Raw genomic sequence first — 144,179 nt, 5'->3', positions numbered from 1 at the left:
ACTGTTGTGCGCATCACACCTTCCTCTTGGGGTTCCCAACGGACGTGTCAACTACGCGCATCACGTATCCACGAGCTTCAAAACACCCGTGGCAAGGAATTGTCGGGTATCCAGATCACAGCGTATTTCCTTAGGATTAGAGTGCAGCCTTTACAAGCTCGCAAAAATCCCCTTTGGATGTATGCTGACGAAGAAGATGCCGACCGGCTCTCCAAAGACCTTCCTGTAAAGGACTTGGAGAAGCTTATCCGAAGAATTTCGTCGCTCAGCAAGAAAGATGCTATTCCATCCTCTTGCCGCATGGAGCCATATAGTGGCACCAACGCCCTCCCCGAGGTGATTTTCGTTTGACTATTATTTTGTCCTCTCGACTTTTTTAATATTTGTCGACTACTATTTTGCTGACATCCCTTGCGTAACTTCTTGTCGACATACCTTGTCCTTGTAGAATCATCCAGTTCTAGCTTCTCTTCCTCCTCTTCCTGAAGGTGGGGAAGTCGAAGAACGGGCTGTTGTCACCGACGACAACCAGGGTACTTCTCGCCCTGAGAGTGAAATCGCGGGTTCTCACAAATCCGCGGTTTCCTCTGAAAGAGAAGTTGATTCTGAGGCTACCGAGTCCGCACACTCCCTTCCCTCAACTGTTTCTCCAAGGAACAAGAGAAAAAGGTACGAAGTTGCCAATTCCGGCACCTCCAAAGCCGGCGCACCTCCCGCCGAAGAAGTTGTTCCCGATGAAGAAAGGACAACTTTCAACCCTTATGAAGATGCCCTTGTCAGCTCGTAAGTTCTTGTTGCTTTTTGTTGTTTGCTCCCGATATTTTGTCCGTGTTGTTTCTTATATTGTCGCCTTATTTGTTGTAGTGGTGACGAGAATGAAAATCCACCTATTGACGTGACTGCTCGAACGAGTACGTCTCGTACTTTAGTTGTCTCCGAAGCTCAACCTGATGGGGATGAAACCTCTCCTCCTCAGTAAGATACAGAGCACCCGACTCCAGTTGCGAGCCCCCGTGCCTCTTCACCAAAGAGAGCTAGGGTCGAGCCAGTCAAGGAGCCTACCCTGTTAATTGGTGGTTCGACGACTCCTTCGATGGATGATGTAAGTTTTCCCTTCTTTTATGTTCCGAACATTTCAATACTTTCGACTCTCCTGTGGTTTTTTCTTGTTGCTGTCGAACTTTCGCTTCCTATATTGATTTATCTTTCTCTGATTTTCTTTCCAGCCTTTGATGAAGGAATTTATCCGTCTCGGTACCCAATTCATCGGGTACCGTGACCATGCTAAGAAGCTTGAAGGTACTATTTTCCTGCCTCTTCCGCTGAATAGACTCCCCTTCATTATTTTTGTCATGACATTTTACTGTCGTTTGGTTTGCCAGACACTCTTGCGGAAGCTAACAAACGTGCTGATGCTCTTGCTCTTAAGTTGGAGCAAAGTAAAAAAGCTCGTAAGAAAGCTGAATCAGATGCTGCCGCTGTCGAAGATACTAGCGGAATTTCCTGAGGGCGCCGACCAGCCAACAAGCAGAGATAGATCGACTGAACATATAGCCCCACCGCCCCTCAGGAAATTCCGCTACACAAAGACCACGAGCCACACGCAGCATCAACACCTTTCCGCAGACCCAAGACAACACCTCCAAGAAGAACATGATGCTCAACCCGGTGGTGTTGGTAGGTCAAAAGACCGTTAGTACATCAAGAAAACAAGACGCTCCTCCTGCCAAGGTTCATGCACTAGCCAACACATCCAAAAGGTTGAACTGATAAAAAGTTCTAGTGCAATCCACTTATAAATATATCAACACCCCCTCTTACGTGTGGTCAGAGAGGCCAAGGCCAACACGTGAATAGAAGAAGAGTACATGCATGAATGAATGTATAGGGGGGGCAATAGCCATTTTAGGATAAATTGCGAAAGTAAGGAATCGATCTCGAGGCAATGGGCTCTGAGATCATGTTGGGAATAAGAAACTATCATTCACACGGGGGGGCAAAGGCCAATACATATAAATGTGTGTCAATGTGTAGACATGAAAACGGATCTATACATCGCTAACACCGCCCCACCCTCAAACTCATGATGGATCAACAACACTGAGTTTGTCGAGAAAGTACCCATGTTGCACTCTAGTTTGTGCTTTCGTGAAGAAATCGCCAACTATAACTCGGATGGCACATATTGAAGAGCGACAAACTGGTCTTCCACAATAGTGCGCACGAAGAGGCATCAACACCTATGTGCTTAGTGAGCTCATGCTTCACTGGCTCACGCGCAATGCTGTGGGCACATGTAGTGTCTGACTAGAGAGGATTCGTACGAGAGCTCCTATCCAAGGTCGTACCCCCGCTCCAAAACCAACTCCTACCCCTGCTCATACCAAAGCTCCTATCCAAGGTCGTACTCCCGCTCCTATCCCGACTCGTAATAGGGATACACGCTCCTAAAAAGGTCGTACCCCCGCTCCTACTAGGGCGACACACTCCACAAAAGTTCCCGCTGTTTTGCCGTCCAAGCCTGAAACAAAGCCTGCCAAAAGGTCTAAGATAAAAGTTTTCACAAAAAGTTCGAAGAAGCTGCTTGAAACAAAAGACCATGCGCAAATGGATGGAGAAGAGCTGGCATCTTTTTTTTTTTGGCTCGGGCCGTGAGCTGCCGTTTGCCCTGATAGTCAAGAATTACAGTCATAGAGATGAAATTTTAGACGATGTGCCCGCGGGCAGTACTACTGAGGACCACTATGGCCTTCTTGTATTAGTTTTGGTGAAGTATGACAACAATAATTTTAATTAACCTGAATCGGAGCAAGCCTCTACATTCCGGATTCATAGTTACGTTCAAACATGAACACTTACTCCATGATAATGAAAACTTTTTCCAAGTCATTTGGAAAGGTTTGTACCTCTTGATAAACCTTCGAGAGATGAATGCCAGCATAGTAAGAAGCTACGCGTTGTGAATATATAATTGATATAGATGCATTAATATGTACGATAGTAGCTATGTAGCTTTGCTATTCTCATACATTTTGTTTACGTACGTTCAGTTTTACTAGACTCAAAAAATATAACATCAACACAGATCTCGTCGACCCTCAAATGGCTTCGCGGCAGTCAATAGATTCCAACAAGAGCGTCCTCGAGAACTACATCACCCATGTGATGGATCTGGCTGAAGATAAGAAGTTAATCCTACGAGTCTTTAATAAATGGTAAACTAGCTACTGATGCATCTTGTTTCACGAAATTGCTCGGGTTTACGCAACTAACTTATTCAAATTTTAGCTTTCACTAGATTCTTATTTGTATCTCAACATTGGATGGCAACGTCATAATGAGGAGAGAAATTTGAGGATGTGAAGAAACTTATTGACAGGTGAGTGTTCTTTCATATCGTCCATATTATTTACATAATTTAAGAATTTTATGGCATTTATATTGTTTAGATCATTTACCGCATTTCACTCGAGGGGTAAAAATGAGGAGAAGATCGGTTAAACGTCGCTACCCATCGCATTTTTCTCCCGGTTAGTTTTACTAGCACTTATACTAGTGAGACTAGTTGAGTGCCCGTGCGTTGCTACGGCTTCTCTAATTTTTTTCTCCCTACACAAGTAAATATGATACGCATAAAATCCATGAGTATAAAATGTATATAATTACATAATATTTCAAAGCATTATTCATAAACTACGTAACTCTCTTGAAACATGATTTCTCCCCGCTGTATAAATAAAGCTAAATGGCTGAACCAATAAAGTGATGAGGGAACGCTGTCCTCACAGAGTAGAATAGGGGTAAACAAAAAAAAACATGAAAAACAACTTGCCATTCAACCAGAGCTTCACAATGCAGTGCATCGCCATCGTCGAGACCGAGAAATACCTTCACATGCTCCTGGTATTTTAAAACGCCCACTATCCCTGAGCTAGGCTTTTAGAACGTGATATCGTAGCTATTGGTTCCAAGGAGCTGCCACCAACAGAATCCCCGTGCTACCCGCTCCTCGCCATCCACATGGACAAAGAGAAAGATCATTACCACCGCCACTTCGCCCACCATAGAGTCACACACATAGTCCACCTTCGGAGGCTGACGCCTCAGCATTTTCCAGAAACCCGAGCCCATGTCATGACAAACAGCACACCACGAGGCCAACGGATAAAACAAGGTAGGCCGGCGCCAAATCCAAGCCCCCTGGCTCGGATCTAGGTAGCAATTGGTCGGCATAGGTGAAATAGGCACACAACTTTGAGCCACCCGATGGTCTAGGCCCAACCCGAATCTGGCCTCTGGCCGTGCCGAAACCAATGGGAAGGGATAATCTGCCCTCCGACGCTACATACAGTTGTCATCCAGAGGCAGCAGGTAGGGCCCGTCAGGTCCATGTTAAGATCAGACCATCCACGATTAGGCCTGCCGTGGCCCTGCAGCCCCATGATCGTCGCTGCCATCCACCTGCAGACTCGTGCAACCCATAGCCCTGCCACCACCGTCGAGATCCTTACGTCATGCCCTATCGCCGGCCGACATCTAAATTGTCGTTTCAGCCTCCTACCATCCCCCTAATTGGACACCCAACGACTGAGACATGTGTGACGCCCCACAATAGAACCACACCACCGCCACCCTGCCCGTAAAATGCACAAGATGCCAGTCAAGTTCATCATCCGCTCCAAAGTTGCACCGCCCCCTATAACGCGCTGCCGGGAAGACGCTCCAGCACCATGTAATCAAGATCCCGCCGGAGCCATCACCACATGGGATTTTCCTAGTGCGATCTTCGGCGGCGGCTGGGGAGGATTTGACATGGAGGTGACACAAACTATGGCGTCTCAATCCGTCACATGGGGGGGGGGGGGGGAGACTTGAGGAGGTCTTCTTCATTAGACATGTCCTCGTAGATTATCATGGGTGTTTCCTCTTCCTCGCCGGACTCATTATTGTCGACCTGGAATACACACGCTGGAATTACACCAAGGTCTGCACTGCTACGTATGGTCGACTTTTCTGCCGAAGTGAAACTTACCTTGCTAAAATGATAATCTACGCATGTAGACATTTTGAGCAACGATGCAAAGGTTGATGTTCTTGCATGAATCAGCTGAAAAGAAATGCACCACGTAACATTACTGTCTAAAAATGAACATTACTTGATAGAGTACGAGCAAGTTTAGTTCACGTAAAGAGAGTATGAGCTACTTTATCAGCTGAAATTTGAATCAAGTACTCACTTAATAAAGCGAGTTGAGCAGCAGCAGAGAAGACTCCTAGCATACTATGTTGCTCAAATGTCGATCCACTAAGAAAAGTATGTAGCCATGGAAGCAAGCACACCGGTACAGAACCCGTGCTGATTTTTAAAAAGTGAATATGAGACCTCCGTCAAAATATGAAAGTACAACGGCATAAAAAAATATCCGAGACTTTAAGTAGCTCATGATAAATTCAGCCAAACATGTAACTGAACAAAAAAAGAATTGCGGATTCATGACAACCCTGATGTGCCATGTAACATGTGCCATCCATTTCCACAATAAATTTATAAATTAGAGACTCAAAGTTATTATCATATTACTTGGATTTCATCACCAATATCAAGGACTTGAGAAGCTTCACCGCGTTAGCTCGCGTCAGAAGCGATATGAACAAAATGTTAAGTCATGCATTGATACCAGTTAAAAGAAGATAACATAACTACATAACCAAGACTGAGAACAAGAAGCTGCTGAAATCTTAGAGTCTGCAATGCGGTATGGTTGTCGGCCCTTAGAGCCTACATAAGCAGGACGTGGGCCGAGTCCACGGTGGGCGGAACCACCATGACAGTCGACTGCTCCTCCTTGGTGCTTGTCGTCTCACCGTCCACGTTGGAGAGCAGGTTCAGAGCCACGAGCTTCTCCACCATGGTCGGTTCGTCATGGTGGTAATCGATCTGGGGAGAAAGGACTCGTGTGGATTGGAATGTGGGGAAAAAGGAATGACCATAACATATTGAAGGTAGGAAACTAATGATTTGATATGATAATACAGACTGTCAATGAAATATATATAGGGAAATAAATGATTTGATTTGATCCTTCCTTGCAAGCGGGTCAAACAGGTTGGTCTAATGTACCACTTTTAGTCTCCTTTCCTTGTTACTTTTAAAGTTTCCGTGATTGTGGCTATCACTTGATTGATTCATACATAGTATATTTCCTTAAATGTTGTTTAGACATATTGGACGGATGGATTTTGAGCGGAGACTTTGAGCTAAAATTGGAGGGCTAGGATGCTCCCAATGACGACCATCAAAGTGCGTTGAGTGTCAAACGACCAACTCCCATTTAATAGTAAAGACTAAATTTATTGTATGGATAACGTACGAAAGTAATTAATATGATCTATGTCTCAGTTCCACTAGCAGCATACTGGATCCATCTTATGTGACTTTTATGTTGCCTATCATATGGATCTTATAATGGGCAATATGGTAAACCATGACAAATTTAATTGGTATGCAAACATCTTATATTTCCATACTTTGTACCTACTAGTTAAGATGCCCGTGCGTTGCCACGGGAAAGCAAGACGTGGAGAAAGGCGATTTGATTTTTTTAGGGTTTGCATACCCCACAGTCATAATATATGCTAGTATATTTATAGTTTCCAAATACTCCACATTATACAACTAAACAATATACTCCACCTTATATAACAACATATTCTCCTCTACCTAACCATCCAAGTGTTCTATTTGTCCCTTTTTACCTTTGCATCCCGTCATGCATGTATCTCCTCTAGCATGCATCTAGAGACTTCACGCTAGTTAGTCTTCTGTGCATAAGACAACCAACAAAACTTTTGTTGTGTAAGGTTTTGTTTATCCTAAATCAATTTGCTGAACGATTTAGTCAAAGTTGTCATGCCTGTACCTCATAGAAGAACCATGGTGGTGCAATACCACATACGAACCATAGAGCCAAGGAAATATGAAAAGATAACTACAAAATAAAACAATGTAGTAATTTGGTTAATGCATACATCAGAGTGGAATTAGAGATGAAGAAGCTACAAATTTGGATTAAATTATTCTAGTTCCAACTTCCATAACATGACTTCATGTTCAAACTCGATATATTTTTTAAAGATAAGCTAGCACTCCTGGTATATTATAGGGTATATGAGACCCTAGGGCATAGGCTAAAATATGACGAAAGATAAAATAAACCTCAAAATAATTACTTATTTGAACTTCTTCATAGTTATGTGAATAACTGCAGAATTAGAGCAAATCAGCGGTAAATGAACAATTAAAGCTAGCTAAGCATACAAAATTCAATAGCTCAAGCTTAAGAAAGAAAAGAGTAAATTACTGTAGGAACAAAAGTATACATAATGTAAAATCTCCATGTAGATCATCAAACATAGTAAACGGTAAATAAGTGTAAAATTGAAGGAAATAACTCCATTAATTTTGAGAATGACAACTTTCTTCCGATGTGCGGATAACCAACTATTTTCCTAACAAACAATATGCTATTTTCCTAACGAACAATATGTTCTAGAACATCATTTGACCACAGTTTCACTTACATATTTCCCTGCATAGCATCACATCACTTACACCCTAATCCTCTGATCTTCAAAATTTCATTGATACCTTCTTTAATCTCGCGACCCTTGATGCTTCTTGTACTCTTGAATCTATTAGAAATAGCTGAACATCGTACCATAACAAACTTAATGCATAAAATACACAAATCTGTTGTGAAATCACTTTTATACTGGATCTAGAAATTAGAGCTCAATGTATTTTTTAATAATAGGAAATACATAATAAGTGCCCAAGGAATTAAACATTTCTCTAGCTCACAAAATCATCACTGGCAAAGAGCACTGCAAAATTCTGAATATAACATAATAAGCGCTGACATTTACTACACAATGCAGATTGGACTTTCAATAAAAAGGCAGAGCTTTAGTTCATATCATTTAACTACCTTCACAGGAACCTTCTTAGATTGTTTATCACTGTAATATCGAGTTGTTTGTCTGGAACCTCTTCATCCTTATTTATTAGCCCATGGATTATCTGCGTGCTTAGTGAATTAGATCAACAAATTATACCACAAAACTCAGTGAAGTATTCTGCAGACCAAAAATCGATCTAAAGAACAAAGATGCCAATAAATGGACAGATGAGTTTAAAAGGCAATCGTGTAGCATCCCCTTAAGGCTGAAAAAGAGCACCACACGGCGAGGGATCGGATATGAGCAGTCCATGTCATAAGATGAATGCAGAATAACATACCATTAGAACAAGTAGCCTTTGTTGAAATTACAACCCTCATCAGGCACTGCGACATACCCGCATTTAATTAATGTACATACCAAAGTTTATTCAATTCATATGTTTAGCAACAAGAACAACTATGATATGAAAATTATTGCATTATATATTTCCTTTATCAAGAAAATAAAACTATTGCATTAGCCAATTAAAAATTATATAATGTCAAAGATCTCAAAAAATCAAAGCATAATGTAAAACAGAAGACAAAATAAAAGAATGTAATGGCATCTCAGAACTCGTTGGAGCTATGCTATTCCTGTTAGCTGATTATTTTTCGAAACTTTGATGCACAGTACAATAAAATATCACACCACTGTTATTATGATCAACAATAAATTTCAATTGTAAGCCTTAAAATCACAAATCCAGAGTTACAACCCACAATGAGGCAAGGCTAGCATTACGTTGTTTTCTTATGTACTAAGCTTTTTCAAATACATCATATATCTAAAAGTTGTAGATACTTCATGCCAATTTTCATGTTATAGGAACAATTTTGTTTACAAAAATTGTGCAGATATCAAGTTAAGATGGTAGAAATCCCTAAATAACTTTGATGTCTCCTTGAGACCGCCCAACTCCGTAATATCTTTGGCCAAACAATTATCAGTGTTTCCGATATTGACCAGCATCGAGCACTGGTGTTTCCGATATGACAAATGGTTGCAATAGGTAGACCAAGTATAAACACAATAGGCAGTGCATAGAAAAAATAAGCTGGAAAGGAGGCTTTTGCGATGTGCAAATAAGTATATTTTCAATGTTGTGATTTAAATACCCACGGCTGACATATCTAATTGGTTAGTACCCAAAAGTTTCAAGAGAAAACAAGTGAATCTTTGCTATTTCATCAAGACACCAGCTTGTGTCTTCGGATCTCCTGGATTATATCAACGGAAACTCAACAAAAGTTGTTTCTTTGTTGTATCTTCCAAACCAAATAAGGGTGACCCAAGAAGAAATGATAGCTAAAAAAGACACATCTGAATGGAACAAAAAGAAAATGCAAAGAAACCTGACCTACTGGAACCAGGTGTAGTTCTGTTTGGATCCAGAATAACCAAATTTCAGACAATACATCAACAACCGATGCCAAATAATCAATGTTTCAAAAAGTTAGGCTGCAACAACCTACAGAGATTCATCTTTCTCGGGAGTGGTGTTTTGGAACATGGGTGCATATGCTCCCTATATTTTGAAATGCATCTTACGCACATTTTAAATTTTAAAAAATTGAAACAAAAAATATGCTTTTTTGGTAGAGGGATCATACGCACCCGGGAGACGAATTGAATTTCCGATCTTTCTCCATCTATTGTTGAACATAACATACAAGGTCAACCATGCAGTAAATATGACATGACTATATGAGAGATCTACTACAGTATGGCACTTCAATAATATTTATTTGAGAATATTTGAATAAGTGCGATGCACATGGAGAATTTGAGTTGTTTTGGCAACTATAGTCATACACTACAACAACATGTGGACCTATGCATCAACTAAATATACTACAGTACTTCTAGTGGACTCCAAATTAGAATGGTAGATAAGAAAAAGTATGTAAGAGGATACAGATCAGCTTATATTTACCTTGCTACATTGCAAAGCAATATAGTGTATTTCCACATCACAGACTAAAGCCCAGGTCAATGAAAATTCCTGGAGGTATATCATCATGGTCATGGTTGGCGTGATTAATTTTCAGTAGAAGCTGTCGAATTGAGCGGAATCAGTGGCGAGGGATCCTGGATGTTTAAAAGAATGCATCCTCCAGAACAATATATGGAAGCACATCAGATTGCTTTCACAAGCAAGGATGTGCAAAATGCCTTTGGCAAGACAAATGACATCCATTCACTACACAACTGTACAGGTAATAAAGCACCTACACAGTTTATCAAAGCATCTCCGAGAAATTGAAAGATAGAAACAGGTCAAAAAAGTAGTAGAAAAGGTATCAAATGGTTAATTGATTTTTCCAGAAATGCTAAGAATTTACATGAGAAATTTTTTATGCAGTCGTGAGCTAGTTTAAGAGTACGACCAGTCATGAGCTAGTTCAGGAGTAGGAACTAATTCTTCTATGAGTCCCATAGCCATAGCTTCAACTATGTTATGTGAGTCCCATAGCCATAGCTTCAACTATGTTATAATGATGTAGTACATGATGGAAACCTCCCTAACCTTAATCCATTCAAGAAACTATCCTCCTTTTTACAGACCAATCTTGCAATTATGCATATTTCTCTAACTCATTGTGCCACTCGACCCACACCCTTAATTCACTGGCCTCAGTGGCTGGCACTCTCCTTACATAGGTGCTAAACATAAGTTTCAGAATGCAAGACGCAGTATAAAAGAACAATTGTTGGGCATTTCATTTTATTGGTAAACCTCGCCAAACTGAATATCACTAATTAAAAGAAGGAATATATTCCTTTAGTTATTCACATCAAAAGTATATTTTCAAGAGAAAGGAGTCCTTGACTAACCTCAACGTAATAAACAGGCTCCATAAGACGGGGATTAGCCATCAGGCAAGGCTGAGTAGACAACCCGGCGGGCTCTAGGATTATTTGATCACCACCACGGTGCAATGGTTCTGGAGTGATTGCATTTATTCATTAAAGATCTTGAACTTCACACTCCTAATTGGTTCATCACATAAGGAACCTTCTCTAGCACCCCACTGAAACCTGTGGTTAGGGCAATAAATAAAATGGCTCTGACAAAGATTCTGAATGAATTTTGGACCAACAGAACAACAGAGTACCCTACTCTTGGACAATATATGACTGCATTCAGCAAGTTCTTATCTACCTCTACCGAAATAGTCATACAGTATAATGTTAGGTTCCTCTATGTCAAAGTAAGATATGTTCAGTCCACAAAATGGTGAGATTATGTAATGCTGATGAAACTATAAACTGTTGATCTGGTGGGAATTTTGTGGCATATGAGTACATGACCTACTCATCATCAATTGCAAACACGTAATCAGTAGGCTGGTGGGAATCATACAACTCTAATAGACAGAGTAGAGAACCCAACCAATAATTAGTAGGCTTCCATCACATGACGGCGGGGAGCCCAACTGCTGAGAACTCTACCACAACCACGCCCGTTGTTTATCTCGTCGCGCTGTCCCCGATGTTCACCACCTACTGCGGCTGCGCTCATGTTGGAACAATCATTACTTTAGAGTTGCAATAAGACAATTATATTGCAATAAACAATAGACGGAAGATATTTCAGAGAGCTATTGTCTTGCAAAATAGGTCGAAAGATACTTGAAATCTATTTGAAACTACTAACATCATCCTTCTGGTGATTAATGCCATGATCGTTCTTATTTCTTTTAGCTCCTTCTGCTGAGCTTTGGTCAGCTTGCCAATCATCACCACCAAGAGGACCCTACCACCACCTCCACGCACCGATGCGCAACGAGCGTAGTCAGCTTCTTGCGCCCGTGCCCTTCGTCCGTGAAATCTGTACAAATTGAGACATGCTAGGATGGGATTATTTCTTCAGAAACTGAACCTAATTGAACAACTTTTCTAAGCCTTGATGAACATTCAGTTATCACCATTTCAACCCAACAGCGAGCAATGAGTCGCATGATAGAAACAACAGCAACATTTTCCGGAAATTTATAGGCTTTCTGGATTGGGTTGTCACCCTAATTGATCGTGTTAATTTCAGTTAAGCAAAACACCTACTTTTCATGTATGACTGGCTTCGTTCTCTTGTTGCTCCAAGTGTATATGGCAGGAGCTATGTTGTTTAAACTGTTTACAAAATGAAAGTCATTTTCATGTGATAATTGGCCATGCGCTAGGTTAGTAATCTCAAACTAACAAACAAAAAAGAATCTACAAGGAAACAGAAAGAATCAAAAGGTGAGGAAACATTTATAGAGGTTAAATAATGCTTTCAAACAGATTAGAGCAGTTTTATTCTAGTTCAAAATCGACATGAATGAAAAAACGAATGGATTCCTTTAGATTGGATTCTCTATTTGCACGTCATGATCAGGTCCGTATCAAAACAAAGGTGCCTAGAAATTAAACCACTATTACAAGCAGGGACCCTAACCTAGGCTCTGAACTGCAACCTCATGTGAGCCAACTTCATTCATATGTATAGCCCTGCCTAGCCACAATATTACGAAGCTCAGCTAAACAATTATGGATAATACAGTAACAAAACAAAATATAAAAATGGGGTGGTCAAAGATCAAATGTGGTGCTATAGTACTATATAGAAACAAACCTCTGACAGGACTAATCTAGTATAGATCTTGCAGTCTAATTAAGAGGAGGAGGAGAGATGCAAGCTACCTCGGGTCTGCCGCTTGCCAAAGATGACTCTTGGCAGCAGATGGGGGGTTCTATGCGGCCGACCGGCCGTTCATCTCGGCTAGATCTAGCTGTTGCCCTCCCTCTTCAAGGATTAGACACAGAGGAGATGTGTGTTGATCTTTGGACCTGATAATGGTGGCTTGGGAGCAGCCTGTCCTTCAGCTCCTCCGTCACTGTGCTTTGATCCGGCCACCGTCGTTGCTACCTTTGTTGTCTTCATCACGCCCCTTCGCCCATCGATCTGGCGGCCCGGGCCATCGATCTGATCCTCAGGCAGGTCGCCGAGCAAGAACAAGCCATCCACTCATGGTAGACGATGTGGCGGCGTCCTAGGGCTCGAGCGGCGGTGTGGGAAAGCTGGCGGTTGGGTTGGGCGGGGCGGCGTGTGCAGATGGGAGACAGGGAGAGGGACGCCGGGCGGTGTGCGGTCGTGGGTGGGAATGAAGGGATGGTTTTGACGAAGCGGTTTTTTCGGGAGGCACGGTTTGCGGGACGACGAAGGTACGACCAAAATCTTGACGTATTGGAGGGCTAGGCGGAATAAGGAACATGTTCCTCCTTTTTAAGTAGTGTAGATTTTGATCTTACGCTTTTATTACCTAGCATCCTGGCTTCGGCGTATCTCAGCTCCTGTCGCATAAGCCACTTGAAAAGCTATGCAGTGCTCGTCTTTGGTACAAAACGTGCTTAAAGAGGAAGGAGAGTTCCACACTACTGCTTGAGATGTTGCAAATATGAAACTGTCTATGCTATATAGTTAGAAAAATGTCTTTATTTTTTGAAAACTTCCAAATAGTCGATAGTGCTTTCTACAACTGTAAATTACCATGCTATTGTGTGGTGGACATTTTGCGAGCTGTGTATGTGTATATATGTTGATATGTGGTTCCCGTTGAGATCGAGTAAAGAGTGATGATTCTATGCAATATTGAGTATGTCTATGTATGTTGTTGCTCCTATGCATATACACTCCCACGCCAGCTGGAATGAGCTGACGTTCGCAAAAAAAAAAGGCAACGGTAATGGCAGCGTGCACAAAGCGAACATACCCCCATAATGTAATGTAGCGAGCAGGTCCACACGTGAGTAGTAATCCGTGTGCTAGTAGCGTGCCAGCCAGCTTACTACCATTGCAGCCAATGGCAGCGTGTTGGACGGGCTCGCAACTAGTGTACCCCGTGCCGGATGGGCACACGATTGGTAGCATATACCACTGGGGAGCCCGCAACTGGTAGATAAATTTCACACTTAACTAGTAGGTTTTTCGCTGCAAATCTGTAACTTAACATGTATAGGATATGGTAATGTTCATGGGTATAAAATAATAAAAATATTGTTGTACTCTGCTTATATAGTTATGGTACCTGCGGGTACATCTACCCGTAGGTATGATGCAGTCGTATGAGGTCGTAAGCTCGAGCCAACCCCTCCACTTTTTTTACACTACTATGTATATATTGGATCAATTGCTTCTCAAACAAAGTTGATCCTAAAAAAAAACTACTCGGTCATCAAAAAAAAGATACCTCCTACTTATCTAGACTTTGGCGTTCAAGTGCAAAATTTTCAAATAAATATAGATTTTTGTTCTGTTAGACTATTTTGCGAGGGAGCTTCAGAAACTCGGTTACCGGGCGGTAAGAGGATTTAGCAACAGATAGCCAAATCCTGAGAACATACCTTGACAATGCATTCTTAATATACAACGTACTTGCGAAAGGGAAGAAGTGCAAGCCCGAATCCAGGCATTAAGGTGCAACGTACATTTGCGAAGGTTTCTTTAGAAAAAGGAGAAGTCGAACCAGTCAAAGTCATCATCACAATCGAACTTCAGGGTCTTGATCCGGGCGAATTTCGCCCGCAGGACCTGCTCGTCTTGCTCTTGCATACCATAGCAATCCGTAACCGTAAGATCTTCCAGGAGAGGACAATTCTCAAGGACAGCGGTTAGTCCTCCCAAGGTGAGGCCAACGTTGTTAAGTTCAAGGGAACGAAGCTCCTTCAGAGATGATTCTCTTATAAAACTAGCGAGACTTGCACTGAAGACATTGCCGCAGCACACAAGCCGAAGAGTGGTTAGTGAGGGTGACCTGCAGAAAAAATGACGATCTTCTCACAAAAGCGGAACAATGAATAAATGTCACCGTTTGAGGTACTACAGTTAGCGCTAGCATGCTATTGATTAACAAAATTTAGAACTGCAAGCAAGCGACGAAGGAAAACACACCTTTCCAGGATGTACTGCATGAGCTCGTCGGTGACAAACGTCCTCCCGGCAAACTCCCGAAGCTGCCCATCGGAACGGTCGACGGCTGCCTTAGCCATGGCACACAAGTCAGCATGTTCCTTCTCGTCGAACCTTAACATGATTCTGTGGTACCCCATGTCCACGACACGCCACACGTCTGGCACCTTGGCGGCTTGGAGCCAGGAGCGGCACACGAGGCCAGCGCCCCTGAGGACGTCGACGGCGTTGAGCCTGACGAAGACGAAGGCAAGCACGTCGAGGGGCAGCAGAGACCAGTCCCTGGTTGGCGGCTCCTCCGGCGCGGATGGCCGCGGCGCAGCAGCGTCCATCTCCTGCGGTTTGGAAACACAAAACTGCCCGACCGTCCCACGTATGTGAATATGTGATCTTTATATAGATCTGAGAAGCTGGTGGCCGGTTGTATGTTGCCATGTTGGTGCGTCGGCTCGTTAACGAGTCGGAATCGAATCGATCCAAAACAGTTACCAATTTATCGATCCGATTACAAAACAGGACTGACGAAAAGTTACCGGACACTACACCACAGTAGATTATGTTCTCCACTCGTGCACTTCGCACGACGGCTGTAATCTGTATCTATATAAGCTGAGGCAATAGATGATTCGCACTACGGTGCATCACAATCTTCTCCTCCCTGCTCACAAGGGGCACTAAAAAGTGCCTTAAAAATAGCATTAGTGCCCTTAAAATCTTTGAAGGCCCAAAAAAAGTGTCAGTGGAGATGATGCCAATGACATCTTCACCGATGATGAAGACATCATTAGTGAAGATGACACTGACATCATCCCTACTGATGATGATGGTGACATGTGCACTTGTGAAGGCGGCAGTTCCGATGATGACATGTGCACTTGTGATGGCGATAGTAACACCAACAGTTCCGATGATGACATGAGAGCATCTCTAGCCGCATCCCCAAAGCGTCCCCAAACGGCACCGGATTTATCGTTTGGGGGACGTGTTTCGTTCGCGCCGCACTTGGAGGATGTCGTTCCTAGCCGCACTACCGGAAAGCATATCTTTGCCGTGTATATTTTCCTTTGCCGGGTGTATTTTCACGGGTACACGGCAAAGCCAATCTTCGCCGGGTGCCAAAAAACAACACACGACAAAGAAAATTGTGCCGGGTGTTAGCACCCGGCGAAGAAATATGACACGGCACATCATGTAAAATACACTCGGCAAAGAGAAACACCAGGCGAAGACAATCTTTGCCGAGTACCTCAGAGCTACACACGGCGAAGAAAGCTGCCACGTGACATATAATGCGCATAGTTGGCGGGCTAGTAACGGCCCTTTTCTTCGCCGGGTGTCTCCCGTTAGATACCCGGCAAAGGGCATCTTTGCCGGGTGTTTTTTGGAGGTACACGGCAAAGTCAAATTTTCTGGGAGGCCCACCCACCTATGCTTTTGTTTGCCGTATTCTAGAAAGCACACGGTAGAGATTGTCTTCGCCGGGTGTAATCTGGAAAGTACACGGCAAAGACATTGTTTGCCTTGTATTAAATGAAGACACTAGGCAAAGAAGTCCCGTTTGGCCGCGTCGAGCGCGGCGGTACTCCTGTTGGGAGACGTCCGAAACCAAAAAGGATGGCCACATAAAATGACACGTTCGGGAGCTAAGAATGATTTTTTGAGAAAGTCAGGGGCGGGGAAAAGCGGGTGCGTAGCTCAAGTCCGGCATGTTTCCAGTGGTATCGGCGGGAGACGGCAGGGGATCCTACGGCTTCCCGGAGAGCTAGCGCGTGGGGTGGGTGTGTGGAACGCCTTGCGTATGCGTTCTTCTATCCTTGTGCACGGGTTTCCCTCAACCCTAGTTCGCGGCCTCTGTACACTTCGCAAAAAACCCGTTTCGGCACTCGGAAAATGGAAAATGGGTTTTTCGTGGCAACGATGTCAAAACCCCGCACATAGCGTTGATTCCCGTCCTAGGGCACACACATATGGGATATGGCCTCGTTCCGGCAAACTATGCATGCCCGTTGGCCATAACCTAGCCCGTTTGACCTAAAAGCCATCGAACTCCATAGGTGATAGCTCACTTCGTGAATGTTTTTTTGGAATAACTACCGTATTCCAAGTTTGATTTTTTTCCTCGCAAATGGGTCACATAAAATGACGATTCACGAAGGTTTCACATTTTTCCGATATTTCTTGAATTAGTTGTGCTCCAAATGGGACGCACCAGACATCCCGTTTCGCCGCGTTGAGCGCGGCGGTGCGCCTGTTGGGAGACGTCTGAAAACGAAAAAAATGGCCACATAAAATGACACGTTCCGGAGCTAAGAATGATACCGCAAGAACGAAAACAAGCCAAGATCTAATCTAGTAGAGATGGTAGCAATGAGGTGAAGATCAACATGCCCTCGAAGATTGCTAAGCGTTAATGAGATGAATCTCATGGTGGATGTAGTCGATCACTTGCCGCTTTCAAAAGCGCGTAGAAGATCTTGACGGTGCCACAATCGGGTAGCACCTCTGCACTCGGTCACACATATGATGTTGATGACGACGTCCTTCTCCCCGTTCCAGCGGGCAGCGGATGTAATAGATCCTCCTCGGAATCCCGCCAGCACGACGGCATGGTGACGGTAGTGGTGGAGATCTACTGCAGCGCTTTGCCGTAAGCACCGCGGGATAAATAGGAGGAGGGAGTAGCTAGGGTTTGGGACAGGGGGCACTTGGGGCGCCGGCCTGGGAGCCCCTTGGTGGTGCGGCTGGATTGGTGTGTTCAGCCCCATCCCTCTCCTCCTCTATATATAGGTGGAAAACCTAGGGTTTCCCCAAAAACCACTTTTGGAGTACAACTCCCAAACTTACCAAAATTGGAAACCTAGATGGAAAGGGATTTCTCCCTTTCCTTCCTCTATGGCCGGTGTTGAGGGTACTCCTCGCCAATGCCCTCCGATAGGGGCTTAGGGTTGATGGAATCCTGCAAGCTGACACGAGACATCGGTTCACAGACAAGCGGGGAGAGCGATTTACCCAGGTTCGGGGCCCTCGATGAGGTAAAACCCTTATGTCCTGCCTGTCTGTTCTTGATTATGAAGAAAATGGGTTACAATGGGGTGCCGAATAGTTCGGCTGAGATCTCGACGAGATTGCTATCGCTAGGGTTACCTAGCTTTAAGCTTTTGCTAGCTACGATCGCTAAGATTGTTCGTGTCCCTCGACAGCCCCTCTCCTGGCCTTTAGATAGGAGGCCAGGTCTCAAGGGTCCTAACCGAGTACGACTAGGTTTACAGTACTTTTAGATCTAATCTTTCCTTGTTGGCTGCTTCCTTGTTTTGCCCGCCAAGGTTTCCTCCGGTGCGCTGTCCAGGTGGCCCACCTAGCCTTCGGGTGTCTTCATGGGCCTCCAATTAGTCAATACATGATAGGGCAACGTTGGTTACTCGAAGGGTAGTGCCCACGTCAGTAGCCCCCGAGTGTCTAGCCGAAGATAGTTCGGGTAGAGACTAATGCATGTCTTCTCCTGATGTTCTTTTCCTTCATTTTATCGGGTGCGCGTCAGCGCTCCCGATGGGAGTAGCCCCCGAGTCTAGGTACGGATGCTTGTAATCCGTGCGTAGACTCAAGTTGTACCACTCGAATATTCTCCTCTGCCGAAGTTTTTCGCAGGTCTTCATAGGTCAATCGATATATTTTCTTTATAGAAAGGATAATGAGTAACGTGCCCAACTGTTGTTGGTTAACTGCCGATGGCAAAACAACGTTACCCTACACAGAATCAAGTCCCCGGGCATGATCTTGGCGTGCAAAAAACTTCTATCGGGTGTGCATCATGCGCTCCCGATGGGAGTGTAGCCCCCGAGTGTCTGGGTGCAAGCGCTTGTAACCGAGTGCAGACTCAAACCTTCTTCCTTCGACTGCTCATTCTGTCGAGTCTTCATTTTATCGGGTGCGCGTCAGCGCTGCCGATGGGAGTAGCCCCCGAGTCTAGGTACGGATGTCTGCAGCCGGGCGTAGACTCAAGTCCTTCATCCGATAACCTTTCATTTCTCCTTCGAATGCCTCAAGGTTTTTTTTATGGCGTCACTGTTGACGTGTAACTGCTGTGGGCTGATTGACAGGACTTGACCTGACGGGCCCACCCTAACTCTGCGCGGGCAGTTTTTAGGGCTTGATCATTACACGCGTGGTGACCGAGGTGCCTCCTCGATTTTTGCACAACGTGGACATAGTGGGCCGCCGGTTCCTCCCCTCCTTCAAGTGCCACGTGCTTACTTAGCTCTTAACTTTTCCTCAAAATCTCCAAAGGGCGAAAAATTCCTAATCTCCTCCACGGTTCCCGCAGCATCTCCTCATTCTTCCCCTTCTTCCTTCCTTTGCCGTTGTCGCGCCGCCACCGCAGCTTTTCCAATCTTCCTCAGATCTCACAATGGTGAAGAAGAAGAATCCTGCCGCCGCCGCTAGCTCCACCAGCGGAGGTGCCGCCGCCAAGTCCTCCTCTTCTCTTCCGAAGGGGAGCGCTCCGAGAGCTCCTCCCCCAGCTCCGGCGCCGCCCGCGCCGTCGAGCTCAATGGTCAAGCCCAAAGACTGGGTAGCATCAACCGTCACCAAGCGTGATGAGAAGAGGTCCCGAAGCCTAGGATTGATATCTTCCGATGTGGGAGACGTGATCCTTCCAGGTGCGATTTCTCGGCCTGATCCCCCTGTTGGCTTTACTGTGATGTTCTTATCTTTCCTTCACCGAGGCCTTTCACTCCCCACTCATGGATTCCTCCTCCATCTCTTGCGAACGTACGAAATCCAACTATGGCAACTTACTCCCAACTCAATCCTCCATCTTGCTGTGTTCATCACCCTTTGCGAGGCGTTTCTGGGTATCGAACCTCATTTCGGGCTGTGGAAAAAGATCTTCTATGTGAAGAGATACAGCAGTAGTAATGGGTACTTTGTCACCGGAGGAGTGGGGTTTGTAGCTCGTTCGGAGGTCAATTACTTCAACTTCCCAATGAGAGAGTCCGTGCAAGGGTGGAGGTTGAAATGGTTTTATATCAAGGACTCCCTGTCACCTGAATCCCGGCTTCCTTGCTATGCCGATGTTTCCGAAGCCAAACCCAAGAACTCTTGGAAGAACATTCTCTCATCCGATGAGAGAGCATCAACCGAAGAATTATTTGCCAAATTTCTTCAAATCAAAGAGGCCGACGGCCAAACTATGATCGGCACAGAGGTGGCAGCGGTATTCTTGAAGCGCCGAGTCCAACCAGTCATGGCCAGAGTTCACGCGATGTGGTTGTACTCAGGTCCAAAGGATGTAACCAGGATTAATGCTGCCGATCTGTCGGAAAAGGAGTTGCTTGATGAAGTCCGTCGCCTTACTTCCTTTAACCAGGAGGATTCGATTCCGCTGATTTCTTCTCATACTCCCCTTGATGCTGATCATCCACCATCAAAGGTATTTTTCTTTCTTCACGTCCTTACTATGCCGTTTTTTCTTAGCCGACACAATTACCATTGTTCTTACTTGTTATTTTCTTCGGCAGATCCCCATAGTTTCTGGAAATATGCATGATTCACCAGATGATACTTCTGAAGGGAGAGGCTCCTCAATCCCCGTAGATTTTCACACTGTCGATCATACAGGCCTAGAGGACGAATACAATGGTCCGATAGATTTTGAAGTTGCCCACACCGACCTTCCCTCCTCAGCCGATGATGCTGGTATCGCAGATGGATCAATGCGTAATGACGACGCTGATCATGATACCTTTGTTGATGCAGCTGCGGAGGAGGCCAGGGCTTCACCTGTGAAGAGATCAACCGGCAGCTTTGCCGATGAAGATGATCTCTTCGACATGTAAGTAGTTTCTTTTCTGTAGTTATACTTCGCCCTTTTATTTTTCTTACTCTTTTTATAACCATTGTTGACCTTTCACCTTTGCAGCGATGAAGGCTTTATCGAGCCTCCGTCTAAAAAAGCCAGATCTGATGCTGCCTCACCGGTCGTAGTGGCTTCCGAAGCTTCGGCTCCGAAGGCTGCCCCTATGGCTCAAGCATCGACTGCTTCTTCCCTTTCCAAAGGGAAAGATGTCTCTCCAACTGCTGCCACCGCGACTCCTCCTTCAGTAAGTTTTTTCCTAACTGCGATGCAAATCTCTTGAAGCGTGCTTTGCTTGACAATTTCTGGTAAAATATCCTTCTTTCTTAAGGACATGCGAGGCGTTATTTCTTCTTTGGATGCCTTCGCCTCCCAATTCACTTCTCTGGAAGCTGACAAGGCTCGGCTGCAAGAGGAAGTCAAATCTTCCACCTTGAAATTGGATGGCGCAGTCAAGATAGCTGCTGAGGCTCGCCAAGAGGTTGACTCTCTAAAGGTGGAACTGGGCAAGCTAAAAGAGAAGCTGAAGGAGGAGGAAGCATCCAGGCTGATGGCTGAAGCTTGGTCAGCCGAAAAAGATGAAGTCCTTCGTTAGTCTTCTTTGGCCTTACTTGGTAATTTTTATACACCTCTGTCGATTGATGTGCTTATGGATTCGATCCTTTTGCCAATGTACTTTTTTTTTCTTTCTTTTCCCTGCAGAAGCGGCGAATATCCCTGTTGATGCCCTAGACAGAGTTCCAAACAACTCTCCAGTGAACGTTGTGGCGATGATTCTTGCCTCTCACCAGCTTACGCGGGAGCTTCTTGTAAAGGGGAAGGGTGCCTTGGCGCGGATGCACTCGATGATTTTCCCCAAGATCAAGCAGGAGAAGACCCTGGGGCAGCTGGTCGATACCTTCGCGGTTGACACCAAGGAGGTTATCTAGGTATTCAAGCGTACATCGCGCACTTATGGTGCTGTCCTTGCCTTCCAGCTTATGATGGTTTACGGCTTTAAGGGTGACATTGAAGGGATGACCAAGGAGCTGCCGAAAGAGCAAGACGGGCAGCTTGTTGATTTAAGCGCCTTTAAAGCGTCTGCCCTTACTTGTGCCCGCCAGCTTCTTGAACTGGTTTCATCAAGGAAATCATCGGCTGGACCCAGTTTATCGACTCAGACCCAAGCCCCTTGATTCTTGTAGCAAACTTATGCTTGAGCTGATGTGAAACATTGTTCTGCCGCAAAACTTACGCTTGTAATAAACTCCGTGCTAGCAATGTTGTTACCACACTTTTGTTATGATATTTCTTCTTGTACTTCTCCCGATGGGAGTTATTTCGGATGCTCAGCTGTATCATGTCCATCATCCTTTTGTAACGGTGTTTCCTGCAGGTCTTCCCAGTGCCCTCATTTGTTGACGACTCTTCGGGTGCCCTTCCTGAAAGTGATCGGATACAGCGTATGAAGGATCGGATTACGCAGATGGAAAAGGACCTGCGCAGCACTTATGCCTTAGCTGCTATTGTCAATAAGAAGAGCGAGATTGCAGCCGACGTGGAACGGTACACTCTTGCTGAGCTACATAAAGCTACTGAGAGTTTGAACTGTAAGTTTCCTGATTCCTTTGCCCTTTTGTCAACAACACCTTGCCTGACTCTTTACTGATTCTTTTGTCAGTCATAGCGTTGAACCGTGCGGAAGAGAACAAACGGATACACGATCGGGTGCATGATTTAACCCAGCTTTCCTCATCCGAAGAGATTTTCTGGCGGGATCACTCGAAGGCTTCGGCTGTTGCAAAATTTCAGGATCGGGTCCAACAAGTCCATCAATTCTTTGATAAGTGCTACAAAGCTATGAGGGTGGTTTGGAAGACAATGTTTCCTTTAAATGCAGTTCCCCTCACGCTTTTAACTTTGATGTCCGAGTTCGGAAACGCCAAGAAGGTTCGGGACTTGGTGCGAGCTCAAGTTTTCGCAGGGGCCAAGTGTACGCTTTCCCTTGTGCTTGCTCGTTATCCCTCAGCATGTTTGCTATCTATCGCCGACGCAACTGGTGATTTCGAGGAACTGTACCCGAAGGTTTTAGTGCCCGCCAACATAATTGTCGACAGGCTTGAGGAGGAATCAAATGCACCTGAAGAAAGGGAAACTCCGCAAGGGTGACGTTAGGGTGTAAAGTTATTTTTGTAAAATGAATTGCATTGGCTAATCCATCCAAATGTTAGGATTGTTAAGCCGAAACTTGTTATTTGGTAGATACATGAATATGTACTTTTACCGTGCCGTTGGAAAAAATTTTGAAGGAGCAAATCTTAATTGCCCGTTGTATACTGGTTGGTCAGCAAATCATTATGAGTGATCAGCTCGTGTTGCAGGTTTTGCTAAACCTGTTGTATGCGCAACTTTGCTTTCAACCGATTGTAAATTTCGACAGTCACTCCCGAATATTTCGGGTGCAATGATTCTGCCAATGAGCCCGTTGTTCTTTGATATTCCCATAAGTGAAATATCGAACATGGGTTGTTTTATGTTTTTCAAACTCTTGCTTTTTGCGGCACTCGTAGAGGCATCTGAAGCAGAGGGAAGGATTAATGTCCTTGTTTTCTTTGCAGCACTCGTAGGAGTTTTTCCCTTGGGGCGCGATCTTCTGCCGCGCGTTACGTTGTACCGTTACTTGTAAGCAAGGTTCACGGTGGCGTGGTCACAGATGCTTTAAATTACTGCAATGCTTAACAAGAATCGAAACTTAAGTGCTCATTGATAGGGTAAATACGAAACTAGAGGGCGAAAAAGGGGGGCCCTGTGTAAAGTAAAGGGAAAAAAATTTAAAGATTAAGGATGTGTTTTATCAAGGAAGGGGTTCTTCTCATCTTCAGCAGCATCTTCCGATTTCTTTGTCATGCTAGTGGTTGCTGCAGCGTTGTTGATTTCGTCAGGGGCTTGGGCAGCGATTGTCAGTGCCTTGCTGCCTCCTATATCTTCTGCATCGGCAACTGCTGAAGCTTGTACTGCCGAAGCTTTTGCTGCCGAGGCTTCAAGGGCAAGGTTGGCTGGCTTCTTCTTGATTTCTCTGTCGAGTTTTTCCTCCTTGATTTCTCGTATCGTCAGTTTGGGCGGAGGGTCGACAGTTTCCCGTTGTGGCCCAAACTTTGCAGCAATCCTTTGGAAATCACGATCACAATTGTCCGAGTGTGAGAAACTTCCATAGACTGTGATGTTCGTCCCGTTGTTCCCAGGCATCTTCAGCTTGAGGTATGCATAGTGCGGCACAGCCATGAACTTGGCATAAGCTGGTCTCCCGAGTATGGCGTGATACTGTGATTCCCAGTTCACGACTTCAAACTCGATCTTCTCCTTCCTGAAATTGTCGGGTTTGCCGAAGACAACGTTCAGGTACGCTTTGCCAAGAGAGTACGCCGGTGAAGTTGGGAGGATCCCATGGAAGCGGGTATCTGATTCTTCTAACATTCTCATGGTGATCCCCATACTTTGAATTGTGTCAAGGAATATCAAGTTGAGTCCACTTCCTCCGTCCATGAAGACTTTGCTCATCTTGAACCCTCCTATCTGCGCTTCAACCACTAGGGCAGCGTGTCCTGGTTTGGTATAGTCATCGGGTGATCCGCTCGGCTGAACGTGATGTTCTGAGACGACCACTCGACATATTCAGGGATGTTTGCCATGACGCTTTCTGCCAGGTTGATTTCTCGGGTGAGCTTCTTCATTTCTCTCCTTGAGACGCCTGTCCTGTGAATCATACTCATCTGCCCACGTGGTGGTGGAAATGCCTCGTTGGGTTGATGAGGTTGAGCTTGCTGGACCTGGTGTTGCGGTGGGGGTGGTGCTGGTGGCGGTGGTAGCTGCTGGCCTGCCTGCTGGATGAGTTTATGCATATCGATGAACTGCCGACAGTCCCTGAGCAGGTGGCTAGACTTTATTTTGCCATCCTTGGAATCGGTATACGAATGCAGATAGCAGGGGGCGTTGATCTGCTCAGCGTAGGGTAGTTCTGGAGTTCTCTGTTGTCGTGGTTTAAAGTTGCCACGGTTCCCAGAGTTGTTCCGATTACCGTCCTGTCGATCATCTCGCCTGTCATCGTACCGATCATCCTGCCGATCAGAGTAGCCTGCAGCCACCAAGTTGTTGTCATCGTAGCTGCGGTTCTTCCTCCTCTTGTTGCGATCCCTTCGACCTCCCGAATCATGCTTCGGCTGGTCATCTTCTTCATCGTCGCTGCGCTGTCGTGGCTTACGAACGTTGTCTTCGCCATCGGCCCAGCTGTTGGCGATTTCCATTAACTTGGTTATGGTTTTCGGCTTCTTTCGTCCAAGTTCTTCTATGTAACTTTCACGTCGGATGCCATCACTGAAGGTGTCGATTGCTCTGTCGACAGATACGTCTTCCGCGGCGTTCAGGAGCTTGGTGAATCTCCCGATGTATGCGCGCATCGACTCCTTCTGTTTTTGCTGGCAATGCCGTAACTCTTCAATCCCGACGGGCCTTTTGTAGGTTGCTTGGAAGTTGACGACGAAGGCTTCTACTAGGTCGTCCCAAGACTTGATGGAACCCTTCGGCAGACCTCTCAGCCAGGCTCGTGCTGAGTCCTTTAGGTAAAGCTGCGAGCCTTTGCATTGCTATCTGGTTTCCTTTTTGCAGAATCACCATCTGCAGATAATCCTCTATCCAGGATCTCGGCTCCTGCTGCCCATCGTACTTGGTGGCGTCGGTAGGGGTGGGTTTGAACTTCTTAGGTGGCATCGCCTCCCGAATTTTGTAGCTTAAACAATCGGCCCCCCTAAATTCGCCGTCGTTCTCCTGGGTCTCATCCGAAGAATCGCTGTCGAATTCCTCTCTGAGGGCACGTCGTCGCCTTGCTTTATCGATCCTACTCTGAGTAATTTCATCCCGAGCGTCTCTTGCGCGATGCTTTGAGCCGCTGGCCTGCAACGTGGTCTTCTCCTTCCGCGGAACGAGATTGTCTCCTAATATCGCGAGGCTTTCTAAGGCGCCACGGTGAGCCTGAGCCATGGATCCTTCGGGACGCTGATTAATGAGGTATGCTGCAAGGTTGGCTGTTGCTCCCGCGACGGTTTTTGGCCGTGGCATGCCCGCGGTGTCCGTAGTCATAAAGGATTTAGTCAGGGTTGACGTTATCTCCCTTGCATCATCTTCCGAAAACCTGGACATTCTTGATCGATGTTTGCCTCCTCCATGGGTACTTCGAGAGGCGCTTCCCTGCGAGCCCCTCCGTCGCTCGCTGGATCGGTCTGCCGCAGATAGGCGTTTCTCGAGGGTGGCTTGCTCCTTAGATAGGCGCTCCCGATTTTTCTCCAATATGGAGCGGTAAGCATTGAGAGTGCCAACCGTGGTTCCTGCCGGAAGCGGTGTGTTGTTAAGCACGGCTGCTTTGGCTGCTGCCCACTCCTCCTCTGAGATGGTGTGGTCGCTATTGTTGTTGCTGGCGCTATTTTCAAAACTAGCTCGCATGCTGGAACGGGGGGGGTGCGATCTTCGTCTCCCCTGTTAGCGACATAAACTTGGAGGGGCGCCACTCTTCGGGTGTCTCCTTGGGTGATGCTGCCGATGCTGTCCTCTCCCGATGAATTAGTAGGCATTGCAGATGAACGGCGTGTCGCTTGACCCCAGTCCGTGCCTGGTGTCGCAGTTCATGCAGTAATACGAGGTTTGCTCCGAGGACGCGGGATCATCAGATCCGACTGACATAGAGGATGCTGAACGGGGAGTCGAAGGCGGAGACGGACTCGACGGGCTTGTCAGGCCAGCCGAAAGGTCGAGTGACGACGACGCGTTCGGACTCGTCGACCTGGAGATGGGAGATTCCAGCAGCCGAAGAATTCCTTCTGAGTTGACGTTGTAGTGGACGCTCCCGAAAGTCATCTCCATGTTGCCTTGTAGACCGGAGAAAGTCGAGCGAGATGAATCGCTATGCGGGGTGAATTCGTAGGAGCCGAAACGAATCGGGCTTCCCAGACGAGGTGATGACAGTGTTGATGAAGCTGCCGATGACATGACGGGTTCAGCCGATGTCCGATCTTGTGCCGACAGGTTTCCCACAGACGGCGCCAATTGTTGAGGGTACTCCTCGCCAATGCCCTCCGATAGGGGCTTAGGGTTGATGGAATCCTGCAAGCTGACACGAGACATCGGTTCACATACAATCGGGGAGAGCGATTTACCCAGGTTCGGGGCCCTCAATGAGGTAAAACCCTTACGTCCTGCCTGTCTGTTCTTGATTATGAAGACAATGGGTTACAATGGGGTGCCGAATAGTTCGGCTGAGATCTCGACGAGATTGCTATCGCTAGGGTTACCTAGCTTTAAGCTTTTGCTAGCTACGATCGCTAAGATTGTTCGTGTCCCTCGACAGCCCCTCTCCTGGCCTTTATATAGGAGGCCATGTCTCAAGGGTCCTAACCGAGTACGACTAGGTTTACAGTACTTTTAGATCTAATCTTTCCTTGTTGGCTGCTTCCTTGTCTTGCCCGCCAAGGTTTCCTCCGGTGCGCTGTCCAGGTGGCCCACTTAGCCTTCGGGTGTCGTCATGGGCCTCCAATTAGTCAATACAGGATAGGGCAACGTTGGTTACTCGAAGGGTAGTGCCCACGTCAGCCGGCCAACAAGGTGGAGACCACTATAGACTCCACCTTCCTACTTAGTGGGTTGGCTAGGGATGGTGGAGTCCCTCCAGGACTCTACCTGCCATAGTGATTTATTCCGGACGGTTCTAGAATCTTCTACAACCTTCCATAAATGCACCAGACCATTTCCAAACTTGGAATGTGACTTCCTATATATGAATCTTATTCTCTAGACCATTCCAGAACTCCTCGTGATGTCCTGGATCTCATCCGAGACTCCGAACAATATTCGAACTCCATTCCATATTCCATATCTACTTAAAACGACATCGAACCGTAAGTGTGTCACTCTACAGTTCGTGAACTATGCAGAAATGATCGAGACTCTTCTCCGATCAATAACTAATAGCGAGTAACAAGGTATCGACTTGTCAATGCCCACGGATTGTAGACTAGGGTTTTGGTGGAAGTAGAGGGCAAGTAGATCTCGAGGGTTCAGCCGGAAAAGTACTCGATTGTTAGAAAACTAGGGTTATGTTGACAATGAATCGATCCTCTCTTTCTCCCTCAACTCCCCATTATATAGGAGGCGGAGACGAGGGTTTCGTGATGTACAAATTACAAACATCGGGATACTATTTGAGTGTGTCCCGTAATAATTAAAAGTTATTAATCCTAATACAACTCTCTTTTCAAACCGACACTTAGTTGGGCTTCCAGGCTTCATATTCTTCGGGTCATGGGCCTTCAGCAAACCCCGGGTAGTATCTTCGGCAGGCCCATTGGGGATGCCTATGTCAGTGAGACCTGGAGATTCATAATAGGTCCCACATATTCAACGGTGACTTCGTGATCGAATGAACCATTTACATACGATACTGATTTGTAACACCCCAAATTTGAAAACAAAGAGAAAATGAATTTCTTATTTTTCAAAAATGAGAACCAACAAAAACTTTTCTTACATAGAGTGCTATGCCTAGTGCTCATACCTAATATTTGTGTTTCCACGTGATTGTGTGTTCATTACTTTGAACCTTTTTCCAAAACCCTAAATCCCTAACAATCTCAAAAACAAAGTGGGTCAAATTTGAGAAATCCAAAATAAAAGAAGAAGACATATGTGGGCATATAGCCTTAATATGTAAATCTTGAACCCTACCTTTCTTACTTTACTAAATGGTAGTGGACCATGGTAAACCCCACTAAACCCTAAACCTCATCCCTTGGGGAGTCCGATCAGCATCACCAAGCTTTGGGAGTCCGATCCAATTCGGCTCCTATGAGTTCACCCCGCACAGCGACTCTTCCGCTCGACCTTCTCGGGTCTACAAGGAAACATGGATATGACGTTCGGGAGCGTCCACTGCAACGTCAACGCGAAAGGAGTCCTTCGTTTGCTGGAATCATTCGCCCTCAGATCAGCAAGGAAATCGCCCCCACCAGCCGCGGGATCGATCATATCATCATCAATCGATCATGTCTTCAATGTCGGTTGGGTCCGATAACCCCGTATTATCGGAGATGACCTCGTACTACTGCCTGAACTGCGACACCAGGCACGGGTTGGGATCAAGTGACACGCCGTTCATCTGCAGTGCCCCGTATTCGTCGGGAGAGGACAGTGTCGACAACGTTATCAAGGAGGTCACCTGGAAAGCGGCGCGTCACCAAGTCTATGCCGCCAATAACGCATGAAACGCAAGAAACGGGGGAGGTGGAGATCACATCCCTCGCTCCAGCAGACGACATAGCTTATAAAACAGTGTCAGTAACAACAATAGCGATTACACCATCGCAGAGGAAGAATTGGCAGCAGCCCGGGAAGCCGTACTTGATAACACACCGCTTCCCGCCGGAACTTCGGTTGGAACCCTCAATGCTTATCGCTCCATCTTGGAGAAAAATCGGGAGAGACTATCGAATGAGCAGGCCACCCTCAAAAAACGTATGTTAGCGGCAGATCAATCTAGTGAACGACGAAGGGGCTCGCGAGGGAGCGTGTCCCGAAGCAGCCAAGGTGTAGGGAAGCACCGATCAAGGCTATCCAGACTTTCGGAAGATGATGCAAGAGAAATAACGTCAAACCTATCCAAGTCCTTCATGACTACGGAAACTGCGGGTATGCTAAGGCCAAAAACTGTTGAAGGAGCAACTCCCAACGAATTACGACACTGCCAGCAGAAGCCGATGGAGTCGATGCGTGCATACATCAGGAGGTTCACTAAACTCCTGAACGCCGCCGAAGATGTTTATGTCGACAGAGCAATCGATGCCTTTAGCGATGGCATCCGACGTGAAACCTATATAGAGGAACTTGGACGCAAGAAGCCAAAGACCATAATCAAGTTAATGGAAATTGCCAATAACTGGGCTGATGGCGAAGACAACGTGCGAAGGCCACGACAACACAGTGACAACAAAGACCACGATCAGCCGAGGCATGATTCAGGTGGTCGAAGGGATCGTCGAAAGAAAAGGAAAGACCACAGTTACGACGATAGCAACTTGGTAGCCGCAGGATATTCCGATCGACGAGATGATCGGTATGATGATAGGCGAGACGATCGGCAGGACGACAATCATAGTAACTCTGGGAACAGTGGTACATACAAATGGCGGGGAGGGTGTGTGGAACACGTTGCGTAGGCGTTCTTCTATTGTTGTTGATGTGGGCATTACCCTTCGGGTAACTGTTATTGCCCTATCTCGAACGGCCCAACTGGAGGCCCATGAAGACACTCGATGGCAAGGTGGACTGCTACGTCGGTGCCGAAGAAGATTCCTTGAAGAACAAGACGAAGAGACGAATCAAACCAGTAAAGTCTAGAACTAGGGTCCTTTGTAACCTAGTCGTACCCGGACAGATCTCTCGAGACCTGGCTCTCTCTATATAAGGGCCAAGAGAGGGGCTGCCGAGGGACATACGCAATCTTAGCAATTTTAGCCATCGCAAGTCCAGAGCTAGGTTCCCGTAGTACCTAGCTTCTCGACGAGATCACAACCGAAACCTTCGACACCCCATTGTAACCCGATATTTTCATAATCAAGATCAGACATGCAGGATGTAAGGGTTTTACCTCATCGAGGGCTCCGAACCTGGGTAAATCGCTTTCCCCGCTTGTTTGATAACCGATGTCTCGTATCAGCCTACATGATTTCATCTACCCTAAGCCCCAAACGGAGGGCTTTACCGAGGAGTACCCTCGACAGTTGTGCAGGGTTTCCCTCGACCTAGTTCGCACCTCTATACCTGCTTCACAAAAAAACCCATTTCGGCACTCAATGGAAAACGGGTTTTCGGTGGCCACGATATGAAATCCAGGCACACATCATTGATTCCCGTCCCAGAGCACACACATGTGCGGTATGGTCTCGTTCTGGCAAACTATGCATTCCCGTTGGCCATCCATCATTTCGTCTGGGCCCCATTTAACAAAAATTCTAATGACCTGAATAAAGAAAATTGAAATAATAATGGTGAAAACATTTATAAATTACAAACCAGAAAAATAATTATATAATATGGGACGATGCTGTGTATTTTGGAAAAAAAAAACTGAGATTTGCCGTGTATGTATGGAAATACACCCGGTGAAGCTATATGTGCCGTGTATTTTGGAAAAGGACACCCGGCGAAGCTATATGTGCCGTGTATTTTGGAGAAGACAACCGGCTAAGCCGATTTTGCCGTGTGTCTAGGGCAGAACAGCCGACGAAGAGCTCGTTTCAGGACTTAACCAAATCTTGACCGAATTGGGCCGCGCTTCATCAAAAATAAAAGAAAAGAACGCCGCGCCTGCTAACCCTATCCCGCGCCCGCACCTCCTCCAATCCCGCCGGCGGCGGCCCCCAGCAGCCGCGCCTCCTCCAAGCTCGTTGCCCGCTCCTCCCAGCAACCGCCCCCAGCAGCCGCCACCGTCCCGCCCCACATCAGCCGCCGCCGTCCTGCCCACATAAGACTCCGCCATCCTACCCCTATCAGCCGCCGTTGTCCCGCCCCATAGGAGTCGCCGCCCCCAACAGCCGCCTCCATGATCTGCTCCGTGTGGGGCGGCCCAAGCTAGGTCACTGTCCTGCCCCATGCGCCGACCTGTCTCCTGGCCGCCGCCGTCCTTCCCCGCACGCTGATGTCCTCCACCACCGTCCTCCGCCGCCTGCAAGCCTCCTCCACCACCGGGCGACGTGGTGCGCCAGGTCTCCGAGGCCTACAAGGGCCGGCGCCTCATGGTCAGCGTCGAGGACGTCGATTTCTTCAAGCGGATCGGGCTCAAGTTCCTGGGGATGGAGCAGCTGACGTGGGCATTACCCTTCGGGTAACCGACATTGCCCTATCCTGTATTGAATAGTTGGAGGCCCATGAAGACACCTGGAGGCAAGATGGGCCACCTGGGCGTCGCACCAGAGGAATCCTTGGCGGGCAAGACAAGGAAGCGGCCGAACAAGGAAAGATTAGATCTAAAGCTGATGTAAACTAAGTCGTACTTGGTTTGACCTCTTGAGACCTGGCCTCCTATATAAAGGCCAGGAGAGGGGCTGCCGAGGGATAGAACCTATCGTAGCAATACTAGCCACCAGAAAGTCCAGAGCTAGGTCATCATAACACTTAGCCTCTCGACGAGATCTCAGCCGAACTATTCGGCACCCCATTGTAACCCATTATCATCATAATCAAGAACAGACAGGCAGGACGTAAGGGTTTTACCTCATTGAGGGCCCCGAACCTGGGTAAATCGCTCTCCCCGCTTGTCTGTTAACTGATGTCTCGAGTCAGCTTGCAGGATTCCGCTAACCCTAAGCCCCAAACGTAGGGCATTGCCGAGGAGTACCCTCGACAATTGGAGCCATCTGTGGGAACCCTGTCGGCACAAGACCGGGCATCGGCGGAACCCGTCATGTCATCGGCAGCTTCATCAACACCATCATCGCCTCATTTGGGAAGCCCGATTCGTTTCGGCTCCTACGAATTTACCCCGCACAGCGACTCGTCTCGCTCGACTTTTTCCGATCTACAAGGCAATATGGAGATGACCTTCGGGAGCGTCCACTACAATGTCAACTCGGAAGGAATCCTTCGGCTGTTGGAATTGCCCATCTCCAGATCGACGTGCCCAAGCGCGTCGTCATCACTCGACCTTTCGGCTGGCCTGACAAGCCCGTCGAGTTCTCCGGCGCCTTCGATTCCCCGTTTGGCATCCTCCATGTCGGTCGGGTCCGACGATCCCACGTCCTCGGAGCTAACCTCGTACTACTGCATGAACTGCGACACCAGGCACGGGCTGGGGTCGAGCGACACGCCGTTCATCTGCAATGCCCACTATTCATCGGGAGAGGACAGCATCGACAACATCACCCAAGGAAACACCCGAAGAGCGGTGCCCCTCCAAGTTTACGTTGCTAACAGGGGAGATGGAGACCGCACCCCCCGTTCCAGCAGGCGAGCTAGTTTTGAGAACAGCACCAGCAACAACAACAGCGACCATACCATCGCAGAGGAGGAGTGGGCAGCAGCCAAGGCAGCCGTGCTTAACAACACGCCACTTCCGGCAGGGACCACGGTTGGCACTCTCAATGCTTACCGCTCCATATTGGAGAAAAATCGGGAGCGACTATCCAAGGAGCAAGCCACCCTCGAGAGACGCCTATCTGCGGCAGACCGATCCAGTGAGCATCGAAGGGGCTCGTAGGGAAGCGCTTCTCGAAGTACTCACGGAGGAGGCAAACATCGATCAAGAATATCCAGGTTATTGGAAGACGATGCTAGAGAGATAACATCAAATCTGACCAAGTCCTTCATGACCACAGACACCGCGGGCATGCCCAGACCAAAGACCGTCGCGGGGGCAACCGCCAATCTCGCTGCATGCCTCATCAATCAGCGCCCTGAAGGATCCATGGCTCAAGCTCACCGAGGTGCCCTAGAAAGTCTCGCGATATTGGGAGACAACCTGGTCCCAAGAAAGGACAAGACCACGTTGCAAGCTAGTGGTTCAAAACACCACGCGAGAGACGCTCGGGATGAAATTACGCAGAGTAGGATCGACAAAGCAAGGCGGCGACGCGCTGCCAGAGAGGAACACGACAGTGATTCTTCGGATGAGAGCTAGGAGAACGACGGCGAGCTTAGGGGAGCCGATTGTTTAAGCTACAAAATCCGGGAGACGATGCCACCCAGGAAGTTCAAACCCACCCCTACCGACGCCGCCAAGTACGATGGGCAGCAGGAGCCGAGGTCCTGGATAGAGGATTATCTACAAACAGTGATTCTGCAAAAAGGCAACCAGATAGCAGCAATGCAGTGCCTGCAGCTTTACCTGAAGGACTCAGCACGAGCCTGGCTAACAGGTCTGCCGAAGAGTTCCATCAAGTCATGGGACGACCTAGTAGAAGCCTTCGTCGCCAACTTTCAGGCAACGTACAAAAGGCCCGTCGGGATCGAAGAGCTACGGCACTGTCAGCAAAAGCAGAAGGAGTCGATGCGCGCATATATCGGGAGGTTCACCAAGCTCCTGAACGCCGCAGAAGACGTATCTGTCGACAGAGCAATCGACGCCTTCAGCGATGGCATCCGACGTGAAAGCTATATAGAAGAACTCGGATGCAAGAAGCCGAAGACTATAACCAAGTTAATGGAAATCGTGTTATCACCAGATTTTGGTCAAATCCGGAGGTGGGCCGTAAAGGAGATGGGCTTGAAGGATTACACGTGGAGGATCTCTGAAACGGCCTTGCACGGAGAATTTGGGCTAGTTTGCCCGTGTATCTTTAATTATAGTAGATTGTATCGTAGATTAAAAGTTAGAATTTGTCTCGTGCACGGTGGGACTATTCCCACGTTAGAAAGTCCCTCGGACTATAAATATGTACCTAGGGTTTATGAAATAAACAACAACTCACGTTCAACCCAAACAAACCAATCTCGGCGCATCGCCAACTCCTTCGTCTCGAGGGTTTCTATCAGGTAAGCGACATGCTGCCTAGATCGCATCTTGCGATCTAGGCAGCACAAGCTCCACGTTGTTCATGCGTTGCTCGTACTGAAGCGTCTTTGATGGCGAGCAATGTAGTTATCATAGATGTGTTAGGGTTAGCATAGTTCTTCGTATAACATGCTTACGTAGTGCAACCCTTGCATATCTAGCCACCCTCACACCTATCTTAGGTGTGGGGGCGGCACCCCGCTTGATCATTATTTAGTAGATCTGATCCGTTACGATTGCTCCTTGTTCTACAAGGATTAGTTTAATATCTGCAATAGTTAGGCCTTACAAAGGGGGGGAGGATCCAGCGGCACGTAGGTTGGCGTTCGCAAGTCCTAAACAGGATGTTCCGAGGATCAACTTCATGTTGGTTTTTAGGCCTTGTTTAGGATCGGCTTATGATCACCGTGCGTGGCCGCGAGGCCCAACCTGGAGTAGGATGATCCGATTATGCGGTGAAAACCCTAAATCGTCGTAGATCTCATTAGCTTTATCTTGATCAAGCAGGACCACCATATATTCGTGCACCCCGTACGAATCATGGGTGGATCGGCTTCTTGAGCCAATTCACAGGATAACCTGAGAGCCGATCGAGGCTCGTATTTAATGTTTACGTGTATGCCATGCAGGAAACTAAGCGAGGCATCCCCATCACCTTCCTGACCAGGTATAGGTCAGGTGGCACGCCCTTGCACTTCGCATCGGACGTGTGACCAAAAGAGCATTGCGGGCCGTCGCTCGGAGGGGTCTCAGCCAGCCGCAGCTCTAGGCTCTTCCCGGCTCTACCTGTGTTGACGGTCGCTGCCCGCCGGTGGGTTTTGGCAGTCAACACATTCTGGCACGCCCGGTGGGACCATCGTCTACATCAACCACATCGCCATCTACATCTGAGATGGCAGACGGCACGCCAGTCATCTACGAGGAGCTGCCTGACGAGCTCAAGAAGAGATATGACGAGATCAAGGCCACCCTCGAAGCCGACCTCATCGGCTCTTTTCAGAGAACCCGTTCCCATGGCATCAGATGGAAGGGATTCTCACCGCAAGGTGCACTCGATGGGATAGACCTCTCTGCCCCGTCGGAGGAACGCACCAGGGGCCTGCGGCAGGAGATCAATTACTTGGTGGCTCACTCGCTACACCGCCACTCTGAAAACCTGGTCAACGTGTTGGAGCGTGTCGCTCTGCGCGTGATCCAGGAGATCATGAGCCACCAGTACTCGCCGTCAGGACCAGCTCTCGGGACGCATCAAGGAGAGTTGCCACTCCAGTCCCGTCCACCGCTGCCATATGCGTTGGCAGCACCAGCTGAAGTGCCGGCTATACCGGCATTCGTCGTCTACAAGATCGGTGGTGACCCTAGTGACTACCAGTTCTTGGCTGAGGCGCCTAAGGAGATCCCTCAAGGATACGCGTGCACGTATATGCCAGATTGTGGCAACTGGGCACTCTCAAACCAGGCCACAACATCAGGGACTCCGGCGAAAACAGGAGGAACGTCAGCAACAGAGCTTGAGAAGCAGACGTGGCTAACTAAGTACGCCACCCCGACGAACTTCCAGAGCTCAGCTCCTGCAGTGGGCTCAGAGCTGGAGAAGCAAACATGGCTGGCTAAGTACGCCACCCCGGCGAATCTTCAGAGTTCAACTCCTACAGCCAGCACAGCGGATCAGATCAGTACCATACTGAGAGACCAGTTCGGCATGGTGCCGAAAAGAAGGGCAATCGGCTATTCCAAGCCGTACCCTGACGAGTACGAGATGATCCCGCTGCCACCTAAATATCGGCTCCCTGACTTCTCCAAATTCAGTGGATCAGATGGCTCCAGCTCCATCGAGCACGTCGGCCGATATTTAGCGCAACTAGGACCGGCTTCAGTGTCGGATCAGCTACGCGTGAGGCTCTTTTCACAGTCCCTCACGGGATCGGCTTTTGGATGGTACACCTCTTTGCCAGCAGACTCCATCCGGTCTTGGAAGCAATTGGAAGAACAGTTCCATATGCAATACCATTCAGAAGCTTCCGAGTCTGGCATTGCCGATCTAGCACAACTACGTCAGAAGCGCGGAGAAACTGTGACAGAATACATCCAACGCTTCAGGAATCTTAGGAACCGATGTTATTCGGTTCGTATAACTGAAAAAGAAGCAGTCGAGTTGGCAGTAGCAGGCCTTGCAACGCAGCTCAAGGACATGGCCTCCCAAGCAGATTATCCCTCGCTGGCGCATATGGTTCAGAAACTGTCAGCATATGAACAGCGCCACCCGGACCTGTACCAAGACAAGTTCAAGCGTGCAGTAGTCCTGGTTGATGCAGAGGAAGACGAAGTTCCTGCGGGAGACCAAGAGGTAGCAGTGGCTGAATGGACTCGGGGAGGAACCCCTGTGTCCTGCAAATGGGTAAAGCCACCAGGCCCGCCCAGGGGATTTGATTTTGGCGTGACCAAGACTGAACAAATCTTCGACCTCCTGCTCAAGGAGAAACAGTTGACGATTCCTGAAGGTCTCAAATTCCCCACGGCGCAAGAGCTGAACAGAAAGCCATACTGCAAATGGCATAACTCGCTCTCCCATGCCACCAACGACTGCAGGGTGTGGCGTCAGCACATCCAAGCGGCGATAGAGAAGGGGCGTCTAATTTTCAACCAGTACGCCATGAAGGTCGACACCCAGCCCTTTCCCGCCGTTAACATGGTAGAGTGCACCTACCCTGAAGGTTGCCAGCCAGGATCCTCATTCAGCATCAACATGGTAGGACCTGGGAACCACTCTGGCAAAGATGGAGATGAGGGCAGCTGCTCTCATAGCAAGGACACAGAGGAGGCCGCTCCACGCGATCGGCTCCATCATGATGGCAAGCGCTACGTCACAGAGGGAGAGGTGAAGAACATAAGATATCAGCGACCTCTCTCTGATCACCTCCTCAACAAATATGTGAGTCAGTATGACCAACGCCGACGGTCCACCTATGATGATGAAGGAGATCGTCTGGCTAGAGAAGCCAGAAGACATCGTCGGCATGATCGCGATGAGGAGGAGCACGAGCGCCGTGCCACGGAAAGATCAAGGGAGCAAGATGACAACGCCAGGCACTGGGACTGCCCCTTCTTCAGACACTGCTGGGATTCAGGAATGAGCCGATTGCCCACAATCGGCAATTGCCCAGAATGCAACAAGAAGAAGAAGGAGGCAGCCAACGTGTCTGTGTTCGAGCGCTTGGGGCCTCTCCCGCCACAGAGCAAACGTGCTGAGTCCCCTCGGTGGGCAGATCTTGAGGATTCTGAAGACGAGGGACCAGAGGAAGAAGACAGGTACCACTGTCCAAGGTGGTGCCCTGACGGACTCAGCCGTTCACAAAAGCGCAGGGTTCAGCGTTTGCGCGGCCTGGAGGAAGCCGAAAGGTTATACTTGCATACGCTAAGGAAGGCACGGCCTGATCTGGCTGCAAAGGTTCAGCGAACCCTGGATGAAGAGGGTCGTCCACGGAGAATGGAGTGGCGTCCCAAGCAAAAGAAAGCCGATGATGAAACATCGGCTGGCACAAACATGGTGCTCGTCCTTCCGACAGAGCTTAGTGCCCCACGAGTCTACGATGCGCTCAAGGTGGACGACAGCAGGCGCATAAAGTCAGAGGTTGGGTTGGTTTTATCCAGCCTGACCGAGTAGCAAGAACACACCAGTGAGCAAAACAAGGCGAGGCTGATCCTTGTGATCGGCCCCATAAATTATGAAGGAGCTTTACAGAACCTTCAGTCAGCACTCTAATGGATATGGAGGCCGATTCCAGCAATCGGCCAAAATTATGTTCACCACATATTCAGCACATATTCTGCTTGTGTTCAGCAACGATCTACTGGGCAGCGGCCACGTCGGCAGATGAAAGTCAGCATGAATCTTTACGAAGCCGACGTGCAAGTGCAGTGCCCTGACTAACCATAAAAGCCGATATCTGCAGTCATTTGGCAGAATCGGCTCGGGGGGCACATAGTCAGATGAACATGTATAGATAAAACATGTGTAAACATGCGTGCAGTGAAACATTGGGGGCCGATTAAGAAAAATCGGCCAAATAAAATTTTTTTAAAGCCGATACGTGGCCATCGACTCGAGAGGTACAATTGTTATGAGCAGAGGGTTAATGGAGCAGGAGGTGAGCCACGAGGAAAGATCCTAATGGAAGAGCTCCTCAATGGAGTGGTTTGATGGCTCAGATCTTTTCTTCAAGGACCTTTGGATTCTTTCTGCAAGTATTCGAGTTCGCAGTATCAGCTGGGGCAGGTTTCGGGGGTCATGACCTCGACCAATACCAAGCGCGACATGGATGTACAGATCAGGTTAAGAATGGGTTGCATCAGATCCACCAAAGGAAAGGAGCCGATCTGACTTGCAAGGCGCGAAAAGTGGACTGGAGAAGCTCGGGGGGGCAGCTCACCCTGAAGGTTCTCTGCTTTGGGGAGCCGATTTGTTGAAATCGGCTAACTCTGCGTAGGCGGCACATTCGGCTGATCCATTACCGTTCTCGCCTCGACCGAGACTCGGGGGGCAGCTGGCCTGGTGAATGCTCTGTTTTTGAAAGCCGATTGGAGTCGCATCGACTGGCCCTGCATTGGGATCTCCTCTGAATCGGGAAAGGAGGCCGTTGTTTTTTACAAGTTTTGGACCGTCCTGTTGCTGCAAGAGAAGGGAAGGGACTAGATTCTCAAAATAGCCGATGATTAGTCATCGGCTAAGGGATTGCGAAAAATTGTGGTCAGATACCAAATCGCAGCCTGAAATTGAGAAGTTCTTGGCTTACGAGCTAATCGACATGAGAGTCCGGCTTCATGGGCGTCCAAAAGAAAAGAAATCCGATACATTGCTATCGGTCTTGGCATGAGAAGAAATGAAATTGGAGTAATTGAAGGATGAATTGAAAGAACAATTTCATTAATTCAAAGGAGCGACTTTACAAGAAAGAGCCGATGGCTCTCAAAAGAGGGATCTGGTGCCTAATACACTGCTACTACTAGTCCTATTCTGCTAGTCGTCGCTGTCCTCGTCATCACCGCCGTTGATGTCGTCGGCGCTGCTCCCAGGAAGCTCCTCGTCGCTGCTGCCCCAGCCCGTGGCCGGAGCTTCTTCCTCCTCGTCATCATCATCATCCTCGCTGTCCGCCCAGGAGCGGAAGCGCTTGGTTGGCGGGTACCCGGCGGAAGAGGAAGATTCATCTTCCTCCTCCTCTTCTCCTTCTTCCTCGTCGTCTTCGTCCTCGCTGTCCGCCCACATACGCGAGCGCTTCTTCGGCGGGAGCTTGACGGAGGGGGAGGCCTTGGCCTTCGCTACTTCTCCTTCTTTCTTCTCATTGGCGGAGGAGAGGGGGTTCACCTCGGAGTGAAGGCTGTCTTGGTTCTTCTTCTTCGGCGAGAATTGGGGGAAGAGGCTTGAGAAGGAAGAGGAAGAGGAAGACATGGCAGAGGGAGAAGAGGGTTTTTTGGGTGCCGATGGCTGGAACAGAGGAAGGGGATGAAGAGAGCTAATCGATCGGCACAGTTAAATAATGGGGAGCCTGGTGGAAATTTAATGTCATTATAGTTTCCAAGGAGATGACGCCAGAGCTATCGAATTTTGCAGAGAAGCTGAGAAGACAGGGCATAATGATAACGGATACTGCAACAGCTCTGCTCTGCCACGACATGACCCGACAAAGGAAAGCATAATGATTTTGGAAATGTTATTTCCAAAACCAGGGGGGCATGTGTTATCACCAGATTTTGGTCAAATCCGGAGGTGGGCCGTAAAGGAGATGGGCTTGAAGGATTACACGTGGAGGATCTCTGAAACGGCCTTGCACGGAGAATTTGGGCTAGTTTGCCCGTGTATCTTTAATTATAGTAGATTGTATCGTAGATTAAAAGTTAGAATTTGTCTCGTGCACGGTGGGACTATTCCCACGTTAGAAAGTCCCTCGGACTATAAATATGTACCTAGGGTTTATGAAATAAACAACAACTCACGTTCAACCCAAACAAACCAATCTCGGCGCATCGCCAACTCCTTCGTCTCGAGGGTTTCTATCAGGTAAGCGACATGCTGCCTAGATCGCATCTTGCGATCTAGGCAGCACAAGCTCCACGTTGTTCATGCGTTGCTCGTACTGAAGCGTCTTTGATGGCGAGCAATGTAGTTATCATAGATGTGTTAGGGTTAGCATAGTTCTTCGTATAACATGCTTACGTAGTGCAACCCTTGCATATCTAGCCACCCTCACACCTATCTTAGGTGTGGGGGCGGCACCCCGCTTGATCATTATTTAGTAGATCTGATCCGTTACGATTGCTCCTTGTTCTACAAGGATTAGTTTAATATCTGCAATAGTTAGGCCTTACAAAGGGGGGGAGGATCCAGCGGCACGTAGGGTGGCGTTCGCAAGTCCTAAACAGGATGTTCCGAGGATCAACTTCATGTTGGTTTTTAGGCCTTGTTTAGGATCGGCTTATGATCACCGTGCGTGGCCGCGAGGCCCAACCTGGAGTAGGATGATCCGATTATGCGGTGAAAACCCTAAATCGTCGTAGATCTCATTAGCTTTATCTTGATCAAGCAGGACCACCATATATTCGTGCACCCCGTACGAATCATGGGTGGATCGGCTCCTTGAGCCGATTCACAGGATAACCTGAGAGCCGATCGAGGCTCGTATTTAATGTTTACGTGTATGCCATGCAGGAAACTAAGCGAGGCATCCCCATCACCTTCCTGACCAGGTATAGGTCAGGTGGCACGCCCTTGCACTTCGCATCGGACGTGTGACCAGAAGAGCATTGCGGGCCGTCGCTCGGAGGGATCTCAGCCAGCCGCAGCTCTAGGCTCTTCCCGGCTCTACCTGTGTTGACGGTCGCTGCCCGCCGGTGGGTTTTGGCAGTCAACAAATCGCCAACAGCTGGGCCGATGGCGAAGACAACGTTCGAAAGCCACGACAGCGCAGCGACGACGAAGATGATGACCAGCCGAAACATGATTCGGGTGGTCGAAGGGATCGTAACAAGAGAAGGAAGAACCGCAGCTATGATGACAACAACTTGGTAGCCGCATGGTACTCTGATCGGCAGGACGATCGGTACGACGACAGGCGAGATGATCGACAGGATGGTAATCGGAACAACTCTGGGAACCGTGGCAATTATAAACCACGACAACAGAGAACCCCCGAATTACCCTACGCTGAGCAGATCAATGCCCCCTGCTACCTGCATTCGTATACCGATTCCAAGGATGGCAAAATAAAGTCCAGCCACCTGCTCAGGGACTCTCGACAGTTCATCGATATGCATAAACTAATCCAGCAGGCAGGCCAGCAGCAGCTACCACCACTACCACCACCACCACCCCCACCGCAACACCAGGTCCAGCAAGCTCAACCTCATCAACCCAACGAGGCGTTTCCACCACCACGTGGGCAGATGAGTATGATCCACAGGACATGTGTTTCAAGGAGAGAAATGAAGAAGCTCACCCGAGAAATCAACCTGGCAGAAAGCATCATGGCAAATATCCCTGAGTATGTCGAGTGGTCATCTCAGAACATCACGTTCAGCCGAGCGGATCACCCGATGACTATACCAAAACCAGGGCACGCTGCCCTAGTGGTCGAAGCGCAGATAGGAGGATTCAAGATGAGCAAAGTCTTCATGGATGGAGGAAGCGGACTTAATCTGATATTCCTTGACACAATCCAGAGTATGGGGATCACCATGAGAATGATAGAAGAGTCAGACACCCGCTTCCATGGGATCCTCCCTACTTCACCAGCGTACTCTCTTGGCAAAGCATACTTGAACGTCGTCTTTGGAAAACCCGACAACTTCAGGAAGGAGAAGATCGAATTCGAAGTCGTGAACTGGGAGTCGCAGTATCACGCTATACTCGGGAGACCAACTTATGCCAAGTTCATGGGTGTACCGCACTACGCATACCTCAAGCTGAAAATGCCTGGGAACAATGGGACAAACATTATAGTCTATGGAAGTTTCTCACGCTCGGACAATTGTGATCGGGACTTTCAGAGGATTGCTGCTAAGTTTGGCCTGAAGCAGGAAATTACTGACCTTCCGCCGAAGACCTCGTCACGTAGTATCAAGGAAGAAGAACGCGTTAAAGGAGCAAAAACGAAGTCAGCCGACCTGGCCCTGGAAGCTCCGGCAATACAAACTTCGGCAGAAAAAGCTTCGGCAATTGACGATGCAGAAGATATAGGAGGCAGCAAGACACTGACAATCGCTGCCCAGATCCCTGGCGAAGTCGACGACGCTTCAAAAAACACCAACCTACGCTGACCAAGCTAGAAGATGAGAAGAACCCCTTCAATACTTAAGCAATCTACTAGCATTTAGTTTCATTTTCCTTTCCACACAGGGCTTCCCCTCTTTTCGCCCCTTAGTCCAGCGTTTTTTAATAATAAGAACTCAAGTTTCGATTCCTTGAAAAGCTTTGCAGTTGAATGGAGCACCTAAACCGCATCTTTGTAAACCTCGGCAAACGACGGTCCGACATAGTACGCGGCAAAGGATCGTGCTCCGAAAAATGCCTCTACGAGTGCTACAGGATGCAAAATAAACAAGGACATTAGCCTTTCGCTCTACTATAGATGCCTCTACGAGTGTCGTAAATAGCAAGAGTCCGGAAGTACACATTAACACAACCCACGTTCGATATTTTTCTTACGGAAATATCAAGGAACAATGGGTTCACCGACAGTCATTACACCCGAATAATTCTGGAATGGCTGTCGAAGCATACATCGGTTGAAGGCAAAGTTGCGCATACAACGGGATTAGCAAAACCCGCAACACGAGCTGATCACTCAAAAGAATTGCCGACCAACGAAATACATACACGACCAAACGAGCAATTAAGATTTGCTCCTCCAAAATTTGCCAACGGCATCAACATGGTAAAAATACATATACATGTATCCACCAAACAATAAATGATCCTAACACTTGGATCAAGTAGTCAAAACATCTATACAAAAAAACCTCAATTCCTGAAATCACCCTTGCGGAGTGTCTTTTTCTTCAGGTGCCTTCGAATCCTTCTCCAGCTTGTCGACAATCATATTGGCAGGTAGCAAAACCTTCGGGTACAGTGTCTCCAAGTCACCGGTTGCATTGGCGATGGACAGTAAACTCGCTGAAGGATAACACGCAAGCACAAGAGCAAGCGTAAACCTGGCCCCTGCAAAGACCTGCGCTCGCACCAAGTCCCGAATCTTCTTGGTATTACCAAACTCCGACATCAGAGTTAATAGCGTGGGAGGAACTCTGTTCAAAGGAAACATTGTCCTCCAAATCACCCTCAGAGCCTTGTAGCATTTGTCGAAGAAATGGTGGACCTGCTGGACCCGATCCTGAAACTGTGCAACAGCCGACGCCTTCGACTGCTCCCGCCAAAAAATTCTTCGGCTGACGACAACTGGGTTAATGCGTGTACGCGATCGTGGACCCGTTTGTTCTCTTCAGCACGATTCAAAGATATGACTGGCATGGCAAGTGACGGAAGATCAGGCAAATATGGTTTTGGCAGAAGAACAATCACTGCAAGGATCAGGGAACTTACAGTTTAAACTTTCGGTGGCTTTATGAAGTTCAGTAAGGGCGTAGCGCTCCACATCAGCCGCAATCTCGCTCTTCTTCTTGATGATAGCAGCCAAGGCGTAGGTGCTGCGCAGATCCTTCTCTAACTGTGTGATCTGACCCTTCATACGTTGGATCCGATCATCTTCAGAAAGAGCACCCGAAGAATCTTCGACAGATGCAGGTACGGGGAACACCTGCAAGAAACAGTATCAAAAAGGCATGACAGACTGATCCCTTGAAACATCGGAAGATACTCCCATCGGGAGAATGCAAGTAACAATATTATAACAAAGAGTGTGCTAGCAACATTGCTAGCACAGAGTTTATTACAACCAAAGGATTATCCAAGCAAGACAATGTTTCACATCCAGTTAAAGAAAAGTTTGCTACAAAGGATCAAAGCGCTTGGGTCTGGGTCGATAAACTAGGGCCTGTCGATGTCTTCCTTGATGAAACCAACTCAAGAAGTTGGCGTGCACATCTAACGGCTGACGCTTTGAAGGTGCTCAAATCGACCAACCGCCCATCCTCCTCCTTCGGCAGCTCTCTAGACATTTCTTCAATATCGGCCTTAAAGCCGGGACCCATCATAAGTTGGAAGGCAAGGACGGCGCCATTGGTACGCGAAATACGTTTGAATACCTCGATAACCTCCTTGGTGTCAATCGCAAAGGCGTCGATCAACTGCCCCAGAGTTTTATCTTGACTGGTCTTGTGGAAGATCATCGAGTGTATTCACGCCATGGCACCCTTTCCCTTCTCAAGAAGCTCTCGTGTGAGCTGATGGGAAGCAAGAGTCATCGACAAGCCGTTGGATGGAGAATTGTTTGGAACCTTGTCCAAAGCATTGACAGGAATGTTGGCAGCTTCTGCAGGAGTAGAAAGAGAAGAGATCATTGATAAAAGGCTGAGCCCATGAAGTGCGATAATCGACAGAGAAGCATAAAAGAGATTACCAAGTAAAGCCAAGGAAGATTGGCGAAGGAGCTCATCCTTTTCAGCCGCCCGAGCTTCGGCAGCTAGCCTGGCCGCCTCTTCCTCCTTCACTAGTAGGAAAAGCCTCATCAGTGGCGCACGAAAATTGGCTTCTGTGGCGCACGGGTGGTGCGCCACAGAAACGTCGCCAGAAAAATAAGGTTTCTGTGGCGCATCTGGCTGTGCGCCACAGAATTAAGGTTTCTGTGGCGCACTGGGTCCTGTGCGCCATAGAAATAGGTAGTTCTGTGGCGCATGAGATGTAGCTGCGCCACAGAAATAGGTGCGCTACAGAATTATGTTTTGGTGCGCCACAGATATAATCTACAGGTATACTTGATTTTGTGCTCCCTGGTGTATTATACAGGTTTTATACTGGTTTTATACACCGTATACAGGTTATATACTGATATAATATAGACAGAAAAAATATGGACATATATAATCATCACATTACTTAGAGCCCGATCGAGTTATACATATAACTCCATACAACTCATAATCCATGCAAATTAAGAAAGTTCTCATCATCTCAAGATACAAACGAAGTGACACCGGCCGCCGCCTACACTAGGATGAAAGAGAGTACCGCCGCGACGATGGTGAGCAAGAGCGAGAGCACAAGGAAGGTCTTCATCTTGCTCTTGTTCGCTTGGTGCGCCCTCCACTTGGCAACCGCCTCGTGTCTAGTCGGGTACCCTTTTTAGCAGTTGCCGCTGAACTTGTGCACCTGTTTCTTGCACTCCTCCCACTCCTCGTACACTCCTGGAACCCGCCCCTCGAACACGACATAGTACGTCATCTCTATGGACACAAGGCATATTAGTATATAATGCAATGGAAAGAGTTAGAGGGTTCACATGCATACATATTCACAAGAATTAAAGCAAGGAAATAATAATAAACCTAAAAGACATATAGCATCGGTATCACATAAGTAATATGGTTCAACGATAACGACTACAATAGTAATTGAAGTCCAACAACGACGACCACCGTTTCGAGCAAATTAAGCAAGTTTAGTTTACAACACGGTACAAATTGTCCATCGATTCAAAGTAATGCTAGGCACACCGGCCTCGGTCAACGAGACGTCTTCTTGAGCGGCTCCGGGAACGGCTTGTACAAGTCCTTCGTCGTCCACGTCCTTCCATCACCCTGCCTATGTAGGCGTTCTTCGATATCCCTCTTAGACAACCCTCTGAGTTGGTGTAAGAGCCCCGATGAGTTGGATACATCTTGTAAGATAATTTCCGAGAGCTTTACTTGGATGCGATGGAAGTCTTCTCTAAGATCATCATCATTGATTTGCCTCGACATTTTAATGGGGTCTCGCTTACTAGGTGGCAAAGACATCATCTCTGCATCCTCGACAAACCCTTTAAGGTGATGGAGGACATAGAAGGCCTCCTTAATGCTGCCAGCTGGCTGCTTGACACAAGGGAAGTCGATCACGTGCTTGAACCCGGGCTTTTTAGTGTCCGGCCTAATATGTTGCCCATTTTTGTGGAAGGTGCCTCCATTTTTGGAGTAGCCAAGGATAGCCTCATCGAGAACACCCCTTATTCTCTTGTAGTCTTTCCTCGTCGTCGTACTCGATGAGTTGAAATACTGGGCTAGTGACCACTTCGGATCTAGGATGATGAGTGTGCAGTATTTGTCCCTGCTCAACACATGCAATTGAAATGGAATGTTGGAAATGATCGGCAATGGAAGAAATATATAAGAAAGCATAAGTTACGACGGCCGTGAGCGGATGTGTACTTACTCGGGAAAGACAGGCAGAAGAATGGTGTTGCTCTCTTTGTACATGAGCATGAAGTTCTGGAGGTATCGCACCGCCTTGGTCCGTGTCCTTGAGCCGTCCTGGAGCTGGCTATCGCGCATGTAGTAGGGATCCGCTACCGCGATGTGGCGGGGTCTCTCTCTGTTGATCTTCATCTGAAGATTGATCGCGTATAGGCGGACCAAGTTATAGTCGAGTGATGCTGTCCAGGACTGGCGCGTGGTTGACGAGGGAGGAAATTCCTGTTGTGTAGCTTTCTGGTCCCCGGCAACGGCGCCAGAAAAGTGCTTGATGTCTACGTTCCCCCTCCTTTCTCAGTAGATGTTGTTGGGCCTCCAAGAGCAGAGGTTTGTAGAACAGCAGCAAGTTTTCCCTTAAGTGGATCACCCAAGGTTTATCGAACTCAGGGAGGAAGAGGTCAAAGATATCCCTCTCATGCAACCCTGCAACCACAAAGCAAGAAGTCTCTTGTGTCCCCAACACACCTAATAGGTGCACTAGTTCGGCGAAGAGATAGTGAAATACAGGTGGTATGAATATATATGAGCAGTAGCAACGGTGCCAGAAAATAGCTTGCTGGCGTGTAGTTGATGGTGGTAGTATTGCAAAGCGTAGTAACGCAAAGAAACAAGAAACAAGCAGCGATAGCAGTATTTAGGAACAAGGCCTAGGGATTACACTTTCACTAGTGGACACTCTCAACTTTGATCACATGACAGAATAGATAAATGCATACTCTACACTTTTGTTGGATGATGAACACATTGCGTAGGATTACACAAACCCTCAATGCCGGAGTTAACAAGCTCCACAATAATGCTCATATTTTAGTAACCTTTAGTGTAAGATAGATCAACAGACTAAACCAAGTACTAGCATAGCATGCACACTGTCACCTTCATGCATATGTAGGAGGAATAGATCACATCAATATTATCATAGCAATAGTTAACTTCGCAATCTACAAGAGATCATGATCATAGCATAAACCAAGTACTAACACGGTGCACACACTGTCACCTTTACACACGTGCAGGAGGAATAGAACTACTTTAATAACTTTGCTAGAGTAGCACATAGATAGTAGTGATACAAAACTCATATGAATCTCAATCATGTAAAGCAGCTCATGAGATCATTGTATTGAGGTACATAGGAGAGAGATTAACCACATAGCTACCGGTACAGCCCCGAGCCTCGATGGAGAACTACTCCCTCCTCATGGGAGCAGCAGCGGTGATGAAGATGGCGGTGGAGATGGCAGCGGTGTCGATGGAGAAGCCTTCCGGGGGCACTTCCCCGCTCCGGCAGCGTGCCGGAACAGAGATCCTGTCCCCCAGATCTTGGCCTCGCGATGGCGGCGGCTCTGGAAGGTTTCTGTGGTTTTCGTCAATCGTGATAGGGTTTTCGCGACGGAGGCTTTATATAGGCGAAGAGGCGGCGCAGGAGGGTCTCTGGGGGGCCCACACTATAGGGGGGCGCGGCCCCCCCTGGCCGTGCCGGGGTGTGGTGTGGGGCCCCCAGGGCTCCCCTCTGGTCCTTCCCGGGTGTTCTGGATGCTTCCGATGAAAATAGGAACTTGGGCGTTGATTTCGTCCGATTCCGAGAATATTTCGTTACTAGGATTTCTGAAACCAAAAACAGCGAAAAACAGAACTGGCACTTCGGCATCTTGTTAATAGGTTAGTTCCAGAAAATGCACGAATATGACATAAAGTGTGCATAAAACATGTAGATAACATCAATAATGTGGCATGGAACATAAGAAATTATCGATACGTCGGAGACGTATCAGCATCCCCAAGCTTAGTTCTGCTCGTCCCGAGCAGGTAAAACGATAACAAAGATAATTTCTGGAGTGACATGCCATCATAACCTTGATCATACTATTTGTAAAGCATATGTAGTGAATGCAGCGATCAAAACAATGTATATGACATGAGTAAACAAGTGAATCATAAAGCAAAGACTTTTCATGAATAGCACTTCAAGACAAGCATCAATTAAGTCTTGCATAAGAGTTAACTCATAAAGCAATAATTCATAGTAAAAGCATTGAAGCAACACAATGGAAGATTAAGTTTCAGCGGTTGCTTTCAACTTGTAACATGTATATCTCATGGATAATTGTCAACATAGAGTAATATAACAAATGCAATATGCAAGTATGTAGGAATCAATGCACAGTTCACACAAGTGTTTGCTTCTTGAGATGGAGAGAAATAGGTGAACTGACTCAACAATAAAAGTAAAAGAATGGTCCTCCATAGAGGAAAAGCATCGATTGCTATATTTGTGCTAGAGCTTTGATTTTGAAAACATGAAACAATTTTGTCAACGGTAGTAATAAAGCATATGTATCATGTAAATTATATCTTATAAGTTGCAAGCCTCATGCATAGTGTACTAATAGTGCCCGCACCTTGTCCTAATTAGCTTGGACTACCTGGATTATCACCGCAGTACATATGCTTTAACCAAGTATCACAAAGGGGTACCTCTATGCCGCCTGTACAAAGGTCTAAGGAGAAAGCTCGCATTTGGATTTCTCGCTTTTGATTATTCTCAACTTAGACATCCATACCGGGACAACATAGACAACAGATAATGGACTCCTCTTTTAATGCTTTAAGCATTCAACAACAATTAATTCTTTTCTCATTAGAGATTTGAGGATGTTTGTCCAAAACTGAAACTTCCACCATGGATCATGGCTTTAGTTAGCGGCCCAATGTTCTTCTCTAACAATATGCATGCTCAAACCATTCAACTCAGTGTAGATCGCCCTTACTTCAGACAAGACGAACATGCATAGCAACTCACATGAAATTCAACAATGAAAAGTTGATGGCGTCCCCAGTTAAACATGGTTATCGCACAACAAGCAACTTAATAAGAGATAAAGTGCATAATTACATATTCAATACCACAATAGTTTTTAAGCTATTTGTCCCATGAGCTATATATTGCAAAGGTGAATGATGGAATTTTAAAGGTAGCACTCAAGCAATTTACTTTGGAATGGCGGAAAATACCATGTAGTAGGTAGGTATGGTGGACACAAATGGCATAGTGGTTGGCTCAAATATTTTAGATGCATGAGAAGTATTCCCTCTCGATACAAGGTTTAGGCTAGCAAGGCTATTTGAAACAAACACAAGGATGAACCGGTGCAGCAAAACTTACATAAAAGACATATTGAAAACATTATAAGACTCTACACCGTCTTCCTTGTTGTTCAAACTCAATACTAGAAATTATCTAGACCTTAGAGAGACCAATTATGCAAACCAAATTTTAGCATGCTCTATGTATTTCTTCATTAATGGGTGCAAAGCATATGATGCAAGAGCTTAAACATGAGCACAACAATTGCCAAGTATCACATTACCCAAGACATTTATAGCAATTACTACATGTATCATTTTCCAATTCCAACCATATAACAATTTAACGAAGAAGAAAACTTTGCCATGAATATTATGAGCTAAGAACACATGTGTTCATACGAACCAGCGGAGCGTGTCTCTCTCCCACACAAGCATGATGTAATCCAATTTATTCAAACAAAACAAAAACAAAAACAAACCGACGCTCCAAGCAAAGCACATAAGATGTGACCGAATAAAAATATAGTTTCAAGAGAAGGAACCTGATAATTTTTCGATGAAGAAGGGGATGCCTTGGGCATCCCCAAGCTTAGACGCTTGAGTCTTCTTGAAATATGCAGGGATGAACCACCGGGGCATCCCCAAGCTTAGACTCTACACTCTTCTTGATCATAGTATATCATCCTCCTCTCTTGACCCTTGAAAACTTCCTCCACACCAAACTCGAAACAACTCATTAGAGGGTTAGTGCACAATAAAAATTAACATATTCAGCAATCATTCTTAACACTTCTGGACATTGCATAATGCTACTGGACATTAATGGATCAAAGAAATTCATCCAACATAGCAAAAGAGGCAATGCGAAATAAAAGGCAGAATCTGTCAAAACAGAACAGTTCGTATTGACGAATTTTAAAATGGCACCAGACTTGCTCAAATGAAAATGCTCAAATTGAATGAAAGTTGCGTACATATCTGAGGATCATGCACGTAAATTGGCATAATTTTCTGAGCTACCTACAGAGAGGTGGACCCAGATTCGTGACAGCAAAGAAATCTGTTTCTGCGCAGTAATCCAAATCTAGTACTTACTTTTCTATCAACGGCTAAACTTGGCACAACAAAACACAAAACTAAGATACGGAGATGTTGCTACAGTAGTAAACAACTTCCAAGACACAAATATAAAACAAAGTACTGTAGCAAAATAACACATGGGTTATCTCCCAAGAAGTTCTTTTCTTTATAGCCATTAAGATGGGCTCAGCAGTTTTAATGATGCACTCGCAAGAAATAGTATTCGAAGCAAAAGAGAGCATCAAGAGGCAAATTCAAATACCATTTAAGTCTAACATGCTTCCTATGCAAAGGAATCTTGTAAATAAACAAGTTCATGAAGAGCAAAGTAACAAGCATAGGAAGATAAAATAAGTGTAGCTTCAAAAATTTCAGCACATAGAGAGGCATTTTAGTAACATGAAAATTTCTACAACCATATTTTCCTCTCTCATAATAACCTTCAGTAGTAACATGAGCAAACTCAACAATATAACTATCACATAAAGCATTCTTATCATGAGTCTCATGCATAAAATTATTACTCTCCACATAAGCATAATCAATTTTATTAGTAGTTGTAGTGGGAGAAAATTCAACAAAGTAGCTATCATTATTATTCTCATCAAGTGTAGGAGGCATAGTATTATCATCATAAAAATTACTCTCCAGAGTAGGCGGCACTAAAAGACCACTATCATTATAATCATCATAAATAGGAGGCAAAGTATCATCAAAGTAAATTTTCTCCTCAATTCTTGGGGGACTAAAAAGATCATGAAAACCAGCTTCCCCAAGCTTAGAACTTTCTATATCATTAGCAACAATAGTGTTCAATGTGTTCATGCTAATATGTTCCATGGGTTTTTTAATTTTCGCATTAAACCATTCATGTCTTGACTCAGGAAATAGTACAAAGAGCTCACAGATGTTTTCCATTATGCCTTACTAGTGTAAAACAAGAAACAAAAAGATGCAATTGCAGGATCTAAAGGAAATAGCTTTGAGTACTTACAGCGCCGGGAAATAGCTTAGTAGCCGAGATCCGGAATGTGAGTACCTTTTACCTTTCCTCCCCGGCAACGGCGCCAGAAAATAGTTGATGCTGTCCAGGACTGGCGCGTGGTTGACGAGGGAGGAAATTCCTGTTGTGTAGCTTTCTGGTCCCCGGCAACGGCGCCAGAAAAGTGCTTGATGTCTACGTTCCCCCTCCTTTCCGGTAGACAGTGTTGGGCCTCCAAGAGCAGAGGTTTGTAGAACAGCAGCAAGTTTTCCCTTAAGTGGATCACCCAAGGTTTATCGAACTCAGGGAGGAAGAGGTCAAAGATATCCCTCTCATGCAACCCTGCAACCACAAAGCAAGAAGTCTCTTGTGTCCCCAACACACCTAATAGGTGCACTAGTTCGGCGAAGAGATAGTGAAATACAGGTGGTATGAATATATATGAGCAGTAGCAACGGTGCCAGAAAATAGCTTGCTGGCGTGTAGTTGATGGTGGTAGTATTGCAGCAGTAGTAACGCAGTAAAACAGTAAACAAGCAGCGATAGCAGTATTTAGGAACAAGACCTAGGGATTACACTTTCACTAGTGGACACTCTCAACTTTGATCACATGACAGAATAGATAAATGCATACTCTACACTTTTGTTGGATGATGAACACATTGCGTAGGATTACACGAACCCTCAATGCCGGAGTTAACAAGCTCCACAATAATGCTCATATTTTAGTAACCTTTAGTGTAAGATAGATCAACAGACTAAACCAAGTACTAGCATAGCATGCACACTGTCACCTTCATGCATATGTAGGAGGAATAGATCACATCAATATTATCATAGCAATAGTTAACTTCGCAATCTACAAGAGATCATGATCATAGCATAAACCAAGTACTAACACGGTGCACACACTGTCACCTTTACACACGTGCAGGAGGAATAGAACTACTTTAATAACTTTGCTAGAGTAGCACATAGATAGTAGTGATACAAAACTCATATGAATCTCAATCATGTAAAGCAGCTCATGAGATCATTGTATTGAGGTACATAGGAGAGAGATTAACCACATAGCTACCGGTACAGCCCCGAGCCTCGATGGAGAACTACTCCCTCCTCATGGGAGCAGCAGCGGTGATGAAGATGGCGGTGGAGATGGCAGCGGTGTCGATGGAGAAGCCTTCCGGGGGCACTTCCCCGCTCCGGCAGCGTGCCGGAACAGAGATCCTGTCCCCCAGATCTTGGCCTCGCGATGGCGGCGGCTCTGGAAGGTTTCTGTGGTTTTCGTCAATCGTGATAGGGTTTTCGCGACGGAGGCTTTATATAGGCGAAGAGGCGGCGCAGGAGGGTCTCTGGGGGGCCCACACTATAGGGGGGCGCGGCCCCCCCCTGGCCGCGCCGGGGTGTGGTGTGGGGCCCCCAGGGCTCCCCTCTGGTCCTTCCCGGGTGTTCTGGATGCTTCCGATGAAAATAGGAACTTGGGCGTTGATTTCGTCCGATTCCGAGAATATTTCGTTACTAGGATTTCTGAAACCAAAAACAGCAGAAAACAGGAACTGGCACTTCGGCATCTTGTTAATAGGTTAGTTCCAGAAAATGCACGAATATGACATAAAGTGTGCATAAAACATGTAGATAACATCAATAATGTGGCATGGAACATAAGAAATTATCGATACGTCGGAGACGTATCATCGAGCCGTTTCGAGTGAAATAGGTTGAAGACGTCCTTGAACGCTATGAAGAAGATATCCACGGGGTCTTCATTGATGAAGGTCTGGTCGGACGGCACCTTGACCGAGAACACCGGGTAATTTGGATCCTTTTCTTTAAGAAGGACGCTCTCTAGATAAATAATAGTGTTCTGCAAAGGGAGCATTGGTCCACTTGCGAGGTGTTCCATGTCCGGAGGCAGTATTAGTTTACCAGCTTCATGACACCGGGGCAAGCCATCCGGTGTAGGTGGTACCATGTCGTCGGCCCGGATCCTCTTAGGAGCAGGCTGGCTCGAAGATGCGCCCTTCTTGGCTCCTCTCTTCCTTGCCTTCTTCAACTGACCTACTGGGGGTGCTGGTGGTGCAGATGGTGGTGCTTCGGGTGCTGGTGGTGCTTCTGAGGTCGCTGGGGTTGATTTGGGTGGCTCCCCGATGATCATCTTACGCAGCGTGTTAGGGCTGAAAACGGTAGCAGGCTTGACTTGAGCTGGATTGTGTCTTGAGAAAGACCCGTGAAGACCAGGCGCTGCATCGTCACTGTAGGGGGACGACCAAGTTGATCGCCGTGTGTGCGGAAGGCTTGTTCATCCATAGGAGGCATGTACATATCTTGGCTGCAGGCGCCAGTGTTGATGTAGGCATCGATGTCATCATCATCATCTGCATCGTTGCCATCAAGTGGCGCCATGTCCTGGACCTTAGGTGGTGGCGGTTGCGATGCCGCCGCTTGGCGTACCGTGCGTCTAGTTGACGGTCGTTGCGGTAGCGCTCCCAACAACTGTTTGTGGCGTGTGGTGGTGGCGGCGATCGTCGGTTCCTTCCGGGTGGCGGCGGCGACCGCCGGTTCCTTCAGGGTAGTGGGGGCGGCGACCGCCGGTTCCTTAAGGGTGTCGTCGGCGCTGGCGATCTTGGGCCGGATGATAGGGGAGGTGGCGCCGGTGCTTTTCTTAGCACTCGGAAGACCCCCCCGACGAATCTGGTTCTTCGGCCATTTCATAACCCATGAGGTGCAATCCCCAAGGGGAAAAACGTCGCCTTCGTCTGTGCCCGGAGGTTGAATGGGGGCATAGCGTAGCGGTACTCCGGCACTACCATTACCAACTTGACCTGCGCCACGTCTTCTGCCAATCTAGCGCCGTGCATAATGCGGGAAGCCATGACATGGCCGCTAGCAACTTCCACCAACTTGCCGCCGGGCTCCACCGCTTGCAGAAATATGCATGGTTCATCCTGAGTCAGGGGCGCCATGTTGGGCATCGTGAGATGGCAGTCACGAAAGGCATATATAGTTAAAGAAGATGACGCGAAGGAGTAACTAATGAGTTTACCTCCTTGATGGCGTCGATCTCGGCTACTGTCGATACAAGGGCGGCGGTTGGGGGCGTCGATGCGACCAGTTGGAGCTGCGGCGGCGGTTGGAGCTGCGGCGTCGGGTGGAGCGGCGGCGTCTGGTGGAGCCCCGACGCCGGCGTCGGGTGGAGCGGCACCGTCGGCGACACGTGGAAGCTTGAGTTGCTGCCGCTGATGCTGGGCACATGTATCGGCCCCACTTGACCTCCCGCATTCCAAGCAGCTAACCCCTCCATCAACCCAGGGGGGATGATCTGTCGGATCTTCTCGTCCAATAACTTATTCATCATCTTCGTGTTCTCCATAGGCTTTTCGGCCACCAGCTTCTCTAGTGTCTCCACCTTCTTCTTCAGCTCCTGAACCTCGGATTTATCCTTAGCCGACGACCTCCTCTCCAGCTTCATACTTGTGCCAAAGCCGGACACACGGCCACCCGACGTCGGTGGCTTGTCCAGCTCCCTCTCCTTGTATTTGTTCATCGCCCTATTGAAAGGCGTGTCCCACGGTTCCGTCGACCCCTGGGACGACGGGCCAGCCTTCGTCAACTCTTCATCCTTCAGACAAAGGAACTTAAGGTTAGCCCATTTGGCTTCATTGCGTGATAAGATGAGCGAAATAATATAGAACTATCCTTACCATGTACTTCTTGAAATCCCTCACGTCTTCGTGATCCGTAATAAATTCCCCCGTCTTCCAGTCTAAGTAGTAGCGGGGCCGGACAAAGTTCCTAGCCTGTTCATCCTGGATTTTGTGCCAGTGGTTTTCTTTCCCCAGACGTACCATCTCGGCATCCTCCTTGTCCCAAGTTGGCTGTTTTCCTCGGTAACCGCCGCTTCCGCAATGGTGGGTCCCTAAGTTCAACTCCCGCATTTTCTTCCCCTAGGCGGTCCATTTTTTAACAGTGTCACTCTCTAAGTAAGACTTGAATGCATTAAAGTCTTCTAAGGAGAGCGACGGTTCTTTGGTACTTATCCTCTCCCAGCTTTCACCGGCATCGATCTTTTTCTTCAGCCGGTTCTTCCAGCTGCTCAAGGCGGTGCTCATCTTCGTGAGAGCTAAAGAGTCCACCTTCTTATTGAACGGCTCCGGGAACGTGTATCATTGGTGAAGCTTCTGGAGGAGGGATTGGGCGAGAGCCTCGTTCTCCTTGCTTCTGAGGTCCTGAGTTAGGGTCGACACGGTTTCACGGATGATGCACCCTAGTTGCATGCCGTACCCTTTGGCAACCCACGAAGGCTCCAAGGGTAGGCCACTTTCGGAGACTACCGTGAAATGATCGGTGACGTTGGCGAGCACTTGCGGCCTCCGATCCCTCCTTGGCCTCCTCGCCGTCCTCTTCTTCTTACGCTCCTAAGGGTTGCCGCCGCTATCACCTTCCGTGCGGTTGGCTGCGTTCTCTTCACCGGTCGTCTCTTCACCGGTCTCGGCGGCGGCGTCCCAGTTATCGTCATCGTCGCCGGTGTCGGCGGCGCCCCCCCGGCCCTCTCCCTCGAAGGCGGCGTCCCGGCCCTCGTCGGTGTCGTCGGTGGCCTCCTGGCCCTCTCCCTCGGAGGCGGCGTCCCGGCCCTCTTCCTCATCGCCGGGCGACTCGGCGGCGGCCTTCCGGGGCTGCTCGTAGCCCTCCCAGAAGTCCTTGTTGGCCTCTCTCGCTTCTTCGTTCTGGCTCCTGGGCTTAGAAGTGCTGCCTGACATGTTTATTTGCACTTCATTAAAAAGAGGCATCAAGTTAGTACAAAAGTCAACAAAAAAATTCGGCATGACTTTTGCTAATTTTTCTACGTAGGAGTGCCTATGTCTCAACCGAAACGGAAGTTAATCAACGCTTCGGGAGAAATGGGCAACTCAATGAAATCCCTGCAAAAATATCCACCATATACACCATATATCCAACATATCCACCATATATCGACCATACAAAGTTGCATCAACACAGAGGAAATAGGGTTTGCAAGAAGCACAACCTGGAGCACTACAACCTGGAGCACAACTTCATATATATTGTATCAAATGGAACCTGGAGCACTACAACCCGGAGCACTACAAAAATCTGGAGCACTATATTGTATCAAATGGAACCTGGAGCACAACTTCACCACAACCTGGAGCACTACAACCTGGAGCACTACAAAAATCCTAAAGCACTACAACCTGGAGCACTACAACCTGGAGAAGTACTACCTGCTTCATATCAGCTTCATATCAGCTTCATATCAGCACAAATAAATGCAATATCAGCACAACCTGGAGCAGTACTACAACCTGGAGCAGTACTACCTGCTACAACCTGGAGCACTACATTTCCATTAATAGATAACATTTTCTATCTGCTTCATATCTGCACAAATAAATGCAATATCTGCTTCTATCAAATGGAGCTTCATATTTTCTATCTAGCATATTCACTTCATATATATTGTATAAACAAGCATAAATGAATTCAAACAAGCATATACAAGATAATGAGCATGACCATGAGAATGATCATTTCATAAATGAATTCAAACAGTAGCATTTCATGAACAGTAGCATTCTTATCTTGAAACCAATAGCTAATCAAATTTTAAATGAATTCAAACAGTAGAATTTCATGAACTAGTACTATAGGATTTTTTCCCCATAACCATCCTAGACAGAGATTAAATGGTCAGAGCAATACAACTAGATAATAGACTTAACATAATATTATTGTAACTTACAAACCCAGGGTAATACCATTTAAAAATACCCATATGCTGTAGGCAAGACTAACAAGCAATACACTACTAAGGTAAATGTTGCTTAAACTCAACTGTCAAAATAAATTAAATAGCATTTGACTGCATCATTTGCATTTACATTTCATGAATGCTATCATGAATGCTTGTTCAAATCCTCTGTTATTATTCTAGCAGTAGCATTGGAGTCATTATTCTATTTCATGAATGCTTGTTCAATGGAGATGTATTGTCTGGCCTACATGATACACTACTAAGACAGATAAGAGCTTGCACACCAATTTGAATATAGAACATCTATAGCTCATATAGCATTGCTTGCAATACAGTATAAGGGGCGTGGGTTTTTTTTTATCAAGAACAGTGCTTCCATGTCAGGAAAGAAAACAAAGGGTACCAAACAATCAACAAACATAAAGTCCCATGTTTATGTTGTTAAACATTATTGTAAGGAAAACTGATTTTTCTCATTACAAACTACAATGGTGTCTATGTAGAAATGGCACGAGATAAAACTATCCACATAAAAAAGGCATCAGGGGCAATACACTAAAACAACAGCTGCAAGCACTACTTGTGAGGACTGAAATGGTACATTCTGAACTATGAATTCGAAGGGCATAATAGGGCTGGACCAACTGTAAAAACTGGACGCTCAATTGGTCAAACAGACTTTAGGCATACTCTTACAGTATATGATATGCAAATATGGATTACAAACTGATTATGAGTATGCAAAAGCTGACAATATATATACTGGTAGAAATTCTAAGTTCTGTGAGGACAGCGGCGGCGCTACCCTACGGCGGTGGTGGAGAATTTCTTCTCCGAAATTCGGGCAGAAGACAGTTGGGAGGGGGACAAGGGAGTGGGGAGGGGAGAGGGACTCTCACCAAACGGCGGCGGTGGCAGGGCGCGGTGGTGATGGCGTTGTCCTCCTTCTCCTCTGCAGTGGCGGCTCGGGCTGCGCGTCCTCCTCCTCCTCCTCCTCCCGGATCTGTGGTGGCGGCTCGGGCTCGGGCGTCCTGCTCGGCGGCGAGGTACGTGGCGGTCCTCCTCCTGCTCGGTGGCCGCAGAGCTAGGTGGCTGCGCTAGGCGGTGGCGGTTGCGCTCAGCGGTGTGGCTGTGGCGGTTGCGCTCGGCAGTGTGGCGGTGGCGGTTGCGCTAGGGCTTGTCGGGGAAGAAGAACTGCTACTGTGAGTGGGAAAGAAAGGTTCGAGTCGATATTTCACCAAGTGTCTTAATTCTTTGGCGCACCATCCTGTAGATGCGCCACAGAATTAAGGGATTCTGTGGCGCACCTAAAGGATGGTGCGCCACAGAATTAAGACACTTGGTGAAATAAATTAGTAGCCAGTTTTGAACCCTTGCTTCCACACAATTTTTCTTCCTTTTTTCATATTATAGTTACATTTCAATAAATAACACAACATTATTTAGGAATTTGTAGAGAATTATAAATTACTTGTCTCATGCAAACATGTTCTTGTCTCTCACACACACACATGCATGTACTTGTCTAACACACTCACACACATGGGGAAGAATGGTTCGAGTCGATTATTTCACCAAGTGTCTTAATTCTGTGGCGCGCCATCCTGTAGATGCGCCACAGAATTAAGGGATTCTGTGGCGCACCTAAAGGATGGTGCGCCACAGAATTAAGACACTTAGCAAAACAAAATGGTTTACTGTTGTGTACTGACAGATACTTAGCACTAGCCCAGTGGTTAAGGCCAATGTTATCCCATTAGTAGCCAGGTTTGAACCCTGGCTGCCACACAATTTTTCTTCCTTTTTTCCATATTTTAGTTACATTTCAATAAATAACACAACATTATTTAGTAATTAGTATAGTATTATAAATTACTTGTCTCTTACAAACATGTACGTTCTTGTTTCTCTCACACACACATGCATGTACTTGTCTAACACACACACTCACACACATGTGATAGACCAAAAAAAGATCTTCTTCGTCCCGGCTCCGAGCTCTAGCGTCTCTTCGCAATCTTCTTGCCCTTTCGGTTGTTGGCGGTTGAATACTTTATGCCGGCCACCTTGAGATTTTTGCGCATGAACGGACAACCTTTAGAGGGTAGGGAGGTCTTCCTTCTTACTTTACTAGTAGTAGGCATGTCAAAGTGCATGTCGAATTCCTCCTCCATCTTTGGGTCACCGTTTTTGTCCAAGTCTTCCTCGTTGGCGTCTCCTTGCATTCCTATGATGCTCCTCTTGCCCCTCCTCACGACAACACGGCTAGGCCTCGACGGATCGGTGATGAAGAAGCATTGGTCAACTTGGCTACCGAGTACCCATGGCTCATTTTTCGCGAATGCGTTCTTCGATTTTGCATCGGGTATAACCATGGTTGTGAAATATCGGCCTTCTTTTTCGACCTTCTTGGCCCATCTCACATGAAACATTGGCACCGTCTCTCCACAGTAATTGAGCTCCCATATCTTCTCGATCCTTCCAAAAAAATCTTTCCTTGACATTAGTCTCGTCATCGGCGTATGACAGCATAGTTACTCCTGAGTTTTGATTTTCACTATTTCTGTCCTTTTCCTCGGTGTAGAATCTGTAACCGTTGATGTCGTACCCCTGATAGGTCCTTACGTTATGCGCGGGTCCCTGTGATAAGGTGTATATGAGTTTTTCATCTTCGGTAGAAGGCCTTTTTCTCTGTGCTTCAACCAGTTGAGTTTGCTTGAACCAACGCGTGAAGCTGGAGTTGTGCTTTTTGGTTACGTCTCCCATCTTCCTCGGCCGGCCCATATCGATGTAATTCTGCTCGACCATGCTTTTGTGCTCTTGCACGAAAGGTTCAATCAGTTTTAAGTGTTGTAGCGCGACCCGGTGAGCCCTCTCAAAGTCGTCGCGTCGATTTTCAATGCCGACATGGACTGAGCGGTAGCCCTCGCGGTGACCGACTCCAGCGAGCCTCCCGAGGTGCGTCCTGGGGGGTAGACCAACATGATCCTCGTCGTCCTCGGTGCTTAGATAATTCTGGCAGAAGGAGATGCACTCGTAGGTTAGAAACCCCTTGGCCATGCTTGCGTCTGGACGGGCCCTATTGCGAACGTATCCTTTCATGACACCGTTCTGCCTTTCGAAAGGCATCATGTTGTGGAGGAACGTTGGGCCGAGCTGCTTGATGTCTTGAACGACATGGAGAAGGAGATGGACGCATATATCACAGAATACAGGCGGGAAGTAAATCTCGAGCTCACATAGTATCACCACGATCTCATCCCGTAGCATCTTGAGCTACCTCACGCCGATCGACTTCCTGGTGATAACGTCAAAAAAGTTGCAAAGGCCAAACAGCGTATCACGGACGTGCTCGTCCATTATGCCTCGGATCACAACGGGAAGTATCTGCGTCATTAGCACGTGGCAATCGTGAGACTTCATCCCGGTGAACCTCTTCTTCGCTACGTCCAAATATCTGCTTATATTCCCCGAGTAATCGTGAGGAACTTTCACTCCTAGGAGGCACCTGAAAAACTGCTCGAGCTCCTCCGGACTCGTTGTGAAGCAGGCAACGGGAAGCTGCACCGCGTTCTTCTTAGCCCTTTTGCGGAGACGTTGAGTCCCTTCCGTTTGATCATCATCATCATCATCATCGTCGTCGTCAGTATCGGGGGCTTGAAGATCTTTCCTGATGCCAAAATGCTTAAGATCGTATCTTGCTTTCGGTCCATCCTTGGACTTTTCTGAGTTGCAAAGAGTGCCAAGCAGACTCTCGGAAACGTTCTTCGTAATGTGCATGACATCGAGGCTGTGGGGCGTTTGGAGGACCTTTCAGTACTCCAAGTCGTGGAAAACAGACCTCACTTTCCATACACCGAGCAGCGGCTCTGGCTTCGGTCGCTTCTTTCCCGGCGCTGGGCACTCCTTCCAATTTTTCAGAAGATCATCGATTTCTGCGCCGCTCCTCGTACGTGGGGGTCCATCGGGCTCATCTTTACCATTGAACAGATCACCGCGTTTTCTCCACGGGTGATCCAAGCGAAGCCACCTTCGAGCACCTGGGTAGACGGTTTTCGAGGACCCGGGATCCCTTGGTAGTTGTAGATGCGGGGTATCGTCCATGCACTTCACACAGCCGTTGAATCCGTGGCCGACCTGGGCAGATACATATGCGTAACCAGGATAGTCCGTGACCGTCGTGATCAACGCGGCTCTCATATCGAAATAAGTTCTAGTGTAGGCGTCCCACGTACGGGGTGGCGTCTTCCACAACGTGTCTAACTCCTCTTTCAGCAGCCCGAGATACAAATGCATGTCGACACCTGGTTGTTTCGGCCCCTGAATGAGAATACTCAGGTGTATGTACCTTTGCTTGGTGCACAGCCACGGGGGTAGGTTGTAAGGCCATACAAACACAGGCCAGGTGCTATGCGTGCTACTCTGGTTGCCGAACGGATTGAGTCCATCGGTGCTCATACCCAGCCTGATGTTCCTTGCGTCGCCCCCGAACCTAGGTAAGGCGATGTCCAATGCTTGCCACTGTCCAGCGTCTGAAGGGTGTGTTAGCATATAGCCCATCTCCGGATCTTCTTCGGGCTTCTGCCTTTCCGCGTGCCATTGCATGAGCTTTGCTTCCTTAGGGTCCACGAAATACCGCTGCAAACGGGGAGTGATAGGAAAGTACCATACCACTTTTCGAGGTACCTTCTTGTTCCCAACCTTGTACCGTCCGTGGCCACACACCGGACATGTGGTTCTGTCCTTGTACTCGCACCTATAAATCACACAATCATTAATGCAGGCGTGGTATTTTTCGTGCGGTAGGTCAAGGGGACACACGACTTTCTTGGCCTCCTCGGTACTACTTGGCAATGTGTTCCCCTCCGGGAGACGATCGTGCCAGAATTTTAAGTTCTTGCTGAAGCTGGAATCGGTCCACTTGTTCTGCGTCTTCATCTGCAGGTAATCAAGCGTTACATGCAAGCGCGTATCCTGCGGACGACACCCAGGAAAGATCGGAGTCATCCCGTCTTTCTCCATTTGCGACAGCTTGGCTCTCTCTCTAGCTACAACTCTATCGTTGCTCGTCTCCTGGAGGAGAAGATCTTGAACATGAGAGTCCCGCAAGGCCGAAATTAGCGGGGTCGCGCCGGAATCTTCTTCTTCATCATGATGATGTTCTCCGCCGGCATCTTCTTCTTCATGATGATCTTCTCGGCCGACTTCTTCTTCATGATGATAGTCCCCGTCGGCATGATGATAGTCTTCTTCATGATGATAGTCATCTCGCTCGACATGGTCTTCATGCGCACCATTTGATGGGTCCGGCCGCGCCTGGTTGTCTTGCATGAAACCACGCCTCAGCAGGTGCTCCTCCAGTTGTCCGGAATCAGGGTTGATCCAGCGCTCGAGTTTGCATGATCGACACGGACATCTTATCTGGCGCCTATTGTTCCGAATCATGTCCTCCTTCGCGTCTATCTTGTATCCAGAGATTCGAGCGGAACTCATCGAGAGGACCATGCTTGCCTTAAAATGGTATACATAGAACAGGAAATTAGAACCGCACCAAATGCATGGGCCGTACATCTCCTCAAGGTATTACATGGAGCGGAAAAATTCGGCATGACCTCTCCTCAAAGTAGGACATATGGGTAGTGCAAAATTTGCCGAAACGGAAATGAATCAACATTTCGGCAAACATCCATGCACCACACCGGCACACACACAAGCGCTTCACCTGCAACAAGCATCCATACACACGACGGCCACACAAGATCTACAAGCATATGCATGTCTCCTCCAAGCATATGTATGTCTCCTCCAACTACTCACCTTCTAGATTCGATACCGAGACGAGACCGCGATCGATGAGTTCGAGAGGAGGAGAGAGTATGGAGAGCCTTCTCCTCAACTCCAATTAAGTATCAACCAAAGTAAGTGCAATAAATACCCAAGCAAGTGAAAAGTAGAGTCAAAATGGTATGAGAGAGAAGGGGGGACGATCTAGATGGAGGAAGAAGAATGGCTTGTGTAGTGTGGTAGGTGGGAGGTTGGCTCACTTTTGTAGATCTGGGTCGCTAATTCTGTGGCGCACCGAGAACAATGCGCCACAGAATACACTATTTCTGTGGCGCACCAGGCAAACTGCGCCACAGAATAGCTTATTTTTGTGGCGCACCGTGGCCGTGCGCCACAGAATGTCTTATTTTTGTGGCGCACTGTGGTACGTGCGCCATAGAAATAGTAAAACCAATGATTGGGGGTGACAGGTTGTGGGGCCCACCAAGTTTTTGTGGCGCACGGTTCGCTGGTGTGCCACAAAATTAAGCTATTTCTGTGGCGCACCTTGCCTGGTGCGCCACAAAATAAATTTCTGTGGCGCATTTTTCGAGGTGCGCCACAGAACTAAGCTCCGCCTATAAGGGTTTTCCTACTAGTGCTTCAACTTCTCCTTCAGCTTGCCCAGCTCCTCCTTCAAGGAGTCGACTTCTTGGCGGGCCTCGGCAGCTATCTTGACCGCACCGTCTAACTTCGAGGAGGTAGATTTAATCACCTTCTGGAGCCGAACTTTCTCTGCTTCCAGAGAAGTGAATTGGGAAGCGAAGGCCTCCAAAGAGGAGATAACTCCTCGCAGGTCCTAAAAGAAGAAAAAAGGGGGATATTCAATGAAAAATCATTAAGCAAGATACACTCCAGAAAGGTTTGTGTTGCAATCAAGAAGAACTTACAGAAGGAAGAGTCCTGGTAGCGGCAGTTGAAGGCGCGTCTTTCCCTTTAGAAAGGGAGGAAGCGGTTGATATCTGAGCTGCGGGGGCTGCTCTAGGAACCGACGCTTCAGAAGCAGCGACGTTCGGCGGAGTGGCTCCGGATTTGGCCTTCTTGGCCGGCGGCTCGACGAAACCTTCGTCACTGTGTAGGGAAGTGATCAAACAAAAAGTTATGAATGGGATGCAAGAAGTAAAAGGATGAGGTATGGTTTCAGGAAAGAAGATACTCACATATCATAGAGGTCATCTTCGTCGGCAAAGCCACCAGTCGACCTCTTCGCGGGTGAAGACCTGGCCTCCTCCGCAGCTGCATCAATAAAGGTATCGTGATCAGCGTCATCATCGCGCACTGATCCTTTTGAGTTGCAAGCATCATCGGCTGAGGAACGAAGGTTGGTGTGGGCAGCTTCCGAATATATCGGGTTGTCATATTCATCCTCCGGATCTACATGTTCGGCACTACGAAAATCAACAGGGACCGAGGAGCCTCTTCCTTCAGAATTGTCATTTGGCGAATCTTGCAAGTTTCCAGAAACTATGGGAACCTGCTGAAGAATGAAGTGAATAAGAACAATGGAAATATGTCGACTAATCAGAAACTGTCGATTAAGTAAAAGCAGCATGATAAAGGTGTAAGAAAGGAAATTTACCTCTGACAGCGGGTGGTTGGCGTCGAGAGGAGCGTAGGAAGATATCAATGGGATCGATTCCTCTTAACTAAAGAGAGCAAGGCGACGGACTTCATCAAGCAGCTCCTTTTCCGGCAGTTCAGCGACATTGATTCTGGTTTCATCTTTTGGACCCATATACATCCACATTGGACGAACCCTCGCCATGACTGGATGAACTCGATGCCTCAGGGGAATGCCGCTACCTGAAACGTCTCCAACGTATCGATAATTTCTTATGTTCCATGCTACTTCATTGATGATACCTACATGTTTTATGCATACTTTATATCATATTTATGCATTTTCCGGCACTAACCTATTAACGAGATGCCGAAGAGCCAGTTGCTGTTTTCTGCTGTTTTTGGTTTCAGAAATCCTAGTAAGGAAATATTCTCGGAATTGGACGAAATCAGCGCCCAGGATCTTATTTTTCCACGAAGCTTCCAGAAGTCCGGAGAGGAAACGAAGTGGGGCGACGAGGCCGCCACACACTAGGGCGGCGCGGCCCAGGCCCTGGCCGCGCCGGCCTATGGTGTGGGCCCCTCGTGGTGCCCCCTGACCTACCCTTCCGCCTACATAAGCCTTCGTCAAGAATAACTCCAGTACCGAGAGCCACGATACGGAAAACCTTCCAGAGACGCCGCCGCCGCCAATCCCATCTCGGGGGATTCAGGAGATCGCCTCCGGCACCCTGCCGGAGAGGGGAATCATCTCCCGGAGGACTCTTCACCGCCATGGTCACCTCCGGAGTGATGTGTGAGTAGTTCACCCCTGGACTATGGGTCCATAGCAGTAGCTAGATGGTCGTCTTCTCCTAATTGTGCTATCATTGTTAGATCTTGTGAGCTGCCTAACATGATCAAGATCATCTATTTGTAATGCTACATGTTGCGTTTGTTGGGATCCGATGAATAATGAATACTATGCTATGTTGATTATCAATCTATCTATGTGTTGTTTATGATCTTGCATGCTCTCCGTTGCTAGTAGAGGCTCTGGCCAAGTTTTTGCTTGTAACTCCAAGAGGGAGTATTTATGCTCGATAGTGGGTTCATGTCTCCATTAAATCTGGGGGAGTCACAGAAACCTCTAAGGTTGTGGATGTGCTGTTGCCACTAGGGATAAAACATCAATGCTATGTCTAAGGATATATTTATTGATTACATTACACACCATACTTAATGCAATTGTCTGTTGTTTGCAACTTAATACTGGAGGGGGTTCGGATGATAACCTGAAGGTGTACTTTTTAGGCATAGATGCATGCTGGATAGCGGTCTATGTACTTTGTCGTAATGCCCAATTAAATCTCACAATACTCATCATAACATGTATGTGCATGGTCATGCCCTCTTTATTTGTCAATTGCCCAACTGTAATTTGTTCACCCAACATGCTTATTCTTATGGGAGAGACACCTCTAGTGAACTGTGGACCCCGGTCCATTCTTTTACATCGAATACAATCAACTGCAATACTCGTTCTACTGTTCTCTGCAAACATCATCATCCACACTATACATCTAATCCTTTGTTACAGCAAGCCGGTGAGATTGACAACCTCGCTATTACGTTGGGACAAAGTATCTTGGCTGTGTTGTGCAGGTTCCACGTTGGCGCCGGAATCCCTGGTGTTACGCCGCACTACACTCCGCCGCCATCAACCTTCAACGTGCTTCTTGGCTCCTACTGGTTCGATAAACCTTGGTTTCTTACTGAGGGAAAACTTGCCGCTGTACGCATCACACCTTCCTCTTGGGGTTCCCAACGGACGCGTGTTGTACGCGTATCAAGACTGTTTTCTGGCGCCTTAGCCGGGGAGATCAAGACACGCTGCAAGGGGAGTCTCCACCTCCAATCTCTTTACTTTGTTTTTGTCTTGCTTTACTTTTATTTACTTCTTTGTTTGCTGCACTAAAACAAAACACAAAAAAATTAGTGGCTAGTTTTACTTTATTTGCTATCTTGTTTGCCATATTAAAAACACACAAAAATTAGTTACTTGCATTTACTTTATCTAGTTTGTTTTATTTACTGTTGCTAAAATGGGTACTCCTGAAAATACTAAGTTGTGTGACTTCACAACCACAAATAATAATGATTTCTTATGCACATCTATTGCTCCACCTGCTACTACAGCAGAATTCTTTGAAATTAAACCTGATTTACTGAATCTTGTTATGCGAGAGCAATTTTCTGGTGTTAGTTCTGATGATGTTGTTGCCCATCTTAATAATTTTGTTGAATTATGTGAAATGCAAAAGTATAAGGATGTAGATGGTGAAATTATAAAATTAAAATTGTTTCCTTTCTCACTAAGAGGAAGAGCTAAAGATTGGTTGCTATCTCTGCCTAAGAATAGTATTGATTCATGGACTAAATGCAAGGATGCTTTTATTGGTAGATATTATCCTCCTGCTAAAATTATATCTTTGAGAAGTAGCATAATGAATTTTAAACAATTGGATAATGAGCATGTCGCCCAAGCATGGGAAAGAATGAAATCTTTGGTTAAAAATTACCCAACCCATGGACTGATGATGTCTACGCCCCCTCCTTTTCCTATAGACCGTGTTGGGCCTCCAAGAGCAGAGGTTTGTAGAATAGCAGCAAGTTTCCCTTAAGTGGATCACCCAAGGTTTATCGAACTCAGGGAGGAAGAGGTCAAAGATATCCCTCTCATGCAACCCTGCAACCACAAAGCAAGAAGTCTCTTGTGTCCCCAACACACCTAATAGGTGCACTAGTTCGGCGAAGAGATAGTGAAATACAGGTGGTATGAATAAGTATGAGCAGTAGCAACGGCACCAGAAGAGTGCTTTGCCCAGGACAGTAAACAAGCAGTAGTAACGCAGCAGTAGTAACGCAGTAAAACAATAAACAAGCAGCGATAGCAGTATTTAGGAACAAGGCCTAGGGATCATACTTTCACTAGTGGACACTCTCAACATTGATCACATAACAGAATAGATAAATGCATACTCTACACTCTTTTGTTGGATGATGAACACCATTGCGTAGGATTACACGAACCCTCAATGCCGGAGTTAACAAGCTCCACAATTCAATGTTCATATTTAAATAACCTTAGAGTGCATGAAAGATCAACACGACTAAACCAAGTACTAACATAGCATGCACACTGTCACCTTCACACTATGTAGGAGGAATAGATCACATCAATACCATCATAGCAATAGTTAACTTCATAATCTACAAGAGATCATAATCATAGCCTACGCCAAGTACTAACACGGATGCACACACTGTCACCATTACACCGTGCAGGAGGAATAAACTACTTTAATAACATCACTAGAGTAGCACATAGATAAATTGTGATACAAAACACATTGCAATCATAAAGAGATATAAATAAGCACTTCACTATGCCATTCATAACAGTGAATAAGTATTCTGTGAAATATAGCCTAAGAGACCCACACGGTGCACACACTGTCACCTTTACACACGTGGGACAAGTAGTCTCCGGAGATCACATAAGTAAAATTCACTTGACTAGCATAACGACATCTAGATTACAAGCATCATAATATGAATCTCAATCATGTAAGGCAGCTCATGAGATTATTGTATTGAAGTACATAGGAGAGAGATGAACCACATAGCTACCGGTACAGCCCCGAGCCTCGATGGAGAACTACTCCCTCCTCATGGGAGACAGCAGCGTTGATGAAGATGGCGGTGGAGTCGATGGAGGAGCCTTCCGGGGGCACTTCCCCATCCCGGTGGCGTGCCGAAACAGAGACTCCTGTCCCCCAGATCTTGGCTTCGCGATGGCGGCGGCTCTGGAAGGTTTCTCGTACCGTGGCTTTTCCGTCTCGAGGTTTTAGGTCAAGGGGGCTTAAATAGGCGAAGGGGCGGCGTCAGAAGGTCAACGGGGCGACGACACCATAAGGCGGCGCGGCCAGGGCCTGGGCCGCGCCGGCCTATCATCTGGGGCCCATGTGGCCCCCTCTGGCGGCTCTCGGGTGTTCTGGATGCTTCCGGGGATTCTAAGATCTTCGGCGTTGATTTCGTCCAATTCCGAGAATATTTCCTTACTAGGATTTCTGAAACCAAAAACAGCAGAAAACAGGAACTGGCACTTCGGCATCTCGTCAATAGGTTAGTTTCGGAAAACGCATAAAAATGACATAAAGCATGCATAAAACATGTAGATATCATCAATAATGTGGCATGGAGCATAAGAAATTATCGATACGTCGGAGACGTATCAACTGACTACTTGGATGATCATCCAAACCTTTTATGCAGGACTGAATTTTTCTTCACGGAACCTATTGGATTCATCTGCTGGAGGTACCTTTATGTCCATCACTCTAGGCGACGCAACAAAGCTTCTTGATAATATGATGATTAATTACTCTGAATGGCACACGGAAAGAGCTCCACAAGGTAAGAAGGTAAATTCTGTCGAAGAAACCTCCTCCTTGAGTGACAAGATTGATGCTATTATGTCTATGCTTGTGAATGGTAGGACTAATGTCGATCATAATAATGGTCCGTTAGCTTCATTGGTTGCCCAAGAAGAACATGTTGATGTGAATTTCATTAAACATAATAATTTCAACAACAATGCTTACCAGAACAATTCTAGTAACAACTATAGGCCATATCCTTATAATAATGGAAACGGCTATGGTAATTCTTATGGGAATTATTACAACAATAATAGGAATACACCCCCTGGACTTGAAGCCATGCTTAAAGAATTTATTAGTATGCAAACTGCTTTTAACAAATCTGTTGAAGAAAAGCTTGGGAAAATTGATATACTTGCTTCTAAAGTCGATAGTCTTGCTGCTGATGTTGATCTTTTGAAATCGAAAGTTACGCCTAATGAAAATAATGATATTAAGTCATTTGCTACAGCAAACGCCATTCAAGTTAGAATTAATGAGAATATAAGATTGATGGCCGAATTGCGTGCTAGGTGGGAAAGAGAAGAAAATGCTAAAGAAGATAATATAGCTAAAGTTTGGACTATTACCACCACTAGTAATGCTAATGCTCCACATGTTGCTGCACCTCCTACTATTAATGGTAAAATAATTGGTGTTGGCAATGTTTCCACTTCTAATACAAAGCCTGCAAAACTGCCTGAAACTGCTAAAACTGCTGAAACTGCCTGTGATAAAACTACTGAAATTTTTTCCAACATTGGGGACAATGATCCCATTGCTTTAGATTATAATGGTTTAGACTTTGATGATTGCCACATCTCTGAAGTTATAAAGTTCTTAGAAAAACTTGCTAAAAGTCCTAATGCTAGTGCTATAAATTTGGCATTTACAAAACATATTACAAATGCTCTCATAAAAGCTAGAGAAGAGAAATTAAATCGTGAAGCTTCTATTCCTAGGAAGTTAGAGGATGGTTGAGAGCCCATCATTAAGATGAAGGTCAATGACTTTGATTGTAATGCTTTATGTGATCTTGGTGCAAGTATTTCTGTTATGTCTAGAAAAATCTATAATATGCTTGACTTGCTACCATTGAAAAATTGGTATTTGGATGTTAATCTTGCTGATAATTCTACAAAGAAACCTTTGGGGAGAGTTGATAATGTTCGCATTACGGTTAACAATAACCTTGTCCCTGTTGATTTTGTTGTCTTGGATATTGAATGCAATGCATCTTGTCCCATTATATTGGGAAGACCTTTTCTTCGAACTGTTGGTGCTATCATTGATATGAAGGAAGGTAATATTAAATATTACTTTCCTCTCAAGAAAGGTATGGAACACTTCCCTAGAAAGAGAATGAAGTTACCTTTTGATTCTATCATTAGAAAAAATTATGATGTTGATGCTTCATCTCTTGATAATACTTGATTCACACTTTCTGCGCCTAGCTGAAAGGCGTTAAAGAAAAGCGCTTATGGGAGACAACCCATGATTTCACTACTGCACTTTTGTTTTATATTTGAGTCTTGGAAGTTGTTACTACTATAGCAACCTCTCCTTATCTTAGTTTTGTTGCATTGTTGTGCCAAGTAAGTCTTTGATAGTAGGGTTCATACTAGATTTGGATTACTGCGCAGAAACAGATTTCTTGCTGTCACGAATCTGGGCCTAATTCTCTGTAGGTAATTCAGAAAATTCTGCCAATTTACGTGAGTGATCCTCAGATATGTACGCAACTTTCATTCAATGTTAGAATTTTCATTTGAGCAAGTCTGGTGCCTCTTAGAAATTCGTCTTTACGGACTGTTCTGTTTTGACAGATTCTGCCTTTTATTTCGCATTGCCTGTTTTGCTATGCTTGATGGATTTTTCTATTCCATTAACTTTCAGTAGCTTTGTGCAATGTCCAGAAGTGTTAAGAATGATTATGTCACCTCTGAACATGTGAATTATTATTGTGCACTAACCCTCTAATGAGTTGTTTCGAGTTTGGTGTGGAGGAACTTTTCAAGGATCAAGAGAGGAGGATGATACAATATGATCAAGGCGAGTGAAAGCTCTAAGCTTGGGGATGCCCCGGTGGTTCACCCCTGCATATTTCAAGAAGCCCAAGCGTCTAAGCTTGGGGATGCCCAAGGCATCCCCTTCTTCATCGACAACATTATCAGGTTCCTCTAGTGAAACTATATTTTTATTCCATCACATCTTATGCACTTTGCTTGGAGCATCTGTTTGTTTTTATTTTTGTTTTGTTTGAATAAAGTTGGATCCTAGCATTCATTGTGTGGGAGAGAGACACGCTCCGCTGTTGCATATGGACAAATATGTCCTTAGGCTTTACTCATAATATTCATGGCGAAGGTTGAATCTTCTTCGTTAAATTGTTATATGGTTGGAAACGGGAAATGCTACATGTGGTAATTGGTAGAATGTCTTGAATAATGTGATACTTGGCAATTGTTGTGCTCATGTTTAAGCTCTTGCATCATATACTTTGCACCTAGTAATGAAGAAATACATAGAGCTTGCTAAAATTTGGTTTGCATAATTGGTCTCTCTAAGGTCTAGATATTTTCTATTAAGGTCGAACAACAAGGAAGACGGTATAGAGTCTTATAATGCTTACAATATGTCTTTTATGTAAGTTTTGCTGTACCGGTTCATACTTGTGTTTGTTTCAAATAACCTTGCTAGCCTAAACCTTGTATCGAGAGGGAATACTTCTCATGCATCCCAAAATCCTTGAGCCAAACACTATGCCACTTGTGTCCACCATACCTACTTACTACATGGTATTTCTCCGCCATTCCAAAGTAAATTGCTTGAGTGCTACCTTAAAATTTCCATTCTTTGTCTTTGCAATATATAGCTCATGGGACAAATAGCCTAAAAACTATTGTGGTATTGAATATGTACTTATGCATTTTATTTCTTATAAGTTGCTTGTTGAGCGATAACCACGTTCCTGGGGACGCCATCAACTACTCTTTGTTGAATATCATGTGAGTTGCTATGCATGTTCATCTTGTCTGAAGTAAGGGCGATTTACCATGAGTTGAATGGTTTGAGCATGCATATTGTTAGAGAAGAACATTGGGCCGCTAACTAAAGCCATGATCCATGGTGGAAGTTTCAGTTTTGGACAAATATCCTCAATCTCATATGAAAATATTAATTGTTGTTGAATGCTTATGCATTAAAGAGGAGTCCATTATTTGTTGTCTATGTTGTCCCGGTATGGATGTCTAAGTTGGGAATAATCAAAAGCGAGAAATCCAATGCGAGCTTTCTCCTTAGACCTTTGTACAGGCGGCATAGAGGTACCCCTTTGTGATACTTGGTTAAAACATATGTATTGCGGTGATAATCCAGGTAATCCGAGCTAATTAGGACAAGGTGCGGGCACTATTAGTATACTATGCATGAGGCTTGCAACTTGTAGGATATAATTTACATGATTCATATGCTTTATTACTACCGTTGACAAAATTGTTTCTTGTTTTCAAAATCAAAAGCTCTAGCACAAATATAGCAATCGATGCTTCCCTCTGCGAAGGGCCTTTCTTTTACTTTTATGTTGAGTCAGTTCACCTATTTCTCTCCATCTCAAGAAGCAAACACTTGTGTGAACTGTGCATTCATTCCTACATACTTGCATATTGCACTTGTTATATTACTTTATGTTGACAATATCCATGAGATATACATGTTACAAGTTGAAAGCAACCGCTGAAACTTAATCTTCCTTTGTGTTGCTTCAATGCCTTTACTTTGAAATTATTGCTTTATGAGTTAACTCTTATGCAAGACTTATTGATGCTTGTCTTGAAAGTACTACTCATGAAAAGTCTTTGCTATATGATTCAATTGTTTACTCATTGCATTAACATTGCTTCGAATCGCTGCATTCATTACATGTGCTTACAATAGTATTGATCAAGATTATGATGGCATGTCACTTCAGAAATTATCTTTGTTATCGTTTACCTACTCGGGACGAGTAGGAACTAAGCTTGGGGATGCTGATACGTCTCCAACGTATCGATAATTTCTTATGTTCCATGCTACTTTATTGATGATACCTACATGTTTTATGCATACTTTATGTCATATTTATGCATTTTCCGGCACTAACCTATTAACGAGATGCCGAAGAGCCAGATGCTGTTTTCTGTTGTTTTTGGTTTCAGAAATCCTAGTAAGGAAATATTCTCGGAATTGGACGAAATCAACGCCCAGGATCTTATTTTTCCACGAAGCTTCCAGAAGTCCGGAGAGGAAACGAAGTGGGGCGACGACGCCGCCACACACCAGGGCGGCGCGGCCCAGGCCCTGGCCGCGCCGGCCTGTGGTGTGGGCCCCTCGTGGCGCCCCCTGACCTACCCTTCCGCCTACATAAGCCTTCGTCGAGAATAACTCCAGTACCGAGAGCCACGATACGGAAAACCTTCCAGAGACACAGCCGCCGCCAATCCCATCTCGGGGGATTCAGGAGATCGCCTCCGGCACCCTGCCGGAGAGGGGAATCATCTCCCGGAGGACTCTTCACCGCCATGGTCACCTCCGGAGTGATGTGTGAGTAGTTCACCCCTGTACTATGGGTCCATAGCAGTAGCTAGATGGTCGTCTTCTCCTAATTGTGCTATCATTGTTAGATCTTGTGTGCTGCCTAACATGATCAAGATCATCTATTTGTAATGCTACATGTTGCGTTTGTTGGGATCCGATGAATAATGAATACTATGCTATGTTGATTATCAATCTATCTATGTGTTGTTTATGATCTTGCATGCTCTCCGTTGCTAGTAGAGGCTCTGGCCAAGTTTTTGCTTGTAACTCCAAGAGGGGGTATTTATGCTCGATAGTGGGTTCATGTCTCCATTAAATCTGGGGGAGTCACAGAAACCTCTAAGGTTGTGGATGTGCTGTTGCCACTAGGGATAAAACATCAATGCTATCCCTAAGGATATATTTATTGATTACATTACGCACCATACTTAATGCAATTGTCTGTTGTTTGCAACTTAATACTGGAGGGGGTTCGGATGATAACCTGAAGGTGGACTTTTTAGGCATAGATGCATGCTGGATAGCGGTCTATGTACTTTGTCGTAATGCCCAATTAAATCTCACAATACTCATCATAACATGTATGTGCATGGTCATGCCCTCTTTATTTGTCAATTGCCCAACTGTAATTTGTTCACCCAACATGCTTATTCTTATGGGAGAGACACCTCTAGTGAACTGTGGACCCCGGTCCATTCTTTTACATCGAATACAATCAACTGCAATACTCGTTCTACTGTTCTCTGCAAACACCATCATCCACACTATACATCTAATCCTTTGTTACAGCAAGCCGGTGAGATTGACAACCTCGCTGTTACGTTGGGACAAAGTATCTTGGTTGTGTTGTGCAGGTTCCACGTTGGCGCCGGAATCCCTGGTGTTGCGCCGCACTACACTCCGCCGCCATCAACCTTCAACGTGCTTCTTGGCTCCTACTGGTTCGATAAACCTTGGTTTCTTACTGAGGGAAAACTTGCCGCTGTACGCATCACACCTTCCTCTTGGGGTTCCCAACGGACGCGTGCTGTACGCGTATCACTACCTCTGTGCCAATCATGGTTTGTCCATCGGCTACTTTGATTCGAAGGAATCTGGTGAATAACTCGTCGGCTACTGCCTTTTCATCAGAAGAAAGAATATTCTTCCAGGAATCCTTCGGCTTAGCTTCAAGAACGTCGACAAAGCAAGGGAGCTAGGACTCGGTTGTCACAGAATCTCTGACATAAAACCACTTCAGTCTCCATCCTTGCACGGATTCTCTCATTGGGAAACTAAAATAGTTGACCTCTGAGCGAGCCACGAACCCAACACCTCCAATAACAAAGGATCCATTGCTACTGTTGTACCTCTTAACGTAGAAGATTTTCTTCCACAGACCGAAATGGGGCTCGATGCCCAAAAATGCCTCACAGAGGGTGATAAACACATCAACGTGAAGGATTGACTTGGGAGTAAGTTGCCACAGTTGGATTTCATAAGTCCGAAGAAGGTGAAGGAGGAATTCATGGACAGGAAGCGAGAGACCCCGATGTAGGAATGATAAGAACGCCACGGTAAAACCAGCAGGGGGATTGGGCCGAGAGATCGCACCTGGAAGTATCACGTCCCCCTCGTTGGGGGAGACTAACCCAAGGCTCCGAGCCCTCTTCTCATCACGCTTCGTGATGGAGGATTCTAGCCAATCTCCAGGCTTGGCTAAAGAGCCTGGCGGCGCCGGCGGCGCCGGAGCCGTGGGAGGAGCATCTGAAGGATTCTTCCTTGAGAAAGTGGAGGAAGATTTGGCGGCGGCGCCACCAGTCGTAGAGCTGCCGGCGGCAGTAACATTCTTCTTCTTCACCATTGTCTAGATCTGGGGAAGATTGGAGAAGCGGTGGCGGCGGCGCAGCGGCTGCGGAAGGAAGAAGAAGGAAGGCAAAGGCAGATGAGGGAAAGGATTAGGGATTACTCGTTCTGTGGAGACCTTAAGAGGAGAAGATATGCGTGAGCACGTGTCGTTGGTGCCTGTTGGGGGGATGACCCCCGGTACGCCAAAGGCATGCCAAACCGAATGGTTTGAGCCATCGAGATACCTGTTTAATATTCTAACCGGAACACAAAGGTAAGAGTTTGGGCTAAGTGAAGCTAAGCCGGTATCCCCAAGGGGGTATACCGGAACCCGGTAAAGAAGATACCGGAGAGAAGGGCCTGTCGGCAGGACTGGTCAAAGATTCTCTTCAGAGCAAGAAGACAAGGATGAGCTGAGCAAAGCGGCTTTAATCAGAGCCCTGGCGCCAAAGAGAGAGATGACGCTGAAAGAAGCCGGAGGACGTCAGCGTCCCTGATTAAAGAAGACTCCGGCGTCATCTATGATTAAAGTAGCTTTGTAAAGTAGTTTGTCCAGTCAAAGATGCCATTAGGGTTTCTTGTTCTGTAAGCCACCCTCTCCCCTATATAAGGAGAGGGGGCACAGCCTCATACGGGCGCGTGTCCACAGAGGAGATTAGACGATAGAACTTGTATCCAAGCACCTGTAATCATGTTGAGATCAATGAAGCAAGCGATCTAGTAAAGAGTTCTTCCTCTTATCTCTCTTCTTGCATACCGGCCTTTGGTTGTGTTCTTGAGGAAAGCATCCGGAAGTTCATCCCATCTAGTCGCAAACCCTCCCCCGAATCCTCTAGCGCCCATTCGGCCCCAACTTAAGCCATCCCATGGCATCTGCTCGTTCGCCACGACGACAGTTGGCGCCCACCGTGGGGCATGAAGTGGCGCTTGCTGGAGTTCACATTCCGGCGGGCATGCTCGACGTCGCCGGTCAGAGTACGGTCTCCGCGTTGGTGCAGCGCATCTACGCCATGGACTTCATCAACGAAAACGCGGGCTACTTTGCCAACGGCGGCATCTTCCCCAAGAACGGCCGCATCATCGAGTTCGGCAGCCACCGCATCTACTTCGGCACTGTTCCTGTGCGCCAGTGCCTCTCGCCGGTGCTGGTGGCGCCGGATCCGCCAAGGTGGCTACATGTTGGCCGTGCTCCAGGGAGCGTGGAGGTGATGATGGCAGGCGCGGTCGACGCCGGCAAAGAAGCTGCAGAAGAAGGCGTTGGGCGTGCGGTTTCGACCCGTGCGGCCAAGCCACCGCTCGAGCGAGGCGCAGCGGGAGCATCATCCGCGCCACCGGAAACACCGCTCCAAGCGGCGATGAACGTCCTCGCCACCCCCATCGCGCAGAACATCGACCCGGCAGCGGCTCAGGCGGAGCTGGAGGCGCAGCGCCAGAAGATGCTCGAGAGCGGCAAGGACATCGCCAGAGCGCAGCGCGAGCTGAACCTAACCCTACGTGAGTACAACGCTGCCCATGGCTTTGCTTCTGTTAGCGCGCATGCTGCTAGGATACCGGAAAACCGGCTTAAGGCTCGCAATCTAGATCAGGACCTGCGCAAAGAAGTTGCTGCCGGTAAAAGTATCTCTGCATCTGTGAGCATTGTAGAGAAACCTAAGTACAGTAGCCCAGATAAAACGATAAAAGCTGCTAAAGCTACCGTAGCGCTGTGTGACTCGCTTTCCGGGGACGCTCTGGCAAAACAACAAGAGCGTGTCCGGGAACTTCTTGAAACTATCGAGCAACAGCATGCAGAGCAGCTTGATAGGCTAAACAAGGCTGTGGCTTCAAAATCCGCGCGTTAGACAAGGAATGCCGGTAGCAAGTCCCATGGGCAGGCTTCGTCCCCCCATCCGGACAGAAGAAGAGAAAAAGAAGTGAATGCGCAGCGAATGGTATGTACGATCCAGTTCTTGCCGGAAAGCAATAAGCCGGGCAATATGATGCCGGCAGAAAAGGCCAAGGGGCAAACAGAGGCTACGCCAAAGAGGGCTATGCCGGAAACAATCATGCCGGTAGACAAGAAACCGGGCAAAATTATCGGGCTGCAAGGGCAGCGTACGATGAGGAGGAAATAGATCCCCCGAGGTACCGGCAGGCAAGGGCCGCGGTACCGGAATGTTATGATGAAGCTGATTCTGCAAGACCGGCAGCATACCGGAACTCGTTGGGAGAACGCTTAGGAGAAAGGTACCTACCGAAACGGGATGCGAGGCACCGTCTGGATAGAGTGTACTTGTCAGAAATGATCGAGGAGGAAGGTCCCCCAGGCCCAAAATGCTTTGGCCCAAGGATCATGAAAGAAAAACCACCAGTTCGCAACTTTATGTTGCCCCGTGACACAAAAACATATGATGGCACCACGAAGCCGGAAGGTTGGCTCGCGGATTACGTGACCGCAGTGTACGTCGCAGGCGGTGGAGGAACCGTAGCAAGAGGAGGAAATCGACGATGGGCCGTGAGAATCATACCATCATTTCTGGTTGGGCCGGCAAGAATCTGGCTAAACAACTTGCCGGCAGGAAGCATAAATGGCTGGCTGGATTTTGAGGAAGCCTTTGTGAGCAATTTCAGCAGCACCTATCAGAGGCCAAACAGGCCGCAGCAGCTCGCTCTGTGCATACAACGCCAGAACGAAACAGACCGGGATTATCTGGCCCGGTGGAACACCACAAGGAACTCCTGTGAAGGGGTAATCGAGGCACAGGCCATTGCTTGGTTTAGCAGTGGGTGCAGGAGAGGTTCACCGTTGTGGCAAAAGCTGCAGCGGAACATGCCGACAACGTTGGCAGAGATGATACGTTTGGCGGATAGCTATGCGTTGGGAGACCCAACGCAGCCGGCAGTGCAACCTGAGCCGGAACAGCAGCGCCAAGAGCAACACCGGGATAACCGGAATAACAAAAGAAGGGAAGATTTTCCGGATCGAAGGTACGGTCCGCAGCAAGTTGCTGCAGTGCAAGAAAACTCTGAGGCCAGTGGCGATCGGAGCGAGAGAACCGGATCGCAGCCATGGGCGGGTCCTAAAAAACAGTGGGTAGAAAAGAAGCCCTGGGTTCAGAAAAAGAACTGGCAAGAACCCGCGAAGTACACCATGGAAGCTGCCATGGACCAACCTTGCCGGTGGCACACACCGAACCCGGCACACCCGTCAAACCATCTGACGAAGGATTGCACTTGGACCAAGTACTTGATGCAAAAAGGAAGGGCGAAAGATGCACAACCACCACAAGACATGCCGCGGCAACAACAGCTACCACCACCACCACCGCTTACCGGGGCAAACGCCTTACCGGTGCAGCCAAACCGACAGCAGTACCAGCAGGTTAACCAGGTGATGGAGGGCAATGACCAACCACCTCCACCGGCACCTTTGGGCCGGAATATTTACAAAGATCCAGATATGTGCTGCGTTGTGTTCGTAACTGAGCCAACTGATAAACAAAGCCTGTATCGCCGTTCTATGGAAGTGAACGCAGTGATGCCGGCAATACCAAAATATATGCTGTGGTCTGATCAAGAGATCTCGTGGTCATTCAAGGATCACCCTAAGGTCATGCCGAACCCGGGTGGCTATGCCCTCGTCTTGGACCCAATCATGCAAGGGCCAAACGCTCGAGTCAAGTTCAGCAAGGTGCTGATAGACAATGGGAGCAGCATAAACATCATGTACAGGCACACCATGAACATGCTGGGCATAACAGAAAACATGCTTCAGCCAACGCACACAACGTTCCATGGAATCGTTCCGAGACTGTCCTGCGCACCGGTTGGAAAAGTCCGAGTGGATGTGTCGTTTGGAGGACGTGACAATTGCCGGGTTGAAAACCTTGAGTTTGAGGTGGTGGACTTAGATAGTCCTTACCATGCTTTGCTGGGGAGACCGGCGTTGGCTGCTTTCATGGCCTCGACTCACACGGCGTATCTCAAGATGAAGATGCCGGCACCTCGTGGACCCTTGACTGTGGTGGGAAACTACAAAGTCTCGCTGGAAACAGCTTCCGCCGGATCAAACCTGGCAGAATCGCTGGTGATTGCTGAAGAAAAGAGGAGGATGCAAACCGCGGTTGCGCTGGCTCAGTCCTCGCAGCTGAGCTTAGCGGCAATGAGTGCAAACTTGGGCACACCGGCGTTCAAGCCAACCAAAGAGACAAAAGACATCGTGCTGGATCCAGCTTACCCTGAGCGCACCGTTCGTATCGGTGCCGGTATGAATGAGGCATAGGAAAGCGCGCTCGTTAGCTTCCTCCGTGGGAATCGGAATATCTTTGCCTGGTCTACTGATGACTTGGTAGGTGTTCCGAGGGAGCTGGCTGAGCACTCACTAAATGTTCGGAAAGATGCAAAGCTAGTAAGGCAGCCGCTGCGCCGGTTTGCTGAAGACAGGAGAAAGATCATTGGAGAAGAGGTGACAAAGTTACTGGTTGCCGGTTTCATTGTGGAGGTACTACACACCGAGTGGCTAGCTAATCCAGTGCTTGTCGAGAAGAAGAAGGAAGAAAACATGGAAGCAAAAGCTCCAAAGGTGTGGCGCATGTGCGTTGACTACACCAACTTGAACAAAGCTTGCCCGAAAGACCCTTTCCCCTTACCCAGGATCGATCAAGTGATTGATTCCACTGCAGGATGTGAGCTGTTGTCTTTCTTGGATGCTTATTCCGGTTTCCACCAAATCCCCTTGAAAAAGGAAGATCAAATAAAATATGCGTTCATTACCCCGCACGGGGCTTATTGCTATGTCACTATGCCTTTCGGTTTGCGCAACGCTGGTGCAACGTACCAGCGCTGTATGTAAAAATGCTTGTTTGATCAAATCGGAAAAAATGTGCAAGTGTATGTGGACGATGTGGTGGTAAAAACTAAGGTAAAGGAAACCTTAATCGATGACCTCCGGCAAACATTTGATAACCTAAGAAGGTTCCGAATGAAGCTCAATCCGGCAAAGTGTACCTTCGGTGTCCCAGCCGGCAAGTTGCTTGGCTTTCTCGTATCAAGCCGGGGCATTGAGGTAAATCCGGTAAAAATCCGGGCAATCGAAAGAATGACAATACCGCGCGATCTAAAAGACGTGCAAAAGTTTACCGGTAGCTTGGCATCGCTAAGCCGGTTCATAAGCAGGTTGGGAGAAAAAGCTCTGCCACTCTATGCTCTCATGAAAAAATCTGACACGTTCGTCTGGACCCCTCAGGCAGACGCAGCGTTTAAAGAACTGAAAACAATGTTGGCCACAGCACCTATACTGGCTTCACCTCTAGAAAGAGAGCCTATGCTATTATACATAGCAGCAACAAACCGGGTTGTGAGCGTAGTGGTTTTGGTTGAAAGAGAAGAGGAAGGAAAAACCATCCAGAGGCCGGTATACTACCTGAGCGAGGTGCTCTCCCTCTCAAAACAAAACTACCCTCACTTCCAAAAGATGACTTATGGCGTGTACATGGCCGCCACAAAACTCAAGCATTACTTTGAAGAACATCCTATGAAGGTGGTGAGTGAAGCACCAATCTCCGATATCATGTGCAACAAGGACGCTAGCGGAAGGATTGCAAAGTGGGCAATCCAGATATCACCATATGTACCAGCGTACGAAAGAAGAGATGCCATAAAATCACAGGGTTTGGCTGATTTCCTCGTCGATTGGGCGGAGATGCAATACAAACCGCCAGATCAGAAGATAGAATACTGGAAAATGCACTTTGATGGATCCAAACTCAAAGAGGGTCTAGGTGCTGGTGTGGTGCTTACCTCGCCAAAAGGAGATCATCTCCGGTATGTTTTGCAAGTGTATTTCAGGGTATCGAATAATGTCGCGGAATATGATGCCTTGATCCATGGATTAAAGGTCGCAAAAGAAATCGGTGCGCACCGGATCATTTGCTATGGAGATTCAGATCTTGGGGTGCAGCAATGTTCCAGCGATTGGGACGCGAAGGATGCAAACATGGCCTTGTACAGATTTCACGTGCAAAAGATTGCCGGCTTCTTTGAGGGCTGTGAGTTTCACCATGTGCCAAGGGCAGAAAACGAAGCCGCGGATGCTTTGTCCAAGCTGGGCTCATCTAGGCAGGAAATTCCTCCTGGAATAGCCTTGGAACACTTAAGAGTACCATCAATCAAACCAAGCCCAGAATCGGAATCAATTTTCGTACCGGAATCGCATGTAGTACCCATGGATATCGATGAAGGAAACCCGGGGACTGCACCGGTAAACTCGGGGACTGCTCCGGCAAGCTCGGGGACTGCTGTAGCCGTACCGGAATAAACGATGCTGGTAGATAGCATGGAGATAGATGCACCGGTGTTTTTGGTTCAAGAGACACCGTCGTGGGTTAAACCTATTAAGGAATTCCTGATCAACGGCACCTTGCCGGATGACGAAAATGAATCAAGGAGAATCCAAAGAAGGTCCAAAGCATATACATTCATCAATGGTGAGGTGTACAAGAGAAGCGTTACCGGTGTCCTTCAAAGATGTGTGGAACCGGAAGAAGGGAAAGAAAAGCTTGAGGAGATTCACCAAGGAGAATGTGGGCATCATGCTTCATCAAGGGCGCTGGTAGCAAAAGTATTCCGGCATGGGTTTTATTGGCCCACTGCTTTGGAAAACGCTGAGGATTTAGTAAGAAAATGCAACGGGTGCCAGAGGTACGCCAAGCAAAATCATACCCCAGCGTCCGGTTTAAAAACAATACCATTAACATGGCCGTTTGCCGTTTGGTGCCTCGATATGGTCGGCCCATTCAAAACTGCAAGGAGCAGCATGACTCACATCTTGGTTATGGTGGATAAATTCACCAAATGGCTAGAAGTGAAACCTATCGCAAAATGTGATGGGCATACAGCAGTGAAGTTCTTAAAAGATGTCATTTTGCGGTATGGATACCCGCACAGCATCATCACTGAGAATGGAACCAACTTTGCTCAAGGTGAGTTCAAAAGGTTTTGTGAGGACAACAACATCCGGTTGGATTTGTGCTCAGTGGCACACCCACAAGGCAATGGCCAAGTGGAAAGAATGAATGCTTTGGTACTTTCCGGTATTAAACCAAGGCTCGTTGAGGCGGTAGAAAAGTCACCGGGGTGTTGGCTTCATGAGCTACCATTAGTGTTGTGGAGCATAAGAACAACTCCAAACCGGTCCACTGGGTACACTCCATTCTTCATGGTATACGGAGCAGAAGCAGTCATACCAACTGACATCATTCATGATTCACCAAGGGTACAGCTCTATACTGAGCAAGAGGTCAAAGAGGCCAGAGAAAATGATGTGGACTTGCTAGAAGAAGCAAGAGAGCTGGCTTTGGCAAGAACAGCCATTTACCAGCAAAACCTCGGACGCTATCATAGCCGGAAGGTTAACCCGAGAGTTTTCCGGGAAGGAGATCTGGTGCTACGCCTAGTGCAGCGCACTGAAGGCCGGCATAAGCTCTCACCACCATGGGAAGGTCCCTTCATTGTAAGCAAAGTGCTTCACAATGATGCATACTACTTGATCGATGCACAGGAGTGGAAAAAAGGAAAGGCGGACAGGTCCGGAGAGGAGAGCAAGCGTCCATGGAACGTAGCTCTGTTGCGTCCTTTCTACTCTTGAAGTTGTGGAGTAAGAAGTTCCTTTTTCTACCTTACATGCTATGAATAAAAGATGTCGGAACCTCAAATGAATCTCGGGGACTACCCCAACCTAAGTTGCATGCAACATGTTTATTTATTTCAGTTCACCGGTTGCTTGGTGAACATTTTTTCTTTTCGGTTTAGTAGCGTGCTAAACCTACCGGAGTCTTCGACTCTGCTGCTGTCCGCAAACCGGCTTCATGGCAAGCAAGATAAACCGGTAGCAACTAAGCACGCGAACCGCGAAGAGAGAGAGTGGGAACAAACAATCCGGAAAAATTTAACTAACCCCGGTTAAACCGGTTTTTTTGCAAAATTTTGAAGTTATTTCTAAGTTCAAGAAAATGCTTGTTTCGTGAAAGAACCTTGTGCTCATACGCCAAAGAACGCCCAGAGAAGGCAGGCAGAGCCAAGGCAAAAGAACCAAGTGTGCATCGAATTGGATGCGGAAACAATTTGGAAATCTTTGCAGTGCAGGATAAAAGCAAAACCAAAAGCAATTATACTAAGGCAAACTTAAAATAATTGACTACCGGTATAACTTACCGGCATAAACTGTTGTACGGCAACCAAAAGCGAACTTAGAGTTTTACATCATAAACCCCGGCATACCGGGGTAGAATTTAACGGGACATTGTTTTGAGATAAGTAGGACCAAAGAGCATAACACAGGTAAATTTTCAAGCAAGTAGATGATCAGGCAGCGGGGGCTTCAGGAGGGGCATCGCCAGCACCGACATCGCCCAGAGGCTCCTCCTCGGCTTCATCCTCCTCCCTCGTCGAGATAATCTTGGACGTCAGGAGGGGGAGGGATGAAGGTGCGCATGTCAGCGTACTCCGCGATGTGGTACGCGCGATCCTGCCGCTTAGCGGTGAGAATCGGGTCCAGATCGGTTTCCGCGCCTTCGCGCACTCCGGTGAGGGCATCCAAGTTCAGCTCCGGATACCATGAGCAAGCGACGCGGAGGGCAGAGTCTGCTCCAGCGCGGGCAGCAGAGCACTGCCACTCGCGGATCCTCTTGCCGGCGCCCTTAAGGCGGTCGCTGATCAGTGAGAAAGTATCTGGCACCTCCTCGCCAGGCCACAGAGTCCTGAAGAGCTGGGTAGCTACATCAGGAATGTCAGACAGGTTGCGATCTATGGCGCGCATATGAGACACCCGCACGTTCAGCGTGACCAGATGGTCATAGGGGGTCCATGGCACGCCAAGATTCTCTTGGGCCTGGGCAGTGCGGTGCTCGTCAACCTTCTTGACAGCAAACCTCTGAGAGTCCGGGAAGAGGCCTGTGCAAAGAAAGAAAAAGGCTAAGGAAAGGAATCCGGAAGAAAATGCAACCGGAAGGAAAGATAACGAAAAGAAAATGCGATCGGAAGAAAAAAGGCTTGTGGGCAGTAATCGGAAAGTGCAAAAGGAAAGGACTTACGGTAGGCGTGTGCGTCAGTTTGCACGACCAGCCGGTCGTACTCCTTCTGCTCCGCCTCCAGCCGTGCAGCTTTTTCCTCGGCAGCCTTCCGGGCTTTGGCCAGCTCCTCCAACTCAGTCTGCAACACCATGTTGGAGTTGCCGGCATCTTCAAGAGCCTCATGCATCTTGGCCGCTGCATCAGCTTCAACAGCTTTGAGAGCCTTAGCATGATCAAGCCCCAGCTGGATAAACTGGGACTTGAGCTCCTGGTAGCTGGTCTTTTGGGCGCTCAGCTCCTCCTGATGCTGCCGGATGAGCTGGTCCTTCTCCCCTGAAACCCGGAAAAGAAGGTGTTAACAAAATTGTGCTGATTAAGATGAAAAGAAAACCAAGCTAACAGGAAAGAGGGAAAATTGTACGTTGGGCGGCGGTGAGCTGCTCCTTGAGATCCTCAATGGAAGCTTCCGGGATCACTGTTAAGAAAAAATTATAAATGTTAGGAGGAAAAAAGGTTTCCGGTAAGAAGATGCCGGTGGTACAAAAACTTACCTTGGCACTTATCATGTGCCTCAGCGAGGTCCCGATGCTCCCATAGAAGCTCCTCAAAGAGGACCTTCCGAGCATCAGCCGTGAGCTGTTCAAGAAAAAGAGATTAGCTAAGTTTTGCGCTAAGAACAAGGTTCTTAACCCGAAACTCGGGGACTGGCAGTGCTAGTTTTGCGCGTTTTTAAGCTAAGTTTTGCGCTGAGAACAAGGTTCTTAACCCGAAACTCGGGGACTGGCAGTGCTAGTTTCGCGTGTTTTAAGCTAAGTTTTGTGCTAAGAACAAGGTTCTTAACCCGAAACTCGGGGACTGGCAGTGCTAGTTTTGCGCGTTTTTAAGCTAAGTTTCGCGCTAAGAACAAGGTTCTTAACCCGAAGCTCGGGGACTGGCAATGCCGGTTTCACGCTAAGTTTTTAAGTTAAAGTTTTGTGCTAAAAGCTGCGCTCTCACCACAAAACTCGGGGACTGGGAAGATAGACAAGAGAGAAACCGGCATGAAACTGAAGAAAAGATAGAAAAAATCCGGAAGTAAGGGAACCGGCAAAAGTTGAAAAGAGTGCTGGAAACTTACCCTCAGATTGTTCGTGGAATCAAACCACGTGTTGTCAAGCTCTTTCACGGCTCGGCGGAGCCGCATGAAATGCTCCTCGGAGCATCGGTCCCCAGCAGGGTCTGGCAACGGCTGCCTGTCCTTGCCCACGCCGTGGGTCGCCCGGGTCACATCCGCGGCATTCCATTGCTGGGCATAGGGCAGCAGATGCCCCAGCTCCCGGCCCCCGCGCCGGAACTCAGTGATGCGGCCGAGCAAGCCGGTGGCCTTCCCGCTAGCATCGCTGGCGGCCTTGGAGACATGCAGCACCAAGGGCTGCTGTCCACCAGAAGGGGCCTTGGAGGCCGTCGCCTTCCCCTTGACTAGCTTGGAGAGCTTGGGCGGCGGCGCAGTTGGAGCAGCCCCGGCAGGTTTGGGGCGAGGCGCATCCGGTGGCGGCGTTGGAGTAGTTCTTGGAGAAGGGGGTGCGCTAGGGGCACCACCCAAGTTGGAACTTTCCGGCACGGAAGTTTCCGGCGCGGAATTTGTCTTCTTTTCAAGGACGGGAGGAGCCGAAGGCTCCGCCCGCCCGGCAGCTTCTTCCTCGGCGCCGATGTTGCTGGCGCCGGTATCCTAGTTCTCTGGAGGGAAGGAAAGATCCTCCTCCGTGCAGTGTTCTGGCGGTGTAGGGGCCGCACGCCCCAAACTTGTTGTGCCCCCCAGAGGGGAGGCAGAGGTGTTGCCGGCACCAGATGGTGCCGGGCTTGAGCGAGGAGGAGGGGTTGAGATCCTTGCGGAACCTTCAGAGCCCGCTGGCCTTGAGCCAAGCTTGAGCGCAGGGCTGAGAAAAAGAAAGAAAAACAGTTGGAGAAAAGCAACCGGAAAAAGAACTTGGCAAAAAGAGGCAAGCAAGAAAACAAGAAACTTACCCGGAGGCAGTCGACATCTGCTTGCGCCCGTAGCGACGCATGCCCACTTCCTTCTCCCCCAAGGGCTCAGTCCGGAAGTGCTTGGAGGGAGGGGCCTGACTGGAACCGGCATCAGATGCCGGCACCTTGTTCTTTTGGCCCTGGGCCATGAGTTTGTCCACAAACTCGGAGCCGGCCTCGGCGCGCAAGGGCGGCGCGTGCTCATGGACCTATGAGTTAAAAATGGCTAAGAAGCGATTCGCGAAAAAGCAACAATGAAAGAAGAAGAAGAAACCGGAAAAGAAAAAAATACCTCAAGCATGGTCAGATCATCCGAAGAACCGGTTGGCTTCGGCGGAGACCTGCCAAGGCGCGAGGCTGGGGTCTTGCCCATCTTCAGATCCTTCCAAAAAAATGTAAGGATCCGGGTCGACGGAGTCAAGGGCGCGCTTCACGCAGATCCCACGCCGCTCTGCTTGAATGAGGGGGAAGCGGTCCTTGGCCTGAAACACGAAAAAAGAGGGTTAACAAGAGCAAAAAAGTTACCGGCAAAACCGACCCTAATTGCGTAATCTCTTACTTCTTGGGTCGGAGGGTTAGTAGTGCTGAGGGGAAGGAGGCCCCATTCCCAGTCAAACGGCATGGCAGTTTGGCAGATCTGCCTAGCCTTGCGGACGACGTCCTTCTAGCTAAGGGGACGGCCTATGATCTTGGTGGGATCGCCAGGACCGTACATCTCGCTCATCCTATGCACCCGGCGCTTGAGAGGAAGCACCCGGCGCGAAATAAAAGTGCGGATGATATCATCCGAGCAGATGTTGGTCTCCTTCTTCCAAGTGGCCATGAAGCGTACCACCCGGTTGGTTTCGATGTGATCCGTCTTCGGGTTATAGCTCCCATTGGCTCTACTGGGAGGCCCCACTTTGAACGGCGGAAGATCAATGAGATTCGCGCGGCCGTTGTTCTTCACGTAGAAGAAAGTTCCTTGCTAGGCGCGACAGGACTCGAGGCCGGTGAACTTAAAGAAAGGGCTCCCCTGGCGGGAGCCAACGATGCAGGACCCGCACTCCATAGGCGGCTTGGGCTTAGGAATTTCCTTGCCCTGAACGGAATTAATCCGCAGAGAAAAGAAGCGGGCAAACGTCTCACGAGTGGGACGAATGCCAATGTAGGCCTCCATGAAGGTGGCATAGCAGGAAAGGTAAAAGATGGCATTGCCAGGAAGGTGATGAGGTTGGAGTTCATAGAAATCTAAGAACTCCCAGAAAAAAGGCGAGGCAGGAAGGCCGAAGCCACGCTCAAAATGAGCAAGAAAAACAACGTGTTCACCGGGCTGGAGCACCGGTACGATCTCGTCACCGGGAAGCCGGCAAGATACTCCTTCCGGAATCCTCCGAGACCGGTAAAGCCAGTCGATCTCGAATTCGGTAACATTGGAGCCCATCCAGGCTCCGCGGGTGATAGGGGAAGGCTCGGCGCCGGAAGCTTGGCTAGAGCTACCGGATTCTTGATGGCTACCGGACTCCTGCTGGCTGCCGGAATCGGTATCCATCGGATACGCGAGGCCGTAGATCTCTTGGAAGCTTGCCTACTCCGGCTAGGAAGAGGAAGCGAGAAGAAGAGGCGAGGAAGATTCCTCACTGGACATTGTTCTAGGGGTGAAAAAACAGAAATCCCACAGTTGAACCCCGCGCGAAGATCTACGAGTAAGAAGAAAATCAAAGAAAAAGGGGAAATAAGAACACTGTCAACCCAAGATCTAGAAAACGAGCAAAGTGCAAGCAAAGTGAGATTGGTACTAACCTGAGGCGGTGCGGTCGCTGGAGAGGACTTTCACCGGCGAAGGGGCGGGCCTACGGTCGCCGACATACACCGTCGACGGCGAAGCGGGAACGGGCGCGGAGAAGCAAGAATGCTGCGGTCGCGACGGAGGTGCTGCGGAAGATTTCCGCATGGCGAGGTCCGGCGGAAACGCGGCGTGAGCTCGCCGGGCGACAGAGCTCAAGCGAACGATGGCGGACGAAGAGCGGCGAAGGCGCAGAAGGCGAGGAGTACTATGCGCGAAGGTTGGGGAATGCAAGAAGAGGAAGAAGAAGGGGCAGTTCTCCTTATAAAGAAGAGAGAAGGTGGGCCGAAAACCGCCGAGCCGCGGCGGTTCGCCTCGCGGGCCGCGATGGTTCGCACCACGGGCTGCCACGTGGCGAGGAAGTACACGCGAAAAAATAAGAAGCCACACGGAGGCACACACAAGATCCGAAGTGGCTAGTGGGATCCGCAGTGGTGCATTTAATGAACGCGCGGGAGTCGAAGCGAAGTGACAGCGACACTTTGGCGCGCCGATTAACGGTGCACATGTCAGCGCGGCGCGGGGCCCGAGATATTCTCGACTTCGCCGAGGAAAGAGTAAATGCGAATGATACCGGAGAAAAGAGATGCCGGGGGATGCCTTGCAAAGAGAGAAAAGACAAATAAGGGCAAAGATGCCGGATCCAAGTTCAAAGCCGGAGAGATTAAACCGGTATCCTAAAAAGATAAAAACCTGGCATGGTCTGTAGGATAGAATCCGCCAGACTATACCAGCTTCGGGGACTAATGTTGGGGGGATGACCCTCGGTACGCCAAAGGAATGCCAAACCGGATGGTTTGAGCCATCGAGATACCGGTTTAATATTCTAACCGGAACACAAAGGTAAGAGTTTGGGCTAAGTGAAGCTAAGCCGGTATCCCCAAGGGGGTATACCGGAACCCGGTAAAGAAGATACCGGAGAGAAGGGCCTGTCGGCAGGACTGGTCAAAGATTCTCTTCAGAGCAAGAAGACAAGGATGAGCTAAGCAAAGCGGCTTTAATCAGAGCCCTGGCGCCAAAGAGAGAGATGACGCTGAAAGAAGCCGGAGGACGTCTGCGTCCCTGATTAAAGAAGACTCCGGCGTCATCTATGATTAAAGTAGCTTTGTAAAGTAGTTTGTCCAGTCAAAGATGCCATTAGGGTTTCTTGTTCTGTAAGCCACCCTCTCCCCTATATAAGGAGAGGGGGCACAACCTCATACGGGCGCGTGTCCACAGAGGAGATTAGACGATAGAACTTGTATCCAAGCACCTGTAATCATGTTGAGATCAATGAAGCAAGCGATCTAGTAAAGAGTTCTTCCTCTTGTCTCTCTTCTTGCATACCGGCCTTTGGTTGTGTTCTTGAGGAAAGCATCCGGAAGTTCATCCCATCTAGTCGCAAACCCTCCCCCGAATCCTCTAGCGCCCATTCGGCCCCAACTTAAGCCATCCCATGGCATCTGCTCGTTCGCCACGACGATAGTGCCAGTCCATCAAACGGGCCTATTTCCGATTAATGGTTGCGGGAATCGAGGAGACACCTTGGTAACTGTGCGCGGAGACCGGAAATTGCTTGAAAACAGGACCAGACAGAAAGAGAATGGGCCTAGCGGGTCACGTCTTGTCAGTCAAAATCAAGATATCGATAAAAACGTCATCGGTGATGTCATAAAGGTTGCTTGAAGCACTCGAAGGAATATAAAAAAAATTCGGATGGTGAACTCGAGTCTGCACCCAGTTGCAAGCACCTGTGCTCAGACTCGGGGGCTACTCCCATCGGGAGCGCTGGCGCGCACACGATATGTTTGAGGACTCGAAGAAAAAAAAGGTTGAAGAAAAAGAGGGTTGTTCAACTCGAATCTGCACCCAGCTGCAAGCACCTGTGCTCAGACTCGGGGGCTACTCCCATCGGGAGTGCTGGAAGTGCACCCGATATAAAATTTTGCACTCTAGGATCATGCCCGGGGACTTGATTCTGTGTAGAGTAACGTTGTTTTGCCGTCGGTAGTTAACCAACAAAAGTTGGGCATGTTACTCATTATCCCTTGCGAGTGGAAGACATATCGGATGACCTATGAAGACCTGCAAAAAAAAACTTCGGCAGAGAAGAATGCTCGAGTAGTACAACTGGAGTCTACACACGGATTGCAAGCATCCGTACCTAGACTCGGGGGCTACTCCCATCGGGAGCGCTGACGCGCACTCGATAAAAAGGACAATGCTGATTCAAGACAAACAAGGACAATCAAAGAGAAGAACGACAACATAAAACATGATTCAGTCTCTACCCGAACAATGTTCGACTAGACACTCGGGGGCTACTGACGTGGGCATTACCCTTCGGGTAACCGACATTGCCCTATCCTGTATTGAATAGTTGGAGGCCCATGAAGACACCTGGAGGCAAGATGGGCCACCTGGACAGCGCACCAGAGGAATCCTTGGCGGGCAAGACAAGGAAGTGGCCGAACAAGGAAAGATTAGATCTAAAGCTGTTGTAAACTTAGTCGTACTTGGTTTGACCTCTTGAGACCTGGCCTCCTATATAAAGGCCAGGAGAGGGGCTGCCGAGGGATAGAACCTATCGTAGCAATACTAGCCACCAGAAAGTCCAGAGCTAGGTCATCATAGCACTTAGCCTCTCGACGAGATCTCAGCCGAACTATTCGGCACCCCATTGTAACCCATTATCATCATAATCAAGAACAGACAGGCATGACGTAAGGGTTTTACCTCATCGAGGGCCCCGAACCTGGGTAAATCGCTCTCCCCGCTTGTCTGTTAACCGATGTCTCGAGTCAGCTTGCAGGATTCTGCTAACCCTAAGCCCCAAACGGAGGGCATTGCCGAGGAGTACCCTCGACAGCAGCTGCTGGTGGAGCACCCCGAGATCCGTGGCCGCGCCGTCCTCGTGCAGATCGTCAACCCGGCGCGTGATACGTCTCCGACGTATCGATAATTTCTTATGTTCCATGCCACATTATTGATGATATCTACATGTTTTATGCATAATTTATGTCATATTTATGCGTTTTCCGGAACTAACCTATTGACGAGATGCCGAAGGGCCAGTTGCTGTTTTCTGCTGTTTTTGGTTTCAGAAATCCTAGTAAGGAAATATTCTCGGAATTGGACGAAATCAACGCCCAGCATCTTAGAATCCCACGAAGCTTCCAGAACACCCGAGAGGAGCCAGAGGAGGGCCACAGGCCCACCAGACACTAGGCTGGCGCGGCCCAGGCCCTGGCCGCGCCGCCCTATTGTGTAACCGCCTCGTTGACCTTCTGACGCCGCCTCTTCGCCTATTTAAGCCTCCTCGACCTAAATCTTCGATACAAAAAAGCCACGGTACGAGAAACCTTCCAGAGCCGCCGCCATCGCGAAGCCAAGATCTGGGGGACAGGAGTCTCTGTTCCGGCACGTCGCCGGGACGGGGAAGTGCCCCCAGAAGGCTTCTCCATCATCTCCACTACCATCTTCATCAACGCTGTTGTCTCCCATGAGGAGGGAGTAGTTCCCCATCGAGGCTAAGGGCTGTACCGGTAGCTATGTGGTTAATCTCTCACCCTATGTACTTCAATACAATAATCTCATGAGCTGCCTTACATGATTGAGATTCATATGATGATGCTTGTAATCTAGATGTCATTATGCTAGTCAGGTGGATTTTACTTATGTGATCTCCGGAGACTCCTTGTCCCACGTGTGTAAAGGTGACAGTGTGTGCACCGTGTGGGTCTCTTAGGCTATATTTCACAGAATACTTATTCACTGTTATGAATGGCATAGTGAAGTGCTTATTTATATCTCTTTATGATTGCAATGTGTTTTGTATCACAATTTATCTGTGTGCTACTCTAATGATGTTATTAAAGTAGTTTATTCCTCCTGCACGGTGTAATGGTGACAGTGTGTGCATCGTGTAGTACTTGGCGTAGATTATGATTGTGATCTCTTGTAGATTATGAAGTTAACTATTGCTATGATAGTATTGATGTGATCTATGCCTCCTTCATAGTGTGATGGTGACAGTGTGCATGCTATATTAGTACTTGGTGTAGTTGTGTTGATCTATCATGCACTCTAAGGTTATTTAAATATGAATATCGAATATTGTGGAGCTTGTTAACTCCGGCATTGAGGGTTCGTGTAATCCTACACAATTAGTGGTGTTCATCATCCAACAAGAGAGTGTAGAGTATAGCATTTATCTGTTCTGTTATGTGATCAATGTTGAGAGTGTCCACTAGTGAAAGTATAATCCGTAGGCCTTGTTCCTAAATACTGCTATCGCTGCTTGTTTACTGTTCTACTGCATTTGTACTGTCTGCAATATTACCACCATCAACCACACGCCAGTCCTGGGCAGCAAAGCACTTTTCTGGCGCCGTTACTACTGCTCATACTTATTCATACCACCTGTATTTCACTATCTCTTCGCCGAACTAGTGCACCTATTAGGTGTGTTGGGGACACAATAGACTTCTTGCTTTGTGGTTGCAGGGTTGCATGAGAGGGATATCTTTGACCTCTTCCTCCCTGAGTTCGATAAACCTTGGGTGATCCACTTAAGGGAAACTTGCTGCTGTTCTACAAACCTCTGCTCTTGGAGGCCCAACACTGTCTACAAGAATAGAAGCACCCGTAGATATCAAGCACTTTTCTGGCGCCGTTGCCGGGGAGGAAAGGTAAAAGGCACTCATACTCCGGTTCCAGCTAACTAAGTACTTTTCTGGCGCCATTGTGTGTGTGCTCGAAGCTATTTCCTTTAGATCCTGCAATTGCATCTTTTTGTTTCTTGTTTACACTAGTAAGGCATAATGGACAACAATGAGCTTCTTATTCTATTTCCTGATTTAAGACATGGATGGTTTGATCCGAAAATTAAAAAACCTATGGAACATATTAGTATGAATGCTTTGAAAACTATTGTTGCTAATGCTATGGAAAATTCTAAGCTTGGGGAAGCTGGCTTTGATGAGCATGATCTTTTTAGTCCCCCAAGCATTGAGGAGAAAATTTACTTTGATGATACTTTGCCTCCTATTTATGATGATTATAATGATAGTAGTCTTTTGGTGCCACCTGTTATGGAGGATAAATTTGATTATGATTACAACATGCCTCCTATATTTGATGATGAGAATAATAATGATAGCTACTTTGTTGAATTTGCTCCCACTACAACTAATAAAAATGACTATGCTTATGTGGAGAGTAATAATTTTATGCATGAGACTCATGATAAGAATGCTTTATGTGATAGTTATATTGTTGAGTTTGCTCATGATGCTACTGAAAGTTATTATGAGAGAGGAAAATATGGTTGTAGAAATTTTCATGTTACTAAAACACCTCTCTATATGCTTAAAATCTTGAAGCTGCATTTGTTTTATCTTTCTATGCTTGTTACTTTGCTCTTCATGAACTTGTTTATTTACAAAATTCCTTTTCATAGAAAGCATGTTAGACTTAAATGTGTTTTGAATTTGCTTCTCGATGCTCTCTTTTGCTTCAACTACTATTTATTGCGGGTGCATCATTAAAATTGCTGAGCCCATCTTAATGGCTATAAAGAAAGAACTTCTTGGGAGATAACCCATGTGTTTATTTTGCTACAGTAATTTTGTTTTATATATGTGTCTTGGAAGTTGTTACTACTGTAGCAACCTCTCCTTATCTTTATTTTATTGCATTGTTGTGCCAAGTAAAGTCTTTGATAGTAAGGTTCATACTAGATTTGGATTACTGCGCAGAAACAGATTTCTTGCTGTCACGAATCTGGGCCTAATTCTCTGTAGGTAACTCAGAAAATTATGCCAATTTACGTGAGTGATCCTCAGATATGTACGCAACTTTCATTCAGTTTGAGCATTTTCATTTGAGCAAGTCTGGTGCCTCTTTAAAATTCGTCTTTACAGACTGTTCTGTTTTGACAGATTCTGCCTTTTATTTCGCATTGCCTCTTTTGCTATGTTGGATGGATTTCTTTGTTCCATTGACTTCCAGTAGCTTTGAGCAATGTCCAGAAGTGTTAAGAATGATTGTGTCACCTCTGAACATGTGAATTTTTGATTATGCACTAACCCTCTAATGAGTTTGTTTTGAGTTTGGTGTGGAGGAAGTTTTCAAGGGTCAAGAGAGGAGGATGATACAATATGATCAAGGAGAGTGAAAGCTCTAAGCTTGGGGATGCCCCGGTGGTTCATCCCTGCATATTTCAAGAAGACTCAAGCATCTAAGCTTGGGATGCCCAAGGCATCCCCTTCTTCATTGACAAATTAGCAGGTTCCTTCTCTTGAAACTATATTTTTATTCGGTCACATCTTATGTACTTTACTTGGAGCGTCTGTATGTTTCTTGTTTTTGTTTTTGTTTGAATAAATGCTTGTGTGGGAGAGACACACGCTCCGCTGGTTCATATGAACACATGGGTTCTTAGCTTTTAATGTTCATGGCGAAGGTTGAGACTGCTTCGTTAATTGTTATATGGTTGGAAACGGAAAAATGCTACATGTAGTAATTGGTAAAATGTCTTGGATAATTTGATACTTGGCAATTGTTGTGCTCATGTTTAAGCTCTTGCATCATATACTTTTCACCTATTAATGAAGAAATACATAGAGCTTGCTAAAATTTGGTTTGCATAATTGGTCTCTCTAAGGTCTAGATAATTTCTAGTATTGAGTTTGAACAACAAGGAAGACGGTGTAGAGTCTTATAATGTTTACAATATGTCTTTTATGTGAGTTTTGCTGCACCGGTTCATCCTTGTGTTTGTTTCAAATAAACTTTGCTAGCCTAAACCTTGTATCAAGAGGGAATACTTCTCATGCATCCAAAAACCTTGAGCCAACCACTATGCCATTTGTGTCCACCATACCTACCTACTACATGGTATTTCTCCGCCATTCCAAAGTAAATTGCTTGAGTGCTACCTTCAAATTTCTATCCTCTACCTTTACAATATATAGCTCATGGGACAAATAGCCTAAAAACTATTGTGGTATTGAATATGTACTTATGCACTTTATCTCTTATTAAGTTGCTTGTTGTGCGATAACTATGTTCCTGGGGACGCCATCAACTACTCTTTGTTGAATATCATGTGAGTTGCTATGCATGTCCGTCTTGTGTGAAGTAAGGGAGATTTACCACTCATTTAATGGTTAGAGCATGCATAATGTTAGAGAAGAACATTGGGCCGCTAACTAAAGCCATGATCCATGGTGGAAGTTTCAGTTTTGGACAAACATCCTCAATCTCATATGAGAAAATTAATTGTTGTTGAATGCTTATGCATAAAAGAGGAGTCCATTATCTGTTGTCTATGTTGTCCCGGTATGGATGTCTAAGTTGAGAATAATCAATAGCGAGAAATCCAATGCGAGCTTTCTTCTTATAGACTTTTGTACAGGCGGCATAGAGGTACCCCTCTGTGACACTTGGTTAAAACATATGCATTGCGATGATAATCCAGGTAAACCGAGCTAATTAGGACAAGGTGCGGGCACTATTAGTATACTATGCATGAGGCTTGCAACTTGTAGGATATAATTTACATAACACATATGCTTTATTACTACCGTTGACAAAATTGTTTCTTGTTTTCAAAACCAAAGCTCTAGCACAAATATAGCAATCAATGCTTTCCTCTGCGAAGGGCCCATTCTTTTACTTTTATGTTGAGTCAGTTCACCTATTTCTCTCCATCTCAAGAAGCAAACACTTGTGTGAACTGTGCATTGATTCCTACATACTTGCATATTGCACTTATTATATTACTTTGCATTGACAACTATCCATGAGATATACATGTTACAAGTTGAAAGCAACCGCTGAAACTTAATCTTCCTTTATGTTGCTTCAATACCTTTACTTTGAATTATTGCTTTATGAGTTAACTCTTATGCAAGACTTATTGATGCTTGTCTTGAAGTACTATTCATGAAAAGTCTTTGCTATATGATTCATTTGTTTACTCATGTCATTTACCATTGTTTTGATCGCTGCATTCATTACATGTGCTTACAATAGTATGATCAAGGTTATGATGGCATGTCACTCCAGAAATTATCTTTGTTATCGTTTACCTGCTCGGGACGAGCAGAAACTAAGCTTGGGGATGCTGATACGTCTCCGACGTATCGATAATTTCTTATGTTCCATGCCACATTATTGATGATATCTACATGTTTTATGCATATTTTATGTCATATTTATGCGTTTTCCGGAACTAACCTATTGACGAGATGCCGAAGGGCCAGTTGCTGTTTTCTGCTATTTTTCGTTTCAGAAATCCTAGTAAGGAAATATTCTCGGAATTGGACGAAATCAACGCCTAGCATCTTAGGATCCCACGAAGCTTCCAGAACACCCGAGAGGAGCCAGAGGAGGGCCACAGGCCCACCAGACACTAGGCTGGCGCGGCCCAGGCCCTGGCCGCGCCGCCCTATTGTGTCACCGCCTCGTTGACCTTCTGACGCCGCCTCTTCGCCTATTTAAGCCTCCTCGACCTAAATCTTCGATACGAAAAAGCCACGGTACGAGAAACCTTCCAGAGCCGCCGCCATCGCGAAGCCAAGATCTGGGGGACAGGAGTCTCTGTTCCGGCACGCCGCCGGGACGGGGAAGTGCCCCAGGAAGGCTTCTCCATCATCTCCACCGCCATCTTCATCAACGCTGCTGTCTCTCATGAGGAGGAAGTAGTTCTCTATCGAGGCTAAGGGCTGTACCGGTAGCTATGTGGTTAATCTCTCTCCCTATGTACTTCAATACAATAATCTCATGAGGTGCCTTACATGATTGAGATTCATATGATGATGCTTGTAATCTAGATGTCATTATGCTAGTCAAGTGGATTTTACTTATGTGATCTCCGGAGACTCCTTGTCCCACGTGTGTAAAGGTGACAGTGTGTGCACCGTGTGGGTCTCTTAGGCTATATTTCACAGAATACTTATTCACTGTTATGAATGGCATAGTGAAGTGCTTATTTATATCTCTTTATGATTGCAATGTGTTTTGTATCACAATTTATCTGTGTGCTACTCTAGTGATGTTATTAAAGTAGTTTATTCCTCCTGCACGGTTTAATGGTGACAGTGTGTGCATCGTGTAGTACTTGGCGTAGATTATGATTGTGATCTCTTGTAGATTATGAAGTTAACTATTGCTATGATAGTATTGATGTGATCTATGCCTCCTTCATAGTGTGATGGTGACAGTGTGCATGCTATGTTAGTACTTGGTGTAGTTGTGTTGATCTATCATGCACTCTAAGGTTATTTAAATATGAATATCGAATATTGTGGAGCTTGTTAACTCCGGCATTGAGGGTTCGTGTAAGCCTACACAATTAGTGGTGTTCATCATCCAACAAGAGAGTGTAGAGTATAGCATTTATCTATTCTGTTATGTGATCAATGTTGAGAGTGTCCACTAGTGAAAGTATAATCCCTAGGCCTTGTTCCTAAATACTGCTATCGCTGCTTGTTTACTGTTCTACTGCATTTATACTGTCTGCAATATTACCACCATCAACCACACGCCAGTCCTGGGCAGCAAAGCACTTTTCTGGCGCCGTTACTACTGCTCATACTTATTCATACCACCTGTATTTCACTATCTCTTCGCCGAACTAGTTCACCTATTATGTGTGTTGGGGACACAAGAGACTTCTTGCTTTGTGGTTGCAGGGTTGCATGAGAGGGATATCTTTGACCTCTTCCTCCCTGAGTTCGATAAACCTTGGGTGATCCACTCAAGGGAAACTTGCTGCTGTTCTACAAACCTCTGCTCTTGGAGGCCCAACACTGTCTACAAGAATAGAAGCACCCGTAGACATCAGCGCGCAGCGAGGGGCGCGACGTCCAGGAGGTGCAGGAGGAGGCGGAGGTGCAAGATGAATGGAGCAAGTGGTTTGCGTCGTGTGAGAAGCTTGGCATTGCCTCTGACCATGGCTAATTCACTAGGTGAGATCTCTGGACACTTGGCATGTGAACTAAGGAATCATATTAGCAAGATCTGCTTTAGATTAGGTACAATGTTGCTTTACTGTGCTTTAGATTTGCATCAAATCTTAGGAAGCATGTGAACTAAGCAATGATATTAGAACCAATACATTTGATAATGAGCAACCAACTGATATACTAGATGGCTAAGCTATGGCATACCTCTGAAATTCGCCTGGAATCAACATTCTTGCTTCAAGAATAAATTTAGGACGACTGGTGAAGAGTGTGATTTGGTCCATTGACCCAATTATCATATGAATATATATATTGTGTTGACCTTACTGTTCTAGTGTTCTTTTAGAATACAGGGGGAATGCATTCAGATTCAAATTGTGAGATCCATCAACTCTTGGCGATTGCAGGTGGAGCAGGGACTCTCCATGGGAGACCTGTGGGTTGGTAGCAGACTTCGATTGGTAGAAGACCGCTGAACCTGTGATGAGCCTCTACACCGAGGCAACATATGGTTCATATATCGAGCACAAGGAATGTGCGATGCCAGGATAGTCTGGCATCACCACAAGGAAAGAGCTGCTTGACCATCTGGAGAGCGTGCTCGCGAATGACCCGCTCGTCGTGAAGAGGGGCCCGCACATCGTGGAGGTTAATCCTCAGGTAAGTGCGTGCAAGCTTCCTTGTGGCTAGCTGTTCCTCCTGCGGTTTTCTATGTTCAATTAATCTGTTTGTTCGCAGTTGGTCAAATGAAAGAAAATTAATTAATTTGGCTTGTATAGACTTGTACAAAAACATGTTTGAACACCACCTAAGCAACCAAACGTAGCTGTCCAACTAAAGGCAACGGATCCAATCCAATCTGATCTAGTCCTCATCCACCAGACCGCCACATGCTTGATTGCCTGGAACAAACAATCTATATATCTTCTCCACGAAACAGATAGTGAATCTGCTTGGGCCAGTCCCTGGTGTGGATACGAGAATTCGCAGGCATAACACCTGGTCGTTCTTGTTTTGTCCCAATTCTACCTAAGAGCGACTTGTGGCTCAATTGGATAACTAGTTGTGTTTGTCATTCGCTAGTGACACGCCACAAATATCTCCATGTCGTGCAGGGCATCAGTAAAGGTGTGGTCGTGGAGAGCCTCCTGTCATCCATGGTGCCATGGTGCGCAGCAGGAAGCCACCGGATTTAATTCTCTGCATCGGAGACGACCAGTCCGACGAGGACATGTTAGAGAGCATTCTGTGTCCGGCTAACAATGGGGCGAAGCTCCCCTGACCAGCGAGGTGTTCGCGTGCACGGTCGGGAAGAAGCCGAGCATGGCCAAGTACTACCTGGACGACGTGATCAAGATGCTGTAGGGGCTCGCCAACGCTCCATTGCAACAGCAGCCATGGCCGGTCCAGCTCCGGGATACCTTCGAGAGCACAGTGTGACGATGGAAGGAAAAAAGAAGTTCACTGCGCAGTATAAACCAACCAACCAGTGGAGGGGTAAATAACCAGTATGAAGGAGGAAGAATGATTCAGTTCGTGTGGTTTTAGCACTTGTGACCATTCTACTTGTTTGTCGCGTTTGAGGATTGGTGAACTTGTATCATCTTCCCTGGATATGTCAACTTCTACTCCTTTATTTGTGTTATTCGTAACATCAATGTAGTATATGTTAACTGTTGGTATTGGAGTTCAATGTTCTGCTATATTGTACATTATATGCATAATTGTGTGTGAAATGCAGGAATTTTAGAGAAAACAGGGGGAAAAACATTTGTGCTAGGCTCTTTGCCGTGTGTCCCAGCCGCAGGCACACTCGGCGAAGAAATTGCGATGACGTAGCTTTCATGGCTCTTTGCCGTGTACCCCACCAGGAAACACTTGGCGAAGAAATTGCGATGGCGTGGCCTTCATTGCTCTTTGCCGTGTACCCCACTATAAAACACCCGGCGAAGAAATAGCGATGGCGTGGCCGTTGTCTACTCTTTGCCGTGCACCACGAAAAGGACACACGGCAAAGAAAATGCGCCGTCAGACAGAAGGGAAACGGAGTTCGCTTTTCTTCGCCGTGTGTCTATACTTGACACCCGGCAAAGGATCTTTGCCGTGTGTCCGACAAAAAACACCCGGCGAAGGTTCTTCGCCGGCCATGTCTTTGCCGTGTCGTCTTCGCCGAGTGTTATACACGGCGAAATCTTCGCCGGGTGTTTTTAGACCTTCACCGGGTATTTTTGATACCCGGTAAAGATGTCGTTTCCTGTAGCGTCCCCCAAACGCCGCCCCCAAACTTTAAAATAATATTTTTTTTAGTTTAATAGATAGAAGAAATGTGTAGGTAATAACGATGTACTATTGCTGCTAATATTCAAAGCGGTGCAACATAAACAATTTACATATAAAAACTTCGAAAAATATAAAAAAAATTACATATAAAAAATTAAACTACTTCTTCTTTGATGGCCCGCCTCGTCGTTCTCACGGTGGCGCTTCCTGCTCGTCACCTCTTCCGAAGAGGCGGTGTCGTTCGACGCGTCGGAGGAACTTGTGTCCTTCTCGTCATCGACGATGCTCGACGACTGCGCCTTCGCCTTCGCTTTCGCCTCCGCCTCCGCCTTCGCTCGGGCCGCCGCCGCCTCCTCAGCCTCTTCCTCCTCCTACTCCTCGGCCTCCTCCTCGGCCTCCTCGGCCTCCCATTCCTCGCTGTTGTCCGGTGGTGGGGAATAATCGCTGCTAGGAGTCGCAACTTTGTCCCACCAGTGGCACCATCCCGGCGGCTTACCCTCGATGTCGGTGTCTGATGGTAGCTGAGAGAGGTCACACATTGTGAGAGAGGAGAGCTTTCGATGAATGACGGCCGGTTGTAGACCGGAGAAAGCGCATACGTAGGGGTCTTATTGAGCGTGGATGAATGACAGCGCAGATCTCGAAGAGAGCGGCGGTTGCTCTTCCGCAGAGTTCGCTCTCCATTCCGGCAGTTCGTGTGTCGATCGACGTGGTTGCCAATGCGACGGTTCCTCTTCTGGGCAACTACACCGTCCCTAGGTAGGCGGCGGTTGAGCGTCCGTCCGTGAGTCGCTGACGCGTCGGTCCCGCGTTGCATTTCGCTGTGTCCGGCGTGCCCGGAGCGTCCCCTGTGTAGCGGGGATGGGCCGCGCCGGATAAAAAGAGGCTTTGGGGCACGCAGCTGGGAACGTTTTTTTTTTGTCCGACGCGCCCTAAATTCCTTTGGGCGATGCTTTGGAGGACGCGGCTGGAGATGCTAGCGGCGACGATGACTAGCAGCAGCGATGATGAGGAAGAAGATGAGCTGGAAGTTACACTCCCAGAGTACATGGCTAGAGGTACTAATCTTCTTGATTACTTACAGCATCTACCTTACTTGAACATTCAAAATATAGCTGCTTTCTACCTTTATGACAAAATATTTATGCATGTATGTAGTGCCTAATATTGGAGAGCGTCATCTGTTTGATAAGTTCTCCATCTTTGAAAACTATATGAGGATGAATCCTAGTTAAGTTCAAATACTGAGCCAGCAAGCAAGGGACTACCCATATCCACCAATCAAATACTATGTGCTCAAAATGACAAAAGGCACAATCATGGACAAGAGATGTCAGATGGTATGTTTCCTTCTTTCTTTCGTCACTAGTAGAAACAAGGGCTTTGGTTTTTGCCCCAGATGTCATTTGCACCGGATTTGGCACGAACTGGTGCTAAAAGGGGTCATTAGCACCGGTTCGTGGGGAGCAGCCGGCCGAGGGACCTTTTGCACCGGTTTGTGTTACGAACCGGTAAAAATGATCTATCTTTTGCACCGGTTCGTAACACAAACCGGTGGAAAAGGTTCGTCGCCAGGCACGTGTCAGCCGAGGAACCTTTAGCACCGGTTCATGTTACGAACCGGTGCAAAAGATGGACCATTTGCACCGGTTCGTAACACGAACCGGTGCTAAAGGTCCCCAGCCCTATTTCAGCTCAGCTACCCGGCCAAACAGCCCACTCACTTCATTTTTGCTAGGAGAAGGTGTGTGTGTTGAGTGCTAAGTTGCTTCTCTTTGGCATGCACATAAGGTGCTCGATGAAATGTGTGAGAGAGTGATGCCGCTTGATTTTACACCCAACAAAAATGAGATGAGGTGCCGGAGCGACACTTAAGCTTTCTCCTCTTTCTTTCCTCCTCGATCAAGGTTTAAGCAACAACTTAACCCTTTCATTTGTACGGTGCTAATTTCCACTATTTATAAATATTATGATGTTTTGTAATTGTTTATTGATAAACTTAATTAATTATTTGATGTAGATGAACCGGCGGCAATGGATGTACGTTGACCGACGTCTACCCGAGTTCAGATCGGGCCTGGAAGAATTTATCTGTGTGGCTCAGGAAAACCCAGAGGCGGATGGTTTTATGTGTTGTCCATGTGTTGATTGCCATAACTTGAAGCAATACCCTGAATGGCAAGTCATTCACTCACACCTGCTTTGGAAAGGTTTCATGCCCAGCTATAATTGTTGGACCAAGCATGGAGAGGGGTTATGATGGAAGACGACAAAGAAGAAGAAGAGGATGATCATATGTACCCTAACTACGGTGATACTGCAACAGGGCATGATGAAGATGAAGATGCAGGAGGAGGTGATCAAGATGAAGAGGCATCAGATGAGCCCGTTGATGATGATCTTCGTCGGGCCATCGCCGATGCACACAGAGATGCGAAAGCAGAAAACGAGAAGCGAAAGTTAAAGGGCATGTTAGATGATCAAAAAAAGAAGTTATACCCAAATTGCGAAGATGGCAACACAAAGCTCGGTGCCACCTTGGAGTTGCTGCAATGGAAGGCAGAGGCTGGTATATGTGACAAGCCATTTGAGAAGTTACTGAAAATAATGAAGAGGAGGTTTCCAAAGAATAACGAATTGCCTGATAGTACGTACGAAGCAAAGAAGGTTCTCTGCCCTCTAGGATTAGAGGTGCTGAAGATACATGCATGCATTAATGACTGCATCCTCTACCGCGCTGAGTATGAAAATTTGGAAAAATGTCCGGTATGCACTGCACTTCGGTATAAGATCAGGCGAGATGACCCTGGTGATGTTGAGGGCGAGCCCCCTAGGAAGAGGGTTCCTGCCAAGGTTATGTGGTATGCTCCTATAATACCACGGTTGAAACGTCTGTTCAGAAATAAAGAGCATGCCAGGTTGTTGCGATGGCACAAAGAAGAGCGTAAGAAAGACGAGATGATGAGACACCCCGCTGATGGGTCGCAGTGGAGGACAATCGATAGAGAGTTCCCGGATTTTGCAGATGACGCGAGGAACTTAAGGTTTGGCCTAAGTACAGATGGAATGAATCCTTTTGGGGAGCAGAGCTGCAGTCATAGCACTTGGCCTGTAACTCTATGTATCTATAACCTTCCGCCTTGGTTGTGCATGAAGCGGAAGTTCATTATGATGCCAGTGCTCATCCAAGGCCCAAAGCAACCCGGCAACGACATTGATGTGTACCTACAGCCATTATTTGAAGAACTCTTACAGTTGTGGAGCAAACCAGGTGTACTTGCATGGGATGAGTACAAACAGGAGTCATTTAACCTACGAGCGTTGCTTTTCGTGACCATCAATGATTGGCCTGCTCTTAGTAACCTTTCAGGACAGACAAACAAGGGATACAATGCATGCACGCACTGTTTAGATGAGACCGAAGGTGCCTATTTGCATAAATGTAAGAAGGTTGTGTACCTGGGGCATCGTCGATTTCTTCCAAAGAGGCACCCCGCCAGAAAGAAAGGCAATCATTTCGGAGGTGAGGCAGATCGCCGGGTGAAGCCTGAACTCCGTACCGGTGATGCTTTACTTGATATGGTCAAGGACCTAAAAGTAATCTTTGGAAAGGGTCCTGGCGGTCAATCTGTTCGAATGACGACGTTCATCGGACACGCACCCATGTGGAAGAAAAAATCTATATTTTGGGATCTACCCTATTGGAAAGTCCTAGAGGTCCGCTCTTCAATCGACGTGATGCACGTGACGAAGAATCTTTGCGTGAACCTGCTAGGTTTCTTAGGCGTGTATGGGAAGACAAAAGATACACCAGAAGCACGTGAGGACCAGTATCGTATGAAAGTCCCAAAAGACAAGCAAGAACAGGATTACAAGGATACAGGGAGTCGCTTAAGTCCTGCCAGCTACGCTCTTACCAAAGCAGAGAAGGATATCTTTTTTGAAGTCCTTTACAGTATCAAGGTCCCGTCTGGCTTCTCCTCCAATATAAAGGGAATTATAAATATGGAGAAGAAAACATTCCAGAACCTGAAGTCGCATGACTGCCACATTATTATGACGCAGTTGCTTCCGGTTGCACTGAGGGGGCTTCTGCCGGAAAATGTTCGAATACCCATTGTGAAGCTATGTGCATTCCTTAATGTGATATCTCAGAAGGTAATCGATCCAGCTAGTCTTCCAAGGTTACATAAGGATGTGGTGCAATGTCTTGTTAGCTTTGAGTTGGTGTTTCCACCATCTTTCTTCAATATTATGACACATCTCCTGGTTCACCTTGTCGAAGAGATTGCCATCCTCGGTCCTGTCTTTCTACACAATATGTTCCCCTTCGAGAGGTTCATGGGGGTCTTAAAGAAATATGTTCATAACCGTGCTAGGCCAGAAGGAAGCATCTCCAAGGGCTATGGAACAGAGGAGGTCATCGAGTTCTGTGTTGACTTCATTCCTGACCTTAAGTCGATTGGTGTTCCTGAATCGCGACATGAGGGGCGACTAAGTGAAAAAGGCACGCTAGGAAGGAAATCAATGATATGTAGGGACGGCATTTCTTTCACTCAAGCACACTACACAGTTCTACAAAGTTCCTGTAACAACCCAAAAATTTCAAAACAAACACAATGAATTTCCCTAGTTCCAAATTTTGGAACCAACAAAAACTTTTATTAAAATAAGATTGATACATAAAGATCTTGTTTAAATCTTGTGTTTTGCCATGATGAGTGCTATTATGCTTATGTGCTAAACCCTAAAACCCTAAAGTGATCAAGTGAAGGTCACCAACCCAATAAAATAAAAGAGAAAGAAATCAAATAAGAAAAACCTTAAACCCTAATCTTCTCCAGAAATCATTTTGGATCTATTTTGAGAAACCCAAAATAAAACAAAAGACATATGGGGGCATATAGCCCTAATAGGTAAATCTTGAACCCTACCTTTATTATTTATGCTAAATGGGGGTGAACCATTGTGAACCCCACTAAACCCTAAACATCTCCCCTTTTCTCACCACCCTAGTTAAATTAAAATAAAAGGAAATTAAATAAGAAAGAGGCATATGTGCCTATGGCTATATTTATAAAACTTTACCCTAAGCCTTTCTACTTTGCTTAGAGGTTTGGAAAACCTTCATACACCTTACCTAGTACTTATCAAACCAAATCCAAGTGGTTTCCAAAGAAAATAAAAAGAAACTAAAAATGCCATAGAGGCATATGAGAGAAAAGTGCAAATTTGTGAATTTGAGAAGATTGACCCTAGGACTTGTTGTGAATGGTTGGATCACTTCCATATGCCATTTCAACACTCAACAACATCAATTGGTTCAAGCCAATTCAAATTGAAAATCAAATGCAACATATGCATAGAGGCATATGTGACACATAGCCATTTTCCCCAAATCTTGACCTATGCACTTCTACCTTGACCAAATGGTGTGAGACCATCTCCAAACCTAATATAACACTAAATTGACCCTAACCTATGCCCAAGTAAAGCAAGGGGAAACAATTTACAAAACTAATAAAATTTAACACCTCACCTCTTATGTGTTATGGCCAATTCTGCAAATCTTGATCAAGACCTTTTTAAATGGATTCAATGGGTGGAAAATGTTTCTAAACTAATAAGAACCACTTTAGAGTCAACAAAGGTCAACTCAAATGGGGAGAAATCAAATGGTGAGAAAATCCCATTTTTACTCACATACACACTTAGCCAAATTTGCAAATCTTCAACCAATGCCACCATTGCTTGATCTATTGTTTGTAAAACTCTTATATATGATAAACAAACACATTTGCATCAAAGAAACCAAAATCAAATCAAAGCAAATCTCAAATTCAACTTTACATGTGATAATGGTCATATGTCTCCTTTTTATTATCTTCACCACTTTGCACCCATCTATCTTTTGTTTCTGCCACCAAACTTGGTAAACTATGACCATGTCATCCAAGACCATATGAAGGTGAACAACTTTCATATTGACCACCATACCTAATATTGACCAGGTTGACCAGTATAGTGTTGACAAGTAGGGACTTTGAAACTAAGAGAAGATTCCCCCACTTTTTGAAAACTTGCAAACCATCACCAAATTGACCCCCACCACCACCATTATATCTCTATGATTATATGGTTGAGATCCACCAAAAAGTTTGCCAAAATTCAACAAAAACTTTCTTGCGGCCATTTATACAAACACCTTGTGTGCACAAGCTAAATTTGTGCCCATACTGAAATTTGGTTTGGACCAGGTCCAACCCTGACCATCCCTGCTACTCTGGAGACTCACCACACCCCTGGGCACCAGTACAGGCCACTGCAACCCTTGCCCTGGCCCTCCATGGTCAATGTCAAGACCATGCCGGCCCCCTTGTCACCCACCATGCCATCACCATCTCCCTTCACCTCAGTTGAGCCACAACATGTCATTGAGCTTGCCCTGACCTTGATGAGCATGACCATGCCCTCCCTTGACCGAACCAGTACCCGCGCTGACCAGGACTGACGCGCCCAGAAACGCCCACGCGCGCCAGGACACGCGCGATGACATCCCGGAGCGCAACAGGACGCCGCCGTGCCCCGTCGACTCAGTGCTCCCCTCGACCTCTCCTTTCACCTGCAGCCTCACCTCGACGTCAGCTACCTCACGGACAACGCCGCTTGGACGTGCACGCCCTTTCGCCGTCGTCACAGACGACGACCGTCCGCCACGGTCCGCCGGTACACGGTGACGTGCCGCCTGCTCCTGACCACCCCTGACCTCGCCTGGATGCGCGTCGTGATCACCGTGACCCCAGGAACACACCTCGCCCATTCCTTGCCCCTTCAACGCCCTGGAACGGCGACGCCACCATCAACCTGCCCACTCCGCCTCGGCCTTGCCTCGCCCCTATAAAAGCCGACGCTCTCGCCTCCAAACTCCACACCAGTCGCCTCCCCTACCTCCTCTGACGCTCCTCGACCATCTCCCTCCTCACATTGTGCCCTAGCTAGCCCCAATTGCTCGCCGGCGCCCCGCCGTACCCCAGCAATGGCGCCATCGATTGCGGCCACCATTGGAGCTGCTGCGACCACCGTCGGCACCGCTGTCGTCTCCAACGCCGATAGCCCGCCTCGCTGACCCCGCCGGACCACGGTAAGGCCCTCCCTGGAACCTCCTGGCTGTCGGTAGGGTTTGCTCCCGCCGGAGCTCGTCTCTGACGAGGATGAACCGCGGTCGTCCGATCTCCTTAAATCCCACGGCCCCCATTCACGTACCGGTTCGCTGTTTTTAAAAACAAACTGACAGTGGACCCCAGCGTCGAGCGGCCCGCGACATCGCCCGGCGTAGCTGGGCCGGCCCATTTAGTTTCCCGCCCCCGTTTAAATTCAAACTTGTTTAATTCTTTTTCATTTTAATTTGCAATCTGATGCTAGTTTCAAAATTTAATAGGGACAAATCTACTGAGCCAAATTTTACAAATTTTATATATTTAGAAAGCTCATGAAAGGCCCCATCCAACCACACTGGATTCAAACCTAGATCTGTTATAGAATTAAAGTGGTAAAATAAACAAGGCAGAGACTTTTCTGCCTTAGAAAAATTATTAAAAATCAACCATAAATTATTTTGAGTTGATTCCAACTCTCATATTTCACTTTTCAAATACTCTAATTGATTTTGTAAAATTATGATATGGGTACTGTATATGATCATGGGTTAGAATCAAATAATGGCTATGTAGCCATTACTAGCCCATTTAATTTTTTCCAAAATTAAGATTTTTAAATCTATGAGGTGTAGCACCTCATTTAAATCATCTTCTCAAATTGTATGAAGTAATGTGATGACCCTTGTTGCTTGGTCTCATATTTGCTCACTTAAGAATATTAAATGTTTGCCATAGTAGCATTTAAATTGTCCCAACAAGTTATTAAATCTTATGGGAGTGTTTCTCTCATTTAAATCCTATCATGAACAATTCAAAATGAGGTAGAGACTCTGGTCATTTAGGTCTCACATGAATTGTTGATGATATTAAATCTTTACCATGTTAGGATTAAAAGGTATGAGGTGTTCACCTCATTTAAATCATTTTCTCAAATGATAAGTATGAAGAGGTTGACTTTGGTCAACCTAGGTCATATACTGTTCATGAGAGAAATTAAATCTTAATAAGATAATGAGAGGAAATTATTTCTCTAAGTAATTAAAAGTAACACCTTAATTAGTATGAGAGGAAATTATTCTTCTTAAATAAGAAAACAACACCTCTATCCAATTAATAGTAATGGGTGATGCTAGTTTAATTTGTGTAAATTATAGGAGGTGTTTCACTTCATTTAAATCTTGTCCCAAGTACCTTCATCTAAAGTTTGGACCCCTGGTCAAAAACTCTCACATGAAATACTTGGAGATTTTAAATCATAATAGGCATTATTAAATTGTATGAGGTATTCTACCTCATTTAAATCTTTTTCTCAAAAGATAATGATGAAGGTTTGACTTAGGTCAACATGACATCATGTAGGATGGTTTGAGAACTTAAATCTTAAGAAGATTCAATGAGAGGAAATTATTCCTCAAGAATTAAAAGGAAACCATCATTTACATATATAATGAGAGGAAATTATTTCCTTAAGAATAAAACCATATCAACCCACATGATGACAATGTGATAATGCTAGATTTAGTTGTGTGCTTCATGAGTGTGCCTAGTTTAGTAAATAAGTTTGGTATGATGATTGTGTACCCCGTATTCATTTATAGATGCTAGTGCCGAAGGCTACGAAGGGGACGACGAGAACATCTACGGAGAAGAAGGAGGAACTTTTTGATCAATACACCAACCAAGGCAAGCTATTACCAATGCAAGCTAATATTCTTGCAAGATAATACTCTTGCAAAGTGCAAAGCTCACCATGAGCAAGGCCTTATCCCATTTACTTTATGCTTATGATCCTATCTCCCAGTCTCACTTTACAAGCTTTATTTACTTTTGTTTTATCAAAGTACTTTTTGATTTATGATTCACTTGATTAGTCTTGGATTAGTACAAGAGTATCAAAGTTAGCCTAGAGGCAAAGTAAATTACTTAGCACCCCTCATACCTAGATGCTAGTGCTAAATTAAATTGGCTATTCTAGATGGGAACTTGTGTGTGTGAAATGACTTTTAAAACCTTGGAATGACGAGTCATTCTATTGAAAGATTTTGAAGGTGAATATGACTGGTGAATGACTTGGTGAATTTTATCAAAACTGATGGTTGGGTTCGGATGCGATACCATTCCAATTTACAAGTACCCCCACAATACCTGATTATGGGTAGGGCTTAACTGGAAGTTTATGTGTCTTAGTATGGGTTCCCTCTAAAACAAGCGTCATCGGGGTTATGCCGAAAGCTGCCTCCACAACAAAGAAACGACGTTAACGATGAGGTGAATATCTGGCCCAAGCCCTGTGCAGTTCCCAGGTTGACAGTTGGTCTTCACTGGGAGGCCAAGCTCATGGGGAGAGGTGCCTATACTAGGATATGTAAGTAAAAGGTTATGGTTGATGATCCGCGTACTGAGTTACGATTATTCAGGGTTACCCCTGACGGATGTAATCAAAAGTTATGGCACAAGCGTACAACCTCTGCAGAGTGTAAACCTATTCGAATAGCCGCGTCCACGGTTAAGGACGGTTGGAAAGGCCATACTGTTCCGTCATCAGACCATTTTCAAAAATGTGATATATGATTTGTGACTTGAAATTGAAAGGTGAATGGTGAATTTGACTTGTATTACAACAAATGTTGTGGGAATGACACTAATGTTCCCACTTGGGTCAGTTAGCACATGAAAGGTCTTGATTTCAAATACTTGTGAACTAAAATTGGCTTTATGCAAAAGAAACTAGAGCTTAGCACCCCCTTACCAGAAATGTTCGTACTTACATTAGTATTAGTTTGCGAGTACTTTAAAGTACTTACGGCTGTGTCCCTGGCTATTCAAATGGCCAGACTATGAAGAGGAGCAGCAGTATGAAGAGGATGGACAACAGGACGTCTACGACAACTAGGACTACTCCTGACGTCAAGCGTTGGCCTGTGGACTATAGAGTCCCCTTCTATCTACGCTTCCGCTATGTATTTGTGATGTGTGTTGAAACAATAGTTCAACTATTATTGTAATATTGGATCATGTGATCTATTTGTAAGACGACTATGATATGTAATGAATGATGACTTATGATATTCAACTGTTATGTCTCGCAACAACAATATTCCTGGGATTGCGATGTATGGCATAACAGGCATCTGGACTTAAAAATCCGGGTGTTGACAAGTTGGTATCAGAGCCATTGTTTGACCTTAGGAGACCCTAGTTAGAATGGACGTCTGAAAAACTTAGTTTCAAAAACCAATGAAGTGAATATTTGTGAAACTTGTTCTTACTCTTATCCTTGAGATCTTTTGCAAAAATGAGAAAGCTATACTTTACTTTCTTTACAAGCCTACCTAAAATGTTGCATTCTTGACTACTTCTTTTACTTACTTATCCTAATTACTCACAGATGAAGTACCAATGGGAGTCCTATCAGCTTGGTCCCGGAGGCGACCTAAGGTTCGAAAAGGAGTTGAAGCAACTAGTGGAATATCTAGGACACCCGTACCCCGAGTTCTTCGGAATACCCCTCAAAGCTCAGTTAGGAGAACCACCCCAGTGGGACGTTTCTACTAATCTACGAAGGAAGCTTGATGCCCCGGTATGGGAAACCATATGGTTTTCTGTAACGGGAAACACTTGGAAGGAAGGACTAGTCAAAGCTATGCAAGAAGCAATTTCCCGTCTGTGTGGACAAAATGAGGACAAGATCAAGAACACTCGCTTCATCTACTACCCAAGACATGACTCCATGGGAAGCCGATGACCATGCCCCCTCTCACGGAGATGAACCGCTATGTAGCACATCAGGACTTCAGGCTGTACAAAACCCGCAGGGATTTGGACAACGCCCTCGCCTCTCGCCAAGCACACCACCCGTGAAGACGAAGAATCCACCCTGAAGAGTAGTATCACCCCAGCACTTAAGTAGGTGTGAGTTGTATCAGGATCCCCCTTGTATCGTAGAGCGATGAATGGTTCTTCAAACCAACGGTGTGTTAGATGTGTAATGTGTGATGCTTGGTATGAATGAAAAAGTGTTGTTGGTTGTACCCCCTCAACACTATTCAAGTTTGGAACTTTTCAAATTTTATCTCAACCAAACCATAGAAATTCCCCCTTTATCTTATGATCTACCTCATTGTTCAGATGGCCCCTCCTACCCGCAACAACCCCCGTGCCCAAGCCAACCAGATGCACATTAAGCACGCCAAGATGACTGACACCATCAACATCCTTGCAATGGAGCGCAAGGCACTTCGTCATCAGCACGCCAAGAAGGACTACCTCATTGCTCGCCTCCGTGTGAGGATAGCATCACTGGAGCAGCTCATCCCATTACCCAACCATGCCCCCAGAGACAAGTCCACTGTGACTTGCTATGCATGTGGTGTTACTGGTCATTACTCTAAAAAGTGCCCGATGAAAGCCGCCAACAATGCCCCAAGGACTGGAAGCAATGCTGTACCCATTGCCCAAAAGGACAGGTCAACGGTAACCTGCTATGAATGCGGAACTGTGGGTCATTACTCCAATGAATGCCCCAAGAAGCTTGCCAAGATTTCCCTCAATACCGCTGCACCTGCCCAGCAGCAGCGCTGTGTCGCAACTGGAAGAAAGTTTGCCCCAAACTACCCAAACAACCGCAACGGTCGTTACTACCGCTTGAATACCACCGAAGCACAGGAAGCACCCCAGGCCATGCCAAGTATGTTCCCCTGTTAATCTCCCTGCTCAATCTTTCTTAGGAACCTAACTTTTCTTAAAATCTCGGGACGAGATTTGTTTAAGGGGGAAGGGTTTGTAACAACCCAAAAATTTCAAAACAAACACAATGAATTTCCCTAGTTCCAAATTTTGGAACCAACAAAAACTTTTATTAAAATAAGATTGATACATAAAGATCTTGTTTAAATCTTGTGTTTTGCCATGATGAGTGCTATTATGCTTATGTGCTAAACCCTAAAACCCTAAAGTGATCAAGTGAAGGTCACCAACCCAATAAAATAAAAGAGAAAGAAATCAAATAAGAAAAACCTTAAACCCTAATCTTCTCTAGAAATCATTTTGGATCTATTTTGAGAAACCCAAAATAAAACAAAAGACATATGGGGGCATATAGCCCTAATAGGTAAATCTTGAACCCTACCTTTATTATTTATGCTAAATAGGGGTGAACCATTGTGAACCCCACTAAACCCTAAACCTCTCCCCTTTTCTCACCACCCTAGTTAAATTAAAATAAAAGGAAATTAAATAAGAAAGAGGCATATGTGCCTATGGCTATATTTATAAAACTTTACCCTAAGCCTTTCTACTTTGCTTAGAGGTTTGGAAAACCTTCATACACCTTACCTAGTACTTATCAAACCAAATCCAAGTGGTTTCCAAAGAAAATAAAAAGAAACTAAAAATGCCATAGAGGCATATGAGAGAAAAGTGCAAATTTGTGAATTTGAGAAGATTGACCCTAGGACTTGTTGTGAATGGTTGGATCACTTCCATATGCCATTTCAACACTCAACAACATCAATTGGTTCAAGCCAATTCAAATTGAAAATCAAATGCAACATATGCATAGAGGCATATGTGACACATAGCCATTTTCCCCAAATCTTGACCTATGCACTTCTACCTTGACCAAATGGTGTGAGACCATCTCCAAACCTAATATAACACTAAATTGACCCTAACCTATGCCCAAGTAAAGCAAGGGGAAACAATTTACAAAACTAATAAAATTTAACACCTCACCTCTTATGTGTTATGGCCAATTCTGCAAATCTTGATCAAGACCTTTTTAAATGGATTCAATGGGTGGAAAATGTTTCTAAACTAATAAGAACCACTTTAGAGTCAACAAAGGTCAACTCAAATGGGGAGAAATCAAATGGTGAGAAAATCCCATTTTTACTCACATACACACTTAGCCAAATTTGCAAATCTTCAACCAAGGCCACCATTGCTTGATCTATTGTTTGTAAAACTCTTATATATGATAAACAAACACATTTGCATCAAAGAAACCAAAATCAAATCAAAGCAAATCTCAAATTCAACTTTACATGTGATAATGGTCATATGTCTCCTTTTTATTATCTTCACCACTTTGCACCCATCTATCTTTTGTTTCTGCCACCAAACTTGGTAAACTATGACCATGTCATCCAAGACCATATGAAGGTGAACAACTTTCATATTGACCACCATACCTAATATTGACCAGGTTGACCAGTATAGTGTTGACAAGTAGGGACTTTGAAACTAACACTACTAGGAAAAGGGCTATAGCTGCACGCAAGTGGTGCCGGCGCACCACCATAGGCATGCGCCGGTGGAACATGTTGCCGGCGCACCAAATAAGCGTCGCGCCGGCGATGGACCTATACTGCCGGCGCACAAAAAAAATTAGTGCGCCGGGGATAAAATTCGAAGAGATCTGGGTGAACAGTAAAAATTTGGGCACCTTATCCCCGGCGCACCTCTATGGTGGTGCGCCGGTGGTATCCAATTTACCACCAGCGCACCACCATAGAGGTGCGCCGGGGATAAGGTGCCCAAATTTTTCTCTCCACCCCCCCCCAGGGAATCGCCTTTTCAGTTTTCGAAAAAATAGTAGAAAATGATAGAAAATTCAAAAAATAAAATCCTTTGAACTGCCCATGTAATATGTGATCTAGTTTTAGTAAAAATTTGAAAATTTGAATTTCGATGTATTATGCAAAATGGCGTCATCTTTCGGTAAAACGGGATTTCTGGTTGCATACGACCTCCGATGAAAAACTTTTTTATATCAAAATTGATCTACTCGAAATTTCCTATTCGAATTCAACGGCCTACGGCCGTTTGGATAAAAAATGGATTCGTCAAATTCAAAACAGAAACAGGACTTTTTTCAGTTTTTAGGTTTTGATGAAAAAAAGAAAAAAAATATCCCCGGCGCACCACTATACTAGGTGCGCCGGCGGTCATCTGTGCTATATAGGCACAACTCGGCAGGCTCCTCCTATTCTACTTCTCTCCTCCTTCATTTCTCCTCCTTCACTTCTCCTCCTCCGGCCACCTTCTTCTCTTCTCCTCGCTCCACTTTCTCTTCTCCTCTTCTACCTTCTTCATCTCCCTCCGGCAAGAACCTTCTCAAGATACTCACCGGGAACCACCTCCTCGACCTCCCTCCGACGAGCTTCTACCTCCGGATAGCCGGCCTCCCTCCGATGAGCTTCTACCTCCGGTGACCTCCCTCCGACGAGCTTCTACCTCCGGATAGCCGGCCTCCCTCCGATGAGCTTCTACCTCCGGTGACCTCCCTCCGACGAGCTACCTCCGGTGGCCTCCCTCCGACGAGCTTCTACGTCTGGTGGCCGAGGCTCCGGCAAGGTTCTCCGGCGGCCACCTCCTTTAACTCATACGGGCACGGCCACATCGACAACCATGGTTATGGCGCCGAGCACGGTGATGGAGGTGCCACAGTCGCCACAGTCACGAACTTGAACTAGAACTTGACCTAGATCTAGATCTAGATCTAGATCTAGATCGGACCTTTTTTTTTGAATCCTGGATAAAATACCACCGGCGAACCAGGCTGGTGCGCCGGCAATAACTCGTGTTACCCCCGGCGAACGGGCTGGTGCGCCGGCAATAAGACATTATCACCGGCCCGTTCCCAACGGCGGGCTCTAGTGCGCCGGGGATAACCGATTTTGGTGCGCCGGCAATAAGCCTTTTCCTAGTAGTGTAAGAGAAGATTCCCCCACTTTTTGAAAACTTGCAAACCATCACCAAATTGACCCCCACCACCACCATTATATCTCTATGATTATATGGTTGAGATCCACCAAAAAGTTTGCCAAAATTCAACAAAAACTTTCTTGCGGCCATTTATACAAACACCTTGTGTGCACAAGCTAAATTTGTGCCCATACTGAAATTTGGTTTGGACCAGGTCCAACCCTGACCATCCCTGCTGCTCTGGAGACTCACCACACCCCTGGGCACCAGTACAGGCCACTGCAACCCTTGCCCTGGCCCTCCATGGTCAATGTCAAGACCATGCCGGCCCCCTTGTCACCCACCATGCCATCACCATCTCCCTTCACCTCAGCTGAGCCACAACATGTCATTGAGCTTGCCCTGACCTTGATGAGCATGACCATGCCCTCCCTTGACCGAACCAGTACCCGCGCTGACCAGGACTGACGCGCCCAGAAACGCCCACGCGCGCCAGGACACACACGATGACGTCCCGGAGCGCAACAGGACGCCGCCGTGCCCCGTCGACTCAGTGCTCCCCTCGACCTCTCCTTTCACCTGCAGCCTCACCTCGACGTCAGCTACCTCATGGACAACGCCGCTTGGACGCGCACGCCCTTTCGCCGTCGTCACAGACGACGACCGTCCGCCACGGTCCGCCGGTACACGGTGACGTGCCGCCTGCTCCTGACCACCCCTGACCTCGCCTGGATGCGCGTCGTGATCACCGTGACCCCAGGAACACACCTCGCCCATTCCTTGCCCCTTCAACGCCCTGGAACGGCGACGCCACCATCAACCTGCCCGCTCCGCCTCGGTCTTGCCTCGCCCCTATAAAAGCCGACGCTCCCGCCTCCAAACTCCACACCAGTCGCCTCCCCTACCTCCTCTGACGCTCCTCGACCATCTCCCTCCTCACATTGTGCCCTAGCTAGCCCCAATTGCTCGCCGGCGCCCCGCCGTACCCCAGCAACGGCGCCATCGATTGCGGCCACCATTGGAGCTGCTGCGACCACCGTCGGCACCGCCGTCGTCTCCAACGCCGATAGCCCGCCTCGCTGACCCCGCCGGACCACGGTAAGGCCCTCCCTGGACCCTCCCGGCCGTCGGTAGGGTTTGCTCCCGCCGGAGCTCATCTCCGACGAGGATGAACCGCGGCCGTCCGATCTCCTTAAATCCCACGGCCCCCATTCACGTACCGGTTCGCTGTTTTTAAAAACAAACTGACAGTGGACCCCACTGTCAGGCGGCCCGCGAGCATCGCCAGCGTAGCTGGGCCGGCCCATTTAGTTTCCCGCCCCCGTTTAAATTCAAACTTGTTTAATTCTTTTTCATTTTAATTTGCAATCTGATGCTAGTTTCAAAATTTAATAGGGACAAATCTACTGAGCCAAATTTTACAAATTTTATATATTTAGAAAGCTCATGAAAGGCCCCATCCAACCACACTGGATTCAAACCTAGATCTGTTATAGAATTAAAGTGGTAAAATAAACAAGGCAGAGACTTTTCTGCCTTAGAAAAATTATTAAAAATCAACCATAAATTATTTTGAGTTGATTCCAACTCTCATATTTCACTTTTCAAATACTCTAATTGATTTTGTAAAATTATGATATGGGTACTGTATATGATCATGGGTTAGAATCAAATAATGGCTATGTAGCCATTACTAGCCCATTTAAATTTTTCCAAAATTAAGATTTTTAAATCTATGAGGTGTAGCACCTCATTTAAATCATCTTCTCAAATTGTATGAAGTAATGTGATGACCCTTGTTGCTTGGTCTCATATTTGCTCACTTAAGAATATTAAATGTTTGCCATAGTAGCATTTAAATTGTCCCAACAAGTTATTACATCTTATGGGAGTGTTTCTCTCATTTAAATCCTGTCATGAACAATTCAAAATGAGGTAGAGACTCTGGTCATTTAGGTCTCACATGAATTGTTGATGATATTAAATCTTTACCATGTTAGGATTAAAAGGTATGAGGTGTTCACCTCATTTAAATCATTTTCTCAAATGATAAGTATGAAGAGGTTGACTTTGGTCAACCTAGGTCATATACTGTTCATGAGAGAAATTAAATCTTAATAAGATAATGAGAGGAAATTATTTCTCTAAGTAATTAAAAGTAACACCTTAATTAGTATGAGAGGAAATTATTCTTCTTAAATAAGAAAACAACACCTCTATCCAATTAATAGTAATGGGTGATGCTAGTTTAATTTGTGTAAATTATAGGAGGTGTTTCACTTCATTTAAATCTTGTCCCAAGTACCTTCATCTAAAGTTTGGACCCCTGGTCAAAAACTCTCACATGAAATACTTGGAGATTTTAAATCATAATAGGCATTATTAAATTGTATGAGGTATTCTACCTCATTTAAATCTTTTTCTCAAAAGATAATGATGAAGGTTTGACTTAGGTCAACATGACATCATGTAGGATGGTTTGAGAACTTAAATCTTAAGAAGATTCAATGAGAGGAAATTATTCCTCAAGAATTAAAAGGAAACCATCATTTACATATATAATGAGAGGAAATTATTTCCTTAAGAATAAAACCATATCAACCCACATGATGAGAATGTGATAATGCTAGATTTAGTTGTGTGCTTCATGAGTGTGCCTAGTTTAGTAAATAAGTTTGGTATGATGATTGTGTACCCCGTATTCATTTATAGACGCTAGTGCCGAAGGCTACGAAGGGGACGACGAGAACATCTACGGAGAAGAAGGAGGAACTTTTTGATCAATACACCAACCAAGGCAAGCTATTACCAATGCAAGCTAATATTCTTGCAAGATAATACTCTTGCAAAGTGCAAAGCTCACCATGAGCAAGGCCTTATCCCATTTACTTTATGCTTATGATCCTATCTCCCAGTCTCACTTTACAAGCTTTATTTACTTTTGTTTTATCAAAGTACTTTTTGATTTATGATTCACTTGATTAGTCTTGGATTAGTACAAGAGTATCAAAGTTAGCCTAGAAGCAAAGTAAATTACTTAGCACCCCTCATACCTAGATGCTAGTGCTAAATTAAATTGGCTATTCTAGATGGGAACTTGTGTGTGTGAAATGACTTTGAAAACCTTGGAATGACGAGTCATTCTATTGAAAGATTTTGAAGGTGAATATGACTGGTGAATGACTTGGTGAATTTTATCAAAACTGATGGTTGGGTTCGGATGCGATACCATTCCAATTTACAAGTACCCCCACAATACCTGATTATGGGTAGGGCTTAACTGGAAGTTTATGTGTCTTAGTATGGGTTCCCTCTAAAACAAGCGTCATCGGGGTTATGCCGAAAGCTGCCTCCACAACAAAGAAACGACGTTAACGATGAGGTGAATGTCCGGCCCAAGCCCTGTGCAGTTCCCAGGTTGACAGTTGGTCTTCACTGGGAGGCCAAGCTCATGGGGAGAGGTGCCTATACTAGGATATGTAAGTAAAAGGTTATGGTTGATGATCCGCGTACTGAGTTACGATTATTCAGGGTTACCCCTGACGGATGTAATCAAAAGTTGTGGCACAAGCGTACAACCTCTGCAGAGTGTAAACCTATTCGAATAGCCACGTCCACGGTTAAGGACGGTTGGAAAGGCCATACTGTTCCGTCATCAGACCATTTTCAAAAATGTGATATATGATTTGTGACTTGAAATTGAAAGGTGAATGGTGAATTTGACTTGTATTACAACAAATGTTGTGGGAATGACACTAATGTTCCCACTTGGGTCAGTTAGCACATGAAAGGTCTTGATTTCAAATACTTGTGAACTAAAATTGGCTTTATGCAAAAGAAACTAGAGCTTAGCACCCCCTTACCAGAAATGTTCGTACTTACATTAGTATTAGTTTGCGAGTACTTTAAAGTACTTACGGCTGTGTCCCTGGCTATTCAAATGGCCAAACTATGAAGAGGAGCAGCAGTATGAAGAGGATGGACAGCAGGACGTCTACGACAACTAGGACTACTCCTGACGTCAAGCGTTGGCCTGTGGACTATAGAGTCCCCTTCTATCTACGCTTCTGCTATGTATTTGTGATGTGTGTTGAAACAATAGTTCAACTATTATTGTAATATTGGATCATGTGATCTATTTGTAAGACGACTATGATATGTAATGAATGATGACTTATGATATTCAACTGTTATGTCTCGCAACAACAATATTCCTGGGATTGCGATGTATGGCATAACAGGCATCTGGACTTAAAAATCCGGGTGTTGACAGTTCCACCTTGGTGGCCCCGTATATCACTGATCACAAGAATATTGTGCGCTCAGAACATCTGGGGCAGTCTGAAGACTGGATTACGCATAAACATATGCAGACATTCGGCGGTTGGCTCCGAGAACATCTCATTAATAACAACAATATTGTAGATCAGTTGTACATGTTGGCTGGGTCACCATCTTCGACTATAGTGACTTTCCAGGGGTACGAGATAAATGGAAATACTTTCTACACGTTCGCCCAAGATAAAAAGAGCACCAACCAAAACAGTGGTGTCCGCATTGATGCAACAAACACTAGCAGTGGCAAAAAGGACACATATTATGGTTACATAGAGGAGATATGGGAACTTGACTATGGACCTTCTTTTAAGGTCCCTTTATTTCGGTGCAAATGGTTCAAGCTGGATGGAAAAGGGGTAAAGGTAGACCAGCTGTACGGAATGACAACAGTGGATCTCAACAATCTTGGTTACAGAGATGAACCATTCGTCCTAGCCAATGATGTGGCTCAGGTTTTCTATGTGAAGGACATGTCCTCTAGACCGAAGAAAAGAAAACATAAGGAAACGAGCTCATCTGATGAGCCAAAGCGTCACATAGTTCTTTCAGGGAAAAGAACCATCGTGGGAGTCGAGGACAAGACAGACATGTCAGAAGATTATAATAAGTTTGCTGAAATTCCGCCCTTCACAGTGAACATTGATCCAACCATCGCATTAAATGCTGAAGATACTCCATGGTTACGGTTGAAGCGATCATAATGTATTAATTATTATCATGTACCTTGAGCTCATATTGTGAAGCGTTTGTTGTGATATGTATCAGTAACATTGGTCGTTTGAACTAAATGCAATTATCCAAGTTTATTATTTTTCTAGATACACATGTTTGGAAATTTATCCTCACCTACTGGTTGTTGGGTGTATAGTAGCAGCTTCCGAGCGGGACTTGCGGGAAGAGTTACTTGGCCGAAGCTTCCGAAGATGTCTAAGACGGCCGTCCATCTAAGACATCTTCGAGAAAGTCCGCCGGAGAGGCTCTTTCCTTAGAGGTCGCCGTCGTCGGGTTATATACCAGCTCCCTGGAAGCTCTCTATGCTCTCCCCTCCTTACCCTGAGCTACTGTTTGTTGGGTGTATACTAGCAGCTTGCGGGAAGAGTTCTCGGGTGAAGTTTCCGAAGATGTCTAAGACGGCCAGCCATCTAAGACATCTTCGAGAAACTTCGCCGGAGAGGCTCTTTCCTTCTTGGTCGTTGCATCTTCTCTCTTTGTTCTCTCTACTCTCCCCGGAGGGGGCTATATATAGCGGTGTGTGCCTCCAGATAATCCCCTCCCCGGATGAAACCACCCCAGAGATAAGGCAAATAATGATAAGCCTCCCCAGATTTAGCCTCCCCATCTTTAGCACCGGTTCCAGCCAGGAACCGAGATAAAAGGATATATAAACTAATTCACCATCTTTATCACCGGTTCGACCCGATGCTTAGGGATAAAAGGGGTATATAAACTAATCAACCATCTTTAGCACCGGTTCCAGCCATTAACCGAGATAAAACGACAACGACTTTATTGAAATTTAACAAGATACATTAACTAAACTTAAACTAAAACAACGACAACACTGCTTTATTGAAATTGAACATTAACTAAATTTAAACTAAAATAACAACTTCTACTAGTTCTTCCGCGCATCCGCTGCTGCCCTCCTGGCTGCCGCCTCCTGCCGCAGCTCCTCCTCACGACGACGCTTATGCATCTCCTCACTATCCAGATCCGTCACACGCGGCCGCTTATGCAGCTCCTGGAGACTCTGCCTCTCAAATGCTTCCATGGTAGCCGCTAGCGCCGCCTCCTCCCACTCCTCTATCTCTGCGAGCTGCGGGTCCACCTCATCCGCTGCTGCCCTCCTGGTTGCCGCCTCTTGCCGCAGCAGCTCCTCCCACTCCTCTATCTCCGCGAGCTGCGGGTCCACTTCCACCGGCGGCGGGTGCGGCTTTGGGGGCATTATGCAATGGGCTAGGGTTTGGTGATGAGTGAAATGGGAGAGACGGGGGCGTACTATTTATAAAGGGTGTTTAGGCTGGAAATCTCCGCGCTGCGCGTCGTGGCGGGAAAATATCCCACGCGGCGTCGTGGCGGGAAAATGTCCCGCGCGGCGTCGTGGCGGGAACGTATCCCGCGCGGCGTCGTGGCGGGAAAATGTCCAGCGCGGCATCGTGACGGGAATATATCCCGCGCGGCGTTGTGGCGGAAACCCGCGCAGCGTCGTGGCGGGAACTTGATCCCGCGCGAAACATATAAAAAAGGCGGGAAGATAAACAAACTAGCAGCAAAAATTTCAAAAAATTTCAGTCCAACTGGGGACCTTTTGCACCGGTTCGTGGCTGAAACCGGTGCAAAAGACCCTTTTGCACGGGTTCCAGCCACGAACCGGTGCAAAATGTCCCCAGTATAAACTGGGGCGCGCGCCCACCTTCTTCTCCATCGCGCGAGGAGAAGTTTCCAGGGGAAACTCTGCCAAAATTTTCCCCCGCGCCGCCGCTCGCCTCCGCCTGCGCGCGCGCCGCCGCCGTCCGCGCGCCGCCTCCTCCCGCGCCCTCCGCCCGCGCGCGCCGCGCGCGCCTCCTCCTCTGTCGGCCTCGTCCGCGCCGCCGCCTCCTCCCGCGCCCTCCGCCCCGTCCGCGCCGCCGCTTCCTCCTCTGCCGCCCCGTCCGCGCCGCCGCCTCCTCCGCGCCCTCCGCCCGCACGCGCCGCCGCCTCTGTCGGCCTCGTCGCGCGCAGCCCGCGCAGCCCGCGCAGCCACGCGCCGCCGCGCGCCCGGCCACCTCCGCCCGCCGCCGTCCGGCGCTCTCCGCCTGGCCGCCTCCTCCTCTCCGACGCCCCGCCCGCGCCGCCACACCGGCCGCCGAGTCGAGGTAGGCGCCGCGCGCGCCACCCCTGCCTCCTTTTTTTGTTTTAGTTTTTAGGAAATTTTAGTGTTAGGAAAATTTTAGTGTTAGGAAAATTTTAGTTAGTATGTGTTAGTTTAGGAAAATTTTAGTTAGTATGTGTTAGTTTAGGAAAATTTTTGTTAGTATGTGTTAGTTTAGGAAATTATTATGTGTTAGTTTTGTTAGTTTAGGAAATTGGATGTGTTAGTTTAGGAAATTAGGAAAATTTTAGTTAGTTTAGCTAATTTTAGTTAGTTTAGCTAATTTTAGTTAGTTTAGCTAATTTTAGTTAGTTTAGGAAATTAGGAAAAAAATTAGATGGAATATGTCAGTACTATATTAGTATGTGTTAGAAATTTTTTAATTACTTTGATTCATATTCATAAGCACTTTATTCAAATTCAATATTATATTTGTTAGTTTGCATACGATGCCGCGACCTCCGCGTCCTGGAGCTAGGACAGTTTTAGAGGAGATGCAGCAGATGGGGGAAGTACGGGAGATGAGCAAGACCACCGTGGAGACGGCTCCGGTGAGGGAGAAGGTGACGACTGCGAGGGAGAAGCTCACCACGCCGAGGTGTATATATATTAATTAACCAAGCCTACAGATATGTGCATATACATATATTAACGTTGTTTCTTCTTTTAGACCTCCCAATCAACACACTCTACTGGCAGAACTAAAAGAGGCGCGGCCAGAAAGATGGAAGAGCATGAAAGGTGCATCATCACGGAAATCGCTATAGACGGCGAACCGATTTCTCCCAAGGATGACGCAAAAAAGTTTGTAAGTCAATGCGGAGTTATTGTTAGGGACACCATCCCGATCACCACTCAAGAATGGAAGAAACCTGCAAAGGCGGACGAAGGAGTTACTTACGTCGATACGAGATCCAAAAATCTGATGTTTAGGAAACTCATGGTAAATTTCACATTTCTGGAGCCAGCTGACTCTGATAGTGATAATAAAAGGCCAGACCCTGAGGATCCCGAGCTGAATAGCATACAACAAAGAGTCAAGAAGTGGGCTCTTAAGAAGATGGCAACGCAGTTCAACGACTACAAGAAGAAATTGGACAACTCCTTTGTCAAGAAAAAGAAGACTCCAGATTTCAAGGGCCCCTATGAGAAGATAAAAGACCACTGGGAGGCATTTGTGAAGTACAAGACATCGGAGAGGGCAAAGACAAGGTCAGACACCAACAAGAAAAATGCTGCTAATAAGATGTACTTCCATACCATGGGGCGAGGAGGCTACAAGGCTGGCAGACCTAAGTGGGAGAAATGGGAGAATGACCTAATTAAGAACGGGATCCAGCCAGAGGTACGGAAATGGAACCAGCGGTCAAGGGATTGGTTTTACGCGCATGGGGGCACGTTGGACGCACAAGGGTTCTGCATATATACACAAAGACATCGGGAAAACCCACTTCCCATCGAAGCCTTTAGAAATGCTGCAAAGGAAGTTGAAGAGGGGAAGTTCCGTCCCGAAAGAGAGAAGGACCAGCTCACACGCGCCCTTGGGAATCCTGAACACCCAGGACGAACACGAACCATACCAGGTGGCAAGCCGTGGTGTATTGGGTTTCCTGCAGAAACGAAGAAATATCCCGATAGAAGCCGTCAGAGGCAAAAGGATGTGGTTCAAGAACGCGTTGCTAAGCTAGAGGAGCAAGTGAGGATGATAATGTCAGGCTCAGTCACAGTCACCCAACCTCAACCTAATCCACGGATAGAAGAAGTTGCATTCGATGCTACCGGCCAGGGATCTCAGCGGAAGAGCAGCGTGGCTTCCACGGAGCTGCCTGGTGATGATGCAGATGTGGATCCGCAGATGGCTCCTCCCACCCCTGTGGATCCGTAGATGCCTTTTGATCTCTACCCTGTGGACTTTATCACAGAGTCGACACCTTGTGAGCTACATTTCCAAACGATGGGCTACTTAACGCTCAAGGCGGCGATCGGCTATATCTTACCGCCGGTACCTCATCAAAGATATCACTTCAAGCCGGTTCCACCTGGATACGCTGTTGCCGGGGTGGATCAAGTTATGGATGGGTATGGGCCGCTGAGGCTTGACCACCCTGCCGGTGAAGGGGATTTGCTAGAGCTGGGAGAGGCCAAGAACACTACAGTTCTATGGCGAAAGGAATTCATTGTGATTCCGGGTTGGAAGGCGCCAACAAGGTCTCCACCGAGCCAGCATTCTCCACCGATGCAGCCGTCTCCAGTGCGTGATCCTTCCCCGCCGGCGCGTGAGCCTTCCCCGCCGGCGCGTGAGCCATCTCCGCCGCCGCGTGAGCCTTCCCCGCCGGCGCGTGAGCCTTCTCCGCCGCCCAAGTATAAGAGGAAAATTAGGCGGACCGCTACGACACAGCTGAGTCGTAACAAATCACCGAGACGCAAACAAGAGCCCCTCCCAAGAGTGCCTAAGGTTGCTCCCAAGAGACCTTATGACTATACAGTTGAGGAAAATGCCAAGATCGTAGCTGAACAGCACAAGCAACAAATGTTGAAACTTAAAAAGCCCCAGCTTGAGCCGGAGCCAGCTATATCTCTGGAAAAGAAGTTGAAACTGCTGAAGAACCTTCATCAACCTGAGCCAAGTCTTTCATCGAACTATGACCGGTCTATTCGCAAGTCAAATGTGTTAGCAAGAGAGCGGTGGGAAAAAAGTAAGGTAGATGGGAAACCAGTTCCCCAGCTTGGAGCCCAGAAAAACTCGTGCCCCCCGCTCCAAGTGTATCCCGATGTCCTAGCGTGCCTTGATCCAACGATGGTAAAACTATACAAAGATGAGGCAGATGCGGCCGGTATGAGTATTCCTGAGTACTTAAGCCGCATCGAATTCATGGACACGGACGATGTCCAATTAGCATACCATTACACATACGGGGAACCTCTTGTCAGAGCTGCGGAGTTGCCTAATCTATCAACACAGCTGCGAAGACTACATAATTGGTACTTGGATGCATGTAAGGACGGCCAGAACTGGATCATGGTGGCAATAAGAGATGAGCACTACGGGCGAACTGACGTGATGAACATCGAATTTTGTGAATTATTTCAGTTATTCAACCAAGACGCCCTCGACAAATCTCTGCTGAGTGCATACGTACGTAAGTATTATTTATGTAATTAAGTCTCTACCGCGGCTCGTCCATTATTGCATGCATATAACCATACTCTCACTGTATTATGCAGAATGAAGATTCGCGAATGCCGCAAGGGGCAAATCTATGATCTTGGGTTCGTTGACCCATATACCGTGAATGGGTATACTGTCGACAACTCTCCCAAGGACACGGAGAATAACTTGGTACATGTCTTAAGGAAAAACTCATACAAAAGGGCAATACTATTTCCTTACAACTTCGCGTGAGTGTTACTCTCTTCACACATTAAATCTTTTTCGCTTAATCCATGTGTTAAGTGTAATTGATGAGTTATGCATATATATATATATGTGTGTGTCCGCAGGTTTCACTATATCCTGCTAGTCATTGAACCCGACACCGGGATAGTAGAAGTCATGGACTCGAAGAGTAAACACCTTGAGGCGTGGGGGGACATGGCTGATATCCTCCACAAGGCTTGGACACGGTTCACCAACAAAGCTCCGGGTTTAAAGAATAAAGAACTTCGAATAAAACATGTACCGGTAAGTACTACTGGCTAGGCCGCGCATCTCTTTGATTCTAGTTTCAATACAATTATTATCATCCTTGATTATATATATATTATTTTGATTGAACTTTGTTCTCGTAAAGTGCTTGAGGCAAGAGGACGGGAATAATTTATGCGGGTTCTACGTTTGCGAGTTCATCCGCCAGAATACCCATCATGTGCGGGACATTTTGGAACAACTTGATGTAAGTAATTAAACAACATTCATGGCTTTATTTTATCACCTTGTGTTTCATTCACATACACACATATATATATATATACTGACCATTGTACCTTCTTCAAATTATTAGATCGAACGGTTGCGGGACGGTCTTCTAGCAACAGAGCGTGTACGAGCAATTCAAGAAGAACTGGCGGGGTTCTTACTTGAGCAATTCATAGCTCCAGATGGAGAACACTATGTGGACAACCGCCAATATCAAAGTTGATGTAGACATATATATATATATATGCATGAACGTGTGTCACTTTGATCGATATATGTAATACAATGGTTTCCTATATATATATTTGAATTGTTTGCATTAATATTATACCGTGTTTCGAATGGAGGCAGAGTCTGCCGCGGCAGCGTTTTAGTGAAAATTCCTGCCGCGGCAGCGTTTTAGTGCAATTCTCTGCCGCGGCAGAGTCTACCGCGGCAGGGAATGGCACCAAAACCCTGCCGCGGCACAACCCTTTTGCACCGGTTCGTATTACGAACCGGTGCAAAAGGTCCCCCACCAGACGCTCCACAGACGGCCACGTGGTGCCCCTTTAGCACCGGTTTGTAACAGAACCGGTGAGCCTTTTGCACCGGATGGTTTGCACCGGTTGGCCATCCGGTGCATATGGGCCTTTTGAACCGGTGCAAAAGAGCAATTTTCCACTAGTGCGTGTATCATGTATCTAACTATATTTCTGTTTGATCCGTAATCTATCCTCCTCAAGTATTATATGCGGTATTTACTAATGTATTGTAAGGATAGAATATTGGAAGCAAATTTGGTGCACATGAGCATCAGTGCTCTCAGTTTTTAAAATATTTAAAAACTGAATTTTTGCATTTCAAAAAATCATCACATTTATTCCATGAATACATACACATATTCTGAATATCCATGCAAAGTTAAACTGCATTGTATTTTGAGCTACAAGAAAAAAACAAATTTGTGGCTACGTATAGAGATATATATTTGTCAGAAATTTGTCTTTTTTGTATAGCTTAAAATATAACATATTTTTCTTCAAAATTTCTACCGTACCTTCAGAATGTTTATATGTATGTGGGTATTTAATTTCATATTTTTTCAAATTTAAAAAATACGATTTTTAAAAATTAGGAGCACTGGTGCTCATGTGCCAAATACACGTTTCGTAGAATATTGAGCTATAAGGTGTATTGGATCTTACTTTACAGGTTTTTGGACTGAAGTTCTCTATTGACTACCTCAACAACTACCTACAAGTTTATATGCATGTTGTTGTGAACTGCAACCTTAGCGAGCAATAAATGTATGTCTCGATGAAGATGGGAAAGAAATGAGGTGCAATCATGATGACTGGATGGAAGGAAGTCGTGCATGCATTCAACTTGAGGAGGGGATAAATATGTGTCTTCAGTTTTAGAGATCAGCTAGGTACGAGGTTCCAAGATGTTCAAGCTAGGCTCAGGCTTGTTATTCTCCCTCTTGGCAACTAAAATGCCATTGTCTAGCCTCTTTTGTAATCGTCGTGAAGTTAGGATGTTAACCGTACGGACCTTTTAGTAAGTATGGACTGTTAAGTTTTTTTTCGAAAAGGGGAGGAACCCCGGCTTCTGCATCATGACGATGCACACGGCCCTTTATTAAAACTTAGTTCAAAACACAATTCGTTTACAAGCACACATCAACGAAGATCGATACAAGAATCAATCATCGAAATAAACCAGCATACTAAGACTATAAATCAACATAGCCTCCTAGTATGACGCCAACCAGCCTGACACAAGATATCCTGAGCAACCATCAGGAGCCGTATGCAGCCAGAAACCATGGCATCCTGCTGCCCCTCCGGAGAAAGTAGAGCCCAGAGTTGGACCCAATGGGAGACCATATGAAGAACCTGCAAAAAGTTAAAAGAGGATTTTTTATTAAAGATTATGTCATTTCTAATCCTCCAAATAGACCAACATAAAGCAGACACCCCAATCCGGATAAAAGCCTTAGATTGTCTATTTACTCCATTTAACCAATTACCAAACATATTAGTAATATTAGTTGGAGGTGGAAGATCATAAGTAAAAGTAACCGTACACCATACGAGTTTAGCTAGCGGACATTCAATAAACAGATGTTGAATAGTCTCCTGCTCCCCACAGAAAACACATTTTGTACATCCATTCCAATGACGTTTCGCTAAATTATCCTTAGTTAATAACACTTTATTACTCAAGAACCACATAAAAATCTTAATCTTTAGCGGTATTTTCACCTTCCACAAATACTTACTCAAGTAAGGAGTATGATCACACATAATATCTTCATACATCGACTTGACAGAAAACAGCCCATTAGCTGTCAACTTCCAAACAAAACGATCAAGTAAGGAGTATGGACTGTTAAGGACATATCAGCTAATGTATGAACTGTTAAGTAGTTAAATGTATGGACTGTTAAATATTAAGTATTATGAACTGCTACAAGTAGAATTATGAAGTTATTGTACTGATTTTTGCAGGCAGTTTCCAAAGTGCCGCAAAAAATCATATATTTGTAGGCACTATGAAAAATTGCCCTGTGTGACATGATCTTTCCTGGCACTTTTGGAAAATGCCCCAAAAAATATGATCTTTCCTGGCACTTTGCAAAAACGCCTCGAAAAATCTCATCTTTTGCCGCACATTTTAAAAAATGCTCCAAAACATGATTTTTCCAGGCACTTTGCAAAAATGCCTCTAATAGAGTTCCTGGAATAATCGTGACATAGTGGGAGCTAGCTTTACCAGAAACAATCAGGAATCGATCCGATTACAACATTGTGCTGTGCGGGGAAGGAGCCACCGAAGACTTTTTTTTAACGGGAGAAAACAACAGCTAGCTCGAGCTCGTTCGTTCGAGAATCGTACTTAATCAGCGGTGCTAGGACTCGTGTGCGTGCGTCACCAAGAATGGATGCTGCCTGGATCGCGTGGTCGGTGGTCGCGATGAAGAACTTATCTGCGGCATCGATGGCGACGAACCTGCCATCGTGGAGAGCGGCACCGGCATTAGCGATGACGAGCCAGAAGAGGATGACTAGCCCTGTTGCTTGGCAGGGGAGAGCCAAGAACCAGAACCTCATCTTTCCGACGTGGAGGCGTCCGTGCTCGAGCACTGCGCCTTCTTCCGCGACGACGTCTTTGTTCTCCACGTTTCAGCAAATGCCAACATTATTACCATGGCGAATGAGAAATCTAGAAACAAACCGGCAAACGAGATCACTGAGAGCAAGGAATTGTCACTGTAGAAAGGTATTGGAGATTGCACAGCACAAATTAGGTCGGCTGCTTATATATATAGACAGAGACATGTACAATTACATGTACAACCCTGAGAAACATGGGGACCTATACCTAGTACAAAATGTTACTCAACAGTCACGGTGCATAATCTATACCTAATACCTAATAATAAAGGGAAAAGTGTTTCCGTCGTTTGGTTTGGTTTGGTGCGTCATGAAATCTGGTCCGTCCGCTCTTAGAATCCCGTCCGTCCGTCCAACAACAGGCCGACCTCCGCACTTGGTACAGAAAGCTACCTAGCGATGTGGGACAAAACATTGTTATTGTTTGTTCCGTGCGGCTGTAGCGTTTCCTCCATCGCTATTTTTCATGTTTGTCGTCCGTGTTCGACTTTGGCCTTTTTGGCCAAACAGACCAACGGCCCATGTATCTTAGTCCCGATCATCTTCCAATCCTACTCCTGATGGAATACCTACTTCACGTCCACGAAAGTACGCACGCGATCTCCCTTAATTAATCCCCAACCCACGAACTCTGTCTAAGCCACGAAAGAGATTATTAGGCGGTTCGGCAAGCAATTGCACGACCGCACGATTCCATCAAAAACAGCTGAGAACACCGGCAATCCTCTTTCTCTGCTCCATCATGACGTGAATCGCCGCCGTACGTGTTGAAGCTGCCAAGGCCGACGCGGCACGTCGCGGCTAGAATGAGCCGCAACAGGGTGCCGCCGGAGATCGTGTCGCAGCAAGCGGATTGGTGGCGTCGCTTGAGGCGACCTCCGAGCGAAGCGGCTGCATGGTGTGTTGTGGCTGCGGAGGCCGACGAAAGACAACCCAGGAAGGTGCTACGAGAGATTGTGTCGTAGTTGCAGAACGCAGACTGCTGCAGACGCTTGCGGCCCCTTGGGATATAGCTTGCACGCTAACGGCCGCGCGTACGGGAAGCCGGAAGCTTTTTCGTGAATATGCTCCGTTCTCTCTGAAGCCATCGGAGGCTTCCTATTGTGTTCCCTCAGAAGCAATACGACCGAGTTTGTTCGTCTCCACGACTGGAGAGAGAAAGAAACAAACTAGAATCGAGCAACGTCGAACTTTCCGGAAAGCAAATTCCGTCTACGGGACAGAGGAAAAGATTCAGATTCCGAGATGACCTCGTGCCTTCGCCTGTTTGCACTCTGCACCATGGTCGTTGTCGTCACAGACGTGATCGTGGACGTCTCCGTGCCACCGTGAGATCGAGGACTGGCCGGGCCACCGCTGAGTTGCAGGGCAACCGCTGGAAGCGGAGGTGGTAATGCCGGCGACGGCCAAGCGGCACCCAAACAGCGGTTCGGAAAAAAATGAGAATAGTCTAGAAGGTTCCTTCTTTCTGGCCGCGCCGATCTTTGCCGAACTCTATCGCTGCCATCTCACTGATCTACATACCTCTCTAGAACTCAATCTTCTAGAATATTTTTAAATGATAATACAAATCATCACTTTGCTCTGGTTCCTTAGAAGTATGAAATTAGAATATCTTTGTTTGCTACATTTATAACTGCTAGCTCTAATGACTATTTTCTATACTGAAAGTGCTATATAGTCTGTGTGCATAGTTGAACTCTAAACAAAGTTAATGTCTTGGAAGGAACTAGATTCAGCATATTGTCACGCATATTGATCAAACTGAGGGGCTCCTGTAGAAGTTTCAGAGTTGCTCTTGCCGAGAGTAATTCGTAAGATCCTTTCTGGGTCTTCAGGATGTTCTGATGTATTAGCAGCAGATGGGGGAGGTAGGCAGCATTGAGGAGGCCATGGCTATGGCGAAGGAGGACAATAAGTAGGGACGTGGTCGTAAGTCCGTTAGGAGAGACTGAAAGAGGAGGTCGGTCATATTGAAATGAAAATATGAGGACAAGAGGGAGAAGAGAGAAATAGACCCGAGAGTGTTGTCCACCTTCATAACATGCCCGCTGAATTACAATGTGAGGATGGAGCATGCATTTAAGTTAATAAGGTTGAAGCATGCATTAAGTTTATAAGGGTTGGGGCCACCATCGTTACAAGTATGCGATATTACAAGTCGGGGCAGCTTTGGTCTAGCAAGCCCATCTTCTCATAATCATCATGAATAGGATAAAACGTGACCGCTATCGACGATTGTGGCATAAAGGATAAGTGGTGCAACATTTTGAGTTTTCATTTCTTCCAGTGCAACGCACGGGCATTTTTACTATTGTGTTTAATAGTAATACGAGGGCTACAACAGCGGACATACTAATTTCTGAGTGTTTATTACGCCTATTCCTTCTGACCACAGCATTTAGATGATTGGATTCACACAACAGTACATATACTACCACAATGCAGTTTGCTCAAAGAAGACTTTCTTTTACAGGTCAGTACTAACAGATCTTTTTCTGCAGCAGTTGTACAACTAACAGATCATCTCTCCTCTTATTTGTTTGATGGTTTCCTGATGACGTCAGTTTTTAACCAATTATATGTAGTTCAGCGGTCTAGGGTTGACTATGTTACGCGGATGCTAGGCCAAGTAGGTACTTCTTTGTTAATCCTCATGGCCAGTACAAAGCCATAAAAATACATCTCTTCATTAGCACTAACCCATGTGTATTTCTCAGTCCTTACTGTAGAATCTTAATATCATCGCCATGCATAGCAAGCACCGCTATTGCAAATTCTTATTTCTCAGTCTTGCCTCCTATTGTTGACTTGATGCCAACATTTCTTCATATGAATCATCTAAGTTCTGTTCATCTCAGGAAAGTGACCATCAACAAATAAGCCAATCCACTACGGTGTGCAACTTAAGCAGTGAGTAGAAAATACTGATTATTTACTATTGAACAATGATGGTTGTTCTGTTTGCCCACTATTTGCTTCAAAGATACATGAAATGATTTATGGGATAACACAATTCCAATTATTCATAGTTTGATGTGTTTTTATTTTAGTCTATAAGAGTTACACATGCATGCGTGTTTTAATACGCAAGTCCACACACTTAGAAAAATAAAGTGTTGGAATGGCATTGGCCGAGGCTTACATATTTCTAAGCATTTACGTAGTACTCCTTAACCTCTGGTACAAACCATTTGTTCATGTCCTGACAACCAATTAGCTAAAAGAGATTGCGCATAATGATATTCGTTTATACATACATATACTTGATATGACATTCATTGAATAGTTGTAAGATTATGGTCTTCAATGTTTTGCGTTTCTTGATTAATCTTTTCTTCTGTGGATCTGTGAAGATGCTTTGTCGTTTATTTTCTCCACTTGTGAACACCTAAATAGTGAGTTTTCAAGTGTTAGCATATGCCTCATGTAAGCCACAGTTAATCGTAGTAGTCGACATGAAATCAGCTTTCTTCCTCTGTGTAAGCCATGATTAAGCTATTCTGAAGGATGTTACATTTATGCTTTTGCAGAATGTATTTCTATAAATGTCCAGCGTACATCAACCGAGCATTTCTTACTTTTACATCCCTCTAAATGGTTTAACGGATTTCCGCAGCAACGCGCGGGGTATCATCTAGTCTTTACTAATATAGTACGCTGAGGTTACATGACCGTTACGCTGAGCACGGGCGACGCGGTGGGCGACGCGGGCGGCGACCCAAAAATGCCACCGCTGGCGACCGCTCAGGCTCCCAGCAATAGCAGAGGTGACATGACCGTTACGCTGGGCACGGGCGACGAGGTGGGCGACACGGGCGGCGACCCAAAAAACGCCACCGCCGGCGACCGCTCAGGCTCCCAGCAACGGTGGTGTGTCGCCGGATCGTCCTCTCGGCGGACGTTTCTGGCTGCTAGAGTCGGAGGATGAAGACGGAGAAGAGAAGACGGAGATATCGTCGCCCAATGACATCGGGTCCTTGCGGTATCTCTGGCGATCACCGGACTCGGAGAAGGACAGGGATCTGAAGGATTCTCCTCAGGAGCTGGCGAGGAGAGCAACCAAGCGCATCAACCGGCAGCAACAACAACGTAGAGCTGCCTTGGAGTTCATGGCGGTCCAAGGTGAGTTGGTCTCTCCGATCAAGATGCCATTGGGCATGTCTGTCTGCAAGAGTAAGCCGCTGATGTTGCCCGTTCTGGAGCCGTATGTGTTCTGTGATGATGGCCAGGATGGCTGGACAGTCGTTCGTCGGCGGTGTTGGTCGCCGGCGTCTGGCAAGAAACGGCTTGATCCAAAAATTCCGGAGGTTTCAAAATATCGTGGCATGGGCCCGATGAACCTAAGGCCTCGTCCTGTTTCAGTTTGCCAGGGTGGCCCAGGGTTGCCGATCCACCGCAGGCCTACACTTGCGTCCGTTGATCGATCTGCTGGGACCGATCGACCTATCCAGGTAAGGGTTGGAGGCGCCGTCGTTGGGCGTGCATTCCGCCATTTACTAGGGTTTACGTGGAACAAAATCGCGACAGGAGAGCAGGTCGTACAGAGGCGGGAACTCAACTCGCCGATGAACGGCGAGGGTGGTAATGGCGGATTTCATCCTAGTAGGGGTGGATTCAACCATGGCCGTGGAGGTTTTCAAGCTCGCGGCGGCTTCGGCAATGGCCGATCTGGCTCTGCGGCGAGGGGACGCCTCGGACAAGGTAGCGGGCGAGGAGGAGCAGGCTTCGCTGGAGGACGCGGGTATCAAGGTAATTGCCCCCTTCGGTCGGAATTATACGCAAGGGGAATCAAGTGGGACTGCCGGCATGGGTAACTTTGCAAATTCTAGAGATGATTGGGGGGGGACAGAGAGGTTACAATTCCAATTATCACAACAACTCTAGAGCCGGATATGGGAATTCTCAACAGAGATGGGTCAGTCAAAACAATGGTGGAAGGGGAGGTAGTTTTCAGCAACGTTATCGTGGCAATGGAGATGGTGCAGCGAATAGAGGTCCTATAGATGCTGATTGATAACCCACAAGTATAGGGGATCGCAACAGTCTTCGAGTGAAGTAAAACCCAAATTTATTGATTCGACACAAGGGGAGGTAAAGAATACTTATAAGCCTGAACAACTGAGTTGTCAATTCAGCTGCACCTGGAAAAGCACTAGTAACAGGGGTGATGTGAAAGCAGCAATAATGTGAGAGCAATAGTAACAGTAACACAGCAGCAGTACCAGTAACACATAGGCAATGGCACCAGAAAATAGTTGATACTACTTCCAATGTCATATCACTGTTTAAAAAATCGGCCGAGATACGGATTTATCGGCCGATTTATCGTGAATCGAGTGGTAACCGATAAGATTTTCGCATCTCGGATAGTGTATCGCTACACCGATATTTTGGCCGATTTTCAGTCCGATGACCGATATTTTGGTCGATTTTCAATGAAATTTCGCTGAAATTCGGTCTGGCACTCGTTATTTTTCTTCTATTGTCTTGTCGAACTATACATTAGCTCAAAAAATCATTTTTATTGATTCAAATGCAAGAAATCAAGGTAATACTTCTGTTCAATGCTTCAATATTATCTATGCATAGCATATTATATAAAATTTAGTGCTGAAAATTAGAATTTACAGAAAATTTATCCGATAAATGGCCGACCGATAAAATCGATTAATCGTCCGATAAGCGATTAATCTCCATTTTAAGGTTGACTGATAAGTTAGCGATTCACGATTTCTTGAACATTGTGTCATATAGGAACGAGTATATGATGATGAGAGATGGACCGGGGTTCCCAGCTATCTACACTAGTAGTAACTCTCCAATAACAAGTGACAAGTGTTGGGTGAACAAATTACAGTTGGGCAATTGATAGGATTTAAATAGCATTAAGATAGAACATCAGTTTATTAATCATGTAGGCATCTTTTCCATATATAGTCATACGTGATCGCAATGAGAAACTTGCATAACATCTTTTGTCCTACCAGCCGGTGGCAGCCGAGCCTCAAGGGAATCTACTGGTAATTAAGGTACTCCTTTTAATAGAGCACTGGAGCAAAGCATTAACACTTGGTGAAAACATGTGATCTCATATCTAAGCTTTTCCCTCCAGTTATCCCAGTTGTTGTCACTCTGGTACCTCGGGTTCCGGACATAGACATGTGCAAACAACTTGTAGATACAATCTAAGCAATAATTATAGAGCTTAAATCTAAGATCATGCCACTCGTGCACTAGTGACAAGCATTAAACACAACAAAATTGCAGCAACAATAACTTCACAAACTTTATAGATAGACTGATCATAATGTAAGAATTCATCGGATCCCAACAAACACAACACCGATTACATCAGATGGATCTCAATCATGTAAGGCAGCTCATGAGATCATTGTATTGAAGTACATGGGAGAGAGAGTACCAACTAGCTACTGCTAGAACCCGTAGTCCATGGGGAAACTACTCACGGAGCATGATGGAGGCGGTGGCGTCGATGGAGAAGGCTCCGGGGGTCGATCCCCGTCCCGGCAGGGAGCGAAACAGGAACTTCTGACCCCCGAAACTAGATTTCGCGATGGCGGCGGCGCCCCTGGAGTCTTTCTGGAATATGATTGATTCATGTAGGGTTTTCGCGTCGCGGGGAATATATAGGCGAAAGGGTGGCGTCGAAGGGGTCCCGAGGGGCCCACACCACACCTGGGCGCCCCCCTCCTAGGTCGCGCCGCCTGGTGGTCTGGAGGCTGTGGGCCTCCTCTCCGTCTCTCCTTCGGTGTTCTGGGTCCGTCCCGGTGAAATAAGAGGTTTGGCTTTTGCTTCGTCGAATTCCGAGGATATTGCCCGAACAGCTTTTCTGGAACCAAAAACAGCAGAAAACAGGAACTGGCACCTCGATATCTTGTTAATAGGTTAGTCCCGGAAAATGCATAAAAACATTATAAAGTGTGAGCAAAACATGTAGGTATTGTCATAAAACTAGCATGGAACATTAGAAATTATAGATACGTTGGAGACGTATCAAGCATCCCCAAGCTTAGTTCCTACTCGCCCTCGAGTAGGTAAACGATAAAAAGAATAATTTCTGAAGTGACATGCTACTTACATAATCTTGATCATACTATTGTAAAGCATATGAGATGAATGAAGTGACTCAAGGTAACGATCTATAGTTTGCTAACAAATAGATAACATATAGCAAAACTTTTCATGAATAATACTTTCAAGACAAGCATCAAAAAGTCTTGCATAAGTGTTAACTCATAAAGCAATAGATTCAAAGTAAAAGGCATTGAAGCAACATAAAGGATGATTAAGTTTCAGCAATTGCTTTCAACTTTCAACATGCATATCTCATGGATAATTGTCAACACAAAGTAAAATAATAAGTGCAATAAGCAAGTATGTAAGGATCAATGCACACAGTTGACACAAGTGTTTGCTTCTAAGATAGAAGGAAGTAGGTAAACTAACTCAACATAAAGTAAAAGAAAGGCCCTTCGCAGAGGGAAGCATGGATTAAATCATGTGCTAGAGCTTTTTAAGTTTTGAAATCATATAGAGAGCATAAAAAGTAAAGTTTTGAGAGGTGTTTGTTGTTGTCAACGAATGGTAGTGGGCACTCTAACCCCCTCATCAAACAGACTTTCAAAGATCGGCTCCCATGAAGGACGTTATCTCTACCAGCAAGGTAGATCATCCCTCTTCTCTTTTGTTTACACATGTACTTTAGTTTTATTTATGGATGACGCTCCTCCCAACCTTTTGCTTTCACAAGCCATGGTTAACCGAATCCTCGGGTGCCTTCCAACATTTCACATACCATGAAGGAGTGTCTATTTGCAAAATTAAGTTGCTTACTGATGAATTAGGGCAAAACATGTGAAGAGAATTATTAATGAAAGTTAATTAATTGGGGCTGGGAACCCCGTTGCCAGCTCTTTTTGCAAAATTATTGGATAAGCGGATGAAGCCACTAGTCCATCGGTGAAAGTCTGCCCAACAAGATTGAAAGATAAAACACCACATACTTCCTCATGAGCTATAAAACATTGACAGAAATAAGAGATAATGACTTTTGAATTGTTTAAAGGTAGCACATGAAGTATTTACTTGGAATGGGAGAGAAATACCACATAGTAGGTAGTTATGGTGGACACAAATGGCATAGGTTTTAACTCAAGGTTTTGGATGCACGAGAAGCATTCCCTCTCAGTACAAGGCTTTGGCTAGCAAGGTTGTTTGAAGCAAACACAAGTATGAATCGGTACAGCAAAACTTACATAAGAACATATTGCAAGCATTATAAGATTCTACACTGTTTTCCTTGTTTCTCAAACACTTTTACCAGAAAATATCTAGATCTTAGAGAAACCAATCATGCAAACCAAATTTCCACAAGCTCTACGATAGTTCTCCACTAATAGGTTTAAACTACATGGTGCAAGAGCTTAAACATGATCTACTTGAGAGCTCAAAACAATTGCCAAGTATCAAATTATTCATGACAATATGAAGCATTTTTTGTTTCCAACCAAATAACAATAAGTGCTATAGCTTCCAACTTTTGTCATTAACATTAAAAGTAAAACGAAGAACACCAGTGTTCATATGAAAAAGCGGAGCGTGTCTCTCTCCCACACAAGGATTGCTAGGATCCGATCTTATTCAAACGCAAACAAAAATAAAAGCACACAGACGCTCCAAGTAAAGCACATAAAATGTGACCGAATAAAAATATAGTTTTACTAGAGGTGACCTGATAAGTTGTTGATGAAGAAGGGGATGCCTTGGGCATCCCCAAGCTTAGATGCTTGAGTCTTCTTGAAATATGCAGGGATGAACCACGGGGGCATCCCCAAGCTTAGACTTTTCACTCTTCTTGATCATATATCATCCTCCTCTCTTGACCCTTGAAAACTTCTGCCACACCAAACTTCTCATAAACTTCATTAGAGGGGTTAGTACTCAAAAAACTTTAATCCACTTTAGTCCTGTAGTGACACATTGCAAGAACTCAATAAAACATTAGCTACAGCTTTTCACGTCTGGAAAGCCTTACTTAAAGTCCACAAGAGACAATGCAAAAAACAGAGACAGAATCTGTCAAAACAGAACAGCCAGTAAACATGATTTTTTCGAGGTACTTCCGCTGCTCAAATCAGAAAACTCAAACTAATGAAAGTTGCGTACATATCTGAGGATCACTCATGAATTTTCGCAGATTTTTCTGAGTTTCCTACAGAGAGACCTACTCAAATTCGTGACAGCTAGAAATCTGTTTCTACGCAGAAATCCAAATCCAGCATCAACTTTCTATTAGAGACTTTACTTGGCACAGCAATGCAGTGAAATAAAGATAAGGAGAGGTTGCTACAGTAGTAACAACTTCCAAGACACAACAAAATAGTAGCAAAAATAAAAACATGGGTTATCTCCCAAGAAGTGCTTTCTTTATAGCCATTAAGATGGGCTCAGTAGATTTTAATGATGCTCACATGGAAATAAGAGTTGAAGCAAAAGAGAACATCAAAAAGCAAATTCAAAACACATTTAAGTCTAACCCACTTCCTATGCATAGGAATCTTGTACACAAATAAATTCATGAAGAACAAAGTGACAAGCATAGGAAGATAAAACAAGAGTAACTTCAATAGTTTCAGCATATAGAGAGGTGTTTTAGTACTATGAAAATTTCTACCACCATATTTTCCTCTCTCATAATAATTTTCAGTAGCTTCATGAATAAACTCAACAATATAACTATCACATACAGCATGTTTTTCATGATCCACAAGCACATAATTTTTATCAAGCTCAAAAATAATGGGATTAAAACTTTCAAACCCACTTTTATCAATAATATAACAAGATGATTGATCAATCTCAAGAGATATGGGACTCCTAGATAAAGTCAAGACTTCTCCAATCCCATTTTCATTAGTAGTACAATTAATATTATCAAGTAACATAGGACCATCATCTAGAGCTTTATCATAAACATTTGCTAGGCAAAACTCTTTAGTACCATGCATTTCGATATCAGGCACAAACAAAGCATTATCATAAGATTTATCAAAATAGCATGGATTATCATAGATAACAATAGCATAATTATTCTCACAAGTTTTACTCATAGGGAATATTTCAAGAGAATCCACAGGAACATAACATTCATCCTCCTTTGGTAAGCATGGAGGACAATCAAATAGTGTAAGAGATAAAGAGTTACTCTCATTAGAAGGTTGGCATGGGTAGCTAATCCATTCTTCCTCCTTTTGTTCATCACTCTCCTCCTCTTTTTCGTCCAATGAGCTTTCAGGTTCATCAATTTCTTCTTCCACAGGTTCCTGCAAATTGTGAGTGCATTCTTGTGCATTAATGAGTCTCTCTTTATAATCAATGATATAAGGATTATCGCTGTAACTTTCTATGCAAAAATTAAGGATAGAAGAGACATAATCTTTAAGGTCCTTACAAGCAACACAAGTTTCATAATTTTTAGACATGAAGGATTTTATCTCAGAGGCTCCCATAAATAAAACAAATTATTCTACCTCTTGGAATCCAAAATGAATATAGTTATTCCAATTGTAGTTCATAATTAAAACTTCTTCACTAAAGCCACATTGGAATTTAAGATGTTTATGTAGGGATTCATTGTATAGAAAACAAAAAATTTCCTACCGCGAACACGCAATCCAAGCCAAGATGCAATCTAGAAGACGGTAGCAACGAGGGGATTATCGAGTCTCACCCTTGAAGAGATTCCAAAGCCTACAAGATGAGGCTCTTGTTGCTGCGGTAGACGTTCACTTGCCGCTTGCAAAAGTGCGTAGAAGATCTTGATCACGGCGCCACGAACGGGCAGCACCACCGTACTCGGTCACACGTTCGGTTGTTGATGAAGACGACGTCCACCTCCCCGTTCCAGCGGGCAGCGGAAGTAGTAGCTCCTCTTGAATCCGGCAGCATGACGGCGTGGTGTCGGTGGTGGTGAAGAAACCCGGCGGAGCTTCGCTAAGCGTGCGGGGAAGGAGTAGTGGGGTGGCTAGGGTTTGGGGAGAGGGGGGCACCGGCCATCTAGGTGGTGCGGCCACCTTGTGTTGTTGGGCGTGGCCGGCCCCCTCCCCTTGGCCCTCATTATATAGGTGGAACACCCAAGAGTTGGTCTACAAGTCTTCGAATAAGACCCCAAACCAAAACCTTCCATATCACATGAAACCTACCCAAGCTAGGACTCCCACTAGAGGTGGGATTCCCACCCTTCCTTGGGAGGGGGTGGCCGGCCCCCTTAGGGGAGTCCACTTGGGACTCCTCCCCCTTTAGGGTTGGCCGGCCATGGTGGTGGAGTCCCTTTGGGACTCCGCCTTCCAAAGTGGTTTCTTCCGGACATTTCTAGAACCTTCTAGAACCTTCCATAGAACCTTCCGGATCATTTTAAATCTTATAAAATGACTTCCTATATATGAATCTTATTCTCCGGACCATTCCAGAACTCCTCGTGATGTCCGGGATCTCATCCGGGACTCCGAACAAATATTCGAACTCCATTCCATATTCAAGTTCTACCATTTCAACATCCAACTTTAAGTGTGTCACCCTACGGTTCGCGAACTATGCGGACATGGTTGAGTACTCACTCCGACCAATAACCAATAGCGGGATCTGGAGATCCATAATGGCTCACACATATTCAACGATGACTTTAGTGATCGAATGAACCATTCACATACGATACCAATTCCCTTTGTCACGCGATATTTTACTTGTCCGAGGTTTGATCATCGGAATCACTCTATACCTTGTTCAACATCGTCTCCTGACAAGTACTCTTTACTCGTACCGTGGTATGTGGTCTCTTATGAACTTATTCATATGCTTGCAAGACACTAGACGACATTCCACCGAGAGGGCCCAGAGTATATCTATCCGTCATCGGGATGGACAAATCCCACTGTTGATCCATATGCCTCAACTCATACTTTCCGGATACTTAATCCCACCTTTATAACCACCCATTTACGCAGTGGCGTTTGATGTAATCAAAGTACCTTTCCGGTATAAGTGATTTACATGATCTCATGGTCATAAGGACTAGGTAACTATGTAACGAAAGCTTATAGCAAATAACTTAATGATGTTTTCTTATGATACGCTTAATTGGGTGTGTCCATTACATCATTCATACAATGATATAACCTTGTTATTAATAACATCCAATGTTCATGATTATGAAACTAATCATCCATTAATCAACAAGCTAGTTAAGAGGCATACTAGGGACTCTTTGTTGTTTATATATCACACATGTATCAATGTTTCGGTTAATACAATTATAGCATGGTATATAAACATTTATCATAAACATAAAGATATATAATAACCACTTTTATTGTTGCCTCTTGGGCATATCTCCTTCAGTCTCCCACTTGCACTAGAGTCAATAATCTAGATTACATTGTAAGGTACCTAACACCCATGGCATTCTGGTGTTGGTCATGCTTTGCCCTAGGGAGAGCTTTAGTCAACGGATCTGCTACATTCAGATCAGTGTGTAATTTGCAAATCTTTACTTCTCCATCTTCGATGTACTCGCGAATCGAGTGGTAACGCAGCTTGATATGTTTCAGCCTCTTGTGTGACCTTGGTTCTTGTGCATTGGCGATGGCACCCATGTTGTCACAGTATATGACTAGTGGGTCCAATGCACTAGGAATCACACCGAGCTCTACAATGAACCTCTTCATCCATACCGCTTCTGATGAAGCCTCTGAAGCCGCTATGTACTCTGATTCTGTTGAAGACTTCGCCACCGTGCACTGCTTCGAGCTTGCCCAGCTTACTGCAGCACCATTCAATATAAACACGTACCTGCATCGTGACTTAGAGTCATCAGGATCAGTGTTCCAACTTGCATCGGTGTAACCGTTTACAACGAGCTCTTGGTCACCTCCATAACAAAGAAACATATCCTTAGTTCTTTTCAAGTACTTTAGGATATTCTTGACCGCTGTCCAGTGTTCCATTCCTGGATCACTTTGATATCTGCTAGTCAAACTAACAGCATGTGCTATATCTGGTCTAGTACATAGCATGGCATACATGATAGATCCTACTGCCGAGGCATAGGGGATATTACTCATCCTTTCTCTTTCTTCTGCCGTAGCCGGTCCTTGAGTCTTACTCAAGACCTTGCCTGGTAACATAGGTAAGAACCCTTTCTTGCTTTCGTCCATTCTAAACTTCTTTAGAATCTTGTCCAGGTATGTACTCTGTGATAGCCCTATTAGGCGTCTTGATCTATCTCTATAAATCTTGATGCCTAATATATACGATGCTTCACCAAGGTCTTTCATTGAAAAACTATTATTCAAATAACCTTTTACACTGCTTAATAGTTCTATATCATTCCCAATCAATAATATGTCATCTACATATAATATCAGGAATGCTACAGAGCTCCCACTCACTTTCTTGTAAATACAGGCCTCACCATGACACTGTATAAACCTGAAGTCTTTGATCACCTTATCAAAGCGTCGGTTCCAACTTCTTGATGCTTGCTTCAGTCCATAGATTGAACGCTGAAGTTTGCATACTTTGTCAGCATTTTTAGGATCGACAAAACCTTTGGGTTGTACCATATACAACTCTTCCTCAATGTCTCCATTAAGGAACGCCGTTTTGACATCCATCTGCCAAATCTCATAATCGAAAAATGCAGCTATTGCTAACAAAATCCTCACAGATTTTAGCTTCGCTACAGGTGAGAAAGTCTCATCGTAGTCAACTCCTTGAATTTGTTGGAAACCCTTTGCGACAAGTCGAGCTTTATAGACAGTAATATTACCATCAGCATCCGTTTTTCTCTTGAAGATCCATTTATTCTCGACAGCCTTGCGGCTATCAGGTAAGTCTACCAAAGTCCATACTTTGTTATCATACATGGATCCCATTTCAGATTTCATGGCTTCTTGCCATTTGTCGGAATATGGGCTCATCATCGC

The 144,179-nt window shown here is 46.2% G+C and overlaps 1 protein-coding gene and 1 pseudogene across 1 annotated transcript; one reads left to right on the top strand and one right to left on the bottom strand.

Moving 5' to 3' along the window:
* Positions 1 to 14,488: 14,488 nt before the first annotated feature.
* On the bottom strand, positions 14,489 to 15,285 carry LOC127319659 (putative F-box/LRR-repeat protein 23). The gene is made up of 2 exons (XM_051349628.2): positions 14,936 to 15,285; positions 14,489 to 14,798 (listed from the first exon to the last, which is right to left on the bottom strand). The coding sequence occupies exons 1-2, from the start codon at positions 15,283 to 15,285 to the stop codon at positions 14,489 to 14,491; spliced, it is 660 nt and encodes a 219-aa protein (XP_051205588.1).
* Positions 15,286 to 31,615: 16,330 nt separating this feature from the next.
* On the top strand, positions 31,616 to 100,513 carry LOC127319658 (probable alpha,alpha-trehalose-phosphate synthase [UDP-forming] 11; annotated as a pseudogene).
* Positions 100,514 to 144,179: the final 43,666 nt, after the last annotated feature.

Source organism: Lolium perenne, chromosome 4 (genome assembly GCF_019359855.2).
Source record: "Lolium perenne isolate Kyuss_39 chromosome 4, Kyuss_2.0, whole genome shotgun sequence".
Classification (NCBI taxonomy): domain Eukaryota; kingdom Viridiplantae; phylum Streptophyta; class Magnoliopsida; order Poales; family Poaceae; genus Lolium; species Lolium perenne.
This window is presented reverse-complemented; position numbering and strand designations above follow the sequence as displayed.

Coding starts and splice junctions, on each gene's coding strand:
- LOC127319659 (XM_051349628.2), bottom strand. CDS start 15,285: ATGGACGCTGCTGCGCCGCGGCCATCCGCGCCGGAGGAGCCGCCAACC. Junction 14,799..14,935: donor ATGCAGTACATCCTGGAAAG/GTGTGTTTTCCT, acceptor TTTTTTCTGCAG/GTCACCCTCACTAACCACTC.